Genomic DNA, 143,954 nt, shown 5'->3' with positions numbered 1-143,954 from the left:
TAACAGCCTTTACAATCTAGCTGAGAAGAGTTCAGGAAAACTACACCACACCCTTCTCACCAAAATACGTCATTGTGAATTTCACCAGGGCGGCAACTAACTGCTCTTACATTACTGATTAACCTGCCACTTACTTTGTCAATAAAATGCCAGAAAATAATGAAGCATGCCCTGTGTGATTTCTCGGAGTTCAAAGTGACTTCCTCAAACTGTGTGTTTTATCTGAACAGTCCGAAATCCAAAGCTATCCATTTATTATCCTGTATGACAAAGGACAGCGTCAAATAGATTACTCCAGGAATTAGTCCTATAAATTATTTAGCCTGTCAGCACCTCCCATGCAGTCATCTCAGTCAGTGAGTTTTTTGACTGGGTTTTTGGTTAGAAATAAGGTCTGAGGTTAATACAAGCTGAAGAGCCTTTTAATGTTTTCTACTACAACCTGAATTTTGTCAGTAAAAAAAAGACTTTCTGCCTACATTTGCTAACAAGTGGTTAAATGAGACTAAATGTCATCACACAGAGATGCACCAAACACGGCTTGACAGCTTTGTTGTGCGATCAACGATAAATTGTGCGACCGTAGTGTAGTTTATAGCCTAACATTAGCTTTTTACTTGTGGCGATTGAATTTATGCTTCAGAAAAGCTTAAGAGTGGTGTTCATTTGTGAAGATTATGCTGAACTAAGCCTATTAGTATCATAAACATTTGTTTGCCACAGAGCTTATTTTGTGCAATAATCAAAAATCCCACATTTGATGAGGGAACCAGGGCGAAGCCAACTTCAGTACTGACCCACAGAAAAACCTCATCCCTGGGGCACGCTATTATCAAATTTAAAAAATATATGCAAGGACTTGATAATTCAATGATCAGAATAGTTGCCAATCAAATATCTGTTGATTATGTTCATGTTTTCAGTAAAATGTACTCAGGATTAAGACTTGAGTGGACATAGCTATCTCAATCAAAAATATCCTGCCAGCTTTAATCAGTCCATAATAAATGTTTAGGAACAGCTGCAGAGTTGTTGCTAAATAATGACAGGGAAGCTGAAATACACTAGAAAACTCCAAACTGAGTGCTTATTTACTTTTACCACCGAATTTAAAGGAATAATTTCAGCTGTGATGCTTTTGTTTCATCCTGATCTTACAGTCTGAATAAGAAGAAAACTGCAGTGACCTGCTTCTTACGCCTCAATAATTAGCTGAACAAACTAATGAAGGTTTGAAGGACGAAAGCAACAGACTGTTTTTTGTTTTTTTAATTATGGAAATGTATCTTTTATTATATTAGAAACATGAAATGTTGAAGGTTGGTTGTTGTGCAGGAGTTGGCCTTGGGACACAACAGAGCTGGTTTTGGATTTGCAGTAAATTAGATGTGATAGATTTTTTCACAGCTTCTTTTCTCCAATATTCTTGTCAATATAAATTTGGCAGAGGTGTGTTTTTATAGCTGCTTTTATATAGATCCATGATACAGAGAGCAGATAAAAAGGAATTATGACTTTGTTTTGCTGCAGGGAAAATATATGAAAGAAGTGATTTTTAAAACACTGTATAGGCCATCAATCCCTGAAATTCATCATACATTTTTACTGCAATGTAGATCTGTAGTGTGGAGGTGTTCAGTCAAGGATTTTAAGAAATTATTCTTGGAAATTTCCATGATCTGTTGGTTTGTTTTGTTTATCAGTTTGGAACGAGTCTACCTATTTACAGACGCCTGCAGAACATTTACGAGTTGAGTTAATGGGGAGAGCCAGCCTTTGAATATGTTATATATTGCTTTATATTAAGAAATATGACTTTATTTGGCATGCATAATAAAGGGATACACTATGTGTATGTACCCATTCTGTGGATCTGATATAATGCTTTTAAACAGATTGCATCAGTGCCTTTTTCTTCCAGTAGTGCCTTATCAAATAGCCCTTTTTAAAGAACACTGTACTCTGCAAACACTGACTCAAGTGTGCATTTACTCTCATTTGTGCTGCAGCTGCTTATCTCAGTGCATTGACGTGATTTAAGGGGGAAAAAACTGGAGGTTAATTTGTATGTAAATGTATGTGTTGAATTAAGTAAATGTTAAAAGTTGAGGCTGAACTTTTAATGCGAGCGTTAAATCAAAACAGTAACTCTGCTGTAATCTTTATTATTACCTCAGCCAAGGGCGTTATGTTTTCAGTTCAGTTTGGCTGTTTGTCAGCAGGATTACGCAAAAAAATTCGAACAAATTTACTAGAAAATTCAGTGGGAGGATGTAACATTGGCCAAGGAAGAACCCATTAAATTCTGAAGTGGATCTGATAAACAGGACCAATACACAAATTATTCTGCACTTTTGTTAACTTTGCAAGTAAAAGCATTTGGCCTTGGTAGAGGTCTGTAGTCTCTGAGTGCTCCTCTATTTATTTCATATCATTGGGGATTAAAGATGTACTCACATTGGAGAAAACTGGGTAAAACCCTTATTTTTTTAACATTACTTTACATTTCAAACTGTAAATAGTTTTGGTATGTACCTGTGTTAATGACTAAATATAGTTTTTGCTGCCTCTCAGAGTAACAATACATTTAAAGACTTTATTTAAATCCCATTGTGCTCGTTTTCACACTTTGCCTCTCATTAGGACTTCACCTTGATGACAAAATTACAAAAGGACAAAAGAAACCCTGGCTCCAGATAAAAGTCAGTGCTAGTTTCAGGGTGAACGAGGATCCTTACAGGTTCAGTCATTAGTTCAGTCTTTGTCTCTGAAATCCCAAATAAAACCAACCAAGACTAAATATCATGCTGCTTAGGTTTAATGGATAGCTCAAGTCCAACTAAATTAGTCTGAGAATATGTACATATGTTCATGAATTAACACACACTGTGAATCTGAGAATCTTCCAAATAAATCAACAGAATAAAGCAAAAAAGTTGAATCTCCACTAATAAACTCTTACAAATAATCTATAAACTGTCTGTATTTGGACGATCCAAATAAACTGAATTTTTATACCTTTCCTCCTCTGCTTTCCTTTTCTCCTGGTTCATTTTAACATAATGTCATATATTTAACACGACTGGGAAATTTTAAGTTAAGCTAAGTTGAGTTACTAAAGGGAAGTTGAGTCTGGCACTTTATAAAGTTTTAGCTTTGAACAAACAGTCCAAATTGGGCTTTGTCATGTCAAGTCCAAGACCCCGATATAAAAAGCTTCACACACAGCTTTTTTTGTGATATCCTGAACTTTTTGAAGTTTTTTAACTTTTGTATAGTCAAAATATGTTGATGACAACACCTTGGTCTGGGAGATCTTGTGCTCTGATAACCTCAGTGATGGTGAGAACCGACCTAATGAAAAACCATTTTTTCTTCACTCTCGAGTTTCAAGGTGAGCAGGATTTCATGAAAATCACCACCTGCATCCCGAGGCAAAGTCAGATATGTTGTGTCTTTGCAGCTTGACTGCATATAACTGATTAACTGTTTTTAATACTACTCACTCCAGACAATTTGCTCTTGACTTTGATAACATGACTTTACTGGAACAATTGGGTAATGTAGTCTAAAACAACAGTCCAATATTCAATAAAACATTATTATTATTAGATTCTACAACTATGATTTTACTTCTACTTTGTTCTACAGAGGAGCTGCAAGAGCTTTACGCCTAAAGTGTACTTTTTATCCTGTTTTTGGTTCTTTGTCCTTGCAGCTGTACTCAGATGATAGACGACCGTCTGGCGAGAGAAAATTCAACACATTGATGAGATTCAAGGTGAATGTGGATCCTTAGATGTCGTCTGGACTCTGCTTTAGTCAATAAGCCGTCTGACTCTCTAAACTTGTGGAGGAGATAAGAGTTTAGTGATTAGAAGTTTTGGGACTGCCTTTATCACCTGCTCTTATCTTCTTCCTTTACCTTCATTCTCCTCCTCCTCATCTACAACTTTCTCTGAGGATGCTACACAGCAACAATGGTGTTATATCTTAGAGTGGACAGAAAACTTTTACCCCCCAAGCGGTATTATTGTTACATTATCGCAAAGAAAGAAGAAGAAACTACCAACAACACAAGAAACACACTGCTTTTTGTTTTCCACAGTTGTTTAGATCGTTCCACTGTCCACCACTTTCACTGCTGCGAATGTAGATGGCAAAAAAATTTGGCCTGATACTCTTTGTTAACTCAGGAGAGCTACCGAAAGCTACCAGGGAAAACAAAAGCACTGTCCTCCTTCTGTTCTGGTTGCACAATGGTTAATGCCCTTTCTTTGTGCTGTAAATCGAGCCTTCACTTTCCTGGGAGATCGTACCCGGTGGACAGAATTGCAAAGTGATAGTAAAAGCAAAACTATTTTAAAAAGTGTTTTAACAATTTTCAACCATGTGTACATAAGTGTGCGTTTCAGCATAGATTTCCCCTACAGGCCCTGACACACCACGGCGATTGTTGCCCTGGTGTTTGCAGTATTGCCTGCACTGTTGGCCATCCTTTGCCCCCATTGGCATTTTTTTTAAACCTGATTTGGCTTTTTGTTTAAGATGACGCAACATATTCAATAAGCATTTAGGACTATGGAGCCTGTTGGTGAATGAAATTGCTCTAATTGGCTGTCCAGCTCAGTGCACGAGAGGAGAAATGTAAGTAAGGTGAAGTAAGGCTGGGCAATATGACTTTAAAATAATTTCATGGTATTTTTGGGCTATACCACAATGCACGATGTATTACTCGTTATTTTTAAATCTCCTCTAAACTGTAAACTACAAAAAATAATTATAATTAAATGAATTAAGTAGGTACTGCCATAAAGTTACATAAACTACTGTTTTTTTAAGGTTCATAAATTAATAGTATTTGCAAATCATTGTGATGCTCCGTAGTCGCAAAATGCTACAGTCACCATCTGGAGCTCTGAAAAAGCTCTGCTTTGTGAGTTTCAGCAGAGAGAGAGAAAAACAAAACGCTGACGCCAGTGGCTAAAAAAACAACAAGACAATTTATACTTGATGTTCGCAAGCCACGATACATCGAGTGTATTCGATTTATCGGCCACCACAAAGGAAAGTAAGCAAAAGAGCTGAAGTCAAGAGGAAGTGAGATCAAAACAAAAGTTAGTGTCTCGTCCTTAAGTCTCTGCACTTTGCCACACAATTAAATGCTAAATAAACGAGTGTTTGGGACATTTAGCCGAAAAGTTACAATCTTAATTTAGTGTTAATGTTGTGTGTACAAAGACTGTTGATGCATTTCTAGTGGTCAACATAACAAACAAACATTTATCATGAGGAGGTACTATCGTGGTTAGATCTAAGGAACGTTTAATTAGAATAATTTGCTGAGCAGTAAAATGTATTTAAAGGGGAAAAATAAAACCGACTTATTTGCATGCTGACAGCTGGGATTAGCTCCAGCCCCCCCGCAACCCTTACAAGGACAAGTGGGTACAGAAAATGAATGAATGAACGAATGAACGAATGAATTATTTACATGCTGCATGCAGTTTAGTGTAGAGTCTCTCTGGTTTAGGTTGGTGTATTCTGCACCGTGGACCGTCACAGGCGGTGACGTTTTTTGTCCACCAGGAGGCAGCATCGACCAGGAAGCTGGGAGGGGTTTGCTGAAAGTGACTCTGTAGAAACTGAAGGAAGTGTTTATTTAAATAAATATTTCTACAATATAAGACATGTATGTCTGTGACAAATAAAAACAGAGGTTACTGTACTGACGTCCCATCTGATTTAACTTAACTGATTTAACTGATTTCTTTTTGCCTTTAAAAGCAAAGGCAAGGCCTTCCTTTTCAGCCTGGCTTTTAATTGAACTTTATTCTTTTATTTTTTTGACTATTTTTTATACATTTTAGTCTGTGATTACTATTTTCCCAGATGGTATATCATTGTAATATTTGTAGCTATTTTTAAACTTTTTGCTGTTATTGTGTCATTTACATACTATTTAGAGTATTTTATTTATTTAATTACTCATTTATTATTATTCTTTAATATTCTTATTTTTAGGTTTTAGCCTGCCTCAGGTGTTTCCTCATTTATGGCAGCGTTTCCTCAGTTCCTGGTTTTAATGAGTACTTTTATTTTAGTGATTTAATTAATAACAAAGTCTCGCGTTTTTCATCCATGTGCTTGTGTACTTGTGTGTATGTGTGAATGTGAATGTGCGTGTGCAGGGGGGACTGACTGACTGATTGATTGATTGATTGATTGATTGATTGATTGATTGATTGATTGATTGATTGATTGACTGATTGATTTGCACCTTGAAAATGAACTTTAGTTTGAATCTCTTTTCACAGTTTTTATTAATATGTACTGTACTTTAAATAAAAAATAAATAAATGGACTCACCGTGAGCAAACACTGTAATAGAGGAGTGGAGGCGACATCGGTCAGCTCTGCTTCATTACAAAGCTCAGGTCCAGTTCAGTTCCAGTCCAGGTCTTGATACTAAAACAGAGAAAATTGAGGTTTAACACAGAGATGCAGCTTCTTCTTGCAGGTTTAGAGGAGACATGTCACATGATTTGTGGTTCTCGGGATAAAATAAAGCACCCAAATAATGAAAAATACTCAAAAAAAACCAGCAGAATTTCTGGAGTCACCTCTCTGCCGCCTGTCTTCTGTATGCATGAACCTGCCAGCTTAATCAGGTAAAAAAAAGGTGGGAGAGACTGGTGAAGAGACCCAGTTGTCTGTAGAGAGGTGAGGAAAGCAGAGGTGATTACAGTCTCTTTCACGGCTTGTTGCCTCTCCCAAATTACATTTACAGGGGAATGAAACCTGTGTTGATTGGTACACGACGGAAAACTCCCCATGCACGACGAAGGCAGAACATTTACACTCTATCTCACTTTCTGTCTGCATATTTTCTATTATCGCCAAATCCCAAGATGACTTTCTTAATCGAGAATAGAGATAAGAAGTCATTTCTTTGCTCTGGAGACGATGCAGGAGTTATTCTGATATGATTTAAACGTCATCTCCACCAACTTCAACTTGACGCTTCATCATTTCTATGCAACGTTTCAACGGTCACCAAAATAACTGTCCCCCTGTCCCCTGACCTCTAGGTCAGACATTTTATGCTTTCATTTGAGACGACAGGAAATGGGGAGAAAGACAGCGAGAGATGAGGAAGGACACATCACAAAAATCCACGGCCAGCCACAAGTGCCCCAAACTGGGAGGCAGCACGAGGACCAGTTGATGTCTCCTTGCTGTATGCTCTTGTGCTCTTTTAAGTGTATTATTTATCAAGGAGATTTGTCTCGTTCTACTCCAAATCCTATTTTTCTAGGTCACTAACCTGGTTAATATGATTGAATAAGGCCATCATAAGGTCAAGTGTTACCATCAACACATTCCATTATCACTTAATGGGAGCAAGAGATGCTTCAGTGGGAGCTCAACTTCAACTTCATCAACTTCAGACTGCAGTGCAGCAGCTCGAGGCCCTCCCTGCTCATGTCTGGATTTTCATCTTGTTATTTGCGACACGGACAAAAGCTTCTTCGTCCTATAAATGCCACGACTTTACACTGCCTCCGTGTCTTTGTTTGCCCTCCCACAGAGGGAGGGGGGGCGAGGGAGGACTCGGGGAAAGAAAAGCTCATGGATAAAGCACTTGTCATCCAGAGGGATATTATTTCAAGTTGTCAAAATCCCAATGTTCTGTGAAAGGACATTTCTATATATTTCACTGAGGTTTTGACAGAGGAAGCCAACAGGCATTTTATGTTTGCTGTCAAAAACTGTTTTGTCACCACTCTCTCGCATCAGCTCCACTTTCTGTCTTTCACATATCTATTGTTTTTTTCTCAGATACAGCTGACGGATCTGAAATGTCTATATTCTCACCAAGGAATGAGTTCACAACTGTGAATAAAAATCTCATTTTTATACATATATGGTTTCCCGATACAGAAATAACGTCACTGAAAGAGTTAAATCAGAGGTGCCAAATAGCTGAAATTGTATCTTACAGGTTCTCACATAACAGCTATATGCAAATGATAGTTACTGTCTGGTTTGACCTGAAGCAGCAGATGGGTGGGTTTGGTTTCACACATCAGCATAATTCATGTGGTGTCAAACAGTGTGAGAAAAGCTGTCAGTCACAGAGGTGTGCACCAAAGCGCCTTTCATCAAACTTGCTCTAATTTTATTAATATTCTGGCAAACATTTTGTCGTCCTGACTGGGTCAAACTCCAGCTTTTATAACAGAACATGCCGATGGTTTTAGTTCGGTGTTATAAGGTTTTGTATTGTTGACTGTACTGGAACAATATAATAGATATAAAATTAAACTTTGCACAGCTCACAGTCTCAAAATATTTTCAGTGGGTCACGCTGGTGGTCTGTGTAATGTAATGTCCCAGATTAATATAGTGCTAATCTAGGGGTGGGTGATATATCAAATATACTTGATGTTTGTTCTGTGTGTGATATGTGATATATGAAATGACTGTATCATGAACATCGAGTATGAATTGTCGTGTCATTTTTAGAAGCCAAGGGCATTAAGGTTCTCGCACTCTCTCCTACAACTGTTTTTGTGTGTGTGTGTGTGTGTGTGTGTGTGTGTGTGTTTATTCATGAATATTGGGGGGTGAGAGGGGGGCAAAAAAGTACCAGTGTGACTTGCAAATATTATAGCTGTTAGTTTGTTGCCTGCTCACAGTACAGAAATCCTTGCGGTTAAAGGCCGCGGTATCTGTTCAACTGTCTGCTAACGCTAACATCCAGCTGTTGACTGGAAGCTTCAAGTCCACAGTAAAAACACTGACGCTTAGAGTCTGAGACGAGCTGGGTCCTTCAAAATAAAGCACCATGGGACCTGCTTTGATCTATTTAATTATAGCAACACTTTTTTTAAAATCCCCCCAGAACCATGTGTCTGAACTCTGCGCTCAAACAGTTTTTTACATGCTAATTGAGACAACCCATAATCCTTTCTGAACCACGGTCGCCCAACAGTTACCACAAAATTTACGTTACTGATCATCCTACATCCACACAATGGTAATTTTTCTGCCTGCTGTTGAACATCCCTCTGATCTCTACATGTTGAAACAGAACTTTCATTGTTACACTCTGCACAATATTAATTCAGAGCCATGATTGGACTCGCTAAAGTGGCCTGGAGGAGGCTGCAGGGGACACTCTGTACTGCAGCGGGCAGATGGCGTGGAGGAGGCCGAGGGCAGGGAGGCACACTGACAAACTCACACTCACACACGTGCACAAGTGACACACAGGCAGGCGCACACGCTCTTTCGCATGCATGATGACCCCTCTGAGCCCCCACGATGACACCGAGCACAGCGCTTCATCCACTGACTGAAAATTAATGGATCAGTGGATTAGCTGGGGATCACACATGCTCACGCTATCAGTCGACCACCAGAGGCTCTGACCACATATCAGCCAAAGAGTGACTGTCAGACGGGCAGGGCGAGTTGGCTCGGCTTTCTGTCGATGCCTGTGGGGCGACATTAAGGGGCCTCGACTTCATTCACTGCATAAACAAGATCAGCAGCCAGAGAACATGTTGTGTTAATTCAATAAAGTGACTCTGAGCTCCTGTAGATATGCCTGGGGATGTGACTTGTTTGATTTTACTTCAAAAAATAAAATTAAAAAAATCATACTTGACCAGAGAGTATTTGAAAGAAAAGATGACTGTCTTTATTCTCCTGTGAGTGGAGCTTAATGCTGCAGTCAGATAGATTCAAGCAGTTATGAAAGACCAAAAGTAGCATGGAAATAGTAGGAAAAGCCTGAAATTATAAGAAAATGTTTGTTAGTAAATTAATTTATTAATCAATAAACAAATAGAATATTTCCAATTAAAGCATCAAATAATTACCCACTTTGTAATTTAGTCTCTTTACTTTATATTAATATGTAAATACAATTTTTAGGGCCTATTTTTGTTATGCAATAGTTAGTAACTAATTTAATGCTTTGTGACTAATTCTGTGGTCTTCCATAATAGATTATATTGCCGTGCAAAGTTAAATTTTGTCACTTTTTGCCGTTCTCCGCCATGAAATGTAAAAACAGATATTACAGAAGTCCCTCACACATGGACAAAACAAAGGTGATCTGGACAATAACTGGACATTACTAGAATAATTTTCTACAATAATTAACACTAAATGCATTGTCTCTTATATTTTTTATTTTCTTCTTTGTAAACAGTACACCATCACCACAGCAGCAAACCTTCATGCTTTATTTTACCTTCCTGGCATTTCATGGGTCTGTCAGAAAGTTTCAGCAGTCTGCTGTCTAACATCTGCCTGATCTCATGTGAATGCAGCATTATGATTTAACACTTAGCCATGAGAGTAGCACGCCTGAGCAAGTATGAGTGAACTCTGCTGGTGCATTCCCTGCTCACGTGCGTGCTACTCGTCCATGCGTAAGACGGTTTATGCGTAAGGGTTAGAAATATTAAGGTTTCAGAGAAAATGCATGTGTTAGGGATGTTCTGCGCACACCACCTGGATAAATAAGACCTGGATTACATTGCATGAGTTGTGTGAGAGCTTGTAAACAGATGTTTCATTATAGTTTGGCTGTTGTTAAAAACAGACCCCTTTTTTTCTTTAAAAATTCGAGGTGGATCGGGGTGAATACATACTGTTCATATGTTCGTTTTGTTAATAAAGAATTCCTTTAGAAACACCAGTTACCCTCGGCACCCGGGCAATCAATTTACTGTTAACATTAATACTGTGTCTGCAACATGTTCCACCTGGGTGACTGAAATTGATGCTGTCATATTGATTTATTTCACAGGGATTAAAAGTCAACAACAACCCGTCAAAATAACCCACAAGACAACAAAAGCAAAACACTACAAACTTTATCAAAACTAGGAGGCAAAAAAGCTGGAAAGATGGTAGCTCACTGCACTGATGATTTATGAGTGTCAAAATGCTATATGCAGTCCATTTAAAACAAAACTATGCTGCAGTCAATTCATGCACTATATACTAGGGGTAAATATCAGTGGTTTCATCAAAATACGTTATCATATCAACAATTTGGACAATAATACAATATTTGTTGATATGATTTAGATTAGATTTGATTTAGGTGCCGGCAATCGATATTTGATATAATATGTTTACTTAACACATTTGCTCACAGAGGAAGCTGCCACCCCTTTTTGTTTTTTGCTTTTTGCCAAAAAGGATAAAAACAACATCGAAATAACTGTAAATCATTAAAACTGGTTTATTCTCCAAAAAAGTGCTTTCTTCAAAAAATGCTTTCATTTGAACTCAGACCATGATCTTTTTCCTAAAATTACAGGACTTGAGGCCAAACTTCTCAACAAGATATTTTACCAAAAGTATGAAACTCAGCTCAATAATATCTGTCAAGGGTCATAGACAAAACAACTGTCTTTCCCCCCATATATACATAATGCTAACATTATTAGCATAAGCCTATGGCATTTTACATTGCATAAATTAGCTCAGAAGCTTGCAGACTTTTTCTCTATTCATAACTTAACCAATTTACATGTGTTATTTATGCTTTCTCTTTCTCACCACTAGTTTTAGTCTCTGCATCTCCCGACAGAACAGCATGGATAAGTTTCAGCCTGTGTGCACGTTTTTTTCTTTATGAAACAGAGCGGCTAATGCAACGTTAACATGAAGTTAGCGAAGTGAGATGCCCAGCAGGGATGTCGTGTTTCCTGAGTGCAGCTTTTGTTTATATACGGCATGCACGCTGTCTCTTAACCCCCAGTTCCTCCAGAAAACACACTGAGAACACTATCTATTCCTGAGTAGATAGCGTTCTCCTCGTCATTTTTCTCATCTGCTCGTGATAGTGAGACAGAATTTCAAAATAAAGGCTCATCCGACAAGATGATGATATGGATTGATGTTTTCAGTTTGCATAGATGATACCTGATCCTTGCTTATTTAATCGATATATCTATGCCGATCGATGGACCTGCTTTACACTGGAAGAGAACTGCTAATAATGTCAGCGTCCGTACAGAACTATGATCATCTCATCCTCATGAGGCTCACTGACATTTACCACCGATTCCTGTTTAATGGACAAAGACTCCTCATAAATGTCCAGTCTCTCTCCTCCAATAAAAGAGGTAATGTCAAACACAGGTGTTGTCCGTCTTCCCTCTGTCCAAAATGAGTCTGTTTTTCAGTCATTGGTTCCATCTCCAAAAGAAAAAGCTTTTTAGCCTTTGTGTTTTGATGGGTCAACCTTAATGCGATTACGGATGCTAATGGAATCTGCAGCACAACATTAACTTTAATTACAGCTGCCACTTAACGTGTCTGTTTCCTTTTACTTTTATCTTTCTCTGCATTTAATTTCATAAAGAGAAGTTGTTTTTCAGTTAAACTTTCCAGCCTAAAGTCTAACTAGTCGTTTGATCGATATTTCACTGTTATTAATAGAAGTTTTGGAAGTCGCCCCTGCTGGGCTCCTGACATCCGTCTGCCTACTTTGATAGATTACGTCAACTGCTATTTCAGCGAAAATGGCAGAGTTTTTCCCCGGCTCATCTCTGACAAAAGATCTGTCTATCTGAAGCAATCTACGAGCTGTTAAGAGTAAACTGCCTCAAGAAAAGACAGAAAAGAGAGACATGGACATACGGGAAAAAAGACTTAGTCTTTCATCTGCAAAGTGGCACGAATGTTTCTTGAACATGTTCTTTCATAATTTGCCACAAGCACTTAGACTCACCAATAATAAAGCCAAAAACCCCCCGCGCTCACCTCATTAGCACTTAATGCTGACAAAATTAAAATTCAACAGCTAAAAGGTCTGCACACAACTTGCATATAAATATAATAAGCACTGGCATTTCAAGCTGGGCACTTCTTAAAGTGCTGAATGTCAAACAACAAACCACACGCAGCAATAAATTATACTTAATCAGAATTAAAACGAAGGTAGTTTGTGTAACACCACATAACCCACCATACTACATTAGTGTTAACTGTGGTAAATTGTGCTGCCACTTTGGATGGCGCTCTTGAAAAAAGATTCAGATTTCAGATTTCTGATTTAAAAAGGTCAAATAAAAAAATCGAGTTTCATTAATCCTTTAAAACTTGGGTATGTTGATTTATTTCAAAAACATGAGAAGGCAATGCACTCCACTACGTACAGTTTTCTAATTTTAAATTAGACGGACTAACAGACCAAAAAATTCACTGCCATTAAAATCACCTTATGTCTCCTGGTAATGTTAATGCTGTGCAAACAGGGCTTTACTGAAGATAAATATTTAGTGTATGTAATAATGTAAATTGCCTTCTTTGTGCACCGTTAAGTTTAATCTACTTTACCATAACAATAAATATAATAAAAATACAGCTCTTGAATAGAACCGACAGCCATTATACCTTAATGGTGCAAGGAAAAGAAAAAAAGGGAAGTTAATGAGAAAGGAGCTGTCTCATTACCTCCTCTTCACTTTCAGTGAGGACAGAAAGTGAATCCCTGCTGAAGAAACATATACATGAGTGAAGTAAAAAGTTCAAACAAGACAAGATAAAGAAGAAAAGGGTGTAAGAGCCTGAGGGGCTTGAGATCCAGGAGCGATGTCGATGACTAAAGAAGAGAGATGATGTGTTTGCCATTTAGCAAGTAGCTAACTAAGGCTGGGCGATAAAACGATGACGATATCAGTCGCGATATAACTTTTCCTCGATTGAAATATGAGATGTAGTCGACAGAATGTCGATAAAACGCATTTCAGCCGTGTTTTGACAGACAACACGAGCAGCCAATGATAATAAGAAAAGCCGTGCAGCAAACCAGATGCAGTGAACGACTCTGACTCTACAACAGCTGAGACTGACTTCTACAGACGGCTTTGTGTTAGTTTCAGCTTTAATCAGACTTTGGATGAATTATTTAGAAACACCAGGACGCATCGCTCTATGTCTCATCCAGCCGCTCGCGCTGAGCTCTCATTGTTATTTCCAGGGGCAGATGTAATGTTTTGGGGGTCTGGGGCCACAGGTACATGACCTTATTTTCACCCTTTCTCTAACTGGGAACGTTGGCAGGCTGTTGGCAGCTATAGGAGAAGTAGGCCTACTCAAAAGTTTGAAAAAAACACTAAGCCTAAACTGAAGTATTTTTCTTACTTTTCGTAATAAATTCATTTTACATCCACTGAAAAGCATTGTATTTTATGTCTCCTTTTGCTGGTAGGTCAAACATATGCAGAATATGATGTTAATTCCACGACAGAAGAGACTTGATGGTCACTAACACCAGGAAGGCAAAAATGTATATACATCAGTAGTTGATAACATTGGTTATCAGCCAAATGAATTGATTTGTATCTGGCCAAATATCTGCAAGGTATCCCTTTTATTAAACCAGCTGCAGTGAAAATTGCAGCTCCTGCAGTTTCAAAGTTGCACTCTTTAAAACTGTGGTTTGGATTTAAAATGACTGATAGCTACAGAGAGCAATGTTAGAGAAATGAGAAAACGAGAAAAGTGGTAGGAACAGACATCAAGTCCTTCCATATTTTACCAGAAGCTGAGTGAAATGACTCATATTATTCACAGTGTCTCTCCTTCTCCCTTCTTATTGGGTCTTCTGCTTTCTCAGCTCGGCAGAGAAGCACATTTACCAGACGTTCCACGTCATATCAAAAAATGAAAAATACGTTTTACAAGGTGAGCGGCATGATTCCAAACTTTTCAAGACATCGCATTTTTTTCTGGTAAAAGCTGTGAAAGCTCATCCAGTATGGCACATGTTCAGTGATGGAGAGACCTGGCGGGTGACTTAAGTGTGGTCCAATTTTTTACACTCCCCATCTGCAAACTGAATCAATGCCACATCTGACAGTAAAAGCTCTATCTTCCATCAAAAATACATTTAACTTAAAACTTAACAAGCTGAGTCTGCAAGAATGGAAAAGGGAAAACTAAGATTTGATTATGAGAGAAAGTTCCAACAGCTGCTCTCTCTTTTCTCTGTTATCACCAAAGGCATGAGATTTTATGGTGTTTTGTTCGGCCACTGTCACAAATGACTCGAACAGGTGCTGAGTTAACGCCGCCCGAGCCCGGCAGCATTACTTTCAATAAGCTCTTAAGAACAAAATTGCCTCTTTCCACTTGGGCATTAAAATAGTCATCCACCTGGTGGAAATGGAGCGTTGTTATCACAAACTTGTTGCCTGCAACACCTTAAAGAAGAATTTAAGGTGTTAAAACTAAGCTGGGAGTGGGGGGTGAGAGACACTGTGCGTCCCCGAGCTTCACCATAAGGAAAGGGAGAGTCCAGCGTCAAGTGATGGAGAGAGCCTCCGACTGCTTCACAGCAGTTGTGACACTTAATAGTTAAAAAACTTCAGTTACTCAATACAATAATCAGAGTTCTAATTTAATTAAATTTGACAGTGCGTCTGAAATTATGTGTCCTTACTATGAAAAATGTTCAAATTCACCTGCTCTGTGCTCCAGCTCCAAAATGTTGGGTTCAATGACCTTTTTATGCAAATTTTCTCAAAATTTAAATTATTGTGGATATATCATAAACCCACAAAGTCCTCATTCAAACCTGACAAAACTCTGTGAAACAGAAGCAGAGGACACTAACTCCAACAAATATAACATTTAAGAAGATGTTTTTCCCCTCACAAACAGTGAAATAACACTGTCCTCTGCAAAAAAAAAAATGTTTTAAATTTTGGTAAAAAATGTTCTAAATTTGGTATTTAGCAAATTTGCTATTTAATAAAATTGCTAAATTGAAAACCAAATACCTACCCAATTAACAAATACATGAATAGCCGAATATACGGGCCCAGCCCTAAAATGTCAATGATTAAAAAGATGATTATAGCTAGTTTTGTTGCTAAGTTTCATTAGCAATATATAAAACACTTTACAGTATAAAGTCTGTTTGTTCGGGGACCCTTTTTTTACTTTTTATATGGCTTGGTTTTCCATTGCACACACTGGAGAGGAGGGACGAGAGGTCACAACACATTCTGGTTATATATACTCCTTTAGCGTACATGTTTTTACACTTTCTCACTCAACTCATGTAGGGGCGATCTGACAGAGCACGACAGAAATTCACATGGGTTTTTAAAATATTAAAAACGGCAACAAGATCCCCTGAGGGCAAATCCAGGAGGACTAAAACCACTACTGGAACATGCTGCCAAGTTTTGAATTTGACGAGCGGTCCCAGGCAGCCTCTGGACAAAGTATAAAATGGCAGTGAAAATCCCCCGACTATCAGTGATTAATTTGTCGAAAAAATGCTGAGTGAGGAAACCAAGGCTCCAATAAATCACTACAGAGTGAAAAAGTGAGGGCACAGGCGAGTTTAGAGTTGAAAAAGAGATAGTACAAGGTTCATTTAACATAATCAATGAAATTCAGTATTCCCAGTGAACTCCTGAAACGCTGTGCTTACAAATGACATTGAAGATTGCTGTTTAATAAATGGAAAGCCTCGGTGCTTCAGAGTTCTTTGTTTGTATTTCAGGCTCAATCAGATCGCTAAAATGTGCTGCTTGCTTGTCAATAAAAGGTCAATAAAAGCCAAAGCAAATGGAGCAATAACAACTGAGCAAGCTACTCAAAAATATTTATTTCACTAAGTGCTGCTTGTTAACTCAAATGCCAAATGTACAACAAATTAATCAGATTTGTGAACTGTAGAGATGATAAGTTTTCCCAGCTTAATGAGGTGAGCTCAGGAACAATTGTGAGTAGGCCTCGGTGATATGGCTTTATAATAATATCCGATATTTTAAGGAGATATTGCCATACATGATATACTATATCTTGATATTTCTAAATGTCCTTAAAACTATTGTTAACTACTAAATTACAAAATTATTGAAAAAAGTGCAGCTACAAAAAAGTAAAATAAAGTATCTACTGTCATATAACAAAGTTGAATACACTTCTGTAATAATAACATTTAGTAAAATATGGTTATAAGGAAGTTAAATGAAGTATATTTATAGTGACATTTTAAAAAGTATTATTATAATTAAATAAATTAAAGCGGGACTTATGGGGCTTTAGTTTTAAGGATCCTGCTCCTCTCAGGCAATTGTTGGGAGACTTGAAGCTTATGGTCAACAGTTAGATGTTAGCAGACAGTTAAACAGATGCCACAGCTCCTTTAACCATGAAGACTCATTCACTGTGAGCAGGCAAACTAACAGCTCTACAGTTCATATACTACAATTATTTGCAAGTTGCACTGGTGCTCTGTGGTCACAAAATGTGACTAAATAGTCACAATTGGAGCTCTGCAAATACAAAACACATGCCTCACCTGCTCACTTTACTGCCACTGCCACTCATTAAGTTAGACTGTTATCGCAGCGCCACTAAACGTGTTGATTTATTCTCTGTAAGCTGGAAACAAATTAACAGCTCTCCAGTTCATATATATTCATAATAGGGGTCAACCGAAATTGATTTTTCAGGCCAGCTATCGATACCAATTAATAGCAGTTAATAAGACCGAAAAACCAAATATTTGGAACCAACATCCATTTACAATAAAAATGAAAATCTTTTTATCAATATTTAGAATGTGGAATATAACAAACTCCAACACAAAACTTTGTTTAAATGCCTTTAAAACTGAATCATGAATAGCAAGTTCACAGCAAGATTTTTTCAATAAAGTCAAGTGAAAATTTGAATAAAAAAATAAATAAATAAAAATAGCTCCCTGGGGTTTTAAAAAGTAAATGTTCCTCCCATGCAGACACTTTCTTTTAATTAATTCACTTTCTTTTAATTAATTTTATTGGCGATCATTAAAAGAAGATGCCAGGGGCGACCTCTAGCTCACTGGGTAGTGTGAGCCTGAGGCTTCAGCAGCAGCCCGGGTTCGAGTCCGGCCTGTGTCCTGGGCTGCGTGTCATTTCCCCTTCTCTCTCCCATCTTTCCTGTCTCTCTAACAATGTCCTATAAGTAAAGGGAAAATGCCCCAAAAATAATCTTAAAAAAATAAAAAATAAGATGACGATATAGCTAATCGGTAAAATGCCAAATATCGGCCCCCATAATTGGCCAGGCTGATCTGTCTATCCCTGATCAATAGTATTTGCAAATCACAGTAGTGCTCCATGGTCACAAAATGTGACTAAATAGACACGACCTGGAGCTCTGCCAAAGCCCTGCTCTGTGTGTGTGTCTGTGTGTGTTTGTGCGAGGCAGAGAGCTGAAGGAGTGACAGAGAGAACCAAAATGCCGGTGGCTTGTAAAAATGTCACAATTCATACTCAGTGTTTGCTATATTGTCATTTTACATATCACACAAAGAACAACCCGCAATACCTCGAGTATGTTCGATGTAACTGTGGCTAACCTTAGCTGCTATAATGAGGCACCAACAGTGAAGGCAGACACTGCCCGTGTCTGTGGCGTGCATCATGTCACGTATTCTACAAATAATAGTAATGACTTACTGTCAGTCAGTTCCTGAGCGCGTCAGCCTCTTCAAAAGATTCATCAGAGCAGCGGCAGCAGCGCTGTGTCACTCCAGGTCAAATCTTTTCATCCACGCCTCTCTGTTGTTCACCCGACACAACAATCCTGAAAAAGAATAAAGAGATGTATTGCAGCTTTCATGCAGGATCTATTAAGTACACCATGTTTGTCATATAGATGCTCATGTCTGCCACAGCTTTCTTATTTAAGCGCTGCAATAACAAATTCAACTCAAAAAGGCCACCTTATTCTACAACTCAGATTCTTCCGCTGGCTATCAAACCAAAGGATTATATTCCCAATCAGATCAAAAGGGTAAAATATAAATTTTATCTAAAAGTAAAAGACGGTTTTCACAAAACTGGGCTGTCAATGCCGTATAAATTCACAAATAAAAGTGGTGTCATATGACTAGAGAAAACAGAGAAAAAGAGCTGTGGCATTTTATTTTTTCTCAAGAAAATCTACAACCAGTTAACTCTCCCACTGGTGTGTGTCGTTACGCAAGTTGCTAATCTGAAAAACACCCACCATCTGTTCACAAATTTCCATCAAACTGTGCACTAAAATATGTTTCTGGAGACAATTTTTTTCTCTGAGTTTTCTCTGCTCAGAAAATCTGACGCATTTTCGCTTGCAAATGAGCAGGGAGATCTGGGCTCTGGTTGGATGGAGGTAAGTTTAACACAGTTCTTTTACACGTACTACTCACAGTGTTATGATGCAAAGCTGGTTAACAGGCAAAGTATCCCTATAAGTATGACTCATCAGTTGAACAAAACTATTAGTAACTGTCCTCATCCACATAAGTATACCGAGGGAGGACAGTGAATTTAATCACTGCAGTGCCACTAACATAAGTTACTGAAGTTTTACATTACGTTTTGTTCTACGTCATACCTTAATTGGTTAATCTGACAAGAAAAAACAGTAAAAACTTCCATGTATGTCAACTTGGAAAAAAAAATGAGGAATTAGACAAAAAAACCCTGGAGGATCAGGTTGCTCTAGTCTAAATAGTGACAGGAATATAATGAAAATGCATTTATGCACAAAAAATACATTCTGTAAAATGTATGAAAGTAGCCAGAAATATCCAAGAAAGAAGGCACAAATGCACATTTTAAGGTTAAAAAAAAAACTTATTTAAAATGTATTAAATCATTGAGATCTGAGCCAATTTAGCCAAGTTTTAAACAACAGTTTGAAATGAACATTATGTATTTTGATCAAATAACATGCTGTGTGTAGGAAGGGAGAGAAAGTTATTCCAAGACAAGCAATAATTATGTGGAGAAGACTAACAGTTTGTATTGAAAATAAAAAGGAAAAGTGAAGCTGTTGAAATTGGAGGAATGTCAGTAGGTGGGTTTAAATTACCTCTGATTCAGAAATCATGATAAAATGCCTTATACTGTGAGTGCTGAATTGGTCTTTCAGCACCCTTGTCTCTTCTTCAATCACGACCAAATTATTTAATTGCAGTTATTGTTATATAAATACAGGCTATGGCTTTTGTCAAGGTCGTGTCTCATCTCTGTGTGGCAGGGGAACAGAAACTTTTAATTGTTTTTATCAACAACACATAATTTCCATTTTGTGCTTACTTCAGAAGTTTGGTGAGACTGTGCTGCAGTTACACATTAACATTGCTGTTCAGGTCTGCAGCAGCATTTGGAAAAGATTAGACTATTTATCTAACGCTACTCTGCAGCACTTGAGAAAGATTAGGCAATTCATATTCAGTTCCCCTATGCAGCATCTCAGTATGTTGAGCAGGAAGCCAGTTAAAAGATGATATATGAAGGCAATATTCTGAGTGTACATGATGCAGTGGTGGTGGTGAATAAATCATGCAAAAAATATATCATCATTACATATTCTGCACTCGAGATGAAGCCAGAATGGCTAGAGTCTTATTTTATTTCTTAAATTATGCATTTTCATAAGATAACCACTCTGCACACGTACACGCACACAAGTTGCTTAAAAAGTCACACTAAGTATAAAGCCAAACAACCTTTTTTTGCACAACTCGGTGCTATCCGAATTTCCTCACAAGCACAGACGCGCACACACTTTTGCACAAAAACACTAACCATCAGGCACATACACACAAAGTCAAGTACATTTCTCAGCACCGAGGGAGGCAGCAATGGTTTCTCTTGTCAACAGGAATGACAACGCAGCCGACTGTCAGGATGAAAACAATGACAGCTGCACTCCGCAATTACCTGGAACATCAACACGAAGCCATTTACCAAGACATCCCGCTGGGACGTCCCATTATTCCTCCTGTCAAGACATGTGCCACCGGGACTCCCCATTATTCCCTCTGCCATCAGGGGAAGCCACACACACCGCGGTCCGAGATGAAAGCAGTAGATTACATACACCCTGTCATCAGACCACATGTGATTTTTATCTCTCACTCACACACACACACACACAGACACACACACAGACAGACAGACAGACAGAGATGCTGTGAAGTGGCTGCAGATGACCACATCTGTACACTGAGGCAAGAGACAAACTTTCACTTTCCTGGAAGAAACATGTTGAGAAGACCAACAAAAAGTATATTAAGTGTTAAAGGAGGGGCGTTTAAAAAAAAGGTGTGTCATGGCGCTATCCGATTTCATTTGAAAAGTCAGAATAATCTAATATCAAGTCTTAGAAGTGTTTTCATTCAATTTAAAAACTGAAGAAACAAAGTATTTTTACAGCTACTGTTTTTGTCGACTACCTTACAGCTCTCATGTAAATGAAACCTTAAGGGTCTTAATAGCCTTCAAGTCTATTTTCTTCCAAGTTAAGCACACAAGTACATGATTTAATTACACGTTAAAGCTACGTCAAAACTCCTCAAGTGCTCAGGAGTATCAAGGCTGCCGGATCCAGACGAGACACTGAAGAGTAAAGTGATTGCGAATTTGACCAACAAAAAACCTGGTCTAAAGTTAAAATGGTGCAGTATTTAAAGGGTGTATTATTGTGTATTAAATATCAAACATTCTTGGGGGTTTCAGTGGTGCATTTTTTGCATTTAACAGTATGAAACAGTATTTTGTCTTAATTTGCATGCAGATTATGCGCCATTTCATTTACAAAAGCGGAGCGGGCCTCACCATGCTGTAAATGCACTGGCACTATGCGCTTTCGATCACGCCCCATAAATAGGGTCCTTCAACTGAAATATGCATTTTTCAACAGGATCTGGCTGTTTGGGTCACAACTGTTTACACAGTCAGGGGCCGATGAATAAAAATGCTGAGGTATCACAATGGATCGCAGCCTGACATTTAGAGTGTATCAGGATGACAGTTACAGATGGAGTTTTCTATGCTCGCAGTTTTGAGTTTTTCTTCAAGGAATATAATCTGCCAAAGCTGTGAGCAGACAACGTGGATGCCAGCGAGCAGAGGAAGCCCTACTGCTCCCTCAGTGGAGACACACTTCATCTTTCAAGCTCGAAACAGTGATTACATACTTCTCTGGCTGTGCTTACTCTCAGCGTGTTCTGTGCTTCGAAACCTAGCAGATTGCTACCGCTCAAATTTGACTTTCTACTCACCCAGCATTTTTGTTTTTATTCGATCTCAATTACAAAAACATCCAAAAATATAGTCTATCAAGTCTAAAGAGCAATGCAGAAAACACTGCTAACATCAGATCGATAGGTAGACAGACAGACAGACAGACAGACAGACAGACAGACAGACAGATATCTGATGGGCATTCCCATGCTAATGATTTTTTAACGTGTCAACTCATATGAACACCACAGAAAAAGTCTAATATGCTCAGCTGAAGACACAGAGGCAGAAATGACACTGTGTTTAGACTTCCCATCATTGCCAAAACCTCTAACCTGGCAAAATGTCAGGTAACCAAAACTCCACACAATAAACAAGTCACTTAAAGAGTCCATGTTAATTGTGTTTACAAGCCCCGGGTTGTTTGTAATTAACTAAACTGAACCCTAACAAACCAAAAACATGCAGCAAAATAAACTTTTCCACTGTGGTTTAGGAATGACTGCATGCAGAGTCGATGAGAACAGTTAAATGCTTCATGTGGAGTGTAAAACGATTCCCTTCGTTGTCGTCAGATTTCATTTAGCAGAGATTGGCTGCTATCTCAGTGTGACATCCAGCCATCACTCCTTTACGCTTTACATTCACACTCCCTCTTTCTTCTCCTCTTTGCTGCTTTCTGTTTCTGGCCTTTAACATCGTTATATCGTTCTCCCCTCTGTCATCCCTCTCCTCACGTCTCTCAGACTATTTCTGTCTTCAGAAAATTATAAAGCTGAGGAGGCTTCATGTATACACGGCACACCATGCCCACACTAACAGCTTCCTTCAAATGCATTACCACAGTAATATTCATCAGATACTAAAGCTGTGTTTGGTAACTTTGTCATATTTTCTCAAACTGTCTCTATATCCACACAATAATACATGAAAGAGATAATAAGAAAAATAGATGTAAAAAATACAATCATGCTCCTCTGCCTCCTCGTTTTGCTTCTAATGGCGCGAACACACATGAATAAAAACAACCTATCAGAAACGAGGAGTCTCTAACGCAGCTGTCAGTCATGTTAATCACTGCCTGTGAACTGTGGTCAAACTGTAAAACTAGGCAGTGCTGATCAAACATGGATCAATGAACATATTTTAGTGTATTTTTGCAAAATGAGAAAATATATGATCTCACCATGAAAACAGCTGAGCTGAAACAAAGTATCGCCCACTGGCCAGTGGGGCGATGCTCAGGCCCGAATACTAATAACAATAGTATTAATTATAGTCATGATCGTAATATTAAGACTCAGAATTGATGGTGCACTTTTAAAGATGCACATTACAAAGATTACTTTTCAACCAGAAAATCTCAGCTGAGCTAAACTACCTGACATTTTGTTTCAATAACCTCTTTTCTTTGTTCTGCTTCTACTCAAGGCCAAACTGTCACTTAGCTCTCGACTCTACAATATTGTGGTGATGATGCTGGAAGTTAGCCTTATTCTTGTGATGTGCCTATCTTCAGTCATTTTAGATCAGTTCCTAAAATATGAATATTGATGGTTCAAATGAAATAGAGGGACGTCAAATAGACCTGTGGACGTAAATCCATGCAGAGGTAAAGTCAGGGGAACGCGCCTGATGATGATAGTTGTAATAAATCACTGAAAAGACATCATGGTGATTTATTACACTGCTAACGCTGTGTTTGGCACCATGCTGTGGGTGGAGTTTTTCAACATAAAACTCACACACAAATTCAAGCACACAAGCAAGACACACAGAGAAAAGACACACAACTCAAACTTTGCTTGCTCAAACTTTGCCCCCACACTCCGCCAACACTCATTTGAAAACCAACTCCAACAATCATCATTTTGGATAATTACTGGATCTCAAACAACACGTCGAAAAGAAATCACCTTCTTTTGGTTAGAGCAGCAGAAAATTCAGCTTCTGTTGAGACTGAAATGTCTGGAAAATAATTTCTGTCCTCAAACTAAAAAATTAAGTCAACAACACACATCTAACCCGATTTATAATTAGGTGCACTCTCCACACAGAGTCTCTCAAGCAGCTGATTTAACAGTGAAAATAAAAACACTTTATAAATCACATTCAATTTTATCAGTCCACCGTGAATGAGTGCAGGTGGGTGAGTCAGACAGTCACTGCAGTAGTTCGTGATATGACTCACTCTACAGCATTAGTAAATCTATTTTAAGCTATAAAATGTTACGATTATGAAACCACGTAATCGTAAATAACTACAGAGATAAAAAAAATGCGTTCTTGGAAAGTTTCTTGTTTCTAACTAAAGGCAGAAATTTGACTTCTTTTCCTTTCCTTAAAAACATAAAAAGATACGGCTGAATTCCCAAATATCAGCACAGAGTTTCTGTCATTATCTCTGACAAGCATCAACTCTGCTGCTCAGCTTTTACTTTTTCACAACTTACAATATACATTATTTTATTTTTCCTCTGACTGTCAACTAAAAAAATGTGGTGCCTCTTAAAGTGAAAGTGAAGGGGGGTGGATGATTTAGAGAGTTCATGTATTTTCTCATCATACGCCCCTCTGTCACAACAGCTGGCTGCACCCAGTGAGTATTGATCCCTGAAGACGCTCACCTGACTCTGATGATTAACTGTCAACTTCAAGTTCCACTTTATGCTTTTATTGATTGTATAAGTGCTTCTGGTGCTTACGTTGCTATTTAGAGCTGCAGTGGTTTCAGTTTTGTTTCATTTCAAATAAAAAAAAAGCCCTTTTCCCCTAATTTAGCAAGTTGCTGTGTTTTCTGCTCAGTAATTACAAAATAAAACAATGAAAACACACCAGAAATCTCTGAAAGGCAGGTCGTGGCTTAAACCTCGTGGACCATTCTTGTTGCATTTCTGCAACAGCATTTCTGTGGATTTTCAGTCACCAAAGAGAACCCATTTATTTTCATCAACTCCTTTGGGGAGAAATATCATCTTTTGAGCCACATGGGACACGTACTATCACTAAAATATACATGTGTTGTTAGATTTTAATTATTCAACCTAGCCTTACATTGTTTAAATGTGCTCATAGATGTAAATGCACCCCTTGCATCATACCGCTCGCCTTACTGAGTGCGTTTACTCGGACATAAATAACTCAATTATAATCCTGTTTATGTGTTTGAGCATGTAAACACCATAATCTGTTTATGAGAAACCTGAATTTGCTAACTGGAGTACACTGAAAGCAACTAAGATGTGTATGTCTATAAATGACCTGACTTCTGTGCTCATGTAAACACCGTATCCCAAATATGATCAGAATCAGGAAAAGCTTCATTAACAGGTTATTCATGGCTATGTAATCACGCTCAGCGGGAGGTATGGACTACATGACTTGGAGTTGAGACAGATTTGAAGGATTTGACAAAAATTTAAAAGAGTAGCAATTTCACTTTAATTCTGACATCACTTGGATTTCAGTGATCAATGATTTAATCCTTTGAAACCTGGATCAACATCAGTTTTCCTTGTGCTTTAAGACCCCTCTCACAAGCATTTAAACCTTAGATATGTCAGCAAATGTATTAGTTTGATTTCTTCTTTTTTTTTTTTTTTTTTTTACATGGGAAAAGAGGCAATCGGCAGCTTGGCATGACCCGTTACAAAAAATAGTAAAAGGTGATAAGCTTAAAAATTAATAATCATAAAATAATTTAAAAGGAGAGAATAATTACAAAACTAACAAATAACTAAGGTAAAATATCTTAAAAACATATATTTCAAATAAATAAATGTAAATTTAAAGTAATATTCAAAATTACTATGATTATTATTCATGTTTACTATTTTACCTTTCCTTTTGGTCGTATAAGGTATTTTGCTTTTAGATTTAGATTTTAAATCTAAAAAATGTGAGATTTAGATTTTAGGTTTAGATTTAACATTTAGATATAAAATAAACATTTACACTTAGATTTAACATTTAGATATAAAATAAACATTTACACTTAGATTTAACATTTAGATATAAACTAAATATTTTGGTTTAAATTTAATATTTAGATATAAATTAAATATTCAGGTTTGGATTTAATATTCACATATAAATTAAAACATATAGATTTAGATTTAACATTTATATATAAATTAAATATTTAGGTTTAGATTTAACATTTCGATGTAACATGTAACATTTACATTTAGATATAGCTTAACATTTGATATTTAGATTTAGATTTAACATTAAGATACAACAGTTAACATTTAGATATAGATATAATCTTTAGATAAATATTTAACATTTATATTTAGATATAATATTAAGATAAATACTTACCATTTAGATATAATATTTAGATGCAATATAAAACATTTAGATTTAGATATAATATTTAGATATATCATTTAATGTCCATGTTTTAAAACCAAAATTTCTTTCACACATGACCATATTTTAAATCAAACATGTTTCTTTTGTGTGAAAAACCTGCTAAATGTAAATAAAATGAACTAAATATTGAAAATATATCAGTTAAAAAACGTCCATCTCATACAGGTAGACAACAAGTTCATTTCCAACAATGCTGTAAATTTTGATTTACAACACCAGTTTCCTTATTTAATCCAGTAAGGTTAGCTGAACACCACAAACACCACTCCAATCTCAGAATATTCAGATTATCTGTAAACTTTACTTTTTAACATCGTTTTCGACGACATGTCAACAAACTTTTCTACAATCGTTACCGTTTAGTTAAGCTAACTGTTAGCTCGCAACAGCCGTTGACGTTTGTTGTGCTAACTAGCATTTAGCAACGTATTTAAACTGACGTTAGCTTCACCGACAACGGTCGCTCTGTATTTTGGTGAATTAATTAATTAGGAGGTAAAACACAACAAAATATATACTGACCAAATATATATACAGTACATACAAACATGTATACATGCATACCAACACAGCCCCTTCAACTCAAAACTTTCAGACAAAACAATACACAACACACACACTAATCTTAACGCATCGCTTACAAATAGTGTGTGTAAATCCAGTTCATAACTTTCATGATGAACAGACTGATAAATTCAGTTATACGTGACTTTTCTCCTCCTTTCCCAAGCTTTCAAAAGACAGTCAGAAAAAGCAAAAACATGATCAAAGAGAGCTTCATTAAGGGGCCATCTTCCGGATTAAATCAGGGTCATGGTCGGTACTTCTGTTAAACAATATTTCCCGTCAGTCATGATACGCAGGACAGTTTAAAAATAAAAAGAGTTTCATTTTCCACCTCGTTTACCTCGCAGTATACACCTGTATTTCCCTGTTTCAGGGCGCAGTGCTGGTTTTCCTCATCTTAGCTGTGCAAACAGTGATCTGCGACTTTGGGCCAATTGCACTCAACACATTGCTCACATTCAGAGTCATTTTTGAATAAACGTGCTAACGTTGGTTGCGTTAGTTAACTTAACTTTTTATAACTTCCAGCAAGAGCTGCTGTCTGTTGGTGTCAGCTGCCAAACTTACCGGAGGATCCTCCGCGCTGCGGCAAACCGGAAAAATGGTAACGGACTGCTGCTTTGTGTTTGGCCATTTGGCCGGTTTGAACTGATTGGTTACCCGGACCGCAGCTGGCGTTCTGGGCCAGCTCATTGGTCAGAGCTCGTCCAATCAGGTTCTTTGTAGGCGGGACGTTTGTCTCCATTTACACCTGTGTGTTTGCTTTAGGGTCAAAACAAACAAACAACAGGGAATGATAACATCATATTATGGTCCTGAAAAACAAACAAATAAACAAAATAACGACCTGGAGTACCCGAGGGATCAGTAGATAAAGTGGGTGGTCCATGTATGGAGACTGTGGCCTCGCCGCAGCGACCGCGGGTTCGATTCCGGCCTCGGTTCTTTGCTGCATATCTCTTCTTTCACGCTGAACCTGTCCTGTGGGATAAAGGCATAAAAGAGGCAAACAATAATGATATAAACTTTTAATAATAATTTAATAATAAGAAATAAGAAACGTTTATTTCTATAGCACTTCTGAAAACAGTTGTGTACAAAGTGCTTTGACAGACAAAGCAAAGGCAGGAACTCAGTGAATAATAATAATATAAGAAGACAACATCAGTGGGGATAAAAACAAAGATATGAAGATAAAAATGATTAAAGAGTGTTAGGTGAACGAGTGAATAAATTAAAAAATCAAATCAAAAGATGGTGTGTAGCATGTTCCATACAAAGACTGCAAGCCCAAGGTGGGATATATATATATATATATATATATATATATATATATATATATATATATTATACTATATATATACAACCACTATGTTTTATAATAGCATAGTGACAAAACCTTGCATTTAAAGGGTTAAAACTCTTGAAATTAATGAATATTTGATATTTATGGTTAACTGATGTTGGTTAAAAAAAACTTACCTCAGTGAAAGTAGATAATAAAATTAATATATGATACTTTTTAAAGCTTGATTTTGAGAAGTGAGTTTTGTGTGCAGAGCAGTATTAGTGTGTGTAATATTAAAGCGGGCTCTAAGGACTCGAGCCCACACTGGGCAAAGGGCGAGTACACTTAGAAAACATAAGGATATGTAGGAGGGAGACAGCACCAGGGAACCAAATTCGGAGCGAGTGGGCTGTGAAAAAAGAAATGTTAGAAATAACACAGGATAAAGTGCTATTTTTGAAAAAACTCTATTACAAGAACATGCAGAAAAGTCTCTTAAATCAAAACATCACCACACTGTCTCTCAAGTCATTTTGTGTCCTGTGTCTCATTTCTGGCCGTGAATCAGGAGGCGTAAAGTGCAGGCATCAGCTGGCTCCCACAAACACAAGAGTATCTGATACAAGATGATTTGTTGTCGGCGAGGAGGAGCGCGTGCAAACATCTGACATGCTTCAGAAAAGAGCCACGGCCTGATTCAAACAGGCCCAGTGTGGAGAAAATGAAAAATGACGGGGACAGACATGAATCTGTCCCCATGTGGGAAATGAGAGGTGAAGATGGAGTGGAGCTGGAGAGGAAACTGAGAGTCAGAATAAATTTGATTATTTTTTCATTTTATTTTTAGGGAAATATGGAAGAAAATAAACTCACTTCATGTTTTCCAAGAATGAGAGGAAACAGACAGAATGAAGAGGGAAATTATTTCATTTAAATAAATAGGCCATATTTAAATTTTGATTCTAAGAGTAATTCAAATTCCATGTAGCTTATGATATTTTGGACGCCATATTATTTGGACTTTTCTATGATAATTTGGAAGACACACCATGCTATGACTTTTTTTCCTTTTTTTAAATAATATTTTGGACAACATAGTATAGTATGACTTTTTTTAAATGATATTTTAAACAACATACTATAACTTTTTTTCCACGATATTTTGAAAAACAAAGTATACTTTGACTTTTTATGATATTTTGGACCACATACCATACTATGACTTTTTTAATGTATTTTGGATGAAATAGTATACTATAGCTATTTTGGATAAAATACTATAATATATTTGGAGGGCAAGGTGAGGAGGTAGCAATAGCAAAAGTGATATTTGGTCGAGTGTGATTGAGCAAGATTTATCAGTCATGGCCGTGTTATGAGTCAGTGAGCAAAGACAGACTTTATAGCTATTTACCCTCTTTTTGCTGTTGTTTTGTGTCTCTTTGTAGATGATTTCTGACTCTTAGTTGTCAATTTGAGTCTCTTTTGTAGTCTTTGTGAGTCCCTGTGTCTCTGTGCAGCTGTTTTGCATCTCACATGGCCTTTAGTAATAATTTTCAGTTGTTTTGCACTTGCTTTTTGTCTTTTTGCTGTCAATCTGTGTCCTCGTGTGGTCGTTTTGCTCCTTTTTGTAGTCTTTGTGAGCCTCTATGTGTATTTGCAGCTGTTTTGTATGTCTTTGTAGTTATTTTTCGACAATGTTTGGTCACATTGAGTCTCTTCCACATCAGTATGTGTCACTTTGAATTAAATTTTCAGCTGAAGGCATTTCAGGTGAACCCCTGACACTTTGGGGCCTTTGGCCTTTTCCCACTGGATCTGTTCTGAAATCTATCCATGAGATCTGTGGCTTGTTTTCCCAAAGATATGGTCTTTAAACTTGTCATGAAGCTTTGCAGAGACCTCCAGTCACCCCAAACTGTTCTTCTGACTTGTGAGGACACAGAGAGTGCACAACTTTATTCACACTCCAAGGTGCTTTGTGTCATTGTTTTTCCTCATCTTTCAATCACAGCCTCCGGACCTTAAATCTCAGACATGCAGGCCCACTAAAAATGGTGCACTTGTCTTTTGTCCTCCTTAATATCTCATATCAATTTTAACCCACCCCCTCAACCCAGAACAATGACGGAGAGCGCTGCAAATGGACATTGTGAGTGAAAATCCATTTAAGATGTTGCACTAGAAATGAAAAGACGTCATGTGTATGAAGGAATAATGGCCCTCTGTCAGTCTGCCTGATGGATTAGCAGAAAACGCGCAGAAAAGACTGAGGACTGCCTCTAGTTTCAGCTCACATGAGAAGCTGTGGGGGCCGTCTCCATGAGATGTTTAAGAGGGAAAATAATGTCACAAAAGGGCTCTCTGAAAAGCGTTTATATTTTGTCGTTAAGTTTCCGGTTGGCTCATTGGTCACAAGAGGAGCTTATTGGAGGTTCCAAGTCACATATGAAGGAGCGATGGTCTCTGCAAGTGTATCGTACTTAGAAAAGAATATTCAGTGTGTCACAATAAACAGCACACGGACAATTGATTCAGACAGGTCTAATGTTGTACTGAGAACAGAATCTGAACTCAAATAGCAGATAGATGTGGAGGATAAAGCAGCCTTTTTTTAGTTTAGAGGAAAGCAAATGTGATTCTGCGGGAGGAGATAAGTCCAAACGAGCAAAAGTTCAAAGCGATTGGAGGCAGACGAGAGATAAAACATTCAGGCAGAATAGACAGAAACACATCTGGAACGCAACCAGACAAACTGGAAAAAGGAAAAGTACAACCTGAGGAGGTAACGGGAAACTGTGACGAGCTGAAAGGATCAGGTGGAGTTTCAGGTGGAAGCTCTCTAGTGACGGCTGCTGGACAGGTGAGGAATGACAGGGTCTGAAAGGACAGGACACAAAGCAACAGTTATCACTGGTATGATGGAGTTTTGGGGCCACATTGAGGCAAGTTTTTTTGGGGGGGGAGTTCAGCAATAAAGTCGTAATATTATTAGAATAAAGTTGTGCTTTTACGAGAAAAAAAGTAATTTTGTGAATAAATTTAATTGGAAAACGGAAAAAAAAGATTTTTTCCCAATTTTTATTATCAATACAAAAAAAGGAAAGTTTTCATGCAGTGTGCATGGAATAAAATAAAATAAAATAGATGGGGAGATAAAAAGATCTCATTTGGGAGGATGCAATATTCCGAAAGTTTAGCAAAGATGAACAATGTCAAATCAGCCCTGAAAAGTTGGACACTTTGCTACTTTTTCATCATCAACAAACAATGACAGTCTCATTCAAGACCTGTCACCCAGGTTCATCCAGTGAAAGCAGTTCTAAATTTGGCTCGATTTTTGTTTGCAGAAAGGCACCCAGACAGTGAGTTCAACTGGAAAATGTCCCATCGCCACCCACTACCACCCAGCTGAAAAGGAAGTCAGGGATCGATACTGATCTCTGACTGCACCACTCAACCTAACATGCACCCCTCGTCCATCTCAGCAAACATAATTCAACATTATGAATTAACTTTTTTTCATTTCTCAGCCCCTGCAGCCGCCATCTAATCAGACACATCTCCTGCAGTTTAATGAATCCCCGCAGGTTTGACTCCTGCTCCGTTATTTCTCTGCCGGCGCATGATTCCAGTACAATAGATTGGCAATCACATAGCAGGTCTTCACATGTGTAATTGATTTCAGCGTCTACAAACTTGTTGTAAATCAGCCCCGACAGAAATGATAATCGTTTCCAAAACGAATTTGCTCCAGTTTACACTGGTGGACTAATCTGTCTCTGTTTGTGTCTGCTCCAATCTGTGTCTCATTGTGTGTGCTGTCTCGCTGTCTCTGCCCGAGGCGGCAGACGCTCCACCTCACAATCTTCGCTCAAACTTTACCAACATGGACATTAGGAGGCTGAATCACTTCATTACAGCTTTCTTTCTCTCTGTCTTTGTTTTTTCTTCATTCATTCTTTCTTTGTTTCTTTCGAGACATCAGCACTTGAAATTTTACCCTCTGAAATCTGAGCAAATTGGCTTAATTTCTTTCAGAAACATGGGGAAAAGGCAATGAGCTGGGAAAGAAAAAGAAAGAAAGAGAAGGAAGAAAAGAAAAAATAAAGACTTGGAGGAGGTGCTTAAAAATATAATACTTCTGTGACATAATTTTCGGGAAGGTAAGTCATTCTTATTTGTATAGCACACTTCATACCAACAGAGCAATAGAGAATAAAAAAAAGAAAAAAGATACAGATTTACGATAAAAGAGTAAAAAGATGAGATATAAAATGAAATCACTAAATGATTGAACAATTTTAAAAAATATAATCACCATTAAAAATAGCAAAAGCGCAAGCAAGAGGTGCAAAGATAAAAAGATTACTTAAAATGATAAAAAAAAAACAAGTTTAAAAATAATTTTACAGTTAGTAGTGGCTGGAGTAGACATTTTAAAAAATAAATGTTTTTATTTTAAAGATGCTATTATGTTATTATATTTTTTTTCTTGACAATTTTTCCCTTGCTTTTTAAAAGTAACGGACCGAACAGCGATATTTGACGAATTGGGATGTGAATACGTTGGTTTTTTTTTTCAAAATTATTTCCTCTTTTAATTTTTGCCTTTTCCAGATTTCTGCCAAAGGATTTTTTAAAAAACAACTACGACAAAATTGCTGCTGCATTTGCGATCAGGTCGGATTCGGAGGGAAATGGTTTGTGGCACAAATATGAAAAAGGGCAAACAGAGGTCAAGCTGTTAGACAATCTGACGTCGGCTGATCATTTTGTACAAAAGCGACAAATATAACAAACGACGATGACAGTTTAAGCGGTAAAATCCCTCACACGGGATTCAATCAGTGTAAAAGGAACGTGCTGCGGTTCAACATCCAGCTGGACTGTTGAAACATGATTTATGAGCCGGGTTTCTGTTCTCTTGACAGTTTGTCGCTGCCACAGACGAGGAACAGTCAGAGCGCCGTCCTCCATCTGTAACCACATTAAACCCTCGTCAGGAAGGATTTTCTCCTCCTAATTGAATCGACTCGACGTGTGGGCTGGCTGCTCCGCTTGCTTCACTCTCTCTGTCTGCTCGTCAATTTCTTCTCTGTTTGTCTTTTGCTGATTTTGTCACTGTCTGTCCCCTTTTTAATTTGGAGGCGATTTCTGCTGTAAAAAAACAGACATACATCCAGCCAAAAGATTCTGTGAGCAAACACAATGTATTAATTGATCAAACTAATTAATTTGACACCGCTGCTTTGTTTCTTAACTGAGTGCTGAGAGTGCTCTAATTCACCATGTTAACCCTTTAACACCTGGATCGTCATTGGTTTTCTTGTGCTGCATTCAGCTGCCTTTTAATAGCATTTATAGCTGTGAAACCTGAGAAAAAAAAGAGTTAATAATAAAAATGTGAAAAAAAAGTTTTAAAAGGAAATGATATGAAAATTAGTTGGGGTAGATTATTAGATACTGACAAAAGAAAACAAACAAAAAAACAAGAATAAAATGTTGAGAAAGCTCTATTTATATTTATCTTATTTATATATACTTAAAATTATGTTACAAAAAAAGGAAAAAAATGCTACATTTTTTAACACTTTCTTGAGGTCATTTTCCATGTTTTTTTCCCTATATTCCACTAATGTTCTGTTCTAACTTTTCAACTAATTTCTTGCTAATTTTGGGCCATTACGTGTCAAGTTGGTTGTCACCTTCTTCACAAGTTTTTCAAAGAAATCAAGCAAATCTCAGGTTTTAAAGGGTTATTCTTTTATGTATGCTGAGGATTTCAAGTCTTAACAAAACGTTTAAAGAAAAAAATCGTTTTATTAAAACATGCTTTAATTATATGCTTTCATGCAGCTCATGCAGGCAAAAAGTCATTTGTCACTCACCTGAAAGCTGGCCCACCAAAAACCTTCAAATGTCACGGATATTAGTCATGTCGAAACATCACACAGACAGTGTCATTGTTCAGGTTTCTAGGGACGACAGCTACGAGCAGCGCTGTGAAATTAATGTGTTTTTCTGTCTTTTATTGACGGTCGATGTGAAGCTGTAAACTGCAGGTCAGCAGGGACGCTGCAGCCAGAAACAAAATGAAAAGAAATTGGTTTCTGTGTTCATAATGAGTCACAAACAAGTCGGAGAGAGGACAGGACGCAACGCTGAGACCAACACAAACACACGGAGCGGCATATGTTCACACATACACTGATAAACACATGCACACACACACGTAGACTCTAAGCATGAATGAATACACACAAACAGCGTCGTTACCATGTGACTAGTGGTGAACTTTTGTTCTAAAGACTGAACTTCAGTTTTCGTTTCATGGCTCGGCGTTCAGTTTGCTTTGGCAGCACGTTTTGGATTCACTTCAGTCGGACTGTATTCGTCCCCACAGAGCGTAATTTCTGCCGAGCGTCGATAGAGACGGTCAAAACTGCAGGATAAATATCCCTCAGAGAAACACAAATCGTCTAGAAGCACAAAGTGGAAACTGTGCTGTGGTGTGTGAAGTTTGACTTATTGCTATACACACACATTTGAAGATTTTTAACCCTTAAGAGATTATGATCATTAAGGACTTACAGCTGAAACTGACCTATTTTTTTAAGTGCACAACTCAGCTGCTGTTTGACCGTTTACACAGCAACGGTTCTTGCATGAAACTTGTTGGGGTTTGAGCTTTTGTTCACACGACAACGGTGTTTTAGGGGCCTGAAACTTTTGATTATTAGTCATTTTTTGTCCAGTGTCCGATCCAGTGGCGTATCATGTGGACACGAGGACATGGGCTGCCTGGGCCGATTAAAAAGTGATCAGTGTAATCCAATAATATATTTTCATCTGAAATTGCCAGTTTGTGTAAAAAATATTTTTTATTTTTGATACTTTAAGAAGAATTTGGAATGCAGGACTTTACTTGAAAAAGAGTTTGTCTTTACTGTGATACTGATACTTTTACGTTATCAAAATATCTGAGTACTTCTTCCACCACTGTACTATACATCAGATATACTCAACATGAGTGCTGTGTGCTATTACGTAACCCGTCAGGTCTCAGAGAGGTCTCGGCTCGTCATGTCATCAACTCTTGGTGAAGTTTTTTTGCCCCCTGAAAACCTGCAAATCTCATCAGGGTGTTCTTTAAGATTAATGGCCACTCATTGAAAGATGACAGTTGAGGCGTAGTGATGAATATCGGAGCTATGCTGAAAAAAAGTTATTTTATTTTCTTCACCTTGAAGGCCCTTATTAATTTTATTCACATCAACACACTGTCTGGGACTTTTCTTGGTCAGCTATTTATCAGTGCAAGCCTCTTGACACAGTGAAGGATTACACAACTATCATTTATGACTTTACACAAATATTTATGACTGCTGAAAAGCCAAGAAAAGACCCGTTTATTTATTTTCCTCAAAGCAATTCTGCATCTTCTGAGTCTCCTATATGCTAACTCTCCAGCTGAAGGGGAAACAGATTTACTCGTGCGGTGTTCACAGTGTCTAACGTTTCTCAGTGAGAGTCAGGGAGGATATGTGTGAATGCAAATGAAGCCTTTAGTATATAAAGCTAATTCACACAGGATGGTCCTCTCCAGCCGCTCTCATTCCAAACTCATCAAATATGTGAAAATCAATAAAAAGTTCCTTGAAAAAGAACCGGTCGTGGTGTCGGTTGTTGTGATAAGGAGCATGGAGGTCCCTATAGGGTGGGTGGGAGGGGCGGTGGATGGATTCAACAAAGAACGGACTTTCACCCAGTAGGTCAGGGTTCACTTCCCATCCGATTTCTTTTCTACACCTTACTATGAGCCTGTTTTGCCTAATCCTAATCTTCCATGCCAGCATGTGCTTATGTTGACGCCCCGACATTAGTGCTTTTGTTGCCTAAACATAAAAATGTGCAACATAATCCCTCCATGTGCTTGTGTTGACATCACAGTAGCGGCATCCTGGAACGTCAAGCAGACGCAAAACGCAAAGTGGCAATACGTAATGACTTGGGATGAGAGTTGTACTAATGGACGTAGTCACCGTGACGTCACACGTTGGCTGCGGCATCCAGAACGTCGACAGCAGATGCAGAAGAGCGTAATATGCAGATGTGGAAGTCCACTGTGGCAGTATGGCACTTGACTTGACGCTTTAGCCAGCGAGGAGGCATAAAAATATTAGTTGTAGTTCCTAAAATGAGATAAACAAGTTTCTTATCATTAGGCTCCACAGACAGCAGTTTTAGAAATGATAAGTGATGAAAATATAATTTGATATGTTAGTGATAAACACAGAGAGCGGATCTTTTTTAACCTGACAAAGCTGAGCTGTGAGTAATGCTCCCTCCATTCATCTCCACAGAGTATCTCTGCTAAGAGGAAGCACTTTTTGTGCTTTATCTTTAAGGTTTTTTTTCTTCCTGAACTACCGACTTAATCTTCCTGAGTGCCTCCGAGTCATCAATGTTTCACTTACAAAAGAGGAAACGAAGAGAAAGAGAGAGCGTGGATTAGCTCGGCGAGGAAACAGGGATCCTTTGAGTGAAGCGAGCGCCTTAATGACACTTTAATCAGCAGAATAACTGACGGCTCGCTGTTATCGAAGTCACAAAGAAAGGCAACACCGGGATTATCAACATCTCTTTAATCTTTAATTAGCCTTTATCAGAACTGTCACATAGCAACAGAAAAAAGTCATACACATTTCAGCTCCCTGAAAGAGAAGCCTTTTATGTTCTTTTAATACATGAAAATACCCATTTTGTTCTGTCAAAATAAATACTGAAGAGTTTTATAAAAGTTGTTTTTTTTGTCTCCTTTGGACAGTTTGTGGGAGTTTTTATCTTTATATACACATTCATGCTGTAAGCTGCAAACATAAATGAATAAATTAAAGACGAGATGGAAGAATATGGAGCAGGAATGACACAGGAGTACGGCTCGGGGAGTTGCACAAATAGCAGCCATTGTGGAAATCCTGCTTTGTGCAACACATTTATATCGTTATTATTCTTCTTTAATAATGAGGGTCCAAACTAGACTATTTCTTGAAATGTGTTACAAAGTGAGACTTAGACAGTGGCTGCATCTGAGAAGTTCTGCAACTGACATTTAAGAAGGCAGGTAAGATTTTGAAAAGATTTTCATTTTTGCAAATAAAAAAAGGCAGAGAGGCTGTGCTGAGAACTTCAGTACCAAATATTACCTGTGCGGTTACGTGAAGTTTATGATCCAGCATTTTAAAAAAAGTCGTACCGATGTGCAAAAATGAAAGAAACCAGACAGACCGATCACCAGCAGCAAATTTTGGTATTGAATGTTTTTGCAAACCACGAATACATTGCATTTGGATTTTTAAAAGTATCATATCAAGGTTTCTAGAGTGACGTAGTATATGAGCTGACTTTGTCATCGGGCGGTCACGGGACGGTGAATGGCGAGATATTAAAACGCGACGCCCACCACTACTGTTTGAGATCTGCAAACAGCAAAACCAGGTCTTCATCAGGGACCTTTCATTGTTTTTCCAATCGCTTTTTGGGTGTTTTTTTAGGGACCAATCTCTGTTTCATTTTTCTTTCTGGCCCTTAAATGTGGGTGTTTTTTAGTGATGGGTGGCTGTTTATCCACTGGCATTTCAGACCAAAAACGTGGGTGTTTGCTAAGGATCAGTGGTTGTTTTTACTGTAAGATTTTAGAGTGAAAAGATGGGTGTTTGTTAGAAACCGGTCCCTGATTTTCCAGCAGCTTTTTAGTTCCCAAACGTGTGTTTTTTTCACTGACTGTTGACTGTTTTTCCAGCGACTTTTTTGTGAGGTGTTCGCTGTTCAGGCGGATTTCTCACTCAAAATGCGGTTGTTTGTTCAGGATGCATTGCTGTTTTTTAAGCAGCTTCTTCTGACCAAAAATGTGGGTGTTTTTTATGGACCTGACGCTGTTTCTCCAGTGGCTTTTAGCTTCCAAATGTTAATGTTTTTAAGTGACTGTTGACTGCTTTTTTGCCCAAAATGTTTTTGCCTAAACCCAACCATATCTTATCCACTGCATTGTCGAAACATAAAGTTTCAACAACTCTGTGACATAATTAAGAACAAACGTAACATATCTGTGGTTTGCAGAAACGTAAAATGTCAAAATTTATCTGCCGACTGTGTTCAACCAGAAATTTTATGTTTTTTCTGGACTTTTTCTGAAGAAATATTGAACCACCATCTCTAATATTTCTTTACCTAAAAACGAAACAAAGAAAAATTATTTCGGAAATCAATTGGACACACACAATGAATCATGGGATATTTAGGAGGCAAAAGGCTTTTAAAGGCTACAGATTTTGCTTAAGGTAAAGAGGAAAAGAACAGATTCTTAATGGAATTGATCACCTTAATTATCGTCCATCCTGATTTCTCTGAAAATTCAACCCTCACAGCTCATGGAGGGTTATATGAAGTTTGTAGAGGACTTACATATTGCAGTTTAGTTGGTCTGTGTTAGTGGCAGTGCTGCTTTTTCGGCTCTGAACGATTCCACTACTTTGTTTAAAGAAAGAGAACTCAACAAACTCTTTGAGCTGACCAGCACTCTGCGCTCACGCTGCCTGAGTTTTTCAACTTTTCACCCATCTGATGATCATCAAAAACCACTAACGAACCGAGGAGTTTGAAGACTTCACAAAAGTTGAATCCAAATTCCTTCACAGGTGGACCGACGCTCAAACAGTTTTCTTTGAAGTAGTGAAGAGAAAAATATAGATTTCAACCTTGAAAGTATTTCCACTTGAGGCGGCGGGGTTTTTCTTCTCGCCTCTCCCCGCGCTCGCTCTGCCTGAAATAGCTGCATGACCCTTTGAATCTCTCAGATGGTTCCTAACTCGCTCAGATTCATTTTCTTTGTATCTCGTGATGTGTTTGGTACATCTTCAAAAATGGCCTTCATTACACTTTTTGGCTCATTAAATTTCATGCAGGTAGGCGAGCTTGACTTTCCTAATTTTAGGAGCTTCCCACACACACACTGACAAACATCTCCACAAAAGACAGACACACACACACACACACACATACACACACTCACTGCCTGACATTTAGCTTACACAGATGTCATGGAAACCGCAGCTGTGGGAGTGGGCGGCTATTGAATGGCAAAATAAAGAAAAGGAAACAGAAAAACAAAAAAGCAAAACACTCAAGCCACAAAGTTTGTCCCCTTTCATACTCGTGGAAAAACAACAGATGTTTGTTTGAAAAGCAATTTATGGGCTCGAAGATACTGAAAACATTTATATGATTGCTTATTTAAAAAAGGCTGAATTTGCAGCCTCGTGGGACTGAAAAGGTCTCTGCAAAACTGTTTTATTTAGTTTATACTTGCAGTTGTTGTTTACGGCCGTTTGTGGCGTCACTCTGCAGGAAGAGGTCATGTCAGTGAAGGACGGAGTGAGGATGCGAGGAAGCTAAAATTATTGTGTGTCGTTATGAGATGACAGTCTGAACTTTTCTAATTTGTCTAATTTATAAAGTAAAAACGTCCCTGTGGTGCTGTTATAAGATATGAATCATTTGTTGAGGCAGAAAAATAAAACGTTTTCAATCATAAAAGAAATTTATGATTTTCTGTCAAACCAATTTCAATCTGCATTTACGCAATGATGGAAACCCAAAATCATCACAGTCAGGGCCACTTTCTTCTGAGAGCAAAAACTGTTATATTTCAGGACAATTTTGGTGAAACAAATTGATCGGGCAAATTAACCTATGTCAAAAAGTTGATTTCTTTTATAATGTCACAATCTTAACGTTTCACAGTTCACTAATAAAAATAAAAAGTGCCATTATAGATTTTCGTTTACAGTCTCCACTCTTTTTTAATCATCACATACTTTTAAATAATTTTTCATCGTATCGTATCGTATCGTATCGTATCGTACCGTATTGTATCATGTCATGTACTGTAAAATGTTCTTTCTGCAACGGAAAAAGCTCAAAAAGAAACACTGAAGCTTGGATTGGCTACAGGGGAACAAATCAGAAATTAGACAAACTGGTTCTAATGCATAATTTGCACAATCTGAGTTTAATATTAAAATAGATCATCTAGTTTTAAATTGTCGTGAGAATACGACATATATTGAAAAATAAATAATATTAAAATTCACTTAAAAAACATTCACAGGTTGTTTTTGGGAGGGATTATAAATTTCAGGAATAACTCTATTTGCCCTAATAACTTCATAAAATATATTCCAGTCTTAACTGAGCAAAACTGATCTTTTCCTCCATCACAAATACGGGTTGTTCTTTAATTATGGAAGAGGTCACAGTTTGTTTTGGAAAACTGTATAAAGAAATGTATATACTTGTTCTTCAGTAAATAGGAAAAACATTTCCTGATGTCTGTCTATTGTTTGATGCTGAAAAGTTTACATGTACTGCAAAAGAAATTCAACAATACTGAAGCAGTTCAGCAGATCGTCGCTCACGGGTCAAGCCGTGACCGAACCGAGTCAACAACAGAATAAAAAAGCTTTTCCAGCAACGCCAGAGGGACGAAGCATGTTGAATTTACACTTCAAACGATGAACTTTATATAAGAACTTTGTAGCTTTCATGAATTCGTTTTTCTTCGCTGTGTATGGAGACACAGACTGTCGTGGTCGTCTTTGCTGATGTCTGCATGACCTTTTACTGCTTCGTCTAAGCGTTCAGAAACAAGCTGTTACACCGAAACTGCCAAAAAGCTTTGGTCCCTCCCCAGAAGCACTGAGGTGAAAAACATTATCTGAACTGACTACAGGAAATTACTTGAAATTGCAAGGGATTATGGGTAGAGGGGAGAAGATTTTGACATCTAATAGTGAAGCGTTTTTTTCATGTAACAACGTGAACTGAGGACAAACTGTCGGGGATCATGAGAAGCTTTTTCCTTGTGTGTTTTTACTGTGTAAAAACCAAATGAACAGCAGTTTATTTGGATACGTTTTCGAGTCCCTTCGTTCTGATGTAGAAACCTTAAATGTGATGTGATTTTGGGCTACGAGAACCTGAAGTGTCCTTGACTGAAACACTAAATCCTCATGAGATCTGAAGTGATTTTCCATCCTAAATAGTTATCTGGAGTATCAAACTACTGGTATGCGGGGAAATGTATCAGCTGAAACTTTTCAAACCGCTTCAGCATCATATTCCACCTTTCTGGGATTGACCCATAACTCAACACCACAGCAGACCCTGTGAGAAACGACACATTTTAGGAAAAGAAAGACTTTTTGGAACACGTTGAACGCACAGAGATCGGGATTATGTGGCAGGAATCGTTTGGGACATTTCTGGGGACATTTTGATACTTTGACTTTGCTGTGAATCACCATTTGAATCCAAAGTGTCTCTCAGAAACTCATGGATATTCATGTGTTGCTCAAGGACACTTCAGCATGATTAAAAGCTGCTGCAGATGAAAACGATCTCTACATTAACGTTGGTAAAATACGACTAGTACTTTTATATTGAATATTATACACGGACACTTAAAATTAAGATTTCTAAATGTATTAAGAAAATAGAGTTTGGATCAGTTGATTTAACCATTTGAAACCTGGAGCAACATCACTTTTCTTGTGCAGCTTCAAGCTGCCTTTCACAAATATTTAAGCCTTTGAACGCTGAGCAACTTGGTGCAATTTCTTCCAAAAACATGGACAATCAATAGATATATTTCTCTCAAATTTTGGTTGCAAATTCCAGGCATCTAAAATTTTGGCATTTTATTGTGACTATCCCACAACACACTTGTGTAATAACGATGCTGTTTAATCAGCCACTTGATCTGCCACACCTGCCAGGTGGATGGATTATGTTGAAAAAGTGCTCATTAACACAGATTTTAACAAATTTTGGATCCAATTTTAAGAGAAAAAAACCATTAAATACATAAAAAGTCTAAGATCTTTAACTTCAACCTGTGAAAAATGGGCACAAAAATAAAAGTGTTACATTTTTGTTCAGTGTATCTGTATTAAAATATCAACTTTTTATAGACCAAAGAATTTTTTTTAAAGAAGGATAATAATACATTGCATTGCATTTCACACATTGCAAAGTTAGAAATTCAGAAAATTGTTTCAAAAACATAATTGTTATATTTCTAAGCACTTTTCCAAGTTTTTCCATCTGTGTTTTTTTCCTTTCATTTTTTTTGTCTGTTACAAATTTCTTGCAATTTTTTGGATAATTTCTGCCTTCTTTCCATGATTTTGAAAGAAATAAGCCAGTTTGCACAGATTTCAAAGGTTTGGGGGATCTGTCATGTTGCACTGAAATGTTTTTAGTCGCATAAAAATGTGAAAATTTCACCATCTGTAGTATTAAATTTTTGCAAAGACCTGATGTGAAGTGTCGATCACGTCTGAAGCGGCTGGCCGTCCTCTCGCGCTCTCGCGGCCGCTCTGATGTGTGAGGCTCATATTTATGTATCTGGAGTAACATGAGAGCTGGTGTCATTTGTGAAATTTCGGCTTGGATGTTTCCTCTGAGCTGTGACTTGCTAAACTGGGTCAATGAGCTCGTCTCTGAGCAGATTTGTAATCACGTCGCTCGCTCAAGTGTTTCCAGTCAGGAGCTTTTTGGCTTTTCTGTGTGTCACTGAATCAGCGCTCAGCACTGTTTTCATCTGATTAACTCATTGGAGAGGGTTCTGTTTGTTCCTATGAAACTCTTTTTTTCGGAGGTTCGCTCCCGTCTCTGTGGCTGGTTTGGACTCTGGAAGACACCACGTTCACCGTTTGTGTCTATATTCCTCAGCTCAGTACTATGAACTAAAATTTAAGTGCAGCTTTTTTGTTTTTGCCCCCATTTTTCACAGGTTTAAGATAAAGATCTATGATAGAGACCTCTCTCTAAAATTGTGGTCACAAATTTGTTAAAATCTGTTTTCTCCTTTACTAAGATGATCCATCGAAGTCACATCTAAGGACTGGCCTTTTACTGCGACTGTCCCGAGGCACACCTGTGTAATACTGATGCTGTTTAATCAGCATCTTGATCCGCCACGCCTGTCAGGTGGACGCCTGTAGTGCTCACTAACGTGGATTTTTTTTCATATTTAGGATTAAAATTTCACAGAAATAAATCTACTGAGTGCATGAAAAAGTTGCAGATCTTCAACCTCATTTTGTTCAGTGTGGATGTGTCTAAAGTATCAACTTCTCATTAACTTAATAAAAACAACCTTACTTTTAAAAAAACTACATAACTGCGTGATGAAAGTGTTTGATCCTCACAAAACTGGGTAGAAGCTCTTTGTTGGGTATCAGTGGAAAATGTTAATCTGGGTTCATCTCACGTCTGGAAACTGACAACCACATAAATTCTGCTACAAAATCATTAATTTTTAAAGGACTTTTCCCAGGTAATTTCTGTTTATCATTTAAAAACGTATTTTCAGGTTATTTTCATGTACTTTTTACTAATTTCTTGCTAATTTTTGGGTCATTTCTTCTTCTGTGGCTCCTTGTCTTCGTCCCATGTTTTTGAAAGAAATCAAACCAAATTTTTCGAGGGGTTAATTATTGTGTGGAGTTACTGGTGAGATTCAGCCTTCTGAAGCATCAGTAAGTGAACTTCTGAAGAATTTTCTATACTGCAAGAGAGAGGACGGTTTATGGGTGAACGAAAGGAAATTAACTATTACTGAGATTGTTATTAAAAAAAATGCCATGTTGCATTGTGGGTACAGGTAAAAGGTTGGTTTTCGTGTTCGCCGTTGCCATGAATAAATCTGGTGCATTCTTGAACGAGCAGAGGCGGAGGGAATAAATGGCGTGGTTTCATACATACCAACATCACACATGAGGATGAACACGTGCATCACCACGGAAACACAAACAAGACTGCAAAAACCTGCAAATTCAGTCACGCACACCATCATAATCATACAGCTCCAACGCTCCACCTGCTGAATCATTCAAGAGCAGCTCTTATGTTAAAGTTTGTGATCATCAAACTTTTTACTGCAAGAAAACGGAGCCTCGTGGGGCGATGAGTGTGAGCTAGCAGCCTCGATTATAATAAATAATAATAATAAATGATAATAATAATAATGCACTTTGACAGTTTGGGTCAGGATTTAACACAACCACATTTTCCTTTCAGCTTAGTGAGGATTTAGCAGAATGCAAAGCTTCGGCCTCGGAGACGCACCGGTTCTTCAGCTTTGGCTGATCTTCAACGTGATGTTTAACAAAGGAAATAAACTGCCTCTTTTCCTTAATAATAACTTATTATTCATTTTACAGGGAACAACTTTCTAAAATCTATCGTCAATCTGTCTGATTTTGTTCTGGGAAACAACAGGGAGCATCTTATAATAATCACAAACAGGTCCTCTGTGTGTTATGAAATAGCTTTGGCAACATGATTCACTTCCAAGACTCACAGTCGTTAATGTCGCGCTGTGAAATTCTCCTACACATTCCACCGAAGCTGCCGGTTCTCCACCAGACGTCTCAGAAAGCTACCAGCGGGCCTGCAGACGGGATCACAGCCGCATTCTGGCTCCGATTCAGTCAAACCGGGACAGCTCAGTCTCTGCGGGCCCTGCAGACGGGGGGAGGGAGAACCAGCATGACAGAAATCAGAAAGACAGAGAACTGGTTTTGTTCCAGTCCACAAGGTTCCCGCCACCTTTTAAACACCATAAGGTGAGTTTCAGATGAACTTTGCAAAGTCTCGTTCCTCGCCTGGATCCCTTAAAGTCCCGTCTCTGTTTGTTTTTTTCTGCTGGATTTGTAGCATCTGCGTTTGGATTTCAGCTCCGGATCTGTGAAGGCTGCGGTGTGTTTCCATCGTCTCCGTGGCGACGATGTGAGAGCCGAGGTCATTGGAGATGTGACTGAGGAGTCGTCGTTGGTCACAAGCAGGACTCGTGGGACTCTGTGACGGTGTGCAGAGACTTCTTCTGCTCCGTGTGGTTCCCGTTTTGAAGGACAGAATATCTGAAGGAAACGGAAGACAAAAGTTATATAATAATTATTAGCTGCAGCCCTGAGGACATATTTAACCGTTAGGGACTGGCACATTTTACGCACTTTTCTTTTCTTAGTTTTTGATAATTCGGGCTGTGTTCATGCATATGGCAGAAAGTTTGGCAAGATTGTGTATTTTTACATTGTGTAACTCTTGAAATGCCAGGTTACTGCCATGATGTTTTTAAATAAAAAAAAACAAAACAAAAAACAACAAAAAAAACAAAAAATTTCTTATTTTCATTATACTACATGCTAATTAGATTTTGTGATTATCACAGCCTGAGATTTTTCAATGATTAGCTGCAACACCCATTTTTATACATTATTATTTTATGTGCAGCGTCGATGACTCACATTCATACCGCTCTGCACAGAAAATGTGCTGTGAAAATCAAGACAGTCAAGCTATGAAAAATATTTATATCATTACGAAATGTTAATATTATTTGCTACTTTCAATGACTTTATTTTTTAACATTGGTACTAATCATAAATATTAAATATTCAGTAATTTTCAGAATACTAACAATAAGACATGACCCAAAAATTAACAAAAAAAAATGGTTTAAAATAAATTAACAACAAATTTACCTGAAAATAAAAAGTACAAAACAAACAGGAAAATGACCTTAAAAAGTGCTGAAAATGAAAAACAGTATTTATTGAATATATTTCACTTTTCTTTAACATCTTCATGAATATAAAATTATTATAAATTTAATTACAAGTTACAGGACTTTTTTTTTCTTCCTATTTTTGGATAATTTTCTAATGATCCTCCCTTTCCTCTTTAAATTAAGTTTTAATGTAATTTTCTTTACTAATTTCTTGCAGTTTTTTGGGACATTTCTTGCCAAGTCGGCCACTGACTTTCCCTCCATATTTCAGAAAGAAATCAAACCAGTTTTCTAAGGTTTCAAAGAGTGAATTAGCTTGTGAAAGGCGCTTAAATGCAGCAGCTGATGTCGATCCAGGATTCAAAGGGGTTAAAAAAGAAAAAATGCTGACAAAAGTTTGAAAATTCTCATCTTTGTTGCCCTGTCCTCGCAGCGAAGTCGCACTTGTCCGACAGCTGCATCATAAAAAAGCCAAACCACACGAGCTGCAGCAGAAATTTACCAGCTGCAGATTCATTTTCCAACATCAGTATCAGACCTGCTCAGTCTGGTCGCTGCCAAACAGCTCGGCTCGATCGTAACTGCACAATACGCCGAGTTTAAAGCCTCATAACAGCCTCCTGATGGAAAGTGAGTCATTTATCAACAGAGCCAGATCCCTGCTTACTGGAAAAGTGATCAGGCAGTCTGGGTTACAGGAGGGCGATCGGGAGAAGCCGTCTTTGCCGACTTTGTTACGAGACGTTAGTGGTTCAGGACGGAGAAAACAGCTGACAAAGCCGGCAGAGACGCTAACATGCTGCTAAAGCCGTCCACTTTAAACTGGATCCATTTTACTTTAAATGCTGAAAATCTGAACTCAAGCTGAGCAGAAACACACGTTCTCCGAAGTGATCCCGTCTCGATTTGTAATCCAGTTGACACTTTTCTTTTCACGGAGGAGTGTGTGTCAAATTAATATTTTCACTTTATGGTTGTTGAATGGTTTAGTCATTAAGCTGAAAAAGCAGAGTGGCGTTTTTTTGAGCAGAATAAAATCAGAGATAACTAAAAATGATGTTTTTCTGCAAAAGAAAAATCCCAGAAAATCCCCAAATCCAGGAGTGCAAAGACTCCAGGCTGTTATCGCTTCCAAAGGTGATTGGACTAAGCGCTCAGTTAAAGGTTTAAATATTTCAATATTCAGCCCAGTCGACAGAATCAAATGTCAGTTTTGGTATTTCTGTAAACCACAGATAAGCTTGGAAAATTGAAAAAATACGGAGCACAGTTCAATCTAAGCTGTGATAGCTGGAGAGATGTCAATTCATAAAGGTAATTTATGAAATAAGCCATTCCAAATATACAGCAGAGCATAAGGGCCATACTGAGATTTAAAAGAAATAAATCAATCTGAGATTTTGAGAGTAAAGTCGTAATAAAAAATACACTCATAATTTAATAAGAAAAAAATCATACTATTTCAAGAAATAGAAGTTATTTTACCCAAACAAATTCTTAATTTTACAAGAAAAATTGTGTTATTACATGCATAAATATTAAATTATACGAGTTTATTGACTTTTTTTCTTGTAATATCATCTTTTTTTTAATCACAATTAGACCTTTTTTCTTATAAAATGATGTCGTGGTTGGTGAGAGGGTGATGACAAAAGCAGGCTACTATGAGGATCAGCCAATGGCAAAATTCAATTGTAATATCCAGGTTTTAACCTTTAAAGGGCAATGACTGCACATATTTATACACAATAAGTATAATTTTAATACTCTGCACGCAAATGTAAAGAGTTGGACCTGAATTAATCAACAAATACCTGTATAAATATTGCTTTTCGACTGCGAAAAAGTGATTTGGGTGTTTAGTTACTCTTTTAAGTTATTTTTTTTAAGGGTTGACACAGAAATCCTTCTTCCTCTGACAAATGAACCATTTAAAAACCTGCTGGATTATCTGAAAAATTAAACGTCACAAAGTTGAAAACACAGTTAGATGTTGACCTGCTGGAGATACATGGTTCCCGCAGTGAAAATGTTCATTTAAATAAAAGAGTAAAGGTTAACATGAAGGAAAAACACAATCGACTGAAACAACAAACTCATCCAGTGTCATTTTCTCTGCTGTGAATTAAACCAGAGTCGCATGAAGCGAAACACAACGATAATGAGCTCATTTTTATGCTTTACGTCACGCTAATCTGTTCAAGCGAGCAGCTCTAATCAGACAAAAAGAGGCATTTAGGAGGAAGTACAAAGCATGATCACGACACAGGCAGTAACGCCATATACACGGCATGTAATTGTTTCTTGCACAAACAAATTGAAATGTGAAATTAGAGCAACAACAACAGCAAACAGCTCTTTTCAAAGGCAAGACGCACATTTGTTAAAGTCAACACAAACTCATTTGGGTCCCATTTACAGTCTGCAGGCTTCACTGCATCCGAACGGGAAGCGAGTATTCACATGTGTGCACGGGGATACGTGCAGTGACTGATTATATACATTTAGTGCAGACAGATCAGTGTATATGTACGAATGTATATATATGTGTGTGTGTGTGTGTGTGTGTGTGTGTGCAGCAGAGGCCTCACCGCGAGCTAAAACCATTACGAGCTGTTTACACAAACACCCGACCAAAGACGCTTCCTGCTGCCAAACTGGCCGTGAAATTTACCTTCCAGAAAGCCTCCAACATTTAGGGCTTTTCAAAAGGAAACGGGCTGCAGATCCTCGCCGGAGCGGAACCCAAAATTGCTGCCACATTGAGCTCAGCTGGTCTCGCCGTGGTTGTGTCAGTGAGGCGAGATCTGCGGACGCTCTTTGGTGGAAACAGAGCTGTTGGGGAGTCGTGTTTGTCAGGAAGGAGAGCTGGGGGAAGTTACTGATGATTTTTTTGTCATCTTTTATTTTTGAGTACGAGTTCGAGCTGATGAAACAGGCTCAGGTGAAGTGAATCACGCTCTGTCAGCAAAAATTTAAAAAAATTTAAAGTGAATCTTGTAATTCTAACATTAGGCTACTGATTTTTGTTTCTCAGTCAATTTTCTTGTATAAAAACAAAAGAAGACTTTAGAAACGATCATTGGTTTCGGAGGATATGTGCTGCATCAAAAATTCCTGCTAAGAGCGCTGAAGTGCTTCATGCTTCTCGACGCTGAGGTCGCTGTGAAGCTGCGAACGATGCTGCCGTCTGTGACGAGCTGTGACAGCTCACCAAATGGTGTTTTCAGCACAGGGGTGTGGCACTTTAACCCTTTAAAACCTGAGCGAATTGGTTTGATTTCTTTTAAAAACATGGGGGACATGCAACTTGGCAAGACATTGCCCAAAAAGTAACAAAAAAAGTTAAAAAGTTATAAAAGAATTACCTGAACATAAACACACAAAAACGTCCAAAACTAACAAGTACCTAAAAAAGTGTCGATAGTGAACAAAAAAAAAAAAAAAAATTCTATATATTTCATTAGATTTTTGTGACATCATTTTTTAACATAAAATTATTTTATTTAAAAACATAATTTTCTTGAACATTTTTTCCCCTATTTTTGGGGATAATTGTCTATTAATCCCGCGCTCTTTTTCAAATTCCATTTTTAGGTAATTCACTAATTTTTGCAATTTGTGGGACATTTCTTGCTGTTTTCTTTGTTTCCAGGGAAGGTGGAGTATTTACAGAAGGTAACAATGCAAATGTTCCCATGGTGGAAATAATAAAAGATTATCTTTTCTTTAAGCCAAAATTTAGGACAGACGACATGGTTTTCAAAACGTGCATTAGCTTAAATTGCAGGATTAATGGTCTTCTATTATACAATTGTAGCACTTTTTTTTAATAAGATGGCTGTTTTTTTTTTATCTTTTTATGCTACTTTTTACATATATAATGTGATATGTTTATCAACAGCTACCGCAGAGATGGATGTCGTGTTAGAAACAATAAATTATACATTTCCCTCCTTATCTCTGTCATTAGATTGCTATTAAGAACCTGGTTTTGCAATGAATTAGTTAGATGAAGTAGTTAGTAAATTCATAAAAAGAAGCTGTATCCAGGGTGCATCTTTAAATATACAATTGATATCAATTCTCTGTGATGTAAAAGGTTAAAGCTGTAATTTTCATCCATATTAATTCATAAATAAAAGGAGAATGGATGAAAGTCGAACATGCATCAGAAAACTTCTCGTCTACAGTCTCATTAAAAATCAAACTCTTTACATGAAAGTAAGTAAAAAAAAGGAGTGAACGCTGGTACAACTACTGATGTAATATAAAAAAAAACATATAAAAAACTTTAGACTGTTAATGTTTGCTCATTCGGAATATCTGGGATATCTGGATCAAATAAAAATTTGGAGCGGGACATCCTTTCTGTGTTTATTTGTGGTTTTGTTTGTACACAGCCGAGCCAACAGGCCAACTGGCAGAGCAGGAGACAGGATGGAGATTTGTTTAATGAGGCCAGAGGAGAGCGAGAGACAGAAGGCCCCGATTACAGGCAGACTAAACATCTCCACATATTTTGGGCAGCAATGTGGCAAACATTCGTCCTGTTAAAGTGCCCTTTAGCAGGATTCTGGATGTGCTATGTGGCAGAGCCGGATGTACAAAAGACAAAAGACAAAGATTTCTAAATGAAGATCATTACAGTTTAAGGTCTACAAGTAACATTAAAATATGGATTTCAAAACCTGGGATCTAGTCAGCAGAGAGCTATATCACACTAACAGCTGACATCGATCATTTTTGCTTTTTTGTTCGCTATGTAGGTTTGATTTCACAAGAAACTGAACGCAGCGTAGTTTGAAATGTTGGACTTTCCCACCACGACATGAATACAATCCAATATTTAAGGATTAAATTAATATTCTTGAAGTTTTGAATATGCTGGGTCTGAAATTTCTTGCTGAAAATAAACACACAGTGGAGCTAAGGCCACGTTTAGCTGAGAACAGCATTACTAAAAATGGAAAAGTCTATTGTTTCAGTTTTTTTTTTTTTTGCGTTCATATGAAAACATTATTAGAACGATCCTCGTGAACGCGTATGTGCAGAAATAACTGAAAATGTTGCATGATGCATGCCAGGCCAGTAGTTGGCAGTGTAACTTAATGACACACCACAGAAAAAAACCACATGCCATAAAGGCGTTCTCCTGCAGAGCGGTGAGTGTAAACAAACAAGAAGACGATGGCGAACGCACGCACGAGAGCCGACAGCGTTAATAAACTCAGTAGAGTCAGCAGCACAAACACAGCTCGTCTGTCCGCCACTGTTGTTATTGTTGTCCCCGCACATGACTGCAACAGAAGTTTAACATGTCATGCAAAAACTGTTAAAACGGCCCCTAAAATAAACCAAACCAAACCAAACTACACTAAACTAAACTAAACTAAACTAGACTAAACTAAACCAAACCAAACTAAACTAAACTAAATTAAACCAAACCGAACCAAACCGAACTCCAGCTGAGGATATTCAGTACGCTCTCACTCCACTGAGAATTCACCTCTGCAGATTACTCTAAAGAGCTCGTCCTTGCTGTGTTCGGTGAGTGTGTGATGGAGATTTTCATCACATAAAAACCAAACAACACAGCGTCCTCCGGTGTGTCTAGATATGCACAGCGCAAAGAAAGTCAGCTCTTCAAACTGTGAATAAAATAAAAAAATAAAATAGATTTTATTTCAAAGAGTGTGAGAGAAGACAACCTTCACACATTTTCAAGTATTTTTTACTCACACCATGATATATATGTATATATATATATATATATCTATATATATATATTTTTTTTACTTCATCCAAAAGACTTTGAAAAAGTTTCGCCTAACAGCCAGTTTTCTAAATCCAAAGAGGAATGAGTCATTTCTTAAGCTGAAAAGATGACAATTACTATTTTTTGGTAATGAGTAAAAACCATTTATGTTCTTGTTAAACATTTCCTTTTGGCTCTCAGTATTTTTCTTAATTTCTTAACCTACTAAAACAACTCGTTGACGAGCATGTTTGATTAAAAATGCTGCAAAAGGTTCTTCCTTTTCTCCCACACATACCGCATTCAGGGAGAATATTAAAGTCATAAATATCCACCTGGCTGCCTTTATTTTCTACAACTTTTTTTTTTTTTTTTTAACATAGAGACATAAACAAAATATACAGCTCATTAATATTTTGGCAGTTTTTGTTTATGGCTACATATTCCCTGCCCAAAGCATGAATGGCTTTTACAGTCCTGTCATAAATTAAACAAATTCCTTTCACATTCAGTTCACCACAGCAGCAGCAGCTTGTTTACTGACTCACTGGAGAAAACCTACAGTAAACAGTCATTATTAGACTGCAGGCGGATAATGAGACAGTCGGCCCCAGGGCCCAGAAATGCAGCAGGGGCCACCACCTCTCCCACAGAGGAGCAAGACACAAACGTTGTGGTTGTTCGTTGCAACCTGTTCTCATTCTGAACTAATCAAATACGTCCACTGTCGGTGCTTTTGGCCAAAAGCCGTCTTCTACGTTCAACTGGATGGCATCAGATGAGAACGTGCCCGGACAGAACCGATGGTGTTGTTATTGTACGATTGCGGACATCCGGACGGGACCAGGTGCGTCCACATGCAACGTGCACGGGTGATGTCACTTGAGAACACGGCTGGACGAAACTGCTCGTGTGCGCATGCAACGCTGCAGGACGGTGTCAGGTAATAACGCTGCGGTAATGACGTAACATTAGGAGTGCGAGGGTTGTTTTGCCTGTTTTCATAGTTGTGGTCAACGCAGTCTCACCGCGGAGTCACATGGTGACAGCCGGGAAGTGACCGTCCATGTCAACCTATGACGGTTTAGGTATCCGTGCCACATCAAGATTTGACGTTCCGAGATCGGAGTGAGAACGGATAACAGGGTGATATTAAGGAGCGACAACCAACTTGAGTATGGGAGTTTGGAGTTTGGGTTCTGTATGTGTGTTTGTTTCTGTTTTCTACACCTTCCCATGTGCCTTTTTTGCCTAAACCTAACCATCGTAACACTCTGCGTTGCTGTGTGAACACAGGCACCCTGCTGCGTCATCCCACGTGCATTTGGTGACATCACGGTAGCAGCATCCCAGCACGTCATAACTTGACGTGGCAAGGATACTTAAAACATCATAACCCATTCATGCTCTGGGTTATCCAACCTGTTCTCACTCCAAATTCAGAATGTCATCAACTGCTACAGCAAGGATACCTAAAACGTCACTGGTTGACTTGAAGGGTCACTAACTGACAGTCACCATGTGACGAGGAGTGAAACTGTGTTGGCAGCAAAGTTTAAAATGACTGCTGTTCATGAAGTTTGACAGAAGCAAAGAGCTGTCTCTATTCCTTGTTGCAGAGGAAAAAAGTCTGTCAAATATCCCCAAAAGAAGAAGAGATAAGAAAACCCATCGAACACCCCTCGTATTTGCATCACTGACAGGAGAAATGTGTATTTGCAGCTTTTGGTGAAAATGTGTCTGCATCTTTTTCCCACCGAATTTTTCACAAGAGATCAAATCTTCCACTTCTACAGTCCTCAGCCTGCCAACATCCCCCCACTCACTCTCTCTGATGACCACTGTAGCTCTCTCACCCTCTCTCGCCTCCCTCTAATCACATACCGCGACCTCGCTCTCCACTTCTTCTGATGATCCCACTCACACTCTTTCTCTCTGAAGTGCAATAATTGATCATCACAATCAGGAAGCCTTTTTCCCTCTTCTTTCATTCGTTCTGTGTCAGGACTCTGTTTCTGTCCAGGTCACCACCTGCCAAGACGACAAGTGGCTCGTTTCAGCCACCGAAGACAAAATACCCCAAAATGAGAGCTGCAACCTACTGTGATGCTGATGAAAGGACGCGGGAGGCGGAGGATAGAAGAGGTCAGGACAGGAGGCGAGGAAGGATGATAAATATGAGATGAACACAATAGAGCGGAATTTGAATAGAAAAGAGATTACACAGCATCGAGCTAACTAGACTGAAAGGAAGAAGACAATTTCATGCAGAAATTATTCAAAGTTTACACCCACGAGGGAAGTTTGCTTGTAGCTCAGCAACAAAAAAGGGAAAATATGCGTGTTGGCAGGAGCAGCATGACTTTCTAAGACTCCAAAATAAAAAAAAAAAATGTTTGCACTCCACTTCTATGATCTTGAAGGAAGGTTTGTTTGCAGATCCAAAAATGTGCACAGGTAAGCAAAGGCGTAAGACGAATTACAGCAGGTGAGTGTCGTCACCTCAATTACAGACGGAGTAAAGTTTTCTCACAGGGAGAGGGAAGGAGAGAGCGCAAAGAGAGGAGAAGCAGAAATAATTTAATACAACAGCAGTTCCAGGAGATTTAATGCTGCAATCTTCTGACCTGTGAAAAACGGTCAAAGTCACGATGCTGTTCGCCAGCGTCCTCTCCAGAATGAAATAAAGTCGTAAAAATAAAACTAAAAAGGCAGAAGATCCAAAAATAAATGACAAATGTTGACTGAGTCCAAACACTCAGAACTTTAGAGCCGGTCAGCGCTGAAGCACCACTGCTGACACCAGGTCGACTGAAGGAATCACAAAGTTGGCCTTTCATGGGATTAAACTCGCCCGCTACTTTTCCTCCTCTCCCGCTCGACGAGGCTGCTCTGAAGACGCGTCAGAAAGCATTAGGGAGAGCTGGGAGATTTTTAGCCGGAGCCAAAGAAACCCAATCTGCAGCGGGCAAACAGAAGGAGAGAATCTGAGGTGAAGCGCTGAGGGAATGCGGCCGCACGGATCGTGTTGTTTCCACAGTGATGGAGCACCATGAACATTTCATATATGGTCAAAGGAGTGGAGGCGGGAGGTTAATGAGAAACCGTGAAGTGTGAAGAAGACAATGACAAGTTTTCAAACTTTTCTTGAAACTTTGCACAGAATTTACCGAAGCAGGTTTGTGACTGAAAGTTGGTGGGCTGAAATCCTGAAGGCAATAGAAAATACTGGGTAAAAATGCAGAATCAAAAACTTTTTCCAGGTCATTTAAAGCTGAAATATATGACAAACGTTAATCCTTGCCACCATCCGCAATTTCCCTCCAGGGATCAATAAAGTATTTCTGATTCTGATGATTACAACATGAAATTGAGCACAGTTCAATCTCAGGTTTCCACACAGTTAAATATTATTATCATTATATTATTAAAATAAACTGTCTTTACTGTATAAACCTCTAGCTCAGCTTTATATTTCCGTCTGCAAAACTTGGAAAATGTCCAGAGTAGAAATATGTGGTCTCAACTTTACAGAAAGGTCTGAACATTCTCTTGTTAAAACTGAAGATTTGGTGCACAAGCTGCTGCGGCGCCGCCTCCTGCTGCAGTGCAACAAACTGAGACCAAAAAGTGTCACAAAGATAAAAAGAGGGAAGATTAAAAAGAGAAGTTCGTGAGTTTGGTCAACCCTCTCTGGATTTGTACTTTTAAAAATAGCTCATTAACAAACTGAATGTGACTGTTTCGCCTCGCAGAGAACTAAAAACATGAAACAAACCCAGGTGAGTATTTGGAGCAGATCAGAGTCTGAGATGCTGCTGAGAGGACAACTCCTGAGCCCGACTACCGAGCACGCCACTACTTCAGCTGATCTGCTAACCAGCATATAAAACGCCACAGTCTTCCCCGCCGACTTCCCTCGTTATGATCTATCAACAGGCAGCTCCCCTGCTGAGCTGCGTGGGATTAGATGGCAGAGCCGAGCTCGCTGTGCAAAGCGCCTCTTGCTGCAAACAAAAACTTCCTTCCCCTTCCCGTCACAGCGATACCATCTGCAATTTCAGGCTTAGTTTCAGAGAGAGGGACGAGGGAGGGAGGGTGTCCGTCATAACCCCGGCGAGGTCTCTCTGGGTTCATACCAGGGCACCGAGCAGAGCAGAGGTATTGAGATGGACACTTTGATTTGGCCTGTTATCGTGAGTATTTTCCTTCCTTTTCTTCCTCCGTGATAAGAGGTCTTGAGGCCGTTGGCCCGCAGGGCTTAATCAGACTCCAGTCCTCCACTGAGCAATTCTGAGTGCGGCTAAGGGTGATGGACCTGCGCTATCTCGGTGAGAAAACAGCTAAATTGGAAATGGACCTTTTACTGATAACAGGGACGCTGCTCAGTCAACATGATTGGCACAGAGAAAATACATGTTTTTATATATGAGGACTGCTGGCACTCTGTTCTGCTCTCACACATTGAAATGTTCTTTCTTTTTAAGTGACTTTTCTTCTTTTCAGTTTTACACTTTTTATTCACGCTGCACCAGCAGTGAACAAACACAGAAAATCCTTATTTTAGTATTAAAATATTTCCTTTTACAATTTTCATATCAAGGCTGCAGGATGGGATTTTACCAATCTGGAGACCTCCTTTTTTTTACCCGAGGTATAAATCACAAGTTTCTTACTGATACAATATTATATCGATTGGACATCAACGCCATGTTTGTTGATATCACAAAATCTACACAACACGTTCTCATCCCAACTCATCACACGGTGCCGCTCTGGCAGTGACCTTCAGCGTCTTCTTATGATGATTAGGTTTCCTTCTGCGTCAGCTGCTTACACTCCGGGATGTCAACAAATCCACATGATGGGATGAAGCAGCACGACCTTCTGTTTACACAACAGCACACAGCAACCAATGCCAACTGTCACTTTGGTCCGGATTCGGCGACAAAGTCATGGACGGTTAAGTTTAAGCAAAAGAGGAACATGGTAATGTGTAGAAAAATACAAGAAAACACACACAAATGCAGGAAGTGAACTCTGGACTTCTGCACTAAAATCAGTTGTTTGTGGGACCCATCCACCTCCTCACCCGCCCGCTTGCTCTATGAGGGCACTCCTTATTATCAGCGTTATTATCGGACACTGTCCTTCAGCGTTTTATGTGCAGGCGACTGATTCTGTCCGGCCACGTTCTCAAGTGACGCCACCTGTGTGCGTTGCATGGACATGCCTGTTGCCGTCCAGCTGTTCACTGGGATTCAATAACAACGCCACTGGTTCATTCTGAGTGTGTTCTCCTTTGATGCCGTCCTGCCGCGTTCTTCTTGGACGTGAAAAGTGGCTTTAGGCGTCACACTCATTCGCCGAAAGCGCTGACAGAGTGTTGCTATTTGACGAAATTGGAGTAAGAACGGACTTGCCTTACCAAATAGGAATTTCTTAATTGCGCCCTTTTCTCTTTGCAGTGGATCAGGTAACAGCCAAAAAGCCCGTTCAGACACAACAGCGCCACTATACCCTGATTTCTGATGGCTTGTGCTGCACCACAGCGGCTTTTCATCGGTTGAGCAAAGCCTGTGCCCAGCGTGCTGCTCGGTAAGCAGCGTGCTGTGACGAATATCCTGCCTGGCCAATAGAAACAAGGCAGCCATCCAGGTATGGAAGGAAAAACTAATATTGTGTGAGTCTGAATTCCCTGAATTACACAACCCAAGTCTGTACTTGTGAGGAGACCTCAGGAGGAAAGCTCATTCTTGGAAACACATTTCTAACCAAGAAGGCATATCAGGTGTGTTTTACCAGGCGGTTTATAGGCAATATATGTAGTCTAGAAGATAAATATGATTTTAACAAAATGACAAAGTCCCTGTGGAAGATTTAAAGACTCCAACACAACACTTCCCTGAACACCTGGTCAGGAGTGAGCTGAACCCAGCAGCGACTCAAATCACACTGTGTTGGAAAGGACCTTAAAGAACCTTTTCCTGGAAGCTATAGTGACCATGTTTTGTTGAGAGTGTCCTCTCAGATGGCTCAGGGAGGACTGAGCTGACCTGCAGCGCCGCGCTGAGCAGCGCTGAGGCTGAAAACACCGAACCTCCTGCTCTGTTTGTCTCAGAACATTAAAAGAGGCTTTAGCCTGGACACAAGCACTGAGGCATGAGGGTGAAGTACGCAGGGAGGCGGGCCTGTGGGGTCAACAGAACACACACACATGCACGTGTGTGTCCCCAGTACGACAGTGTGCGTGTGTGTGTGTGTGTGTGTGCTTACTATACTGCTTGTGGGCACATGAGTATCAAAGCTGAATCCTTAAACAAACTGGAGACTTCCTCCAGAAGATGCTGCACCAAAAATACACGTGGAGTAGCCGAGGCTTTAAGGTAAGAAGGGCCAAGGTTTGTGTGTGTGTGTGTGCGTGTGTGTGCACGTGTGTGTGTGTGTTTGTGTGCTGAGAATGAGATCAGTGTGCCGCTGGCTCTCAGCGGATCAGAGGTTTGATTATTTCCGGTTGACTGACGCCTGCAACGTACCATTCCTCAACTAATTGCTTACATGACTGGAATGAGGAGATATCACTACTCTGTGTGTGTGTGTGTGTGTGTGTGTGTGTGTGTGTGTGTGACTGAAAGTGCACAATGTTTTTGTCATACCTGCGTGGCAGTTGTGTATATTTTGAGAACTAAGCTGTGTTTCTGTGCTGTTAAGTTGCGTTACTTTTGTGAAGGGATGGAGTCTATTATTCTTCTCAGGAAAAAAACGACAGAATTTCAGCAGGTGATACTGATTTTTCAGAAACTAGAGCCCCGTCAACACGTTCTCACGCTCATCTTTTCAAAAACATCAGCCTGGTCAGTGGCCCCTCAGCTCAAACTATAGTGCTGTAGGTACCCCTCCAGCGTACATTTTGGATTCTTGGGAAGGGTGTGTCTTTTTAACATTAACTTCCGTGTTTGCAGGAAATGAAGGTTTTGTCACCAAAAACTTAGGTTTTAGGGTTGTTGGCGTTAATGTGTTAATCATGACGTGATTAATGTCTGTAAATAACTCTTTATCATAGTAAGTCGCATAAATTGCGGCTTGACATTCTTATCTTTAAGAGGCTGTACATTTGGTGAAAAATGAACAGGCGATTTGTGATGATCGTGTGTTCAACGAAGAGCAAAATATCTGCATCTTGTCATTGTGCTTATTTATGGCATCCAATATTATAATACATATATATATTTTTTCCCTAAATTGGATGAAATTAATACAAGTTGAACTGAAACAGCATTAATAACAATTTCAAATGTTAAAACTCAATAGAAATAAACAAAAACTGAACCAAAATCTACATAAAAATAAAAGATGATAAAAACTGACAGCTATATTAACTGTGACTCTTGTATTTATGTTACGTAATGAATTAGCTTAATGTGGTTCCAGATCATATTAAGGTCGGAGTTAATGACTGAATATTATTAGCAAAATACCAAAACGTATGACTTGGAGGACATTGTGTCCAAAACACTCCCACGGTTCGGTGTGTTCTCCAAACACAACGCTGCACACGGACACTTGATAACATGCTTTTCCCTGAAATGGAAATTTGCGTTTTTGGAATGAAACTGTTTTTTTATTTTCACATCGCAGCTTTTGATATTCATTACTTCCTGCTGGCTAACCAGTCGGTTTGGTTGTCTGGGCGAATGAGATCCTTCCACACTGACAAAAGAGAGTTTTCTGTCTTTTTCTGGTGGGAAAAACATAGACATCGACTCTAATAGCTGCACCGCCCACGAGAAGATTGCACAGAAGACTGCACAGAAGACTGCGCGCATCAGGCTGGAAGCGTCAGCACGACTCCAGCTAGCAGGAAGAGCTAAAAGGTTAGAGTTCACACAGGGCCCGGAGCTGCTCTGTGAACTGCTGCAGTCACTTTTCTGATGCATTTATTGTTAATTTGCAGCTTGTTTGCAGCGGTGAAAAGTAAGAGATAATATATATCAGTCTCATGCAAATATATACTACCACCATATCTGTTATTCTTTTATATTTCACAGGAACATATAATTTTTACTCCACTGCATGTGTAGTTGCTTGTTAATTTGCTGATAACTCTTTTCTTTTTAGTGTTTATCTAACTGCAATCTTAAATTTTACTGGTGGTGAAGTATAAAAGTAGTATAAAACAAAGTTTTCCTCACAAATTTAATGCAACTCAGGGTAAGTAATTTATATACAAATGGTCATTTGGCAGGTGAAGTGTTTTTTTTTTTTAAGTGATTATATGAACAAATTCAGCCATGCATTTTTTTTAATCAAAACCTAAAAGTGTGCCATGAGTTAATTTGAGTGAATCTTCACTGAACAGACTGTGGCAAGGCTAGGATTGCCATATTCATTGTCATTTTAGCATTTCTCATTTTGCTAAAACATAAAAAAATGTGTGTTTCATTTGTCCAAATTTTTAGCACACTGCATCAAACCCTGAGAAAAGAAGCCAGTGGCACTACAACTCATCCATATTCATACAGAAGAGCCACAACAAATATTGTTTTTGGCTTTGAAAGACACAAGTGAATTTAAAAAAAAGTTGATGTTGCAATAATTGCTTCCTGAAAATGTCCTGCGTATTTATATGAAAGAGCTTGTCAATTTTTCAGTGTAAACACTTGTTTGGAAAAGCGCCTGTAATGGTTTCACGACTTTAAAACGAATGTTTGTCTGTTTTCATCTTGTGCGTCTGGGGACAAACTGAACCATCGAGTTATCAGCAAAATCTTACAACCAGCTATTTTATGAAAGAGCCTGTTGGCGTCAGGAGGAAGCAGCTCCGTAATTTGACTGTAAACACTTGTTTTGATGTGTTATTGTAAATATCTCATGTTTGTGGAGGTCCTCTGGGTTTTCAAACCGATGTTTGCTGTTTTTTCTGTGTGACTGGGGACAAAAATCAGCCATCAGTTCCTCTGTCAAACTTCAGGACAGACACACGAAGAGGCGGTTTAAATAATGAACGATGCCCGTTGGCTGCGCTGTCCTCTGATGACACGCTTTGCCAGGAGAGGAGCCCTAATGAGTGGACATGCACACAAAGAAACGCACATTTATACCCTGTTCCACATGTCAGACACACACACACACACACACGCACACACACACACACACACACACACACACACACACACACACACAGGCAGCTGGTGTTTACCTCCCCACCTCGCCAGCAGAAGACTCATCGAACATTAATGTCTCGTCAGAGTTTGGTTAAAATTGTGGCCTCACATTCATCAACCCTCCACTCAGGCTCACCGACAAAACTTCATCATTTATGAAGGAAAAATTCAAATTGAGAGCAATTTAAAGCAGTCAAAAAATGAAATAAAATTGGCCACTTACACATCTAACACATTATTTCTCGCTGTCTAGTGAACATTTAGTGTAAACCATTTCTTAAGGACTGTCAATAGAAATTGGAGTCAAATAAAAGGTTTTAACATGTTACCTGACCACTGCCCCTCCATATGTAGAAGCAGCTTTATGTCATAGAATATCCCAACAATGAGTCCTAAAATCCAGAAATTAGAGCTTTAAACACTCCTGCTTCCCTCACCTTGAGGTCAACAGGTTTTCTAAATCGGTTTTTGGTTAGAAGCATGAAATAGGTCTGTATTTAAAACAGGCTAAAAAGACTTAGACGATTAGTTCTACAACATAAAATACATTATTAAATACCTAATCTGTCCTCACTCTGAATTCGTCAAATATGTTCGCTCTGTCAGTGTTTTTGTGCCAAAAGCCACCTCCCGCGTCCAATTGGAACTTGGCTGGATGGTGCAGATGAGAACATATTTGGGGGCGTTGTTATTAACGCCGGCGGACGGCTGGATGGCACTGAGTGCGTCCACATGCAACGCACAAAGGCGGCATGACTTGCAAATTCGGCCGGACTGATCCAGTTGTTTACGCATGAAACGCTGAAGGACAGCGTCAGGTAATAACGCTGCCGGTAACACTGTAATATAAGCAGCACGAGTGCGCTTATAGGGCGGGCAGGAGGGGAGGTGGACGGGTCCACAAACACCTGACTTCCCTGTGGGGGAAAATAGGAGCTGAAACGATTTCATCATTTGTGAACCAAACCACAGTTATTGCAGCTCATGTACTTTATGAAACAAAGAGAATCCTCTGACCCAGATGGACATGTGCTGTCAGTCTGAATCCGTCTGTTTGAATGAAAACAGCAGCCTACCGGGAGAGTTTAATCTGATCACTGACATGCTGACCTGTTTACGGCCAGGCCTGAGGACAGTGAGGTCACTCAGTCAGTCACTCTGTTGGTTAGTTAGTCCATCTGTTTCCAACTGTGCAGCAACACATGCACACAGCTAATAATCACACTGACATCAGTACATTTGTCTTTTCCAAAGGGGTCGGGTTAGGGCTGGAAACCTCCTCACTGAGAGATGAGGTCGCGGTGGATAGTTTGTACTCTCGGTTATTTAAGAAGGCACGGAGCTATTTTGTCATGTGGACACGAGCACATGCTGAACCATTAACTTCACTGTTAGATTCCAGAAAAATACCTTCACAATCCACATCTCTCTTTCTCTCTGCAGCTCTCTGCGTGAGATGCAGTGGCAGCGAAGGAGCGAGGGAGGGAGAATGGAAAATTTCCTGCCAAGCTTTCTACCTGGAGGGAAGGGAAATCTAAACTTCTGCAGCCCCGTGAGACGAGGGGAAATATGTTCATATTTATATGATGCTCAGACAGAAGAAAATAAACAGACCTCCATCAACAGACGAGCGGTAATCATGAATGAAACCTCAGAGAGGCAGAGTGTGTGTGTGTGTGTGTGCTGGGTTTCTGTGTCAGTTTGTGAAAGAATGTGTGTGTGATTGAGAGTGAAAAAAGGGAAAAAAGGGATACAGCAGATTCTCTTTTTCCATCTCACATCGTGCAGCCCAGAAGCATTCATGAGGGACACTTCATATATATATCAGTCCCTGCTGCTTTACATGCAATCAGAGAAGGAAGCTACCCAGAAACGCCATAGCGTTACCCGTAGCAACGCTCAACTCTGCCATCAAGACACCTTTACGAAAAGTTCAAATCATTTCTATCTTTAAACACGTTACATTTGACCTTTCAAAGCACTAACGCTGTTGCTGTGGTTAATGTCGACAGATGTCATCAGGAGAAAATCCTCTGCGTGTTTCTAAAAATAATATCTCAATAATGTAAGAAATCAAGCTGACAATTATTGATTGATAAGAAAATACAAACCCTGATCACACGCACATGAGTGGCTTAACTTAACAGACAACTGGATGTCAAACACCATTCAAGAATAAGCTTTCAAAAGTTTGGCAAACGCAGACCAGAGAGAAATCCACGATTTCACACTGGAATCATGGCTGCACGTCCACAGATCACATCATTGACAAATACGCAGCAACTGCATGATGTTATCATGGTATCTGATCTGGTGCATCTCTGGAGTTGAAGGATGAGTTGATTAAAATCAGGAGCTACTATGAAAATTCCCTCATGTTGTTGCTGGTGGCATCATTCAATCCCTGCAGTGAGTAGGGCTGAGCGATAAAACGATAACGATATCAATCACAAAATAATTATTACCAGGGGCAGATGTAATGTTTTGGGGGCCTGGGGCCACAAGCACATGACCTCATTTTCACCCTTTCTTTAACTGTGAATGTTGGCAGGCTGTTGGCAGCTATAGGAGAAGTAGGCCGACTCAAAAGTTTTAAATTCCCGAGTAAAATCATTAAAATTACAGAAGTTGAAGTCAGAGTCCTGCAGTCAGGAGAGGTTGGCCTATTATCAGCACAATGTGCTTAAATTTATCTGAAGTTTGTTTGAGATGGAGCTTTTCATTTTTATATAATTCTAGAAAGTTTAATAAATAATAATAAATCATGTTTATTACACTCCAACACACCATGGTCACATGAAACTGTCAGTGAACTATGAGGACAAAAAACAAACCACACAAAAAAGCAAAAAGCAAAATAATCATTCATTAATCATAATCAGAGTAAAATGTTCAATTAATTTTGATGTTGATTTTAGTCATGAGGTTCAGACCTTTGCTGGGAGGAAATTTCAGTAACTGGACCTCTTTGAATTTAGTAGAATAGGGCCTCCTGTTGGTGCTGCCTGTTCTACAGTATTTTTGTCATGTTCAGTGTCTGACAGAAGCCCAACATCTACATTGGATATTATTGTTTTGGAAAAACTGATGAACGTTTGGACTCAGGTGATTGGCATTTAGTTAACTAATAGGCCTTTACAGACACATGTAGCAGCTGTGAACCACATATAGATTGTTTATGCTGAATGTTATTTTGTGTGTGTGTGTGTGTGTGTGTGTGTGTGTGTGCAGATGTGAGCCAGATGCATGTACACTGTTTGTTGTAATTGCCATCTTTCATCTTGACAGATTTGTGTGAGGAGAGAGATGGAGTCAGATGGAGGAACAAACAGAAAAGACAGACGGAGACGGTGAAGTTAGCGAGGCAGCAACCCACACCAATTCAATTAGGAAGTGAAAATCCTTCCTGACCAGTTTAATGTGGTTAGTGATTCAGGACAGCTCTCGAGCTGCTCACTTCACGTTTGTTCCTTGTGTATTCCTGACAGCAGTTCCCCTGAAGAGGCGTGGCTTGGTACCTTGAATTTGTGACAAAATGTTTTTCCTCAAATAACTAAGCTGAAAAGAGGGAACATGCTGATTTACTGATGATTGGGAACCTTTAACAACAGCAAAACTATAATTTTTGCTAAAACCTTATGACTTAACTACTTAGTACCACAGACTGTATATAAAGATGGATGATGCACCCCCACTTACCCCTGCCATGCTTAAGTGAAGTAAAAATATCCCAGATACGGCTGCTGCCATCTCGCGCTGTGACGTTATTCAGAGCCGTTGTCTGTGCAGTAGCGATATCCCTGGCGGAGGCGCTTCTGCCAAATCATCAGTCCGACCAATCGAAAGCAGCTCAACTGAATGCGTGCACATGGATTGGCTGTCACAGCTGTCAATCATGGCAGGAAATCCCCTTATTGTAGAATTGAAAAACTCTTTAAAACAGAACTTACCGTAAAAACAGTCACGTGAACAAACATGAGGGTGATGAACTACCTTCAGTGACAGAAACTATCTTTGGGAAAAATTTATTTGACATATACTTTGACTTTTTAGATTTGCTTATGTCCCATTCACTAACATGGAGGGGCGGGTTTTATGACCTGCAGACAGACAGCAGGGGGTGATCCAGATTGAAAGCCAAACTTTGGGGGAGCTGTCATGTTGTCCATCTTTATACACAGTCTTAGTCTATACAGGATTCGATATGGAAGAGGAGCTATAAGGCATTTAAAGACACCTGTGATGCATATCGTTTGATTCCAGGTGAAGTCGACAAGCTATCTGGCTTAACCATTTCCACCTAAACCCGACAGTGTCCAATTCCAAATCTGGTAAAAAATTTACAACTTTCGAACACTCTTTTAACAGATAAATAAACACAGACTCAACAAAAAACAAACTCCCAGTCCTACATTTACAAAAACATTATCGTGTCTTACCTGTTCTGTTTTTTTGGCCGAACATATGTTGGGTCACATAAAACTGCTTGAAATGAGTAATCCACACTTCTCTGCCTTTTATCAGTTCATGCCGATCAGAAAATATGTCGTCTACTGGGTTAAATGGCTTTAAATCAGTCAATTACGAGTTAAAATTGAACTGGTGGTAAAATTATTATGCTCTTCTCAAAGCCATATTCCAATACTGAGGGTTTTAGAGAAAATGGAAGTACTGGGCATATTACAGAACACATAAGACTTGGATTTTACTGCACGATTATATAGTTTAGTTTATAAGTATAGTTTATAATATAGTTTTGCTGTTGTTAAATGTGGTCCCCAGTCATTCAGTAATTCAAATATGTTCCCCATTTTCTGTGGAGGCATGCAAGAAAAACATCAAAAAAGCTTCTTTTACTAATTCAAGGTAACACTGAATGACTAACTGATTTACAAAAGGTAATTTTGTTTTGTTGGTAAGACATCTTGACCCTGTGTAACCTTCACCTGAACTAAAGTCGAGTATGTTGATTCTCTCAGTACGTCATTAAATAAACTGAGTCCTTCAGTTCTCTTTTTGTACTGTTATTTCCATGTAAAACGGCTACAATAATGTATTCTCTTTACAGATCTTTTAACAAAGCCATCAACACACATTTAAGTCACAATAAGCAATAAAACCAGCATGCGTGGCCTGTGAAAATGAAAAACGCACCACAATAATGTTGTTTAGCTGTAAGAAAGCCTATTCAGAACAAGTCTTCCAGGGTTCGCTGCTCGCCAAACAGCAGCCCAACGCACAAGTACTGCTGGAGACACAGTGAGTAAACACAATTGTACTTTCAATACAAGTTTTCCCAAAAAAATGTAGCAAAAACCGCACATTCAAACATGCACACACAACAAACACACTGGAAATCCATCAAGCAAATTTAAATACAAACTATCCTAAAAACATGCATACAATAATGCCAATGTTTACTCGCAAACATAACTTCAGCTCCAGCTCTGTCATATGAGATAATTACTGTTATTTAACTAGAAAACAGCCAGTAACTTCTAACAGTCTTTTTGTTACATCGTCAATTTTTTAAATAAAAGATTAAAGAGGGATTTATTTCTAAAAATATAAAAATACATCTTGCAAAGATAAAGATTACATTTTTGTAAGAAAAGATTTGATGTTTGTTTTAATCTTTCACTAAAACTTTGGAGCCTTTCAGCTTTTAAGCTTACATAAGATCATCTAAATGGAGTTTTGCTTTTTGATACTTTCGTGATGAAATCTCATTGACTAAACTTGGTTTTTCATCGTCAAACTGCAGCTCATGAACTCGTCATGTTTCCAGCCTCATCATTGAACTCTGCAGAGAAACCTAACTAAATTATGTTTGACCTCAGCCCTGACAGCTCCTGTGACAGTGTCACTGACGGCCCTGGTCATCCCGCTGGGTTACTTTGCTTTTTGGATTGTGAATATTTCAGATTTTTGGCACAAAGATATTTAAAGCGCTCAGAACTTTTCTATTAACATAAAAAGAAGAGAAGCTCCTGACTGACACATGACCTTCTGTCTGACTGTGTGAGGGGACCGAAGCTGAAAAATATCACACAATCACACACACACACACACACACACACACGCACACACACACACACACACACACACACACACTCATACATAAACTGCCAGCACATAGAATCTCTACAGTACTGAACTGCCATTCGGGCAAGTGATGATTTTCCTTTAAAAACATTTCATGCTGATTTTTTTCCTGTCTTTTCTGCTACTCTCCCTGCCATAGACTTTCCACGTACACCAATGAAAGGGCAGGCGGGTGTGCTCTCCTTCTCTTAGGCTTCTTACAAATGCACTTGGAACAGCAGAGAGGTCCCTGTATGGAGCCATGTCGCCAAATATACTGCAAACAGGAATACGCCTTTCTTTAAAAAAGCTTTCCACATATGCACTTGGAAGGGTAGAGAATTGTGATCTTTCTGCCTCAGGCTTTTCATAAAGGTGCAAGTCCATATCACCAAAACCATAACTACAATAAGCTTTTCTTTAAAAAAGCTTTCCACGTATGCACATAGAAGGGCAGAAAGGTGAACTAAGTCATACCAGCTAATATCATACAGCAAATGTAATACAAATAGGTTTTCTTTGAATAAAGTTGTCCTGACTGAACTTTCATTCATAACTGCCAATGCAACATCCAAAATATTCAGCTGAAAAAATGGCACAGAGAAAACAAAAACAACCTAACAAAACAAACAAACAAATAAACAAGCAAACAAAACCTCCAAATCACCAAGAAGCTGATTACCAAGGGACTTATATTACGTGAGATGAGCAGAATCCTTCATGAAGACTTCCTCCGCAGATGGCTGGTTAGTTGAGTGCATACAGCAGTACCATTTAAAGAGCTATGACAACTTTCACACTTATAGCTCTGAAAATGGCGCTGCCGTCTGCAACAAACACAGAAGATCACATCTTTAAGCTGGCCATTTGTCAAGAGTTTCATCACACAGTATGTAGTTCTCTGTTGCTGTATATACTGTGTATATACTGTGTAAATAAATACCAACATTTGCTTATTACTTATGATCTCTGGCACACACGTCTGTAAGAAACACACATTTACAACCGGAGACCACAGTTCAGTATGGGTCAGATGGTACTGTGAGGTTACTCTGCTCTGTCCAGAAGTCTGGAATCCATGTCGGGACGAAATGAAAATCACAATGGAAAGAAAAACAATGGCGGAGCAGCGGAAAGTCAGCGACAGGTTTGCAAACATTTAGACATGTTCTGAATGTCAACAGAAAGCTCTGTTTGTGAAAATTTAACTGAAAAAAATTGTGCTTTTAATTCACACACATGCACGCACACACACACACACGCACACACACACACACACACACACACACACACACACGACAATCCAATCCAAATATCCACCATCCTTTTCTCAACTCACTGCGAGCAACCCACGAGGAATCACATTTCAAGTCTTTCATAATCAAGCAAGTATATGTGTGTGTGTGTGTGTGTGTGTGTGTGTGTGTGTGTGTGTGTGTGTGTGTGCACCCAGGGATCTGGCAGTCTAATAACTCCTCGGGGAGAGAAACAGTGTTGTGAAGTGTTGTAATTAGACCTGAGCAGCCTGCCAGCAACAACAAGAGAGGAGCTAAGACACTCAAGTGGACGACAGAAGGAAAATAAAAAGGTCCCATTTCAGCTCTTTTCTCCAAAACTAAACAAGAAACAGTTATTGCCTTCATAAATCAGTGTTTTCTGTTTTTCTACATCTGTGGTTAAGGTTTCATTGGTTGAATCAAACCGGTGTTGACTGTTATTTTGCCTGAAGTCCTTTGTGAGTGTTGTCCTGCACTCCGCTCTGTTAGCTCTCTCCTCCACTTTGTTTGTATGTAATATGAAATAAAGCCATTTTATAGAATCTAACAGCAAACACATCTACATTTTATGGCGAGGACGACAGCTTTATTGGTTGATAGTGTGTGTTATAATACATCTGTCTTTGTATGTTATTGTTTAGATCTCCAGTGCAAACTGTGATGCAATATGGCACACTTCCTTTGGATCAAAATGTCAATCAAATCATGTGAACCTTTGAAAACGTTTTTTTTTCTGACTTTTTTAAAAATTTATCTGTTGTTTTTCTTTCATGTTTTTTTAAATTATCACTTTATTTTATTTTTCTTTAATTATTCTCACTATGGGGTAGAGGGTGGTTGTGGAGGGTAGGCTTGAGTGGGTAGAGGCAAGTGGGAATAACTGTATAATGAACTGTCTATTTCTGTAAAATCAAATAACACACACACACACACACACACACACACACACACACACACACACACACACACACACACAAAAAAATAATCTAACAGCAGCACATTGGAGTCAATGATTAGTCTACTTCTTGCTTGCTATTTGTAGGAACAGCGAATCTCTCGTTAATGATCCTCATTGTACTTTGCTGATGTGAGCACACACTCAATGTAAATGTAATAACATGTAAATGACATATAGATCCTTAAAGTCATTACACCAAATGGTATACACACCACAAACTCTAACAAAAATCAGATCAATTTAAACCGACTCTGTGTTTCATGCTCCATTAATTCACGTGCATTGTATTTAAACTAAAAAAGAAAAATGTTCGTTCTGCTGTTTACTGACGAAGATTAGAAAAGTGTGAACTCAGAATTGCATTCAGCTCTGCAGCCTTTCCTCTGAGGCAATACATGGAGGTGCCTGTACTCTTTTTGTACTGGCACCTGTAAACAGAACTGGACCCCGTTCATTCCTCCGAAAACCACTCAGCGGCACATGAAACCAAAAGAGTTTCATCTCCATGTATGAAATTAATAAGACTACCTGCGCTGTGGGGCCCATAAAGAAACCTCGCCTGTGAACCGCTCAGCCTCCGGGTCATTCAGATGAATTTAAGCTGGAAAGTAACTCTGGATTTGGCTATTTTACAACTTTTAGGGCATAAATATTTAAATAAGAGCTATTAATGGTTCATATTGGGAAGCTGATGTACCCTAAAAAAATGATTTGCTGATTTACAGATGTCTCTGTCATAATGTAAGTGCACTGTACACAGTAAGACCTGTAATTATAATAACATGGTTTGGCCACTGTGTCATATTGGCTTCCGTGAATCTTGGTTTAGGAAACATTTCAGGTCATGTGATAGGCCACAGGCCATTTACTTGGTTTGAGCCAAGTAAATGGCTCAAACCATTTTTAGTGTTATAAATAATAACATAAAATGTCATAGTATAGTATGTTGCTCAAAAATTCACAAAAATGTGTGAATGCTGGGTTAAATTTGGGGGAAATTGGTGATGAAAAATACACACTGCCCATAAGAGATGCTGCCTTAGTAGCAAGTTTGCTTTTGCAGTGTGTCACGACCAACACTGCCCACATTATCTCCTCGACCTGTGATCGTCACTCGTCTGCATTCTCTCATGCGTGACCGAACCCTGATGGTGTAGTGAGACCAATATTGGAAAAGCAGATGCACGTGTCCTTGTGGTTGCCACTGTTTTTAACGTTGTGGACAAATCTACATTTAGCATGTCAGAAAGTCACCTGAGATGTGGGCGAAACCCGGAAAAACTGAGCCCTTTTCTCTCTTTACTTCCAACAAAATCATTTCTAAAGTTACACCATGTCTTTTCTTCTTTAACATGCTTTTTCTTCCTTCATTTCTCTACAATACTTTTCTTGTTGCCAGCGTGTTTTCGAAGGAGGGAGAAGTAATTCTGAGCTCAGTGGTAGCAAACCACGGCTTTTACGATTTCAAAGGTACGAAATCATTTTCACATGCAAGAGGTTTGCAATTGCAGCGGCAAAAGAAAGTGCTGAATACATAGAAAGAGGCCAATATGTCTTTTCAGTTTAATGTTGTGCATCGTTGCACAGAAGAAGCAGTGCACATGAAGAATATTGCACATTCAAACTTTCAATTTAAATGCGACTGATGGGAGTTTCAGCGTGTTTACTGTCAGTCACTCAATGCACAGTAAAGAAAAGAAGAGATTCTTTTACAGCTACTGAATATCTATTGTCAGAGTTGTGTGGTGGAAAAAGCCTCATCACTGTCTGCATCTCTTCGTCCGTCTCACGGCTTTAAGTGACGGTTGAGAGAGTTCATTCATTTTAGGAGAAAATGGTATTCATTTCGACAGCATTCAGCGGCAGTTATGAAAGGAGACAGCCTTTGAAAGAGACTCACATTTAGAGTCGAAGTTATTGAAAAGCTTATATTGTTAAGATAAATCTATTAATATAAGTGTTTGATTTTCAAGTAAACAAACACGACGCTTCATTATGTTTTTCTTTCACATGTTAACAGTCGGCTCTGAGCGGAAACCAAATCATCAGCCGGACCAGATTAGCAGTCAGGGCGCACACACACACACACACACACAAACACAAAAGCACACAAACAAAAATGATAAAACGAGCAAAGAGAAAAAAGAGAGGGAGACAGAGAAAGGGGAAAGGAATGAGAGAGGCAAAAAGGCAGCAGGAATAAGTGAAATGGAAGAAGAAAAACAGAGGATGGAAATGCTGAAATAACACACACACACACGCAGACAGAGAACTGATTGGTACGTGTCACTGTGCTTACTTGTTTTAAATGTGTTAATTAATTTCTACGTGTGTGCTGCGGCTGTGGCTCAGAGGTAGAGCGGGTCGTCCTCTAATCTGAGGGTCAGTGGTTCGAGCACAGGCTCCTCCAGTCAACATGTCAAAGTCTCGTTGGGCAAGTTACTTAACCCCAAATTTCTCCCGATGCTGCGTCTTCACAGTGTGAGTGTGTGTGAATGATTGCTGAGTAGCAGGTGGAACTGTAACGGCAGCCTCGACCGCCAGTGCGTGAATGTGTGTGTGAATGTGTGCGTGAATGTGTGTGTGTGAATGTGTGTGTGAATGTGTCATGCAGTGTGAAAGCGCTTTGAGCGGTCAAAAGACTTGTGCTATACAATTACAGTCCATTTTCCATGACATGTTGCTTTATATCTTTTCTGTTTTGGTCGTGCTGTTTTTGTTTATAACTTATGCTGCTGACGTCGCCAGATCTCCCTCGAAAAAGAGATCATCGATCTCAAGGGGACTCTCCTGGTTAAATAAATAAAATAAAAACCTTTGGCACCCCCCCAGTGGTAGTATCAAAAAGTCATTCTGGCACATTATCGTAGACACCGCACCAATTTTCACTGGAATTTTCTTTGGTTTTCACAAACAAAACTCGTGCCAACAGGACAATCTGAAAGATCATAGAAAGCTCCTGCACAGGGGAAGCCAAACTTTACAAAAAGTTTGTCCTCAAATGCCTTCTTTTGCAAGAGCAACAAGATATGGATGTGAAAAATCAGGATTTTGTTGGTTAAAAAAATGAATTGCAGCTGGGATCTGAAAAAGAGTTCGTTTGACTCTGCGTTGTTATCATCAAGGCGTTTGTGTTGGCTGTTACAGCAGGAAGTTGTGGAGGCGGCATTTTTCCATATTTATGCAGATTAAACATTTCTTCATGTGGACCTCTGAAATATCTGACCTCAGTGGGTGTGTGTGTGTGTGTGTGTGTGTGTGTGTGTGTGTGTACGTGTGTGTGTGTGTGTGTGTGTGTGTGTGTGAGCATGTGTGTGTGAGGCTGCAGACTCACTTGATAGAGCCTTGAGACGCCCTACACATACAGCAGCTAGACAGGCACTGGTCTGGTGTTGCAGAACCAGAGCAGCAGCTTGGAGGCAGAGGAGCAGCCGCTGGAGAGACAGGAGGAGGAGGAGGAGGAGGAGAAATGAAAGGGTGGAGGAAGGAAGAATGAAAGAAGCAGCAGTGAAAGAATATCCAGATTAAATAATGGATAGAAACAAAACAGAGGAAATGAGGCAAACAATACGCATGATGGCGATGGGAAGGAGGGAAAAGATTTAAGGAAAATAGAGGAACAAAGGGAGAAGAGAAAGGAGGGATGAAATGTGGCGAGCATAACCAGTGAGGGAGAAAAAAAGAATGATAAAGGTAGAGGAAAGGAAAAAGGATGAGGGAGAAAAATAAAGTATAAAGTAACGAGAGTAAGAATAAAAGGAAAAGAACAAAAGACACAAAGGAGAGACAAAGTGGAGAGATAAAAATAATGTGAAGATCAAGGAGGAGGATTGGATAAAATAAGGAATGCAGTAAAATAAAAGGAGAAGAGGATATTCAAGACAGTAAATGAGGAAATGAAGGGAAGAAGGAGAAAGAAGAGAAGGGCCAAAATGAGAAAAGGTAGAGGAACAGAAATGAAACAAGAAATAAAAAGAAAGAATACCAATGGACCAATGCAGAAAGGAAAAAATACAATAAAAGGAGGAAGGAGGAAAGAAAGAAAGAAAGAAAAGTCAAGTGGAGAAAATGGCAAGAAGCAGGCATTCAAGTTAAGAATGAAAGGTAAGAAATGATGAAAAGATGACAAAAAGGAGAGACAATGAGGTAAAGAAGAAGGGAAAGACAGGGAGGGAGAGAGAAAGGGAAAAACAAGGTTAGTTTACACCCAGACGACCCATCAGACAGCAGGCAGGAACAGGCGTGTGTGTGTGTGTGTGTGTGTGTGTGAACATGAGTCGATCCGTAATTTCGTGTCTGTCATATAAAACAATGTAGCACACAAACAGCGAGCTTCTCTTTGACCCTCTGGACTTTTCAAAATATTACACATTAATATCATTTTCTACTTTCACTGAGTTAATCATCAGTCCTAAATATTTATTCATTTTCATCATCTGAATCCTTTAAATACCACTCATGATGCCACTTTGTTTTTAGATAAAAAAAAAAAAAAACTACACACAAAAAAAGAATTATTTTCAATATAATAGATGCTAAGTAGACTTGTTTTATTATTATCACAGCCTCGGATATGTCAATGATTTGCAGCAACACAGCAACTGTTTTATGCAACATTATTTTTTGTGCACTCACAAAAAGCACTTTTCAAGTTCAAGCTTTCAAAAATAATAATACCATAATAATACGACACATGTTTTTCTGCTTTGATGGCTGTGGGATCAAAAGTTATAGTTTGAATGGGTTTCAATGGAGCATTTTTTTTTTTTGCCATAATAGTATGAACGTAATGTTTGGATCAAAACGTTACAAATCATCCTCTGAGGAATTTGAAATTTCATCACAATCATATCAAGAAATCATGAGCTCGACCAGAGTTTTGGACGAACTGACGCATTCAGCAAAACAAGTGGCAGACCGCACAAACACACACACACACACACACACACACACACACACACACACACACACGGTTTAAATCATATCCATGACAAATGACTCAGCCAGTAGCTCGGTGCTAACTGTGACATTTTGGACAAATGTGACATCTAATGAGCTCTGTCCCAATCTGTCTGCTTTTGACGGGGGACGTGAGGCAGTCATGTGGACATAACGAGCCCGGAGACGCTGAAGAAACCCCCCCGGACGATAGCAAGAACCAAGAAACTGAACAGCTCGTTAGTGGACAGAGAGAGAGAGGCTGACAAATTAATGACGGAGTGACCGTGAGCTGAGAGAAGCTGTCACACGGGCAGGAAACACGCTGCGATATCTGACGCTAAAAATAACAACTACAGGCCAAACACGCCTACGGAGAGCCCAGATTCCTCTCTGAGGGGATTCTCATCCAACAGGCTGGTAGTTTGTCTAACGACTGCTGACTAAAGTACAGAAGAGGATTAGGGCCAACTGGAGAAATACTTTTGTCATTATGCACTTTGAGAAAAAAGTCGAACTGTCGAGATTAAAGTCAAAATGTTGAGAATGATGTTGAAATAATATTTTGAGAAACAAGTTGAAATAATATTTTGAGAATTAAGTCAACCTTTCAAGACATACAAACAGTGCGTGTTATTACAACTTTATTCTCGAAATTTTTCCACAACACTGTCTTTTTTCTCGTCAGTATATTTCAACTTTATTCTCGAAATTTCGACTTCTTTCTCAACATTGTGACTTTTTTTTCTCAACACTGTTTTTCAACAAAGTTCTCAACATTTCCACTTTTTACTCGACATTGTATTTTTCTAAAATTATTCTTGGCATTTCGACTTTAATCTCAACATTTCGACTTTTTTTCTCTTTTTTCCTCTCAAAATCATTTCTCCTGTCTGGCCCTGATCCTCCTCCACACTAAAGCCTCCTGCAGACTGTGAGATTTTTTGCAGTCTTATAGTTTAGTGCAACATGGATCTTTATAATCCTGGGTATGACATCAAGTTTGACGTATGCTCGCTGTACGATGACATCACCTACTGAATCACAGTCTGTGACCTATATTCATCAGCGTCAACACACAAGAACAAAACGCTGTCGGTCTGCAGCGTCCATCTATGCGGCTGTAGCGGTGAGAGCAAAAAGTAAACAAAGACGTTGCGCCCTCGCTTTAGCTTGTTTGCAGTCACTTGATCCTGATGACGTGCAAAAATCCGATGGGGGGGCAGGAAGTGAAGAACACCGGTTGGGAATGGAGGAAAGAGAAAACACCAAAGCCTCAGATGTACCTGCACGCAGCAGGTGCCATGAGAACATTTCTAGACACATTGGATATGATCCCTTCACTTTACGGAAAAGTGATTTTTGGTTTCGCCCTCATTCGTTCGACACATTTGCAGGATCTGATATTATAGTTAAACTGTGAGCTACAACATGTTTCTCAAAACGTCTGAGGCAAAATATATTTGATCAGGGCTGCTGTTTTTCTGTTTTACTGCGCAGGAATCAGTGAGGTACCAACTCCCTGTTCACAGACTCTGACCGCTACAGCCAAACAGGGAGTTAAAATGTGTTTCCGAAATATTTTAGGCAGAAAATAAGCAGTGGAGTAAAATACTCTTCATTTATAGTTGATTAGCGCTACCTAGTTTTACCGTTTGATTGGATTTCAGTCTGAATTTGACTGACAGAAAGACGGGCGGGTGTGTCTCTTGATCAGCTGTTGTGTCTGCGGTGGCGGCAGCACGGGTGGCGGGAAATATGAAAATGTGTAAGTGCAGTCTGTAGTTTGAGTAAAAGCCCCGAGAGCCAGCGATAATGCTGTCAGACATTTATGACAACAATCTGAGCCTGTCAGTGCCAAAACGAGCACTTTTAGTGGACGTAAACGGATGATTGAACTGAATTGATTCAGAGGTCTCGCTCAGTACGGGACCAATTTAAAAAAATGTCCCTACAATGAGTTACTGAGACACAAGAGCGTGGGAAAAAGTAGAGGTCGATAAATACAGTTTCCTTCACATTTCGCTGGATCCTTTGGTTCTGTATGAGTCTATTACCTGAGACTGACATCTGAGCACTAAAAAATGTTTGTTTTTTTTCTGTCTTTTCCCTCAGCTCAGTTTATCATAATCTGCTATAACATTTTTGGAAGCAGAGCCGGATAGCGAGCATGTGTGGAGAGTTAGCTGCAGTTGTTTGTTGTGAGCTTGTGGTTGAACGCAGCTGACAGCATCAGTGCAGCGTTTAACCCGGCAGCCTGAGAGCGCTGCTTCCTGTTAGGATTTTCTCTGTTTGACTTTGTTTATATCCACAAGACAATGCAGTCCAGACACACACACACACACACGCACGCACGCACACACACACACACACACACACGGATGCAGAAATTTAGATGCCGTGGAATGAAAATGCAAATAAATATGCACAGTCCATCTTTCTCTCAGACAAACACACACCTGTTTTCACCCCTTTTATCATTTGCATATGAATACACACATGCACGCATACACAAGCTGGCAAACACACACACAAACACACACACTAACAAGTGGGCCGGTGTGTGTGGTATTGCTTCAGGTCAACGGGGAGATGCCACACACACTGGACACTGGAGGACACGTGATGCAGAGATGAGGACGGAGGACATTTAAGAGTGTGGGAAAGAGAAAGAAAACAGGAGACGATTCTGGAGACAGAAATATTGCGAGAGAGGAAAAAGGACAAGAAGGAAACAGAGAGAGACAAGAAGAGATAAAGGGAAAGCTGCAAAAATAAGACATGACAGGCAACATAAGGACAGAAAAGAACAACGGAAAAAGAATAATGTCAAACTGATGAAAAAATGAGTGTCTTAAGAAGTAGTTTTTAAAACTGGTGGCCTGTAAGCAATATTTTAGGAGACTTTATTATGACTTAAAGTAAATTTCAGACTTCCTCCAGATGACTCGATCCAAAATTAGAACTATCATCTGTTATTTTTCATCTGAAATCGACAATTTAGGTTTTAAAAGTTTGTCCATCCTCTTATCTGATCTCATAATCCCCTCACATCTATTCTCAGAACTTTTTTTTGTTTGTCCAACATCCATCAGTTGGGAAACTCACACAGGTGACAGAAAAGAGACACAAAGAGCGCCGAATTGTGTGGTACGCTCCCCTGCCACACCTGAATGTCAGGTTTTTAAAATATTCTGTAAAGCCAGTTCACGGTGTTTAATGTGTAATGTACCTCGTGGAAAGCTGCCCAAAGTCACCAAATCCGACTAAAACAGGTAAACTGTAAATGATAAAATAAAATCAGAGACTGACACCACTGTGAGATCAGTTATTCTACATGATGAGAATACTATACCACTTCCTCCACAACACGAATTACACGATTATTGTAGCAATAATCTATTTGAAGACTTTTATTGTAAAGCTGTAACAAGACATTATAACTTTAAAAGTTAAATATGCAGGAGTTTCCTAAAAAGAAAAAAGAAAAAAGAGAAGAATGAGAATGAGAGCGGAGCGGAAACCGGCGGAGACACGGAGAATGAGGGCGGAGCGGACAACGGTGGAGACACCGGTGGAGAATGAGGATGGAGCGGACATATGGAGACACCAGAGAATGAGAGTTGAGGGGACACCAGTGGAGACACTGGTGGAGAATGAGAGTGGAGTGGACATTAGGAGACACCAGCAGACAATGAGAGCAGAGCGGACACCGCCTGTGAATTTTTTTTTTGCAGAGACATTGCTCCCTGTCCTTATTTGCAAGAAATTTGCAAACAAAAAAAGAAAAAGAAAAAAAGAAGTATAATTACCAAAATAAATTAACAAATAAGTAAAATAAAAATGTAAAAACAAAAACAAACAGAGAAATTGTCCTGGACATCTTTCTCTCGCTTCTTTTAAAAATAATCCTCTAAATCTACTAATTTCTTGCCATTTGTGGGACGTTTCAGGGCAAGTTGCTCATTGCATTTTTTCCACCGTTTTCTAAAACATTTAAACTTATCTTAAATTGTCCATGGGGTTGCGAAATGCTTCAGAACAGCACAGGAAAAGTATTGTTGATCTCAGTTTCAATGGGTTAATTGGCCCCTGTATTTCTCTTATTAGCCTTTAATGAAGCTGTGTGAGACTGTGTGTGTGAAAACAATGCAGCAGCTCTAATATTTGTCCGTCTGTGTGTCTGTCTGTGGTTTTTAAAGCGTCTGACCCTTCGTTTGGACCCTCAGCCTCCTGCCTGCAGAGCAAACAGAGCAGCAGGAGGCCGAGCAGCAGCTGTATATTTTCAGCCGGCGGTAATATTCACAGCTGAACTTGGTGAATAATGGAGAGAAGCTGCTGTTTGTCTCGCCAGTAAAAACGCGTCCCGCTGAGTGTGATAACATTTTTTACATCACTAAAACACCTCAGACCGTCTGAGGGCTTCAGGTTTCAGGAGATCACGAGCTGCTGATGTTCAACACACTCCCCGAGGTTATCTTTTCATTTCAGGCGGAGCGTTAAATGTATTTTTTACTCTTTACTTTCCAATCAGCCTGCCTCATCTACTGCATCCTGTGATTTCCCAGCATGTGAACAACATAACTCAAAACTCAGAGTCCCGCGCTGCATTGCATTCTGGTTGATTTTCTGCTCCTGTGGGTGGTGCAAATTAGTCTTTTTGCCTCCTCGATGATGGATTCCTCCCTGTATAATTGCTGCTAGACTGAAACAGGAAAATCCATATAAAAAATAGTGTAAAGTTTAACTGGTGACACCAGAGTTGGCGAGTTGTGATGTTTATGTGAGAAATGGCAGAAAGCATGGGAGCAGGGTCAAAAACTGACAGTAAAAAGTATTTATTTCATTGATTTGTTCCCAGCAGCTATTATTTACTTTGAAATAGTTGCACATTTTAGTAAATGCATCCATTAGCTTGACGTCATAAATGGACAAATGTGACGAGCAAAAGTCAATGTTTGCTCCATGGTGAGAAACTTTCTTCACAGAAAAGATAAAGATTAATGATTAATGATTAATCGTGTTGTGTGGTCGCAGAATCCCATCAGTTGCTGACACAAAGCATTTTATTATGAAATATTTGCAGGACTGTGTCGTTGATAATGCAGGAGATTGTGTGACTTCATAGGTGAATCAAATTTGTGCTTATAAATATCAGCTAAATTTTTTAAAAATACTTTCATATCAAAAATCGATGTATATGATTAATTTAGTTATTAATCACAGCGCATGTAATTTATTCAATTATGTTTTTAATTGCTTGACAGCCCTAATAAAAATACAATATAACATATATAAAACATAATAAAATAAAATAATATACAAATAAACTGGAAACAGTTATCAACCTCATATTCAAACGCTCCGCGTTAAAATGTAACCCATCTTCTTTGTAGTTTCCACGTTGTTCCCACTTTACGACCTCAAAGCACGTGAACGCAAAAAAGTCGGAAGAACGTCTTCCCAACTTTGAAACTACGACCTTTCGATGTCGCATTAACGCACAATAGCCCAAATTAACAAAAGCCACCTACAATCCTTTTCAGTGGCCCAGTCAAACAAAAGCCCAAATAACTGCAGAACTTTCCCAGCTGTCAACACTCGACAGTCGGCATCCGTCTCAGACCTCTGAGCCGCGATACAGCACCACGGTCACACACGAAACCCACGCTGAGACACCAGACAGCGTCAACAGGCTTCACCGTGTTCGACCGCGGATGTTAATTTGTAGAAAATTAGAACAAAAATCTACATATATATCCATAAATATGATACTGATATTGTTAAGTGCCCTTCAGCTCGTCTCTTTTAATCCTCCACGTACGTCTCTGCTGCCGTAGTAACACACTTTCACACTTTCTCGTCAGTGATGAATAAACCTCATCATATCCTCGTTTAGGAAACTTTGACACTTTGACTGAAGACGCTCCGACATGGAAACACTGTGACACAGCTGCACCTTTCAAAGCTGTTTGTCACAGGAAAATCCTAATGAGATGAAAAGAGATCATTAAATGAGCTAACTTTCGATCCAATGCAAGACGCCGAAGTGCTAAATTGATTCCATCTGAAAAGACAATAGACTTTTAATTGTACAGAGCGTTTCAGACGGCTGTGTTCTGCAGTGAATCTGTGTTTTTATTAAGCGAACCGCAGATACAAAAAGACAAAGATGTCCAAAAAATGTTTCCATGACTTTAAGGCAAACTTTAAATGACCATCAATACTCCTGATTGGTTCTTTATAATTATTATTATTATTATGGCTTAGGGAAGGAGCATGCAACTTTAAATGGCTGTGTTTTGGGTTTATTTTAACATGCCTTCAGATTGCATGTTTTTCTATTTGCCATGTTTTTCTTTGAAACATTCTGGTTATTTTTTAAAGAGAATATTTTCTCAATTTTTAAAAAAAAGTTTTTGGGATTACTGAAGAAAATATTTTTTTTTTTTTCCTTTTAAACTTTTTTTGTGAGATTTTCAAAGAAAATGTTTTGGAGATTTTTTTTTTTTTAAAAAAGTGCTATTTGAAGAAAACATTTTGGCTTTTTTTTTAAATTAAAAAATATATATTTCTAAAGAAAACATTTTGCAATTATTTGAAGAAACTATTTTTTCATCTTTTTTCTTTTTCTTTAAAACTTTTTGACGATTTTAAGAAAAACATTCTGGTCATATATTTATTTTTTGTGAATTTTAAAGAAAGCATTTTGTTAATTTTTTTTTTCAAAAAGTTTTGTGATTTTTGATTAAAAAAAACCTGCCTGCAGGTTTGAAAGGCATATTTTCTTCAAAAATCACCAAAATTATACCATTTATTAAAGCCAGAATCTTCCATGACTTTTCCAAAACTTTCTGGGTATATTTAGTTTTTCCAACCCTTTCTGGGCCTGGAAATTGCTTTTTGCATATTCCAGCGCTCTTCCAGGTTTTTCACGACCGTATGAACCTGGTGTATTTCCCTACACAGAGAATTTAGGTCCTCTTAAACACCATTTTAAAGGTGATTATTTTTCTCAGCACAGCTGAAATCACTGTCCCGCTGTGTGTGTTTAACCACCTCTGTGTTTTATTGCAGATCGGCTGAAACAAAAACTTTGAGTGCATACCATCCTCTGCGCTCGGTGTTTTCTCTGCTCTCTGCAGAGGTCGGGCCTTATGTGGCACAGCGGCGTGTCACAGATGATGGAAGTGGCCTATTAAGTCGAGGCTTTAAAGCACTCAGACATAAATCAAGCTGACTGTCAGAGAGACGGATCCAGTGTAAATATAAAGTCTCTGAGCAACACTTTCTCCTCTCCATCTCATTTCCTTCTCCCTGTTTTTATTTGCTCCTAATTCTCAAATTTCTCTCCTTTTTCTTCTTTCCTCACCTCTCCTGTTTTCTCTCTCCCTTTTCTTTCCCCTTCTTCTTATCTAACCTCGTCTCTCCTCGCCTCTGTTTCTCCTCCCCACCTCCATTTTTTAAAAACTTTTTTGCTTTTTTTTTTTTACCACTTATTTCTTCCTCTCGTTTCCTCTTGTTTCTTCTGTGCTTTTGTCATTAGAGTTTTGTCTTTTCTCTGATCCTCCTTTTCAGATTCTTATTCCACTCCTCTCCTCTCTTTAACCCTTTAACGCTTGGATCGAAAAAAGTTTTTTAGTGTCACATCTCAACGCCTTTCACTAGCATTTTAAATTTCTGAAACATGAGGAATAAAAATATGGGAAAAACCTGAGGAACACAACATGGCAAGAAATGTCTTTCAAATTGCAAAAAAAACAGTAAATAAAAGGTGACAAGGAAATTATCTAAAATTTATCGTTGGGGGTTATTACATATAATTTAAAAAATGAGGGAAATATTTTTATGATTCTCTTAATTATATATTTAAAATATGTTACGTAAAAAAGAAAAAAATATCACTTGAAGTCATTTTCTTTCTTCTTTGTTTTTTACTTTATTTATTTATATATTTTATTTTTTATTTCTGTTTTTCTTTTTGCTTGTTTTCAGGTAATTTTCTTGACATTTTTAACTAATTGTGGTACATTTTTTGCCAATTTCTTGTTAAGTTGCTTGCTGCTGCCTTCCTAAAGATATGAAGCCAATCTGATCAGGTTTCAAAGGGTTAATCTTTTACTTTTCCAGTCATGTTGTTACTTTCCTCCTCCCCTTCTCTCTTTCTTCTATTCTCATTCTTTCTCTTGTCTTTTACTCTTTTCTTTCTCTGTTGCCTGTCTTCTTCTCTGTGTCATTTTCTTCCCTTTTTCTTTTTCCCTCTCTTCCTCTCCTCCTCCTCTCCTCTCCTCTCCTCTCCTCTCCTCTCTCTCCTCTCTCCTCCTCCTCCCCTCCCCTCCCCTCCCCCCCTCCCCTCCTCTCTCTCTCCTCTCCTCTCCTCCTCTCAGTGAGGAATCACCTCTTGAACACGTTTGCTCTCTCTGCACCTTCAGGCTTCAGATGTATGACTCCAGTGAGACTATAAACACTGAGCAGAGGTGTGTGTGTGTGTGTGTGTGTGTGTGTGTGTCTATACTGGAGTGTGTTAATATGCCTTGGAGGATAAAAGTATGATGTGTCACGCTTTTCTGCCGCTGTTAACCAGCTGATACATCACATTCAACCTGTATATTAACCAAACAGCTGCTCTTCACGCTTTACATCTTCTTTCAGAAAACAGCCTGATTTACAGCAGCTCTTCCTGTTTCACTGCCGCCAGAGAGAAATATGCACATCAGTGCCTCGGTTTTATTGTCTGCATTCTCTTTTTTCACTCCACCACAAACCCCCCTGTCAATCGCTATGGTGCAGATGGGATTTTTGTTGTTGTTGTATTTTATTGTCTTGTATTTTTACAGTGTTCAAGTGTCACAACAGACTATGTTTTATTGTGAAAAGGTCTCGAGGAAGTGACTGAGGCTGGGATAATAAAATACAAGTGTTATATAATGTTGATGTGATGCCACAACAGCAGTCTAAAATATGTGGTGACATATTTCCAACTCACCTTAACCCTTTTAAACCTGAGCAAATTGTTTTGGCTTCTTTGAAAAACAGAGTGAGAAGTCAATGAGCAACGCAAGTTGTAAAAAAACAACAGCAACAATGGGCCTCATCACCATTTGTGCGAAAAAGCACAAACGACCCGAGTGAGTCACGGCCGATGATTAGCTCAGAGACAGAGGCCGGCGAGGGTCAGACAGAAACAAACGCCAATCTGTGTAAACTGAGCGAGCAGCGAGGATGTTCTATAACTGGACCGTTTTCCTAGAATGCAGCAGGCGAATGAGCCGTGGCGCTGTATTTCCACGTACAGCCATTGTGTTAGTTAAACTGAGTGACGTAGTCTTTTTGTAATTTTTGTGCCCACACAGAGACGCATCGCTCTCCAGATGACCCGCGCAGTGAGAGGTCGTAGCTGTGAGAGCGTCTGTTTGAAGAGGGATGAGGAGAAATATCCGCCATCGCTTCCCTCAGATAATGACCTGAAGTCTACACAGTGTGACTCTGCATTATGTGACACGCATTAATCCCACCTTGGCTCTCACTCCAGAGCTTCTCCTCTACTGTACCAGTCAAAGAAGCGGTCTCAGGCGGAGCCGACACACTCCTGGCATTTTAAAAAGCCATCACCCGAGCCCCTCCGCTGCCTCAGTCGGGCTGAATGGCCTCGCTGTAATGGACCGTGGAATAAAGGTTATATAAAACAGGGTCGTGGCCATAAAATTCCCCAGTGGGATGCAGGGCTGCCTGTTAAAAAATGAACAGCTGGGTGAAACTGATATGCTCTTTTCTGCCTCCACGGCCGCCCCTGAGCGAAATACCTTCACCTCTGTTGCTCTGTTTAGAGACGTCATCACTTCCTACTTTGATATATTTCCTTTTTGAATACTGATGTTTGTGGAAGACATCAGTGACAGATTACTATAAAAGAAGAGGTTCACAATTTTTCAAGTTGGCCTTAACCTCTTAAAACTTGAAATTGGCTTGATTTCTTTGAAAAACATGGAAAGTAGGTAATGAAAATAAAAAGTAAAAGAAACAAAACATGAAATGACCTAAAAAGTGCTTAAATTAAAAAGATACATAAAATTTCTGCTAATTGTAATAATTATAAATGTATTTTTTTTGTGTTTATTCCTTAGTTACTCAAAAAAATTCTCATGATTCTCTCTCTCTTAAAGTTTTCTTGTCACCCTTTACAATGTTTTTTTTGCAATTTGAGACATTTCATGCAAAGTTGCCTATTACCTTTTTTTCCATTATTTTTGAAAGAAATCACACAGATTTGCTCTATTTTTGAAGGTTTAAATGTTTGGGAAAAGCACAGGAAAACTGATGACGATCCAGGTTTCGAAGGGTTAAAGCCCCATCCAATCAAAATCAGGATTTCATCTTTGTCAGGGTTAGTGTTCTTATATGCTTCAAGACAAATCATGAGCGAAACAAGCGATCAGCGCCTTAGCTGAGCATTTCTGCCTCGCAGCTGCCAACCTGATGTAAGTTGCAGCATCCTGGAAGGTCAACAGGAAATGCAGGAGGACACCTGAAGCGTAACATGTAAACACCGAAGTTACAAAGTGGAAATATGTGACATCTTGGGATGAGAACGTGCCGGAACTGCAGTGAACCAATGAAAGTCTCGAGAACGCAGATTTAGACTTCCGGTGTTTGTTACATCACGAATCTATGGAAACAATCCTGTAAACTTGTGTGATGATGCTCTCTATTTCATTAGCAAATTGCTCAGACTGAATAGGGGTCATCAGAGGATCAGAGGAAAGAAAATTTCCTTTAACCACACTTGAGTAGCCATACACAAATAAAGACTAACAGTATGTAACTGTAGATCTCCCTGTATGGTGGAGCGGCAGCTCCTGGATAAATAAAGGTCAGACGGGTTAAAGACTGATGATGACCTCCGAGGGGAAATGCCCGTTTCTGTGAGTGCCGAGGATCAATTCGGTCATCTTTAGTGTCGGGATCGATGCGCCCGTCACACAGAGATACATTAATCCTGCTGGTCTGTGCGTCCACATCGACTGCTTCAGTTTCTTCACGTTTCTGAGACGTGTTAATCTCAGACTGAAGCTGTTTGTCTGATCTAAAAATAGAGTTGATGGTGTTCAGTCAGAGATTAAGAAACAGGAAAACAGGTTTTTTGATTCCAAAATTTCAAGGTTAAAGGTAAATATGCAAAAACAGTGCAGACTCAAAAAGTACAAAAAGTAACCCCTCTCCAATAGAAATGTGTGTGGCTGTGTGTTTATCTGCAGAAACTCTGTTTGGATTTTCTCATCTTCTGTCTTATCTTGTGTCCAAGACGGTACTGGAGAAGACACACGGGTGAGGTCAGAACTTTATTAAAAGGTAGCAACCTGGTGTAAGCAGAATGCATCAAAGGATGCTACGGAAATTGCAGACACAACAGTGAAAAAATTGAAATATAGCAAGTCGAAACACCAAAAGGACAAAGCTGGAGCTGTGACTTTCACTATCGCTGGCACATTGTTTACAAACCGTAGCTGACAGCTCCAGAGGGGTATTCCATCAAGCTGGATAAAGGAAAAGCCAGGCTTATTTTGTAAAGGCTCACTAGTTTAAAATCTCTTTCGCACTGCATACAAAACCTGCAAACACCCACTTACATCTGGCTTTTTAATGCAATCAGAATGCACACGATTGGCATTCACTCCTGGGCCAACACGGCAACACTAATTACAGTCCATCTCCCCCTGAGCAGCGTAAAATATTATATATACTAATTAATATAAGTTAGTCTGCAAAAGTTTGAAAGAGAGACTGAATAAATAAGAGATACAGAAGGAGAAGAAACTACTGAAGAGTATTCAAAGACCTCTGCTCCTGCTGCTGTTTACTTCTGTCTGTTTGTGACATCACACAGACACACCAACAAAATAACTCCCCCCCCACAGAAGAACCCGGCAGACAGCAGGGTCTGTGGATAGATTCATTTCCACACAAACTAAACTGTCTTCAGGTCCTCTGCTTTAACAAGTTGGTGTTTATCAATATTTGGATGATGTAAAACTATTTCTCATTTGTGTATTTATGTGTAAGCCATTTCCTGTCGTTCCAGAAACAGATAAATGAACAGATAAATGAAGACACATGCAACACTCCTAGTGATAAAAAATGGGCTTATTTATTTATTTTTGGAGTATTTTCAAGTAATTTTCTTGTAACTTTTTTTTTTTTAAACTAATTTCTTGCTATAACTTGGGCCATATTCTGTTAAGATGCTTGTTGCCTTCTCCCCATGTTTTTAAAAGAAATCAGACTAATTTGCTTAGGTTTTTAAGGGTTAACCATTGACAAGTCCACTAAAAATATATATTTTTTTGAAGCCTATTTTATAACATTGTTTTGTATTTTTGTATGTTACATTTAATACTCCAAAGTCACATTACTCATTAGGTGTGTTTCCTTCCACCTGTTTTTATGCACATTTGCAATATACACATGAAAATAACCAGATTGTAACCTCCAAAAATGTGAAAAAAGCTTAAAAAACTAAAAAAAAAAAGAAAAAGGTTTTACACTTGTGGCTGGTTGAAAAATTGGTGTATCAGTAACAGAAACTAGACTAAGTGCAATGGAAACCGGTTCAGAGACTATGTTGATGTACCGTCAATGCAAAGGCCGCTGCGACCTCTCTCCATCATCTGTGGATTGATTTTAATACGCTTATCAGTCGTTCATAACTCTTAATTTCTATCTTAACTTACTAACTTAACTATGTTATCTATCACCTCTATCAGTCTCAGTCTGCAATCAATAGGAACAGCAACAACGGAAACAAAGCAAGTTACTTGTATCTTCACACACCACTGATTATAAATTACAACCTGTCCAGGTGATCATGAGACTATTGGTTTTGATAAACAGTCCTATCAGCCTCCCAATTATTTTGATCCAGCACACACTGGAAATCTCTCTTTGAAGCAAAAGATGCTTCCACCATCGCTGGAGGCAGAGAAGAGTCATAAATCATAGATCACGTGCAGACAGAGTCATACATCACTTTAATTGTCACTTGCAGCTGGTTGCCGCTACGTGCTCGTGCTGCTGAATCGTCTTTGCTTTTGTGAATACGTTTGTGTGTGTTAGCATGATCTCCAGCTGTCAGAAAAACCTTGAATGTTGATATTTCTAGTCTGGAACGCAGCAGACCTTTAACCTGCTACCCCTGCGGCGTAACCAGGAGTGTGTGTCATGACATGTTATCAAAGTGGACAAGCTGACGGATGTGGCGATGTGAACAGCATTCTGTTGAGTTTTTTAAAAACCCACGTTTACTTTTCTTGGAAGACCAAAGTAGACTAATGGCAGCGTAAAGCCACAGACCTCTGATGTCCAAAGGTGTCCGCTCCCTGTGGAGTTTCTATCAATAGCACACCGGGAGATATATAACGAACGAGTGTGCAGGAATATATGTAGTGTAGTTATATAAAGCACAACATTAGAGTCAAATGTTACCAGAAGATATTATATTGCACAAGTAATAATATCCAGAAATGTCACCAGGTAGGACACCCAACATCTAATGACTTTTATTATGTAAAGTGTGTTATTATATCTGCTGAGAACTCATAACACTGCAGCTAATGATGGCAGTCAGTGGGGATATTCAACGTCATAAGTATCTCACAGAGTTTCCTGCAAAGAGCTTCATTGCCACTGCTGCAGTTTAAATTCTGAATCACTACACATATTTTTATTTAGCTTAAAATGATTCGAAATCTAAACCATTTGTACATTAAGATTTACACTGAAAGAGATAAAATAATGAACAACAATTTTGTTTTTGCTCCCATAATTTATGACTTGTAAGAAAAGATCTAAGACTTTTTCTACGCACACATAACGCTTAACCCTCTCAAATTCTCTCTTCACAAATGTCCTTAAATCTGTGTGAGCACTTCTAATTTAAAAAGATACTCCAGCCGCCTGACAGGTGTGGCAAATCAAAATGGTGATTAAACAGCATTATTACTATACAGATGTGCCTTGGGATGTTCACAATAAAAGGCACAATGCCACATGTTTTGAGGGAGTGCGCCACTGCAGGAATGTCCAAAAGAGACGTGGCCTGTGACCTGAATCTTCATTTTACTACCTTAAGCCATCTTCAATGAAATTTCTGAGAATTTGGCAGTACATCCAACCAGCATTACGACCGCAAACCACACGAAACCACATCAGCTCAGGAGCTCCGCATCCAGCATCTTTAACTGCAACATCATCTGAGACCAGCCTCCCAAAAACATGATGCACAGTTGGTTTACAACCAAAGAATTTCTGCACAAACTGTCAAAAACCATCTCAGGAGTGCTCAACGACACGCTTGTTGTCCTCAACAAAATGTCCTGTTTAACCGACAACACAATGCCACAGATGTTGCATGTTTTGAGGGACTGTGACCACTGGCATGCTGACTGCAGGAATATCCCACAGAGCCGTTGACCCATGCGCTGAATGTTTATTTCATTGCCATAAGGTTTGAACAACTGAAGGATTTCTACACAAAACTGTCAGAAAACATCTAAGAGAAGATCAGTGTCCCCGTAGTCCTCACCAAAATGTCCTGTTTAATTTCAGAACAAGATGCCACAAATTTGGGAAGCCAACTGCTGGTCTGGCATGCATACTGCAGCGTTTTTGGCTGTTTTTGCAGATTTGTGTACACGTGGATCGTTCTCACAATGTTATCATGTGAACACAGACTTTAAAAAAAAAGCAAAATAAAGACTTTCATTCGTTCTCATCTAAATGTGTCCTGTTCATGTCTCTACTACATAAGTTGTCTCCAATGTAATTTCCAATAACTTGGCAGTACATCCAACCAGCCTCACCACATGTATCCTCACCAGCTCAGGACCTCCATATTCGGCTTCTTTACTTGTAAGATTGTCTGAGACCACCGAACCGAACAGCTGATGCAACAATTGGTTTGCAAAACCAAACAATTTCTGCACAACAGTCAGAAAACTCCTTAAGGGGGCTCATCATCCTCACCAGGATTTTAACCTGACTGCAGTCTGACATTATGAGTGGGCGACTGCTCACCGTTGATGGTGGCACATTGAGGAAGTGTTCTTTTTACAGTTTTACAGCAGATGGCATATATGGCGTCAAGTGGTTTGCTAATGCCAGTGTTGGGAACGATGTGCCCAATTGTGACGATAGGATTATGGTATGGGCTGGCATAGACAAGACATTGAACACAGGAGTATTTTATTGATAGCAAAGAGATACTGTGAGATTTCCATTGTTTGCCCACTGCTATGACCTCATGCTGCAGCATTATAATGTACAACCACATGTACGGATCTGCACAGTATTCCCAGAAGCTGAAAAGATCCAAGTTCTTGCATGACCTGCATACTCAACAGATGTGTCAAGCAATAAGAACACCTGATCTATCCAACGTCCGGTCTGTTTTTGGTTAAAATGCTGGCAATATGCAGAAAAAATGCAGGGGAATTAGAATTAAGAGCACAAAAACCTTTGAATGTAACACATATTACTGGTTGTCTCATGGTATTACCAGACCAGTGTGAATAATTGTAATTTTATTTGAGCAGTGCTCACTTCAGAGTAAAATAACAAGCGCACAGATGACTTCCATATGGACAAGCTCACATTAATAGCTTGCTTTAAACCTTGGTAACAACTCTCTGGAGGTTTTCCAGAAATGTCAGCGAGGGAATGAAAATGTTGTGCGTACTGTCGGCAGAGCAGACTAATTGGTTGGGGCTTCTGTGTTGGTATAAACACACCCATTGATTTCTTACAATGAGCTCCAGCTCCATAACGTTTCAGGATGTCAACACCATTTTGAAGGAAAATGGTACATTTGCTGCCTCGATATTACAAAAACGAACTGACATTGCCCCGTATGGTTTTCCACACGGAGTCAAATCACTCAAACTAATTGTTTTTATAACCATACACGAGTCTCAAAGGATCTGCAGCCTCAGTTTGCAAAAAGACGAGGTTCATGTACTACATACTCGATGAAGTCTCACTTTCAAGCATTTTATATACACTTATGTTATACTGAGCATCATTTCTGTCAGATCATTTTCCCTCCTCTGCTCAGACGCAGAAACACAGATATTCCTCTCGGAACAAAATAATCTAACTTGTGGTAGAACTGCGACTTTTACAATGTCTTCATCTGCAATCTCTGGCCTGCAGAGGCTGTTATATAAGGAAGAGGGATTTACAAATTATTATTAACTAAATTCATAACACCTTGTTCTGTGATGCCTCTCGTGAGGAGAAAATGTCATTTGCAGGTGTGTGAATTCTCATTGTCTATGTCTTAAGTCTCGAAGGCACTGTTCCTTCTTTGGAGGACTCGTTGCAAACTGAAGTGAAGGTAAGTTAAGTAATCTCTGACCTTTATATTGAGTGGACTAGATGAGAAAGTAAGAAAAAGACCTTTGCAGAAAAGTGCTACTGCAGCGTGATAAGGTTACTCTGATAAGGACTGATTCACAGTGAAAAAGCTGCCGGCCTTAATTAATGTGTGGACGCTTTGTAAAATTTTGAACTTTGTAGAAAACCTTTTGTTACACTGCAGTTATGATAAAAAGTCTTACAATGTCATCAACATAAAGCCTTGAGGTCAGAGAGGTACAATACCTCAAATAAGACTGAACATTTTCTCTTAATCAAAGCTGTCTTAGAATGGTTTCACTTTTAAAATAAATCAGCAAATAATCACTCCATGTTTAAGTCTTTAACTATGATGAAACTATTGTCCTTAACACTGAGACAGACGTCCAAACACTTCAACAGTCTCCAGCAGCAGAAAGCCATCTCCGGTCTGTATTTACATAAATGACATAATTGTTGTAGATTATCATACTCAGCAGATCTCACCACCAGCAGAAATGCTGGAAATGATATAACAATGGCCACACCAGACATACAAATTCAGCACAATAGGGGGAGGACTCTGAATTAAACTGCCAAAGAGATACAGTACAGTCCAAGAAATCTTAATATCAAAAATCTATCTATGAAATGTGGAGTTATTTTAACAGAGCAGCGTGCTACTAGAGACAGTATTTGTACAAAAACTGTTCTTCGCTGGCTGTACCACTTTATTCTGCCATTTTTAGCCAAAGTGACAGTTGTCCACAGTTACTACTCTATGAATGTTAATATGTGCTAAATAAATCAAATCAAATCAAGAATAGAAACTCACCTTCTGGTTGCAGTTTCAACAACTCAGGTATGGAGGACATTCATGTGACTGACATCAAGGGGCATGGTACTAAAGCACAATTTATCATTTAGTATTTAATAGAGTATCTGTAATAAAGTAATTCGTACACCTAGTGTCTGTTCATTATCCATTAAGATTCCTACAAAAAGTTTAAGGAGAGAGAAATGGAGGCCTGTGGAAGAGAATATTCCCTACTGGAATTCCCTCTAGGGTCACGAGATGTAAAATCCCTAGAATACCTGTCCTCTATTTATTTTTTATCACCTGATATATTATTCATACATGCCACATACATATGTAGTCAGATACAACTACATACCACATTATACTAGATATAATGTAACATAATACAGGCATGATTGTTTAACCTTCCAGCAATCACAAGGATACTATGAAAAACAAGCTGCTGTGCTCCATTCATCATTATTGAATACCGATAAGACGCAGGGACAGAGGATAGGAAAAAATGAAGATTAAGTATGGAATAGGTCACTTCGAAGCACACGTAAAACGTCAGACTCTTATCTCGGTGAAACATGTGTTCTATGTTTAGAAACAGTAATAGGTCGAGAGAGGAATGAGTCACGACCGTGTGTTCGAAAGTGAAGGGACAGGAGGGTATTACAGAGATAAAAAGTCGTCTCTAACATGTCTGAAAACAAATCATTTTATCATAATGGGCTGTCGCTACTTGACATTTGACCCAGCTGAAAATTATTCGCTAAATGTCTGCAGTAATTATTGTACGCAGGGCAGGTGAAGGCTGAAGGGCTCCCTCTGTATAATGTGAGATTACCACTCCAATGTCTGTATACAGAAAATATGAGGACTCAAGGGCAAGTTGTGGTTCAAGTACACAAAAACAACAACTGCAAGTGTGAAGAGTTTTTTGCTGAAATGTGTTCTTCACTAAGAGGTTTAAAACACTGTTGAGCTTAAAGAAAAGCTATGATTTCAAGAATAAAGTGGTACTATTTTGAGAAAAACGAGAACTACTGCCTTACAGTAATTTGGTGCATTTTTGAGATATCTCAAGGACATGTAATGGCTCTGATCACAGCTATTGCTGGGGGACCAAAAAAGCTATATTATCATAAGAAATTTACAGTAAAAATTGCACCATGATACCACATTACACAACTTTCTGTCATAAGATATGTCATATCAGAAGTTATACTCTACTTTTCATAGAATTTTGACAATATTACAAGAATATTTTAAAAGGACCATATATGATCATTTTGACACAAAAATTGCCACAAAAAACAACCCAAAAAAACAACAACACAAAACATGTTTTCACTACATAAATTACTTTAAATTAATTTAAATTTATTAAATTTAAACCTTAAGGTTTAAACCAAAATAACCCAGTGCTGAGCAGCACTGAAACGTCTGACAGGATCAGTAAAATTTCCTGTTACCGTCGTTTCTGGAGGGCCGTCCTCCAGGCAAACGGTCAGTTCAACCTAAACCCAACATCTGCCCGGTCAGCACGAGCAAACACAGCAGCAGCAGCTAACGTCCAACAACATGCCGTTAAACGGTCCAGACAAACCCAATATGACACTGAAATGACTCCACTCTGTCGTTTATCTTGTTGAAAACTACTAGGTAACGTTAGCCATGTGATGCTTACAGTTAGCCCTGTCACTGTGTTCATGCATATAAACTCTCACCAACGATCCACGGTGTTGAGCTCACACTCCTGCAGCACAAGCTACACCCCAAACAGCGTGTTGTGTGGAGAAATAGACCTCGATGCATTGGCGGCGTTGGTCGTTCAGCATGCTGAGATGCCAACAAAACATTCTGAAGTATTGCCATACTACACACAACTGCATTGACAATATGAGTACATAAAAAAGTACTTATTGGTATCATTTTAAAGGTACTGGTATGTCTACAGGTATCGTGAATTTCTGAATGACATCCAGCCCTAATCATCCTGAAACATCTTCTTGAGTTATATGGATACCTTCGCTTTCTTTATGATAGTTTCGGAGCACAGTTTAAAGCCTGATAAACACTGGACCAGACCCAAACACAGAAAGATTTTGAGGACTTACTTGAGTACATGTGTGGAGCCGTTGATCTGCGTGGCTGTGCAGGGAGCGCCGGAGCCCAGGATGGATGGCCTGCGGTACCTCTTCCTCCCACAGCACAGGATGATGAGGAAGGCACGGCGGAAGGACTTGTTGAGGAAGGCGTAGAGGATGGGGTTCAGCATGGAGTTGATGTAGCCCAGCCACAGGCAAGCCGCCCACAGCTGGTCCGGCACCGTGTAGTCTATAAACGGGTCTACCACGTTGGTGACGAAGAACGGCGCCCAGCAGAGGCAGAAACATCCCATAATGATGCACAGAGTCTTTGCCGCTTTAGTCTCTGTTCGCATACGGTGGTTGCGTTGATGGTCAGCAGAGTCCACACCGGCGCCTGAAGTACCGGGTGCGCTGGCTCCGGCTCCTCCCGCCCGCTGCAGCATGCTGATCTGCAGGGCGTGTGCTCGGGCCGTGACGTAGATCCTCTGGTAGGCCAGCACCATGAGGACCAGCGGGATGTAGAAGGCCACCACGGAGCAGGTGAGCGCGTATGGCTTGTTGACCATGAAGACACAGGATGTGGAGTTGCTGCCCTCGCTGTGACGCCGCTGCTCGATCTGGTAAAAGAAGTCACATCAGAGCGGACAGTTAGACAAGCACCTTGAGGCAAGATTCAGAGACATGTTATTCCTGCTGTGTGACAGAAACACTAAAAACAATATGCTGCTTCACTGTTTTAAGACTAAAAGTCCATAACAATAAACTGGCCCTGTAAGGCTGTGGCAAATCAGAAAATACAACCGTTGAATGGATGGATATAGAATTTGCTGTGGTACTGCGTTAAATATCTGAGACTGTGATGTTAGTGAGAAGTACATCATTCTTTTAATGCAGTAAAAAGGAAGGTTATGTAAGTCAGGCGGGCCCATAACCTTCGAAAGCAGAAGCAAGGAAAGGATTAACATCCTTCTTCAACCAGCAGTCAATGTGGATTTCTTGTTACCATAGACACAATTTTTACCCGATTTAACCAAATATACTAGTTTTAATTTCCTGAAGCAGTTTTGTAATGGCCATATCAGCTTCAGGCTGAATACATGACCTGCTTTTGTTTGACAGGTTAGCAAGGGAGGAAAATCTACTTTCAATCAGATCAGAAGTTGCTGCAAAAGGCAAAATACACTGGATTCATGTTAGCAGGCTGGTTTCCATAAACCCTCAAATTGCGCAAATTGAAATTTGAATAAAAAATACGCCTAATGGACAAATGTCAACTTTGAAAAAACTCCCATTTCTCACAAAAAAAAGCATGATGACTTTTTCGCTTTTATAGGTCACACGATGAAGGAACTGACATGAATGCTTTCGATCCTGTTGAAGATGAAGTGGTGGTGCGCGTCTGCCTTTTGTGGCTGAAGTGGGCATAATGACAACAAACATTGCCCCTACCTTCCAAAAAAATCACGTCCAAAAACTGTTTTCACAGATGACAGAAATGTAAAAATTATTCAGGCAAATTGTTTTTTTTTTTTTCATCATGCGGCCTAACTTGTTTTCTCCAGCTGTTTCAAAAATAAGCAATCGACTTTCAGGGCGTCCAACAGCACATTGAAGTATCAGCTGCCAACAGAAGCAATATGGGAAATATTTTGCATTCAGAAACGGCTTTCTACAGCATCACTATTTTGTTTTCAGCTGGCAAAAATACTGATGAATAAAATTTGTGATTTTATGCTTTCATAAAAACAACAAAAAAGCACAAATGACTCATTCACGCACACATAATTAACTAAAAGCTAGAATTTAAGAATACACAGTTTGTTGAAAATAGTCCTGCAGAAACCACATTCACTGAGCTGCTGCACAGCTCTGCTCTGAAACGCCTCCAGACTTCACAACAACCCACTCAAAATCCAACGCTCTCCGTGGAAAACGGGGAGCGCGGGTCCTGAGGGAGAGGGAGGCGCTGCACGCCACCATTAATCACAGTGAAGTCCCATCCCGGCGTTTCCTCCGCTATCATCTGTGAGGGAAACTACGGCTCAGGGCTACCAGATGAATAATACAGAGATCAATCCACACCGCTGCATGAAGGACCCGCTCCTCACTGTGTAAACTGAAGCTGTTTTTATGAATGGACTCACAACTTTAAGTGTTTTTATATCCGACTGTTAACTTTACCTGTCTGCTGTGAACACGATATCAATGAAGTAAAAATAGATTTATTTTTTAAAATCTGTGCGTCATGCTTGTACAGCTCTTTTTCATTGATCACATTTCCTTTAATTTTTTTGCAAATTATGGGTTTTAGTCTTTCCAAAAGCCAAATTGAAGTTTTGTCATTAATTCTCCCTTAAATTATTTGAGCCGTTGAACATAATTGGCTTCATTAAAGACATGATTATAGTTTATTTGGGAGTCGTCTCTGAAAAATGATGTTGTTCAAAACCTCTTTGAAGCTCCATAGTCTATAAACGTGGTGATTTCCACCATCTTTACAGCTTATTAAAATCACCTGATGGCCAATTAACGGAGCAAAACACATCAAAACTGTAATAAGGAATAAGGCTTTTTCTTCAGAGTGCTGATGGCTGAAGATGTTATCTTATCATTTAAAAGACCCGTCTATGATCGCCTCATTCTCATCCATTTTTTTAAATAAATGTTTCCTTTAGTATATTATGAAGAATATTTTAAGCTTTTACATGAGAATTCTGCATAACAACAGGCTGTAAACATGAATGTGTTTACTTGGTCCTTTTGGTTTATCTGCAAGAAATAATAAATTGTATGGCAAAGAAGGCAGAGGTCACTTCATTAATCTGCTGAATAAAAAGAAACGCATCAATGGGGTTTTACCTGAAAAGACTGAGATAGCATTAAAAGTATTTTATATATTTTATTACAAGCTGAATAAAAAGCTTCTGCCAAATAAATAAATAAATAAATAGCTTCTCAAACTTGTAGGTGTGAAAATGTTTTCAGCAAACACCAATGGCTGAATAATATCACAACTGTTACTATAGCTACAACACAAGTAGGAGTTAGTGATAATCTGATGATAAGATCTTTGAACATTGTGAAATTTTATGTTGGGAATTTTAAATCCTATTAAGACACAGTTAGCAGATAAAATGGCTATGAGTGGGTAAAATGTCTGCTTTTGACTGATCAAGGTGATAAAATACCAGACAAATCAAAGGTCTTCATCGCACTGATTCAAATGAAAAAAAAAAGTAATGTAAAATAATAAAGAAAAAAATAAATGACTTGAAAAAGTGCCAAAGATTAAAAAGAGAAATATCTGTAACATCATTTTACATATAAAGTTATGATAATTATTAATATCGTTTTCTGGATTTCTGTCCCCCCTTTTCTCTCTCTTCCTTTTATTATTTTTCTTATTTTTTTAAAACAAATTATCAGGTAATTTTCTTGCCAAGCTAACTTTATTTCCATGTTTTTTAAAAAGATTTTAATGCTTGCAAAAGGCATCTGATGGCATCTCCCAGCGATACAAAATTAAATAAATACTGAACACCAACAGAAGTCTTGACTTGTATGATTTTTGTGTGAAACCACAGACTGCGCTGCCCGACCAGTCAGAGCCGTGTTTTTCCACAAAGCATTAAAAACAGCAGGAACCAGTGAAAGCAGACGGAGACATGTCCGCGTGTCTCTGGTGGCTCTGCAGGTCTGGTTGTTTTGTTCAGTTTTTGAGCTGCAGTTTGTGCCAAAACTGACGGGCTGCTCAGAATATTCAACAGCTCTAATTAGACCCAAAGAGAGACGCTGCCGCCGCCGCCGCCGCCGCTGCACAGAGCGAACGTCACACTGCTGCTGTGCTGTAAACCTCTGCGTGTGTGTGTGTGTGTGAGTCACTGCCAGTGCTGCCAAAGATGAGCAGGCCGGTCCTCCTGTGGACAGTCAGGCAGACCGGGGCGAGCAAGGTTAATAGTGGCTGGGGACTCTCTCTCTCTCTCTCCTCACACGCTCTTGTTGTCTTTGTCTGCACACATTTTTGTCTCTGTCCTCCTCTTCCTGCTCTATTTTTATTCAAATCAGCCATCTTGTCTTTAGTGGCTGATTTCCTCAAACTTTTCATTCACAAATTTGCACAAAAATGTCAAATTCAAACTTCGACGTGATCCGTTATTTAATGTTCAACACACACAAATAACACTAAAGGTCACCTAAAAAGATTTATACTCTGTGAATATTGCACTTTTCAAAACAAAAGTGGTAAACTGCTTCAAAATTAACCCTGTGAAAACCGTCTCGACATCACTTTTCTTGTGCAAAAATAAGTATACTTAGAAAATTAAAGAAAGAGATAAAGAAAATGTCCAGATTATTATTATGACATAATTATATATCACATGTTATTATATACATAAAGATTATGTTACTGTTACAAAATGATTTTTTGGTACTTTTTCCCTAAATTTTTTCCTAGTTGTTTTTTTTTAACTTTGCTTTTAATTTTGTTTTCCTTTTTTTGGCTTTAATTTTCCAGTTTTATTATTATTATTTTTTAAACCTAATTTCGTGCCAGTTGTTGGGTCATTTCTTCCCAAGTTAGTTTTTGGTTGTTTTTTGTTTGAAAATAGAATTATTGGAAAAAATGTGTACATATTTATATATAATTTAGTCTCGAGACCCTTTTCTTCAGAAACAGAAAACAGTTAACTACATTGGATAGTCCAATAAAGAGAGTTAAAGTATTGAAAACTTGGAGGCAGGCATGGCAAATGATCCATCTCCCTTAACTTTGGATTTTTGAAGACCCACAGCGGTTGATATGAAAACGTGTTGTGTTGTGTCTGTGTTGGTCTGAAACGAGCAATGACAGTTGCTCTGTGCTGTGTGTTAAATAGGGCCCTTAAAGTTGCAATATGGGCACAACAATCCAGAAATGTACTATTTTACTTGTGCCATGTGTGACGAGAATTGCAGCGTTTTATTCTATTCTCAGCCGGTGGAGAGAGGCCAAAACTGTGTAATGTGTCCCTGTACTTCATCTCGTTATACGACGGGCTGCAGCGTTTTAAACCGTCTGCGACAGCTCCTTGGCCGAGGCAACATTATAATGAATTATAATAATGAAGAAAAAAAAGCCAGCAAGGAATCCCATTCAGTTTGGAGTATACGGTTTGATGTCAGAGGTGAAAGGTCGCAGAGATCGCTGCTGATGCTCTCAGGTCCGAATAATAAAGACCTCTGGACCTATTTCTTTCTGCTTTTCTGTAAGATCTAATATGAGCTTTATGTTTTCAACATTATCTGGAGGATTAAGGAAAGCTGCTTGTATTATTACTCAGTTGTTCTTAACTTTTATGGCTTGTGACCTCAGAAACAAATCAATATCTGAAGACTTTGCCACAAGTTATGGCTTCACTGCCGAGATATCAAGTTATGCAGACAGAGTTACGGTTTATCAGCTACTGCAAAAATGGATTTTTCTACTTGGGTTGTATCAGTTGAAGGGTTTTCAAAGGCCTGAGGGGAATAAAGTATCCAATATTAAACAAGAAAAAAGATACATTTAGAGAAAAGTCTGAAGAAAAATTCAGTGCAACACAATGTTTTGTTTATCTTTATATCTTTGTTGCTGGCTTGAGAAACAACGAAGCAACTTGTATCTGCTGAGGAAGACCGCACTGCTGGAGAAGAGCCTTCTAATCTACATCTACTCATCTCTCTGAAGCTGCAAATTTAGACAATTATTTGTAGTCTCTGAGTAAAGTAAGTTGCAGACATCTTCCCAGAGACATGGTTAACCCCTTACATCCTGGATCAAGCTGTTGCACTGGATGTGCGGACCTTGTTCAGAGCCAAAAGGACACAAGACTGCAAATTCAAAAAAATGTGCTGCATGAATTATATGATGCCATCAGCAGCAACATGCCTAAGAAATCAGATGAAATTTTTCAGAGTAGCTGATGATTTTAATCAACTCATCCTTCAACTCCAAAGATGTAGCAGAATAAAGGACAAATGTAATTTTGTTCTTTAAAGTTTGTTTAAAAAGATTACCAATAAATCTTCCCTCTTCTACATGCATGTGCTCATGACAATGGAACATCAAAGACCAAAGGTTGGAAATTAAGGGCTTGTATCCAGATAGGTTTTTTTTGCCTCAGCACAAGCATCTTTTTTTCGGTTGTTCCCTATGAGGTGTGAGCAGATGCAGCTGCAAGCAGCCACTTGAGAAAAAGAGCTGCTCCTGTACGTCCTTTTCAGAGCACTCTGCCTTTTTTTGAGCACTTCGAAAAGATCGCACCACATGCAGCATGTCATTCAAAAAAGTGCTGGGAAAGAAATCTTGAAAATGAAAACATAGTTCCTTTGTTATCGATATTTTGGTATCAGTCTGCTCACCCCTATCTGATACCTCCACACTGTTTGCGTTTACGTTTTGAACCAGAATATTTCTTCTCATCCTTTTCTGTGTTCTATCTTGCATCGTGTTTAACATTAAACAAACCTCACTGCACAAACAGGACACTCGACACTGACTCATGGTTAAATACTTTACATTTTGAAATAAAGAAACAGCTTGAGTCCATGTCTGTGGTGTCAGTGTCCTTCTGTCTCTGACATGTTGATGTTGTTTCCATAGAAACACATGAAACATTTCCTCTGTCTTGTAAACAATACGAACTCCACAGGACAATAATTTGTTTCTCAGCTCATGCAGACACTAATTGTTTTTTTTCTGTTTATGTGAAACATGTTTTGCTCTTCCTCTTTTGACTGTTTTTCTTTTTTTTCTATTTCTTTTTCTCCCCTCCAGGCGACTCCAGTTTCACTTAACAGCAGTGTACTGCCATCACAAACTTTCATTTCCTGTTGAGATGTGAAATATTTTTGGCTTCGCCTTCATATAGAACCAACACAGGCAGCTCTGTGAATCATTCCCCCCCACACACGCACACACACACACACACACACACAGGACTCACCAGGTGGTCGATGCCGATGCTGTTCCAGCCCTGCATGATGGGCAGGAAAGAGATGAAGGTGGGAATGACCCAGCAGCCGCCGATCATCAGAGCCACTCGCATGGGCGTCATCTTATTCCGGTAGACCAGAGGCTGGCAGCAGATAGCGTAGTACCTGCAGAGCAATGACAGAAAAATAATAACCAATCAGCTCATCAATACACCAAGAAAACATGATATATGTGCACAGAAGAAATGTGTCATAACTTTAAGTAGACCCTATAGACTGTCAAATAAAAATGACTGAAAAAATGTGGATGAGTGACAAGATAAATTAGCATTTTCATAACAGCAAATGGATATCAAAGCAAGGTATGTACAAGATAAATAAAGCAAAAATTAAGTAAATAAATGAAAACAAACAGCATAAATAAGATGCAAAGCTCAACGGTGATAAATTGCATGTTATGAAGATAAAATTGCACGTTGAATGAAATTGATACTGAAATTGCAAAAAGTCCATTTTTGGTGTATGGTCTGTGCAGTTTGACATAAAAGTTTGACATAAAAGAAAAGTTATAGGAAAAGAAAAACTTGAAAATACAATGAATTTGCAGATAAAGCCTTCTGCAGAACTTTCCAAGAGTTAAAGCTGATTTATGTTGTTTGTTGGCTCATGTGGCCTCAGCTGCTGTGAGTGTGTAGAACTGTGCTGTAATGTGTAAATTACTCCGAAACACTGTCGATGGGGTTTCTGTGGCCCTGTGTTGAGTTTCTGCTAAGTGCATTAAAATTGATTCAACTAACACACATAAAACACATGTGAAACCAGGCTTAACCCTTTAAAACCTGAGCAACACGTGGCCAACCAAATTAGCAAAAAAAATTATTTGAAAAAAATTAAGAAAATTACCTAAAAATTAAAAAAAAAATCAAGAAAATGACCCAGAAAAAGTACTGAAAATAATAAAAGTATTTATCTATTTATTTATTATTATTATCAGCATTTATTTAGTTTTCTGTAAAATAAATTTTAAATATAAAATTATTACAACTATAAATTGATTTTTTGACTGTTCAATATTTTTTTTGTTTGTTTTCTAATAATCCTCCCTTCAAATTTTTAGGTACCTCTCTTGGCATTTCTTGGCAAGTTGGTAATTGCTGATTTTAAGTATGTTTTCAGTGAAAAATGGGGCCAAACAGGGACGTCTGAGGGGCGAGCAAGAGGTTCCTACATCACTAAAATCTGTCATCAGCCAAAAATAAATGGTCACAAATGACTGGACAAAAGCACACAGCTGAAATACCTGTTTATTTCTGGTGTTTTCTGCCGTCACTCTGTCCCTCTGTTTCTGTCCCTCGTTTCCTTTTTAATGAGCTCTTTTGGCAGGACAAGAGGCTCTCTGCTGCCAATGGATTTGCAAAAATATGCTAACCACCAATAATTAAGCACTAGAACATTTTTAAAAATCAAGCTTCTCCCTCAATATCTCGTCGTCTTTCTCTCTCATCATCCCAGTCTGCCTCTTTTTGTACTTTTCATTCATTTATCTTCGTATCCCCTCTATTATGTGTCATCATTGTAATTATCTTAATTCCTTTCCTTTTTGTTTTCTTCTTCATCCTCTTTCCTTTAACCTCCAACTTTCACTTCAGCTACCTTTTACACTTTTTTAATCAGCGGTTCTTCCCCATGTCCCACCTTTGAAAGCTTTCCTGGAATCTGACATAAGTCTTTTAAAACCTGTTTCGAACCCAAGAAAAGTGGTTTGACTTGGAGAAAAAGGCAATGACCAGCTTGGCAGGTAAAGTCCAACAAACTGTAAGAAATGAGTAAAAAAATAACTAAGAAAAATTCCTGAAAATTAGTTTAAAATGTTTTATTTTAAGCACTATTTTGGTCTATTTTGTAGTTCTGGTTCTCCTAACTTTTTACTAATTTCTTGCATTTTTTTTGGCCATATGTTGTTAAGTTGCTAATTGCCGCATGGTTTTGAGAGCGATTAACAGGTTAAAGGATGCCAAGAGGTCACTTACTGTGCCGACATTATCACAGTGCATCTGAGGCAACAGAATATTTCCCCCTCTTACAACTACGACTGAGTAAATTGTCAGCTGGCCTTGGCTGCTGGAGACGGGACGTTCAGTTTGTCAGCGGCAGCAGCCCATCACTTGTTCTTGGTGACGGTTATAAAAGAGACTGATGGAGACGCTGGATTCAGACTCTGGTGGGAACACTTCACCGTATATTTCCCCCTCACTCTGACCCAGATCTGTCTCTGTTGTCCACATCCTTCCCTTTTTGTACACTCTTTGTTTTCTAGCTTTGCTTTCTGTAGTTCTCTCTTTATTGCAAAGAAGCATCACAGACTTTAACCCTTTGAAACTTAAGCACACTGGCGAGATTTTTTTTCAAAAACATGGGAGGAAGGCAATGAGCACAGCCCCAAAATAAGCAATAATAAGCAAGAAATTCGAAAAAGGATACAAAACATTACCTGAAAATAAGCAGATAAAGAAATGTAAAAAACAAAGGAGAAACAAATGAATGACCTTAAAAAAAGAAAAAAGGAAAATATATAAAATGTAATATAATAAATAAAATAAAATAAAATAAAATACAAATAATTTCAATTTTAAATATAAAATTATAAGAAATATAAATATTGTTTTCTGGTCTTGTTTTAAACTTGTCTCTGGATAATTTTCAAGTCATTTTCTTGTCACCTTTTGCTTTTCTTTTATTTTGGTGGCCTGCTAATTGCATTTTTTTTCCCAAATGTGTTCAAAACAAATCAAACCATTGATCCAGATTCTAAAGGGTTAACAAATAAGTAAAACAAATTGGATTCTGCTTGTTTCCAGTGATCTTAACGAAACACTTCTGAACGAGCACTTATTTTTTCAGACTTTTTTTTGTGTATCTACATTTGTGCCACTTAATTTGTAACCAACTCACTACCTAACAAGCACGTTTGCTCTGACTCTGGCTGTGTCATTAGCAAGTGCTCGTACGTGTGTGCGTGCATGATATCAGACGCCGCAGCGGGAAACAACATGCTGACAAGCAGCGATATCGCTGAAACAACGCTGGCTCTTAACTGCATGAATGGAATGGCAGGGATGACAGAGAAATACCATGAATGAGGGCGAGGAGAGGGAGAGGGACTGAGAGAGAAGAGATAGGCAAGAAGACGACGAGAGGAAACAAAAAGAAGGAATGAAAAAGACAAGAGGAAAAAGGAGCAAGAAGACAAGAGAAAAACGAAGAAAGAAGAGACGGAAATAGAGGAAAAATCTCTTTTAAAAGCTCAAATAACAGATGCGGCATTGCTTACTGTGATAAAACCCTCTCCCTCTAAACAATTTTAGCTGCCCTGGTCAATGACTCTGTGTGTGTGTGTGTGTGTGTGTGTGTGTGTGTGTGTGTGTGTGTGTGTGTGTGTGTGTGTGTGTGTGTGTTGTGTTGTGTTGTGTGCTGTTTGTCATGTGGACGCAGAGCTGCAACAAGCTTGACTGGATATGTGTGAGTGGACTGTAAACGATTCTTTAACTATTTTGAAACTTTTTATAATACTTTAATGCATTTAAATGAACACATCTTAAATTGCCTTTGTGAGTGAAATGTGCAATAAAAACAAACTTGCCTTTCTTTGTTTATCAAACCATAACATATTGCTTTTTTCAACAACAGAGCCAGAACATGTTCATTATATGCCTATTTCACACTCTATGACTCTATGATTTTCTGTTCGGCAACGATACTTAGACAAAAGCCTCCCGTCAGAGGCATGCTGGCGTTAGCTCGGCACTGACAAAGCAGCACTCGAGTGCTGTGTGAATGTTCAGAGAGGAGACAAGAGGCTTGCAGATGCATCACAGATGCTCCCCAGATATCTAGCAGGCTAAATATCTGGACCTGACGGTCAGTGAGCTACAGCCAATAAGAGCGCAAGACAAGGGTTGAAGAGAGAGAGTGGTGTGTTGTTTTTCAAGGTGTTTGTATGTGTGTGTGTGTGTGTGTTGAGAGGGAGAGAAAGAAAGATACCAAGAAAGGTGCAGAAGAGTTAGAAGGTGGACTATTGTACGCAATGTTTCTTAAAGTTAATAGCCTAATAATTAACTCTGAATTCTGTTTTATGACGTACAATTTTGCGAAATTTTTCTTGCCATCACCTGCTTGACCCCGTGCTTTTCGGTCAACACGTGCATCAGAGTATAATACATTCATCGAGGCCGAGGTTTCCTCCAGCTGAAAGATCATGTAGCGTGTGACCCCCTGTTACTTTTCTCACCCTGAACTCGTCAAATATCCGCTCTGTCAGTGTTTTTGGCGTACGAGCATGACTCCAAGGCCATCTTCTGCGTCCAATCAGAATGCGGCTCGACAGCGTCAGATGAGAATGTGCCAAACAGAACCAGTGGCGTTGCCTCTTTTACCTCACAGCTTTTAAAGACATTTTTATTAAACGTGCTCTCATCGCCCCTATTTACAGCAGGCGCAGCAGGTAGATAATTTCAGCTTACTGTTATGCTACCTGCCCAGAGCCAAAACTGGGGACAGATGAAGTTAGAGACTGCATAACGAAGAAAGTATAAGAGCTGTTGGAGACCAAAATAGAGCTAAAAGGAGATCAGAGAGTGTTAACAACATTTTCTGCTGGATTTGTCAGCTGTTTGCAAACAATGATGTCGGAGCTTTTTGTCTTGTTGCTTGCTTTTTGGGGTTTTCCATGTGCTAAAGTGCTGTAAAGATCATTGCTGCAGCTTTAATACTCTGATCCAAATACTTGATTTATCATAAGGATGATAATTATATAATTTAATTGCATAACAATCGGTACTGTAGCTGCAGCTTCATGTCTAACTCCCAGACTCATGCAGCTGAATTTACACATTTGTATAACCTTTGCTGATCCTCAGAAGGTTGACTGAACAGTGTGCTCTGCAGCAGCAGCATTAAAGCTAATCCAGTTTATCCCCGTCGTCTGTCACTGTTGGTATTTTGCTGCGTCCCCTGCTACAGTCCTACCTCATTACCTACTCTCGGTGCGTGGCATTTCACAGCCATCAGTAATTTGGACAGGCTGTGTATACTGTGTGTGGTCTGCATGTGCTGTGACATTAAAAAAAAGGTCAAGAGACTCTTTCTATTTGAATTGCCAAAAAAGATGTTTAAAAGGTTGCAAATGGATTCTTTAAGTGTGGATGTGGCGGCCTGAATGACATAAATGTCTGAATACAAACAGCCACACAGGCACAAAAGAACAGTATGTGTGCACCTAAACACATACAAAGAAGCTACAGTATGCACACACACACATGCGCACACACACACGCGCACACACACACACACACAAACCTGGGGAAGATTAGAAGCAGACGCAGCACGGTTGGATGGTGGTGTGTCCTGACTGTGAGCACTTTAATGGTCCCAGTTTCCTTTTGATCCACTAAACATTTCTCTCTGCTTATTTCTGACATTTTGATTCAGACATTATTTGTATGGCTGCAGGTTTCTGAGAGCAAACCCGAAGAATGTCGTCGCATTCGACATTCACACGCTGCTGCAGGACATTTGATTTTGTCGTCCCCTAAAATACGAGAGAAGGTTCAAATCTGCAGAGCACATTTAAGTTTAGACACCCATAATTAAAATATAGAAGACAAGAAAGCAGCTTTGTACATATGGCATACCAGCATCACATAAAAAAGTTATATAAGTAAATACCACTGAAAGGCTGTTTGTCCAATGTATAAATATCTGTTTTAGAGAAAGCACTACATAACTGATTTACTTGCACCGTGTGAATTTTTGCATTAATCATTTGCAAATTCAGTTACTGCTAACTTTACAAAATATTTAATATTTCATTGTTTTCAGATTTTCCTTAACTGTATATAACCAAAGTACACTATTAAAGTAAAAACCCTGGAACTGCTTGTACTATCACTTTTTACATGGCCGTCCACTCACTGAACTTTGTGAGAATCTTTTTTTTTTTCTTTTTTTTTTTTAAGGTGAGAGACTGCTTGGACTGTTAACCCTTTAACACCTGGATCGACATCATGTGTTGCATTCAGGCGCCTTTCACAAGCATTTCGACCTCCGAAACCAAAGAAGAAATGGTTTGATTTCTTTCAAAAACGTGGGGAGAAAACATAACTTAGTAGTAACTGTCCCACAAATACATTTCATTTTTTTGCACTTTCTTGGGGTCTGTCTTTTCCCTATTTTTGCTTTACTTATTTTCAGGTAATTTTCTTGTGACATTTTACTAATTTCTTGCTAAATTTTGGGCCATTTCATGTTTAGTCGCTCTTCGCCCCTTTTCAGTGTTTAAAGAAAGAAATGAAGCCAATTTGCACAGGTTTAAAGGGTTAATTAACCCAGTTGCCATTTAGATCCCCCAAAACATCACAGTTTTAATGATTTTTTTTCTGTTTTTTTTTTTCTCGACCTAGCCAGGTGATGAGATCGGGGTGTCAGGTAGCAGGTGGATGCAATTAAATACAATTAACTGCATGTTAGGAGAGAAACGACTCGAGTGTCAGTGTGAAGAACGATGAACCGCAGCCCCGGGCTCAACAAACTGGGTCAAAGTGTGATCTTTAGTGACACGTGTCAAACACTTAATTACACTGACTAAACAGCGCTGCCCGATGCTGTCAATCATCAGCAGCTGCTCCCTTTCTCACAAGAGTCTAATCAGAGCTGGCAGGCTGGGACATTTTTTGTGACAGGTGACACGAGAGGTGACTCATTCTCATGCACAAAAGTATAATGAAGGAGACATCTCTGAAATGCAGGCACACTATTAACCCTTTAAACCTGAGAAAAGTGGTCTTTCAAAAATGTGGGAGGAAGGATTTGAACAACTTACCAAGAAATGGCTCAAAAATAAGCAAGAATTTAGAAAAAGGAATAACAAAAAATACCTGAAAATAAGCAAAAAAAAAAGGGAAAAAAGAGAGATAGAGAAGAAAATGACCTAAAGAAAGTGAGAAAATGAAATATTTTTTCTTGTATCATATTTATGTATTTATGTTATTAAATATATATTTATTTCTGAATGCAGCGCAACAAAACTGATGTCGATACAGGTGCTGAAGGGTTAAAGCAAGAGGTCAAATCGTCTTTAGTCCGCCCTTACTGTTTGTTTTATTGTTGCATTTCATTTGAAGACATACTTTGAAAAAGAGTCGTTATTGAAGAAAAGTGTATATTTTGCATTTATATAAATATAATAAATAATATAATACATTATTATAATCTAACTACCATCCATCCTGCAAACACAGAATTTAGTCGAAAAAATATTTGGTTTGATATCATTCACTATATTAACATCAATATCTGTAATCAAGTTATAGAGTAACTGCAAATATGAGACTACACACTCTTTGTAAATGTATTTCTTTATTTCTCTTTCTACCTTTTTCCTCCTCTCCCCTAAAGTCTCTTCAGCTCTCAGTTTTCCGGTGTTGTCTTTCTTGTCTAAATGTCTCGTCTGTGTTAGCCTCCTGACTGAATGCCTTTGTGTAGGAGCATCCTCCTCGTGGCGCTGCTGGTATTTTTAGTTTTAATTCACTTCCATTCAGCCCTTTTCAGCGTCTTCAGCTGACAGAGGGCGAATGAGATGCTTTATCCTGCAGCTGTTCACTTTATTTTCTATGTTCTCTCACTTTCTCTCTGTTTTCTTCTTCATTTCCCCTCCTTTTCTCTCGGCACGTCTCTCTTTTCTTTCTCTTTCTCCGTCCCGTACACAAGCTCGCATTGTCTGTCAGCCAAGCTGAAATACACTGGAGGCAAAAAATGCCTCTTTTCCATTCACTGCGAGCGTCAAGTGACGTTACAAACGGCCTCCTTCCCTCCGCTCTCAGCTTTTTTTCAATGTTTCTTTGTTTTGTTTGTGTTGGCAGCAACACTGACCTCTGACCTTGAGGCAGGTCAAAGGGAGAGCCAAGGTCAAGTAAAAAAAAAAAAAAACTTTTGTCATAAAACGTAAAGTACAGGTGGAAATAATAAAATGAGTGATGGCTGAATTCCATTTAGCTGCTTTGATTTTGTGCATACTAATTCACTGTTACAGTCATTATTCACTGGGACACTTAAATGGAACAAAGCCATCTCTGTTGTTATTGGTCACACCTGTGCTTTTAGGAAAAGTTAAAGGCCTTTTGGAGAGATTCAAACAAAAAGGTATCAGGCAAGTCTGAAATTACAGTCATCTGTCTCACAGCTATTTTAATCAATACGGCTGTCTGTAACAGGGCTGAAATTAAAGAGTTTTTTCATTGCCGATTATTCTGTCCATTACTTACAGTTAGATTATCAATTAATCAGTTGTTTAGTCTATAAAATGTGGGAAAAAAATGTCCATCGTTTCCTAAATGCCCAAGACATCGTCCTCAAGGCTTTTGGCTTTTTTTTCTTTAAGAAATGACTTAAATTGATTGATCAGTTATCAGATTAGTTGCTAATTGATTTAATACTTGACACCCTTTAAATTATTCATTGCAGTTGTATTCTTCAAAGGTCATGTAATTGTTGATTTTTTTTCTCTTTAACCATCTTAACTACAGTGATTGTCTGAGGATCTGAGATGCAGGTGGCCTGAAAGTCTGGTAAAATTAATGCAATGTAAATAATTTTTGGATTATACTGCCAAGAAGCTGCTGAGAAGATATGGTACTGATAAGGAAAAAACTAGTAAATTAAATCCAAAAATAAATAAAAAAAATCCAAGTGTGCAAGCAAGTTTTTGGCATTCATGAGATAAGATCTCTGGCTGAATGTCTTCCACAACGAACCGAGTCCAGATAATTAAAATAAGATGGCAGCCACCACCACAAGCATGAAACCGTGTGTCCTGATACACGCTGGCAGACGTTTTTTCCTCCATTGATGTTTACGCCACGTTGTGTTTCTGTAACGCTCCGTCAGCAGCCCGACAGAGCATTCGCTTTTTGGGTCAGGAAATATTCTCTCCATATTGAATGCAGTGACAGTATTTGACAGCGGTAGAAAATAAATAAAATGTCAGTGGAAATGTGCTAGAAATGTTTGTCATTTTTGTTTTTGTGTTTGTTTTTTCCTCTAAAGTCCTTTGTATTCAAAGGTTTCTCATCATTTCCCTCTGTGTTTATGTTCTCTCTCTTCCAGTGAAGCAGTCAACAGATGCTTCCACTCACAGATTCATAATAATAATCTACCAGAGAAATCTGTTGTTCTCTTCCTGGTCGATTATTTTTTGTTTTGCTCATTGTTTTTATGATGCTGGAAGCTATAAATGACATCAGCAGTCTTCCTTACCTCCCCAACCTTCTCTGCTTTGAAAACCATTAACATTTTTTCCATCATTTTAACTCACTTGTCATAAAAATCTCTGAAACCTTCTGCTGTGTTTGTGCTGAAAGAGAAGCACCTGCATTTAATGTCGTGCCATAAATCATGCCAGCACATTCCCCGCCAAATCTGATTATCGTCTCAGTGGTGGTATTGTAAAAAAAACCCCAACTTAATCAGTCATAATGAACAACATATTGATTTGCAGGTAAAAAGAAAAAGTTCCATCACAATATTTACTTTTGTTCGAAGGTATATTGTCCCGGAAAAAATTGTAACAAATGGTATTATTTTCATTTTGGGACCATATCATAAAAATAATGCTTATTTATTAAGATGATCTAAGAGCAATGAGCTGTTAATTTTTAAGATTTTTTTAGACCTTGGAATTAAAAAAAGTAAAAAACTTTTTTGCTTTGCTCGAAGGACGGGGTGAAAAACTGACCATCAGAGAGACGTTTGTGATGCAATGAATCATACAAATGTGGAAAAACAGTCCACGCAGTTTGACTGTCTCTCCTACAAAGGGTCAAACACATGCCGCGTCTTCCACCGCCTAGAAAAGGAGAGGTCAGGCGCTGGATGCTGTCCGCTTAATGCCAACTTTCACAAGGTTGTGTCTGAAGTTGCTAAGCAACCATAACCAGCACCGTATCATAGCCCTCTTTCCAGTAATCCTGAGTTCAGAGCTGATCTTGGATGGATGCATGCACATGGAACTCTAAAGGACAGCGTCAGGTAAAAGCCACATAATAAAAAGAACGCAAGTGCACTTATAGGGCGGGCGGATGGGGAAGTGGATGGGTCCAACTGTCCATGTTTTTGTTGCCTAATCCCCACCATCGAGACGGTGGGGATTAGGAACGCTATTGTGTAAGCAAAAGGACCGTGCTGCTTCATCCTACCATGTGCATTTGTTGGCATCATCATAACAGCATCCAGGAGTGTTAACAGCTGACGCAGAAGGATACCTAAAAGGTCAAAAGTAGACGCAGAAGGTCACTGACAGAGCGGCACCATGTGGCGAGTTGGGATAAGAACGTGTGGAGTATTCAGACTCTGTTCAACAAACCCACATGCACTCTGTTTAAGGCATAACGCCTTAACCCCTGATAAATAACACATCCAGAGACCATCAAATAGATCTAACCCGGCTGTATAAATTCAGCCAGGGTAACACGATTCAGACAATACATTTCAAAAAGTTGTTTACTGACCATCAGCAGTTTTCCTGGTTATGATTTCACAGCTTTTTCCCCCAGAGGAGTAGATACTAATCTTAAGCTCGATCACGATGTCAAAAAGTTGTTGAAGCAGTCAGGAGAGCAGCTTCATGCCTCCACAACACTTAAATAACTTCCATGACTAAAAATCCACCCTGATCTGAAATCCCGTCTTTAAAGACAGTCAGAGACACAAAAAGCCATACTGAAACAGAAAGGGAAGCAGCCGTCTTCAGATCCATGACATTGAGTGTTTGTTCTAGCAAATATTCAGAAGCATGCTTTGTCTGTCTCTCTGCATGGGCTGCTTGCAGTTTGTATTCATGTTGTAGTTTCTCTTCAGAGCACAAAGCATAAAATACTAAAAGCTTTCTGAGGCTTTGAAATACATTTCTACCTGTACTACATGACCGTGGGGTTTTCATCGTACCTTAATTTTTCATTCTACTACTATTTAATCTGACTTTGGCCAAGAAAGGTCGACTGGACTCAGCTGATTTAAGCCTCTGCTGCTTAAGATCAAAACATTTTTCAACATCCCCTCAGGAACCCGATCAGGACAATGAAACTTTTTTACTGAGCCATGATTCTTTGCCTTGCTCGTGGGCATCTTGAAGGTTAAAGGAAAGAGAGAGTTTTTTTTCTCTCGCTTTTTTGTCAAACTTTTTTTGGTATCTATAAAGGCTCTCCAACCTCAAAGCTGCCAGTAACCACAGACACACTGCTGACACAAAAAGTGAAAACACTTTGAGGAGCCATAATATTCCCAAACATAGTGCCTGAAATAGTTTGTTTTATGTTGGTGGTTCAGGAGAAATGCATTTTCAGATTTTAACAAAAGAGGGGCCCAGGAAGGATCCTTGAGTAACACCTTCACCTTCATCTTCCTATAGTTGAAGAAATGGTAAACAACAACAGTATTGTGGGAATCCTAGAAACTTCCTAAAATCCTGGGAACATGTATGGAGCAGCTTTGACTGGCCCCTGGCCTCCTGTCATTTTGCAAAAGTGGCCCCCACGCAAAGCATTTTAAGTACCCCAGCCCTCTACTTTCTGATGGCAAAGTAAGCACTTCTTCACATTAGAGACGTTGATATGATTTGCATGAAATGTACAAATGTAACGTGGTTGTATTTGTGGTTTGCAGAAAAAAAACCAATGCAAAGACAGCAGGTTTGAGTGTAACTCTTCTGCTGACCTCTGCAGGCTCTTTTGCAAATATTCTGCTGCTGAAGACTTTCGCAGCTGCTTGTTTAGTGAATGGGAGTCTAACTCTAGTGTTGTTTTGCATGAACTGCCAATGCAGAATAATCTTGTCTTCATTAAAATAAACAAAGTACTATTTCAAAAGCCTGTATTCTTTTAAGAATTGTTCAAAGAGCTAAAATACAGCCTGTGACATAAAAATACTTGACCCTTCAGATGGATGTCAGTGGCTCTAAATCTCCAATAGTCTGGGGAAATAAAAGCCCACCCCCTCCCTGCATGGTCAAGGTGTCCTCACCCGAGGCGCTTAACCCCTGTTGGTCCATGGAGCAACTCAGTAGCTCTAATTAGCATGTTGTGCCCTGACTTGGGCCTCTGGGGCAGAACGGCCTCTTTCATTAGGATTGGCAGGCTTAACAGTCCATGGTCTAAACATGAGCCATAAACAGATTAACAGCCTGGGAGGCTCTGCCTTGACAGGCTCAGTTAAGGGACCAGGTTTAAGCCCCTTCACCGATAAATCAAGTACAATTTTGCTGACCATTTAAAATGCATGCTACACAGTCTCTAGATTTTTGGATGGATTCTTTCTGCAGGCAGCCGTAGGTTCATTTCCATTCCATTAATTTTGGTGCAGCATGAGGATCAATTAGCAGTCACTTGGAACTTGCTAGAGCTGTATAAATCATGTGAGGGCATAATTCCCCATCGGTGCCGGATGTCACTTTCACTTTTTTTTTTACAGTGTTCTCATGTCCCGTTACAGTATTCCAGATCAGAGAAGCTTAGAGTTGACAGAAGTGATAATGCGTTCATCTCGGTCACATTTAATTGCTACCCTGGGCTTACAGCAGCAAACTGTGCGGGCAGGAGCCGGGGTTGGGTGCTAAGGTGACACAGAGGTTGGCCTTCCCCTCTGGTTGGTGAAACTTGTTGGAAAAAGAGAAAGATATGCGAACTTCTACTCATGGTTGAAAAAAGTATTTCACTGGTTTAGTTGTTTAAGGGCAGGAGGGTCTTAGTAAGCACAATGGCGAACAATGTTTGGCTGCACAGAGTTCTGAGCTTTGTAACGGCCCTCAGGGTGAAACACAGATGCCGAAGGCAACCTTTGGGGTGAGATACACCAGGCCTTCAACTAACCTCAATGTGAACCCATTCGAGGCAATTTTTGATGCCCAGAGCAACTGATGTTACATAGAGAGCAAAAAGGCCCACATAGGACTATTGGGAGGGGAGGTGATGGGTCAGCATGTTCTCATTCTGAACTGGTCAAATACTGCCACTTGGTCGGGGATTTCAGCATCAGACAGCCACCTTTTGCAGAGTTATAACATGCCGGCTGACAGCATGAGTTTATTAAGCAGCTGGTCGAAACCTTTTCTGGTCATATATAACGCTTCTGACAGCAACAAGGTCTTTAAGGACTTTAACCTAGGAGCCTGTTGTTTGCTTCCCACATGAATATTAAGCCAAATCATTCTGTTTTTTTCCCTAACCTAACATTGAGCTGCACAAGGTAAAAAACGTGAATATAAGTTGTTTTACTAATGTTGTAAGTTTATTTTGAAAAGACTGTATGCATCTAGCAAGCAAAAAACTGTACATTTTCAAGTGTATTTCAAAAAGGTGCAATGCATTTAACAGGTGTGAATTGATACGCCGTCCTGGAACATCGATAACAAATGCAGGACAACACCCATCGTATCCTATGTAGCTGTGAAAAGCACTGATCAAGCAGCGATATTTGACAAGTTGGGATGAGAATGTGTTGGAAAGGTCAAACAAGCACAGACTTTCACCCAGGAGACCGCTGTTCATGTCCTGCATGAAACCAAAAGTCAAAGTCAAACTTTAACATGGTGTTTAACCATGTTTGTGCATCACATGCAGACACTAAAGAGTACATCTATAGTACAGATAGGTCCTTTTTAAAAGTAATATATTTCAGGCCTAAAATAATAACTTCTGGTTAGGGCACACTCACTTCTGTTTTAAGCCCTCGTTTCAAGTTTAAACACTCAATTCTGAGTGCAGATACAGATAATTCAGTCGACTGAAGAGATGCAGATACAGATCATCGTGTGTTCACTCATCCCTAATCTGTATCACACACCGATGGGCATGAGAGAGCATTAGTATTTGACGACCTGAGATGACAACATGTTGAAATGCTCTGGTTAAATAAGGTTGAAAATGTATTTTGCATGAAAACATCTCTTTCTTTCTCTGCACTCTAAATCCATAATTCTTTGTTTGTGTGTCAAAGTGAAAGCTTTTATCTCGTCCTGGCAGATGAGCGTCTAAATAGAGGAGAAGTTATAGTTTCAAGTTATGGTAATGAAAAAAGGGATTACCAACAAATCCGGCGTTAAATCTGCCAAGACTTGTTTTAATCTTTCGTGCCTTTGTTTCTGTTGTTCTGCACTATGTGGGTGTTTGTATGTTTGTTGGATATTTAAAATATCCAGTCGAACACACTCACATGTGCACAGTCTAAGAGAAGCAGTTAATCTGGGCTTTTCTTTCACACGGGACTCCAGACTCTCTCTTGCATTTTGCTGCATCTGACTGAGTGACAGTTTCATTAATTCTTGGTCTCATCCTGCAGTTTTACACGAGGACAGACGTTTATGCCCTCTGTCTCTGTCAGTCTGTCTGTTGCTTTAAAAACAACCACAAACACGATGAGATTCTCAAATGGCTTCAGCCGCTGTAATTACAGCACAGCGTTTTTACAAGCTCCTCACTGAGGCTATTACACAGATGCTGCTGGTGCACTTCACTACACCTGTTCTTACAATAATTATAATTTCATCATAGCTTAAGAGCACTTTGCATTATTTATCACATTACAGCCGTCTATGGAAAAGCTGCGGTTTAACACTATTATTTTAATTTTCACTGAATCTCTCTTACATTAAAGCAAATAATTATTCGTAAGGACCAGAAAAGTGTCTAATAAAGAATACTTCAAGTGAATGGAATATGTATATTGTTAGTGCATCATTTAGGTGTAGTTTTTTTAAAAAGAAAATCTATTTCAATTTTAGTGGTACAGTATTCAAAGTGAGGAACATCTACTTTAAATATGAAATGTAAAATTACCCAATCCAGAAACAAATCTTTAAAAAACCACCCCAAAACTTTTTTTTTAAAAATTAGAAAACAACTTAAATGTTTATCAGAAATAGTTGCCAATTAACTGTCTGTCATAAGGCTAACTGATCAATTGACAATTTTTTTCTGTATTTGTATCAGCTGTTGGGTAGTATAATTTATAACAAAGCATCGCATTTTATAAACTTTTCTTATGCTTTCTGTTTGCAAAAAGTATTAATTTCTAATTTTGCTAGTTACTAAAGCCTTACGATAAATGTAGTAAATTAAAAAGTACAATATTTCTGTCTGTAATGTACTGAATTCTGAATTGATTGAGATAGTTTTGACGTAGCAACAGCGGCTTTTTCACAGAATATGAACAAATAAGAAACAAAAGCAAATACACAACCTTCACTTCCTTTGCCCGCACCATTACAAGCCACAAGAAAAGTTATTTGGCATTTGTGGTATTATTCTTGAGAGAAAAATCCACATCGGGACAAGCAGGCAATTAAAGTAAGTGGAGGAGGAAAACGCAGCGTACAGGAGATGTGATCTCATTCACCGGGGACACGGGGAACTTGGGGGTAATGAAGGGTGATTGCCTCACTCTGAATTGGTAATGGAAGTTGTGCCGCTCCAGGATGCGGAGGCAGCTGGATGTATAGAAGAGCACAAGCCTCCTCCGGCCAGATAATTGAATAAAGAAACCATTTCCTCCTTTGCTGTTGCTGAGCTATGCATCTTTGGTTTGGGTAATTTGGAAAATTCTCTCGTGTTTGTGTGAGTATGAAGACACATGTAAATACATGTGAGATGGAGCAGAATAATGGGCAGAGCCATTAGATACCTACGCTGCATCCAACCTGCATCATTACAACAGTATAGATAACATGCTTGAGAGGTCAGAGGTCATCCATACATTCCTAAAGTTTGTTCTTTGTGTTATTGTTGGTGAAACATCATTTTTTAATGATAAACAGCAAGAATCGAAGGGTCACAGCACAATAATACTGCAACAACCAACTCAGTGGGTGTCAACGTCCCTCAGTATTACACAATACTTGTTTTATCTTGAAGGGATAGTTCACCCAAAAATGAAAATTCAGTCATTATCTGCTCACCCTCATGCTGATGGAAGGTGAAGAACATAATGAAACCACAAAATACCTCCATATTGCTCAACCGAAGTAGTCCATGTGTGCTGACGCCCCAACCCCGAAGCTGTCTGATAAAACATCAATGACACCATGTTTTTAGCCAGAAGGAGGTGTTGCACAGTATACAGGGGCATGCATTTCAACCCCAGTCAGCAAACTGTTGGTTAGTTGGTTAGTGTACAACACACAGAGCTGACTGTAAACGGGTAAGAGGCTGTGTGCAGCAAACAGTAAACACCCCAAATGAGATGCCTATTGTGAATGCACTGCACACATAATATTATCATATAGTTCAAAGTTCAAAATCTGGAATATTCAAACAGATTATACTGTCTGCATGACCTGAATCAAATTTAGAATATTGTCATTTTTGTAATAATAGTGAAATATACGTGTGTATGTAAACAAAGTCAGTGATACTTCAGGGGGCGTAATGGATTACTTTCATAGTGCTCTCTTGCAGTTTGAATTGTTTGTTGTGTTTATGCTCGCTGCTGTGCTGAAATTTATCAGGGGCTATAAATGCTGTAAGGTATTTTTTTCTCTCCTCTGTTTTGGAATAAGTTCCATTCGTCCGCCTGCAGAGGCGATAAAAGGAATGTATGTCATCTACATGGACACAGTCCCTGCTATCGTCCTCTCTGAGTTAATATCACAGCTGTCACAGTGAAAGGCATCGCTTGAATCAGATAACATCTCTGCTCATACTCAAACTCCTTCTTATAAGAGACTCAGAGGCTAATGTTGCAGTGCTGGAACGACTTTATGTGAAAGATAAGGTTGCTATTTTGTACAATAAGTGTCTTACTAATATATTTTTCAGGGTTTGCTTACAAAAACGATGGTTTGAGGGGACAAATGTTAGTTTTAAAAGGTTTTATTTAGTTTGTGGGCACTTTCCTGAAATCCTCTCAAAATGAACCCTTTGAAACCTGAAGCCGCGTCACTTTTCTTGTGCGGCTTTCAGATGCCTTTCACAAGTGTTCAAACCTTTGACCCCTGAGCAACGATGTCTCTCAAAATCAGAGAAAAGGCAATGAGCAACTTCGTAATTAATGTTTCACAAATTGCGAGAAAATTAGTAGATTTTGAATTTTATTTTTAAAAGCTAGGGAAAAATGTTGGAAAAAAACTGTATTTCCCATAATCATAATTGTATATTTCTAATTATGTCACTAAATAAATATAGTTTTTTAAGCATTTTGTACCAGGTCACGTTTTTTTTAATAACTTTTTAAAATTATCATAATTATTATTATTATTTTACAAATTTCAAGGAACTGTGCCCCCAGAACTGTGTATTTTAAGCAATTACATGATCTTTACCTAACAATAATCCAGTGTTGTTTGTGCCTAAATATAACCACGCTTTACCCACGGTGTTGTTCACATGAAGTTTCAACATATCCAATAGATAATAACATATAAATGTAACGTATGCGTGGTTTGCAGAAAAGTACAATACAAGTTTTTATGATAACTGGGTTGGAAATCCACAGTGAAAATAATACAGATTTACATTTGTATAACTTTCTACAAAAAAGGGTCAACGTAAGGAGTAATGTGTTCATTTGTGGTGTTTGAAGAGGAAGAACAGACTTTCTTTCTTTTACAGAATGTAAAGCTCCTCCACTTGCTTAACATTTTTCTTTTGTCTGTGTCTAAAACGTCAGGCCAGTGTTTGAAGATGTACACTCTCTGGAGGCTGATTTGGAAAAGATCCGTTTTGGGGGGAAACGCTGTAAGTACTGACATGCAAATATAAATCTGTGCAGGTTTAGTGTGTTATTTCAGGCGAACTCAAACCCACACAAACATCACCACAGCAGAAAGACTCACCGGTCCAGGGCGATGCAGCACAGGTGCAGGATGGACGCGGTGGTCAGCAGGACGTCCAGAGACGTCCGGACCAAGCAGAAGGTCTCGCCGTAGATCCAGTGCTGGTGGACCAGCTCGATGGCACCGAACGGCATCACCAGCACCGACACCAGCAGATCGGCAAACGCCAGAGACACGATGAAGTAGTTGGTCTTGATTTTCCTGATGGAGGAAAAAGATTTAATAATTTCAGAGTGACAAAAAAATCTGGACTTTACATAAACAAGAATCGTAATAATCAGAGAATGATTAATAAATGATCATTATTAAAGATGTATATAAAGATCAGTAAACGGAAAGCAGGTGGAGCAGGTGCAGTATGCAACGCTGCTTTTGGGAAAGTTTTATTCCAAACAAGACTTCAACACAGAAAAATATGATTTGAAAATAAAAAGGTTCAAAATTTCTACTTCAAATGATTTTGGCATTGCTGTTTCTCAGTGATGCTGAGTCACAAACAGAGACGCAGTGAGAGATTGGCAGTTGCACAAAAAAAAGAAAAAGAAAAAAAAACAATTAAAGCAGCAACAACCAATAATAGCTGTACTGTTTTTGTAAAAACAAAAACCACACATTCTTTGTGAGGCTGATGGTGATCGATAGACTTTTGACAAGCAATTACAGAAAAACAGCAGAGCAGCTCCTGAGAGGTCCTCTCTGTAATCACGGAAACAAAACAATACGAGCAGCAGGTTTTTGTTTTTTCAAAATAAATGATGATCCAAATGGAAATGTTTCATTTAAAACTTTCTACATGAAAATAAACAGAGCTTTATAATTTATGAAATGATTTGTTTTTCATTTGGGGAATTTGAGTAATACATAATAACTAAATCATATCTGTAAAATAAATAACGGGAATAGACTGTTTTTGTGAGCATATTTAACAAATCATATTTGCATTTTGCCAACTGTATTTTTTTTTTAATGATGATGAACTCAGCTAACAAAAGCTCACACCAAAAACTCAGTCAAACATGGTTGAGAAGCTCTTGAAACTTAGAAAAACATAAATATCTTTATCTACAGTACTTTTCTTTTAATGCAACTGAAAGGTTCGCCACTGTATTACCAAAAAAAAAAATCCTCGTTCATTCCAAAAATTCTCATGACTGAAATTCCACCTCTAATACACCAAAGTCAACTTTGTTTGCGCAAATTTAAGTTAATGTAAGATATGCCTGACTGAAACCCGTCATTCCTGCTCGCATGAGGTGGTATTTCAGGTGATTCGAAAAAGCCACATTTTGCAAAACTGTGATGGAAACACTTTTTTGGCTTTTATAGCTCACATGATGCTATGGCCATGTGCTTGTCAGGAACTGGCTCCCTCATGATGCAGCAGGAGCTATAGGAGCTGTTACTGCATCTCATAACTCCTCAGAAGTTTTGAAGTTTTGAAGTTTTGCAGCCGCTCACACGTATAAGGGGTGTGCCTTCTGCAGTCAGGCAGGAAAATCTGAAATTTCTTAGTGAACATTTTATCAATCAGAGGCAAACAGGAAAAACTTCTACATTTTCTCCCAATACAGAGGGAAAAAAGAGAAAATCAAATATTGTTCCCATTACTCACAAAACAATAGATTCCTGGAGAAGAGCACAACAACAGACTACAGGGAGAGAAAAGGGAAGATAAATCTTCTGCTCCCTGGAGTGGAAGGAGGACGACAGGGAGAGACGCAGAGTTGTGAAAGTGAAAAAGTTGAGAAAAGTCATCAACCATTGCTCATCTCTCCCCAAACACACACAAACTCGAAATGAGGGAAAACCACACAGAGACAGAAAGAGATTAAGGTAGATTCATCCTGCAAATAACTTGAACATAAGGATATAAAAGAGCCTGGAGGACTGAGCCCGGCTTGATTGCTGTAACTAACAGCCTGCAGAGTTTTTATCACTTTCTCTGCGATAAAAGGTGCTTTTCTTTATCTGAGTAGTACAGCGATCGCAGGAGAGAGCCGTGCTGTTACTGCAGAGTGTTATTAAGATGAAAACATTACAATAAAATCGACCCCAAGACATATTTTGCTTTAATCTAGTACACTGTTCTTTAAGACAGGACTCCAGTTAATAGGCAATTCAGGGTGAAACTGTGTGTAACTATTAACTTAAATGTATAGCAAATGTTTCAGGTAACTGCATATTTGTTTTTGTTTTTAACTTTTTTTTTGCTTATTTTCAGGTAATTTTTTTGTAATTGTTTTTGAGCTAATTTCTTGTCGATTTTCGGGGTTTGTCTTGTTAAGTTACTCATTGCCTTCTCACCATATTTTTGCAAGAAATCAAGCCCATTCATTAATGTTTCAAAGGGTTACCCTCGGGATTATCATCTGTTAGTATTATAATCCAGACAATGGTGCTCTTCAATATTTAATGAGTTTTGTTATTTTAAATGATTTATACTCCAACTGCAGGTAAATGATTGGTACTCGGTGTGTGTGAGCAGAAACAGCAGAGTAAATTAGTCCGCAGAGATAGAGTCGCAGCTGCTGTGTGAATGAGTATTATGTGTCACCGCTGCAGCAGCACAATGAAGGCAGTGAGTGAGACCTGGAAAAGGCTGTTAAGACTCATCTTCAAGACACAAACATTCACTTCTTCCCACAGCTGTGCTTTCTGTTACAAACGCACACACACTCATTCACAGTCTGAGCCAATCTCATACTTTGTTTTAATGCTGTAACTACAGCAAGCGACCAGGTCCACACCAAGTTCAATATTTGGGGCTTTTGTTGTTTTTGGATTATTGTTTTTTGCAGAAACATATAATGCCAACATTTTTTCCCTAGCTATAAGGTTATAATAAAATAACAATTCAGTGTGATTATCATCTTAACTTTGGAAATCTACCTTTTTGGATGTGAATTAATTTTCTGTGGTGTTTCTGTAATGCATTTCCTCATTAAAAGGAATATCAGCAAAACAAGGGCAACCAGCAGCTGAAAAAGACGAGATGTGACGTCTTTCAAACAAAAATGAATAAATCAATGGAAAAGGATTTGGGCATTTTCAACACGGAGGCGTTTTCACATTTGAAAGGGGAATAATACTTTTCTCTAAGCTTGAAATATCAACCTGCATAATAACATTTCTAGATTAATTTTTCATTTAATTGCAAAATAAAATAAAATAAAATAAATAACATCATCTTTAATGTCCTCAGTTGATCCCTTATTTTGGTATGCATTGAAGAAAACTTGTTATGCATTCAGGAAAATAATGTAAGTAAAAAAACAAACTTAGCAATGGCTGACATTTCAAGCATGTTGTTTCTCCAGCGTGAGTTTACTAACAACTCAAACCAGGGTTACGTCTGATATATGTGCATTATGCAGCTGGAATACACCGACTCTGTCACCCACACACATGCATAAACACTCTCACTGTCTCTCTCTCTCACACGCAAACACGCACGCACACACGCACGCACGCACACACACACACACACACACACACACACACACCCACACAGGTGTCCCCTTTGCAGTTTTTTGTTTGACGAAGAGCAGAGCTGCAGACTCGAGGTGACAAGACAAAACTCTGTCAGCCAGCTGTTAACTTAGAGGCTAAACGAGGCGGCTGTGTTTGTTACCTCGACGATAAATCAGTCAGATTAATAAATGATTGTGATATTAATTGATACAGTTGTTCGTTTCCGCTATGGCTGCAGATAACAGTTATTACCACAGTCGATTAATGTTGCGTTTTCTTAATTAATCAATTCATTTGGTCAATAGTGTCAGGTGGTGAAAGATGTCAGAGTTTCTCGAAGCCTAAGATGACATCTTGTTTTGTCCACAACCAAATAATATTCAGTTTATTAGGGGAAAACATAAATAACAAAAACAAGTTATTGTTATTTATTAAACAAATAAATAAATAAGCAAATAAATAAAGAAGTCTTTAACAAGTGCTGATCAAATTTATATTTATTTTTCTTTTTCCTGAAACTTAATTTTATCAATATATAAAGAAGAGGTTTATGAAAACAGCTTTCTGGACATTTTTCTCCCCATTTTTAGATATCAGTATCTAATAATCCAGATCATTTTCAGATCATTTCCTTGTCACCTTTTACTATGTTTTTTTGCAGTTTGCGATACATTTCTTGCTAAGTTGCTCATTATGCATTTTCTCGTGTTTTCTCCGGCCTCTAAATGCAGCACAAGAAAACTGATGTTGATTCAGGTGTTAAGCCTCCTGCAGACTGTGAGTTTAGTGCAATTTTATAAGTTTAGTGCAGCTACACTCTGCAACACGGATGTGAATAAACTTGAGCACGACATCAAGTTTGATGTGTGCAGACTGCGATGACATCACCTACTGAATCGCAGGCTACATCCGACGTCCATTGACGTCGAGGCGCATGAACAGAGGGTCGTCAATTTATCAACGCCGCTGTAGTGGTAGAGAAAAATGTAAACAAACAAATCGAGCCTTTGCTGTAGCGGCATTTATGTGTCGGGGAAAATCAAGAGAAGAGGAGAAGAATATGGCGAGAAAAAAAGACTAACTTGGCACGCCAGTTTTGCAACAAGAGCTCAAAGTACGTATTAGCATCTATTAGCATTTAGCACTGTTGCACTGGTCATCGCATCATTTCATGCTGCATTTCTATTGGCTGGTTAGTGGAGGTAGGTCGTAACAGCTGTCACATTGTGAGATTCTCATCCCAAATTTCTGACAGTCAGATATTTTTCCCAGGCTGTCTTTGATCGCACGACCGTAACAACAGCCGTCCTCGCACCTCTCTCACTGTGAGATCTTTCGTCTGAGACAGCCCCAAATTGCACGGTGTATACGAGGCTTTAAAGGGTTGGTGACCAGCAGCTCGGTATTAAGGTAAAATTGCGGTTGGGTTTTGTAACCTCTCAGCTTGATGGACAGCTCTGTCAGCTGACGAGTTGACTCATCAGAAAAAAAGGTCCTGACAGGTTTGTATCAGATGCAGAACGATGAGAGAGCTGTTTTTCCTGCTTTATAAACCTTTGCACTCAGACCAACCACACCAGTCGACCAATGAGAGCCGGTCACTCAGCCGGCCTGTTCTCCACGCTCTCTGCAGCGTGGATGGTCCGCATGTCTATAAATAGCTTCACTAAGAGCGTTTTTTGTGAGGGTTTTCCATCCTCCTGTCGCTAACCCAAACAGCCCCTTAAAAACAGGCTGTTAGTGCTGCAGCCAACCAGCTGCCTGCTCCGCCCGCCGCATGTGGGGCACACGTAAATCATGTTGGACATGCACACACACACACACACACACACACACACACACACACACGTTCACATACTGTACATGCATCAGAAACACACAACATAAGAATAGATGTATAAAAGCAAACAGAAATGACCATTAATACAGTATACACACGTACTGTAGATTATGAGGGATATCTCTCTCTCTCACACACACACACACACACACACACACACACACACACACACACACTGACAGCAGTGTTGGCTGTGATTCAGAACAGTTTAGGAGCCATTACCGTGCCCAGAGCAGAGGCGTCATGTTTAGTTAGGATGACACATCGTGTTTAGCTTAAAGTGGTGAGAATAAATAAACTTTATTTAAAAGGATCGTGTTACCGGGAGGCTGGTGTAATTTACAGACGCACACGGTGTCTACTGGATAATATGGGAAGCAGAGGAGGAGAAATTAGGGCATTTAACAAAAGGCAAAGAAGAGAAAAGGGACGAAGACACCAGCAGGAAAGTTCTTTTTTTTTTAAAAAATCTAGCATTACAAATCGTATAAGTAGCATGGAAAACTTTCTGAAGTTAATTACTGTGATTATTTCTGACACAATGATGCATTATGTTGACCCTGATTTGTTGTCATGTACCTGAAGTGTTCAGGAATTTTTCATTTAAAACTACAATAACTGGACACAGCCTTGTGAATTCGGGCTGTGTCCTCTTTTCTCGATTGCTTCGGTTGGTTGTTTTTTCTCCAGTGAAATTTCAAAACTAAAAACATGTAAATCAAATGAGGCAGAGGACGTAACAGCAAATCAGCTCCACTGCCAATTAAAGACAGTAGTGATTTTGTTTTTGGAAATTATTGCCTGAGGTGGTTACAGCCTCTTAAACAACATGAGATAGTCAGATTACAAAAGATTAACCCTTTGAAACCTGCAGTGACATTTGTGTTTTTTTTGAACCATGAGTAAATTGATGCGATTTCTTTCAAAAACACGGAAAAAAAGACAATGAGCACTTTGAAAAAACATGAATCATAAATTGTAAGAAATGAATAGATTTAAAAGAAAACAATTTTAAAAAGATAGGGGAAAATGCCCAGGGGAAAAAAAGAACCTGGGAAAAAAATATATTCATAATTATTTTAATAATTTTGTAGAAAAGGATAATCCAGCCCATCTCAACGTCACATACAGCTACTTTCACAGTGCTTTTGGCTCAAGATCCCAACGCTCAAAGCCACTTTTCATGTCTACAGGAAAAGCAGCTGGACGACGTCAGTTGAGAACGTTGAGACGCGTGCGGTTTTATTCGACGCTGCAGGACAACGTGATGACATCTGCCACATTAGCACGAAACGGTTGGTGTCAAAAAAAAAAAAAAAAAAGCCACAGACTGTTTTGCTGTAGTTTGCTGTGAGCTGTAACTTCAAAGCTGCAGGTAAAAGAGCTCAAATGACTCCAAATTTACCACTATGGTTGCTTAGAGAATTGCCCAATTTCCAGTGTAAACAGCACTCAGACTGTGTGACAACATGTGATGTGCGTGTTCACACACACACACACACACACACACGACATGACACACTGAGAGAAACAAGAGGGGGTTGGTGAGAGTGGTTGTGTTTGTGTGTTGGTTATTGATGAGCAGTTTAGCACCCTCTGAATCACCCTGTGCTGGTGTCAACTCCCCGCGGAGACTGTGTGTGTGTGTGTGTGTGTGTGTGTGTGTGTGTGTGTTTGTGTGTGTGTGTGTATGTGCAAAATGCCTCTGAATGTGTCTGGCAGCTCCTCTCCTGCAGGCTGCACAGACTTTTCCTGCAGTCCTGTCTTTATAATTCTGCTTTTGGTAAAACATCAGCCACAAAAAACAGCCTGTTTATTTCCAGCGTCCATGGTTGTTGGTTTTATGTCATATTTACAACTGCACAACTGGTATTTCTGAGGAACACGTGAAGGAATTGTAAAAGTTGTTGCTCCATCATTATATTCTACCTTTCCTTTCTAACCCCGTCATTAACATATATCCTGTTGTTGCTACGTCACTAATGTGTAGGTATAATTACATCGCTGACATCTGTTCGGCCCCGTGTGTTCACATTGAAAGTGAAGAAAACTTGGCCTCATGTTGTCACGTCTTTGACTGCTAGACTGTCTGTGTCCGTTCTCCCGGCTGAACAGATGTTATCTGTAGCTGAGGGAGCTCAGACTGTGTTTGATTGACAGCTCAGACTCACATCTCCTCTCCGTTGTTTCCCCTCAGAGTTTGCGGCATTGATTTTGATTTTTTTTCCTAAACTGTCCATTGTGAGTCTGACAGTGTTTTAGGAGTGCAGTGCAGAATTGGTGGAGTGGTATTTTAAAGAAGGAAAAGACTGAAACACTGATAAACACTACTGTGTTGTTCTGTTTAAAGTCCTCCTCCATTAAAAAATGTGTTTTTCTTCTGTTCATGCCCACTAAAATGTTTGACCTTGACTACACCGACTTGTGTTACGAGGGAGCTGCTTTCACATTCCTCTACTGCAGGAAGCAATGTCTGCACGCTTTAGTAACGTCACACTTAGAGCGCCCCAGGGATGACGTTTTTCTGTCAACTGATGCGGTAGCTGATGTCGCCCTGGTTTCCTCCTTAAAAAGCCTATGGGATTTTTCCATTGGATTTTGGATTTTTGTAGAAAATAAGTTTGTGGCAAACAAACATTTCTGATACTTGCAAGTGTTGTTCAGGATAAGATAATCTTTTTAACCGGAACCGGTCTTGTGTCCATGAGGGACGGCATCAGGTAATAACGCTGTTGGTAAAAAGGTAATATAAGATGCATAAGTGCGTTTCCAGGCTGGGAGGGGAGGTGGACGGTCCCACAAACAACTGACTTATGTGTCGGGGTCTGATTTTTATCCCCACAACTTACCATGTGCCTCTTTTGCATAAACCCAACCATCTGTGGCTTTGATGCCTAATCGTAACCATCGTGACAGTTGTGTTGGTTGCCATGTGCTGTTTTGTAAACATAAGGACCGTGCAGCATCATCTCACCATGTGCATTTGTTGACATCACCGTAGCAGTATCTCGGAGCGTAAACAGCTGACACTCAGTCACTGACAGAGCGGTGCCATGTGACAAGTTGGGATGAGAACATGTTGGAATTTCTCAATAGGGAAGAAAAATCTGCTTCTGGCTCCTTTTTCCAATTCTAACAAATCTGCTCAACGTTTCAAAGGTTTAATGCTTGGGAAAGGTACAGCACAAGAAAACATATGTTGATCCAAGTTTCAAAGGGTTAGCTGTTATTTGGCAAAACTATATTTAACAAAATGCAAGAATTAGTATATAAACTTTTAAATGTGTCTTGATGGGGACTAGTAAGATAAGATAAATAAGGTAAATTAAAAATATTGAATGGTTTTTTTAAATGTCTGCTTGACTTTAAAGTTGACTGACACTTTGAAACACTGAACTTTTTTTTTTTAATAATGTGTCCAGACGTATGTTTTATGTTTTATCACCATCAGTCCCCCATGGGACATTCCCACTGAGCAGGAGTGTCTGTATGTGGGTTTTTTTTGTGTGTGTGCTTGTGCTTGTGTGTGTATCTTTTTTTTAAATTTGCATCTGAGTTAATGTGTACCAGGAAAAAAAGACAGTAGCTGTCTGTGTGTGTGTATTTCCCAGTGGACAGAAAGACATCGAGGCAGGAAGAGACAAAGATGGTGTGTCATCATTCTGTCCTCGGGGAGGTAAGACATCACAGCGGTGACTTTGTCACTCATCTGTCTTCTTAAATACAAACTCACAGCAGAGACGCACGCTGCAAGTACACATTTATACACAGAAATAAAACCTCACTTTAGTTACTTTCATTCCTACATGCACACACTCTTACCTGACACACACCTTTTTTTTGGTGTGCACTCATCATCCACCACACACACACGTCAACATCCGGGGGACAAAGGTCACCCTGAGCTCTCAGGTGTCACGAGATGGAAAGAGACAAAGAGAGAGAGTCCGGCGATCAGAGAGACAGTAAGCGATGGAGAAAGAAAAGGTAGAGAGGACAGGAGGAGAGGAGGAGGAGAAGAATGAATCATCGCGGTGACAGCAGCTCCCACATGACCAGCCGTCCTCAGGATGACCTGCCAGCTCTGCCCGTGTCGCAGGCATTGTTGCCCGTTTCTCATCGCGCTTCACAGCGCACAAAAAAAATCACCCTCTCTCTGAACAATGTATTTATGTGTTCAAAGATATATATTCTTTCAATCACCGTTGCAGTATTTTTTGGTGTGTGCTGTGCTGGTTTCTGTGGGAATCTACTTTCTAAAAGCCAGTTTTAAGGAGCAGTTTACCCTTTAAAACCAGAGCAGATTGGCTTGATTTCTTAAAAAAATAAAAAATGGAAAGAGGGCGATGAGCCACTTAAGAAATGATGTGTAATTATTAAAAAGAGAGAAAGAAAAAAAACCCATATATATATATATATATATATATATATATATATATAAACATTAAAATATGATCAAATTATTAAAAATGATTCTTTTTTTCTCATGTAACACAATTTTGGTTATATAATTGAATAATTATGAAAATAGTTTTTATTTTTACATTAATTTTCCAGTGACTCTTTTTTCCCTCTCTCTCTCTGTCTCTCTGTGTCTCAGCTGTTTTTCCGGTCATTTTCTTGTCACCTTTTACGAATACTTGCTAAGTTGCTTATTGCCTTTATTTGCATGGTTTTGAAAGAAATCAAACAAAACTGGCAGTATGTTTTGCTGGTTTGGTGTTTGGGAAATCCACTTCCTAAAAATACAGCTTAAGGAACAGTTAATACATTACTATAGTTCCCTTGCCCTGCCTTTTTGAAAGTCTTGCTTTCTTGCAAACATCTGTTCTATTTTTGTCTCACTTAACACACACACACACACACACACACACACACACACAACACACACACACACACACACACACACACACACACACACACACACACACAGAGTTCTGTCTCACCTGAGTTGTCGGTCCTTGCAGACGGCCACCATGACCAGCAGGTTTCCCAGGATGCTCATCAGCATGACCAGAGAAAGGAAGCAGATCAGAGCCATCCGCTTTGGCATGCTGTCGCTATGGCAACACCAAAAAGACAAGACAACAACACATTACTTCAGGTCTGCAGAGTGAAACCACAGTCTGTATCTTTCACAGATAAGAGCACCGAAGAGAAGAAAAGTTTGGCTGCACAGAGACGGAGATTTTTATGTGAAAAATCAATCTTTCTTTTATCAGCCTATAACGAAGCTGAGCTGCATCAGCGAAAAGTAACCCAGTCCTGCTAATTGCTTGACTCGACTTTTCCAAATTAAGTTCAGGTATTGGTTCAGTCATTGGCAGGATAAAACAACTTTTAATGAGACTGAGCGTTTCATCACAGGAAAGCTGGATTAACATGGAATAAAATTTCCGCTGCTCATCAGTTCAGAAATCTGATGTAAAATTACATTATTAACCCATAATGATGAAACACTGACGGGGTAGAAAGTAATTTATTTGATATTGAATCCATATCAACAGTGAAATGACAAAAAGAAGCTCAGAAGTTTAATATCTCCTGAACCTCCAATGTAGCATGCCTGATCAGATCAACCAGCCAAGCAGCCAAACTCTTAAAATCAGCCACACAGATATCAAAGTTTCTGCTCCTACTGATCGCTTTAAAAGGTCACGATTCCAACTACATAACAAGTGCTTAAAAAGTTTAACATCATCAACATACCACAGGAGAAAATACAGCTCACATTTGTTTGCCATGGTTACTGGTTTGTTATCATCAGAGGAAAACTCGTATAACACGACCTTGCAATTGTGTTTCATCGATCGCTTAAGTTTAGCGCAAATCTATTATGAAAACCTACTGATCAATATCAACTTAAGAGTTGTTATTTTTGTAACTAAAATAATGCCAACGGCATGCTTTAGTGATCGGGCTTTCAACAAACTCTGAAGTAAACCTATCTGCGTCTTTATAAGACTGTGGGAGCAACGGACAGAGTATAAAATGAAATACAGTCCACTTTGGATGGGCAGGTAGGCTGCAAACAGCAGCATCCACCTGCAGACCGTGACTCTACGTCACTGCCTGCTGTGCTGAGCTCAGAGTTTCCACGTGGTGATGTCGGAGCCTAAAAGCTTGATATCGAAACTGTTTGTACTTTACATGAACTGACTGACATATCACATCTCCAAATAGCCCAGAATTAAGCCCATAAACTAAATTTTGATGCCTTCTGAACTGCAAGGTTTTTAAATTGAGTCATTCCATTTCTGTTGAGGTGCTGAATGGCATAAAACTGAACATCTTTGACACTGAACATTCAATTTAACGGACGTCTTCGGCATTTCATCCAATGATTTACAATGAGCTGATCGTTTCTCAAGGACTCTTTGACAGGACAGCTCTTAGTCCTGTGAGACGGAAAAAAGTTAAGAAGGCCAGATGTAGGGTAGATTTGCTTTGCACTGGAGGGAACCTTGATATATTTTACGGCATAAAACTGCAGACGCTGCATTTTCACTCCTATATAACTGTAACCTTGGCATGAATTCAACAAAACGTCTAAAGGTGCAGCAAAGTAGCTGCATGAGTTATGAATCAAAGACCTCAGGGTGAGTCGTGTGGTTGAAGAGCCCTCTGAAAATGACTTGTTTAATCTCAGACATGTTTGACATTGGTAATGCATTACAGTAATCCTCACAAGGTTTGTGGTCTCTCGTACTTGAAGGCTTGAAAGTGATGAGGGGAGGAGGGAGTCGCGGTGCAGACACACACCGTCACCGCTGACACAGAAGAAGTGAGAACAACTCCATTACATGAGCACGATTTCAATTTTCTTTTCCACTGTCTTTGTCCTGCAAGTCTCCGGCAAATCACAAGTTTGGGTGCAATTTATTTGTGTCTTTTATGTTCTGTCCACGTTATCTGTGACAAACCTCTGCTGGAGTCTGCAGCTGCACGCCGCCCCTATCTGCCAAATTATTTTACTCTCACCATCCGAGGTTCAAAGGCGAAAGTGATAGTGTGCAAATGAGGCTTGTTCTTTGATCAGTGGTGCCAACACGCTAATCAGATCAAATGAAACACTGACAGCTTCTCAAAGGAAGCATCATTATCAAAAAGGCCTCTGTAGCAACACGCTAATCTTCTTTCATCTCAAATTTGTCGGCTACACAGGCTGACCTCTCCCCCCAAATCAGACATTGATATGCACGTTACTGTAGTAGCAACCACCTTTTAACACAGCTTGTGGATGTGACACACGGCATACAAATTTCCTCTTTCAAGCCAAAGCCTCGGCTCATTTTGGATTTGACAAAGCGTGCAGGAGCAAGAGCAGCACTTTCACTCCGAGCCTACAGAAAGCACACTTACTGATCATTAGCCGCCTGTCAACTTCAGACTCTAAAGCCGCCGGCATCTGCTGCTTAGTGCTTAAGGAACAATTAAGCTCAGCACGCAGCTGTCCAGTGTGAAAGTTTTTTTTTTTTTGGTTTTTTTTTAAGATTTATTACACTCCAAGCTCTTATTCAGCAACACATTTTAACTTGGCAGCTGCACAGTTAAGCCAAAGTCCTGAGCTGTGATGCTCAGTTTTTCTCTTTGAGACAGTATCAAAGGTGAAAAAGGTTTCTTTTACACTAATTACCATCACTTGTACAATTATAACTAGAAAAAGAGCCGCGGGGTTTTTTGCCTCCGCAGTGTTTTTGCAAAACTTTATGATGTCACTGTTAAGTTGACGATAAAAAAAGGGGGTTAAAATCATTATTATATATCTTATGAGACATTTGTGTGAAATTTTAACATAATTAGCAGATGAATTCTTGGCCAAAAATGACTTTTGTGAGGTCAGAGTGACCTTTGACACCAAATTCGAATCAGTTCATTTTTGAGTGGATGTTTGTCCTGAAAATTCCTGTCTATCAAATAATGCATTACATTAGTCAGTGCAGGCTGCAGAATATTTAATGTGAGCTCAGACGGGAACAGACAGTGGTGTGTTCTGACTGTGGAAAAACATTCACAGGTGAGCTGTTAGGAATTTGTTTCAACTGGTGTGCTCTCTAAATCTCTTCGTTTTGCACCACACCATGTGTTGTGAATTGATTTTCCAGACGCACGAAGCACGTCTTTTCTCTTAAATCCTGTGTTATATATGTGAGACTGTGGGCAACAGAGAGCGAACGACTGCAGAAAGGCAGAGCCAGAGGTACAAGGAAAGGGCTGAGCCAAACTTGCAACTATGTTGACATCCGATACACGTAAACTTTGACCTGCAGCTAAGCTAAACTTCTGGTGGGCAATCAGCGAGCAACAGCCTCAATTAGGGACAGATGAGGGGTGACTGAGGAAATACCTCCTCCAGACAAGACGCTTTAAAGCTCCAATCCGTCACTGCTCAGCTGGTTTGCTGCCCGCTGAAGACAGAATGTACATACACACTTTTTTGGCTACATTTTTCAAGAGTCTGGGTGATTCTGATGCCTCTAAATGTTGGCACACACTTTTAAAAAATGAATGTTTTGAGCAAAAAATAAGATCCCCTACACTGCATCAGAATATCCTCTGCATTACTGCTTTTGCTGCGATTCTGGAGCGTAACTTTATCCGTCAGAGTGGCTCCGTATCAGGTGGCTGCACTGAACGAGCGACTGAAGTGCGGCTGATTGGATCTAAAGAGGCGTTTTTTTTTCCAGCTTGATGACTGGCAGTCAGAAACCTCGGTGGTCCACGCAGACGGCCTGAAGAGTCGTTGCTGTAGGCAGAGAGCTCGTTGAGTGTGAGAAATCACGTCTGACTGCACACTCGAGTGATTCTGCATGAACCATTGCATCAGCTGAGGTGAGCTGATTGCACACAAGTTGTCATCATCAGGGACTGCCACAAACCTACAGCGAACATGGTGAAAGTGTCTGCAATTGCATCAAAATTTAAAGCTAAAAAATGCAACTTTTGCCCTCAAGTCGGATCAAAAGTGGGTTTTTAGTTCCACCTTTTCCCAGTTGTTTCCCACCTCACACTCGACTGTCGGTGATGTAATGAGAAACTGAAAAAAAAGACGCCTCAAGCTTCAGTGAACGCAGCTAGTCAGGAGTATAAAAAAGAATAATGCTCACTTTTTATGTTTAGTTTTAATACTATCATTTTTCTTATTTATTCTGCTTTTTATATTTTGTTTTCTTTCCATCTGCTGCGCATTTACTAATGTAATTATTGTACTTTATGCCTTCCTTTTAAATATCACAAGTGAAAAATTGCTGTGGCAGAGCTCCATTTAGTCAGACAATAAAGGGCTAAAAGCAATAATAAAAGAGCACATTAAAGCAATATTACAGACAGATACATAAAGGTGAAGACAGATGAATAAACAATGCCAAAGGGGAGGGTGGGGCTGCTAAATCATGCACAGCAGAGTGCACAGAGGACTGTGACGCTGCATGTAGTGCTGATACATGATTTAAGCGCTCCTTCTCCGACAGTCCTAGAAAGTTCTCGTTCATTCGAGGACACAGCAGCATCAGAAACGAGATCTGCAGGAGTCAGCAGGGAGAGATTGGTTAGCTAGAATCATCTGAGGATTTCCAGGAATGAACCAAAATGGTGATCACTGCTGTTCATCTCAGACGCTATGGAACGATGAAAAGACTCAGCAGAAACGCTGCGTTAAAGTGAATAATTGCTTCACAATAATTTAAAAAAAAAAATAAAAAATTCTAGTTTTAATTTTAATTTTATTTTAAAAGAAATATGTTCCACTTATTATACAAATATACAAATAAAAAGTACAAATTTATGTTCCAGTGTCCAAGAATGTGAGTGCATCTGTGTATGCAAAGAACAGATTAGGTGGAAAATAGTAAAAATTACAAACTCCAAGGCAAAAGCCCTGAATGACATCCATAAATATTGCAATGCATGTTTTTATGCTTTGATGGCGGTGGGTTAAAAAATCGCAGTTTGAATGGGTTTCAATGATGCATTTTCTTTTGCAATGAACAGTATAAATGTACACAATGTATTTTAGACTTAATGTTGGAGGTGAGCTAGAATTAGCAAGATTAAACAAAAAAAATGCAATCTTGCCAAAATGTATGCCATATGCATGAACACAGCCAAAGTTATGAAAAAATGAAGAATGAAAAGTGCAAAAAATGTGCCAGAGTCCCAAAGAGTTTAAATAACTTAAAAATAATTAAATAACAGCGTCATAGATATCACTGAACTGAACACTGTCTAGCCTCAAATCACCTGATCTCACCCCTCATCCCATCCTGTCCGTTCTCCGTCATCCCCTCTGTTCCTGCTCACCCAAACATGTCGACATCACATTCGTCCATCAGACCCGCATGTGGGTAAACATTTTATCAACAGGGAACGCCTCCAACTTTCTTTACATTGTCTCTTATCAAAAAAACACAGTTTGGCTGGAGCTGAAGGCCTCAGTGGGAATCCCTAATTGCAAACAATAACCGTCTGGACTCTGGCGTTCCCTCTCAGCAGACAAAGACAAGCCCGCTATTATGCAGACTGGCACCAGAGGCCATGGGCGCCGTCCAAACTGGTATCAAACGCTGCTTCCCCGCGTCATAAACAGGGGAAAATGTGTCGAAATGGATGTCTGGGTCATGGCAGATTCTTGTGATTCAAATGAGAGCGAGAGCGGAGGCTGAAAAAAGAGAATAATTACGCTTGAAAGCTCGGGAGTAAAACTGAACTGGTACAGCAGGTGGTTCGCTCAGCTGGAAAATTCGGACAAAGGACAATAAATCGATGCATCAGAGTTAGCGGCCGTGTGATGACACTTTTTATTAAATGGGAACGAGCAGAAATGAGCATTTTTCGACTTGCATGCAGAAAATGGAGAGATAATATTTCTTTTTTCCTTTAAAACTCTTTCTAACTTCTAATTAACAGCTCAGTGGTTTATGGTTTTGTATCAGAAGAGATGGTCAAACAAACCTCCAGATTTTAGAGACAATAGCCCTCATTTATCAAACCAACATACAAACCAATGCAGATCTGAGTGCACAATAGAGTTTGTGTGTGATTCATAAAAAGTTTTTATCTTGCTGATCACAATGAAATGATCAGGCGTTGATAAATTAGGCAGCTGAAATAAAATCGTCATTTACATATCCCGCCCGAGTATATTCTGGATTTAGAGGGTGCGTCCCGAGACTTTACAACAAGGTTGCATACTGTGGCCAACAGGTAAAACTTCTTTTGGGTCGAAATGGAAACACTGATATTGAAGGTCCAATTTAGCCAGCTGGGTCTATTTGGCAGCTTGAGCAGTCGGAAAAACGCAGTTTGGAAAGAAAACGCTGCTGCAGTCCATCTGGAGTTCAATCTGTAATATTTAATTCATAAAATAATATTATGTAGCAACCTATAGTATTCATATATCAATTGTAAAAAAACAAATGAATAAAATTGATTTTGTAATATTTCATACCTTTCTGAAATTTCACCCTGCCCCCCAGATGGTGAGTGCGTTGCTTACTTTCAGCTTTTTACACCAATAAATACACAATAAAAATCCACATAAAGTGAAGAAAAATAATATTTAAACACCCTTTTTCCTCATTATACAGAGAAATACAACTGTCAAAGACAAAGACTGACAAGGCTTAACTGTCTTATTAACTCATCATAAAATACACTTCATTCAAACTCATCAGAAACAAAGTAAAACTCACCCAAACCGTCTTGGTTACTGTTGTTAGCAATCTGTTGTTAGTAAGTCCACTCTTCTAACAGTCATTAGCTCAATTTAGGTTAAAATAAACTGTCATTTCACCAAATTAGATGTAAAAAACATGTTGTTATTCCCCATAGTCTTGCTCTCTACTGGCCACTGGCTGTTTACAGTCCTGTAACTTCACCTTCCATCACCAGATTAAGCTCTGGTGATGGTGGGAGGGTTAGTGCCTGCTGTGCACTAAATGCAATGAGTTTAACAGAAAAAGGAGCGCCTGTTTATGATGATATTGAAAAACAAACCCTCAGGATCTCTAAATACCGTGGTTATACCATAATACCGTGATACCGGCCAAGCCTAATATTGCTATTCATATAAAAGCCTAAAATTAAGGAGTGTGTGGCCGTGCGTATTGGTTCTGCTTCCATTTTGGGCATAACAGACATAAACGCACCACCTGTATCAGAGCCGGACACCAGTAAAACATTTAGAACCCAATTATTAAAATATTATTTATTTTTTTCTTTTAGATTGTTATAATGATATTTAATCCAAACACGCTGGTTTATTGGTGCGAAGAAAACAAACAGAAAAGTTTTAGATAAATTAGGGCTGAAGAGGTGTTCAGCCTTCGGTGATAGAGAGTGCACATATAGGTGGCGGCGATATATTTTTAAGTGATTAATATGTGGCTGCAATTACTTCGATGCCAGTCAAAATATGGCCAAAATAACTTTGCTTCCACGCTGATTCGATTCAAGCTGAGACCTGATGTGAGATTTGTTCGTAGCCTCTGCTCACGCTCATATTAATAAATGCCGAGCATTGTATAGAAATGACTGTACACCCAGTTTTTCTCCTGCACGTTCTTTTCATAAATGAGGGCCGTTAAGTCCTAAACTTCAGTTTTTGTCACATCTGTATCCATCTAAAGCCTCAAATTCTTGGAAATGTGCTTCTTAATAAAAATAAACAGTCACCAGCATGGATCAACTTAACACCTGTGTGAAGTCTATTCAAATAAACGTCAAACTAAAAACTCCCCCCAGCTCCAGGATCAATAAATGAAACATCATTTATAACCTTTTCGTCTCAAATCTGGAATTACACACCTTTGTAGATGTATAAAATTGCCAATCAAGTTTTGACGTGGTGTTTTAGTCACAGTGAAGGTGCCCACCTCTAAACTGTCCCACAAGATTATTTTCTTTGCCGTGACGAGGGCTCTTTCAGCAGCTGAAGCAGCCGCTGAGGTTTACCCCTGAACGTCAGGTTTCCGTTTCTGCACCGAGTCAAAGGGTCAAACTGGAGTTTTGTTCCAATTAGCCTGTGTTATCTTTACCTCACCTCAGAGAGAGAGCTTTTACAGCATGAAACGAGCGCAAGAAAGAAGCAGCAACACGGTATGAAACACAATCTGGTTTAAAAGAGCTGGCAGTCAAGGAGCTCCAGAGAGCATTAAAGTGTTTGTGACGGTTTCAACGAACGCAACTCAAACCTGGACGCCGCTTTCAGAGCTCGCAGTGTGATGAACATTATGAGCGACAGTTAGTCTGGTGTGAAAAAAAAGTTGGCTTCATTACTTTTTAATTTGCCCGATGGTGAGCGGCTACAGAGCGCTAATGAGGGGAATTCTGGTTTCATTCTGATTATTATGTCCATAGTTTTGGCCATCGTTTCTATTTTTAATAAGAGCGCTGTATTCAACAAGTAAAATGTTGAACCTGGGGAAAAGTAACGTTAAAGTGAGGAAACAGACAGATAACGAGTTGTAAACAAACCTGCAGTTTAGACAAACATATTGGGACGAGAAAACAAAATATTAAATTATTTCTGAAACTCTCTGTTGTAAACTGCTGTTTAACTTTGACCTGATGTACTTGCCGTAGTAGTGTGCACATAGTTTTTCTGTATAATGCGGGAGTATAACAGCACAGTACAACTGTGTGAATGCTGAATCATTCACGCAGTTGGTATCCAAATTTTAAACTTCCTATTCTTATTTCATCGATTTCTTCCATAAAGTTTTACTTCTGTAAACTTTTAGCTACAAAAAATGTTCAACTCTTTAAGAACCTGCTTAGATTTAAGTTTTTTCTTGATTTCTACTACCATTTTTGTAATGGGAGTGAATGGACAGAATGTCAAAACTCATTTTTCACTTTTAACTTCAGCGTCTTCCGCATACTTTCAGCTACAGACTTTTAAAACTTTAAACTAGTGACAAAACTTTGAGCTATTAAACTTGCATAGCTTACATTTAGCTTTCTGATACCTTTAACAGATTTCGTTTTAACTTACAGGGAGACGATAACACAAAGCTTTCTGAAGATGTGATTAATTGTAAAATAAATCTTCTCCATCAGGGAATTCTACAACTCTCTTGATACTTTTACAGGCTTCAGATTTTAGTTTCAAAAGGTCACAAAATAATTATAGTTTTCCAAACACTTTTAATAAACAACCACATACCAGCCACAGAAATGATTCAAATGTCAAGTATTTTGCCCTTCAAAGACATTATGACTTGTATTTGACTTTTTTCTACTCAATTTGCTTTTTAAAAAGTAAGAAGCATTTCTTCTTTTGGTTAATTGCTTTGAACTTCCTTAACTTCCCTTTTCAAGAAATGCATTTAAGCTCTTAGCCTCTTTAGATGACGTAGTTTTACTTTCAATTCTGCCATTTTACATTTTAGCTTCAAGGTTTTTAAGCAGTGAAGTGCATTTGAACTTTGACAATTTTTGGGCAACTTTTTTCATTTTCTGCATGCTTTCAACAATGCATTGTGATTCATTCAAGTTATAATCTGCTCCTCGTGATTTATGTCCAGTCCCGATGTTCAGTGCTGATGCACCACTACAGTACGGTGGAAAGTAAGAACATGGGAGTTTAGTGCATGTGGAGTTCATAACCTGTCAAAGACCTGCAGCGTCAGACAAATGTTTTCATTGAAAGTGTCCTGATGCTTTAAATTTTCCATTCTTGTGCATTAACTTTCTGTTTGACTTCAAAATAAAAAGGTTTAAATTGTGATAGGCTGATCCAATGTTTGATTGTCTGACTGCTCATATTTCTTACTCTTAAGGACTTCTATGTCAGCAGCACTTTGGCCAAGTTTTTTTGTTCTGCCTTTCATCACAAACACGTTTAAAAAGGCCTCCACTTTTACAGATCTGACTAATCAATAATCAGACACAAAGCAGAAGAGCGCAACACAAGCAAAGCAAAGGTGACGATCTGACTTGACCTGACATTTACCGGGACACATTAACAGGGTATTTTGGTTATGATGACGGTTTTCACAAGTGAAGCGTTCATCCGATTGTTTTCACAGCTAATTGAAGCTCGCTCTGTGCACCTGCCATTATGATTGTAAATGTCACACTTGCATAACTCCCTCAATTTCCCTTCAGCTCCTGACTTTACTGAGCTCGTCGTCTAAAACTCAATAGGTCCCCCCAGTTTTCTCAGAGCTTTTAACCTCCAGCAGCGTTAAAAACTGAATTAGCCTGGAGCACAGCATGGCTCTTTAGGCGCCTCACATTGGCTGCAGACATCGATTTCTGACAACATCCCAAAAACCAGTGCATCATTTCCACCCCCCAAAACAGGGTTGAGACAGGGTTTGTCCAGAAATAAGGCTATAATTGGCCAAAATACCGCAGTGAGGGATCGATGGTCAAACAAAGTAGAGATGAAAGACACACAGATGGAAAATAGACTAAATTTGGGAGAAATCACTGAAAAAAAACAACACCTGCACTAGATGAACTGCAAGAATACACAAGAGAAGCAATCATTATCATCAGCGCACAATTGCAATCATTAAGTCACGCAAAGTTTCACATAATCTGTTCCTCAAACTCACACAAACATGAACACACACAAGTTCATTTGTGTATCAATCAAAAGCTATTCACTTTATCTATTTCGGCTTTCTTCTTTGTAGCATCACCCCTTCCTCAATCACACTCTCTTTCACACAAAAACATCAACTATATCCCAAATCTTTTCTTAATGATTCAACTTCTGTAACTAAAACACATGCACACTGATGTGCCCATCAGCATTGTAATAACACCTCATTTTACAGATTACATAAAAGAAAACGCCTTTTTGTTTTCAATCACAAACTCCGGCTGCAACGGAGAAAAGCATCAAAGTAAGATGCAGAAGAATCATCCTGTTCATTTATTTAAATTCTGATGTGGTGTAAAGCCAATTTTCTTTTCACAGATATCAGAAATTAAAATTCTGCCGTGACATATCGATGTGTTCTCATCCCTTGTCAACTTGTCAAATTTGGGGCTTTGTCAGTGGACCTACGTGTCAAAATATGACGCTCTAAGTATCCTCCTGTGTGTGCTTTGAATGTTCAAGGACGGAGTGTCATTTTACTCTTGTTTCATGCATGGTCTCTTTTCCAAATACTTTTTTGTTTTCACAGAAAATGTTCAGTTTCTGCCTGTTAGATGCAAACAGTCCTTTTCAAATAAACTTCCAAGGTACCTAAAACACTTTGTTTTTAGAAAAACACATGAAAGTTCAGACTTTCCTGCTTTTTATCTTGCAGTAGTAGCCGGCAGACAGCGCTTTTCATACCAACGTGAATGGTTCCTTTGTGCATCCGTGTCTGATGCTGACATCCACTAATAAAGTGGCAATATTTGACGACTTGGGTTATTGCACGCTGCCTCTAAAACCAATACGCCTGGTGCCTATCATACTGCAGTGAAAAGTGCCTCTGTGGATCTGTATCTTGCACCAACAGAACAAAACAGCAGGATTTCACAAATTGGGAGTAAGAACGGGCTGTCTAATTGAAAAGTATTTGAGTGATATGCGGAAGATTTATCCTGTTTATAAATTTAAATTCCAAAGTTGTGTAAAACCACTTTTTTCTCACAGGAAGTGGCAAACAACAACAACAACAACAACAACAACAACAACAACAACAACAACAACAGATAAAGTTGATTATGTGTCCCTGATGTGTTCAAGAGCAGCCACAAACTTGCAGTTATGTGTATTTTTTTAGACTTTTGGGTATCATCCTTGAATTTTCAATAAGCTGTTGTTGACCATACAAATTTTACATTTTGTTCTGAGGATATGCAGGAAGAATTCCCTGAGTCCGGGCGCTGTCAGTTTTAACTTTAAACCCGCTGACAGATGACTGACAAGAGCTCTCCTTTGCTGCAACATCAACATCGACTCCTCCCTGTATCTCATGTGAATGTGCTACTTGGTAAGCTGTCCTTGAGTTTTGACTTGTGTTTTGAAACCCGAGAGACATAAAAGCTGTTCGGAAAGACTGAAATCAGTTTGTGAATCAGTATAAAGTGCTGAATCATGCTCGGCTTCAGTTATTGTTCATAAAGTTTAGAATTATGACATGACAAGCTGTTAAAGTACAGAACGACACAGACTGGTCTGACTCAGCTGCTTGCAATAGATGTTTTCCTGCTACCATGGAAATGCATTTTAATTGGGCAGCTGTGTCTTTTAAAGAGATAGTTTGGATGTACTTCAGCAACAAAATCAATAAAATCAAGATGATCCCTTTATAACTGCTTAAAAAAAGTTGCTTTTGCTGCCATTTAAGCCACCAAAGCTTTAAAACCACCAAAATACAAAAGTGACAGACAAAAGAGACCTTTTTTGTAAAAAAAATTTCAGGTACAGTCTTATTTTTTTCAGTGTGCTAACAAAAATGAGGACTTCCTGTTTCTGACAGTATAATGTGCTGATAGACCAGGAATAGCTGAGCTCATTTCAGGCCAGCGAAACTCATCTGCACTGAAAAGATGGTCGCCTGAATGTTATGTGACGACCCTTTCTTCCTGAATGGGACGGTTAATGATGTGTGACCAACGGTGTCGGCAGGGAAGGACAATAAGTGTCCACTAACCTTTGAGACACTAAATACACCAGAGAGGGTTCAGAATAGAAAAATACCTCGCAGTCATGTGTGTTTCAGAGTGAAATCCGACATGTGGTGAAAGTCACTACAGTCTAGGACGTCCAGCTGGTGTGGGTAAGGAAGAGTGAAGTAACGTTAACCATTTTCTTTTTCACTGAAACATTTAAACTTTGCTGCATTTTTTGTTTTTGGTGCATTTAACTTAATTTGGCCCAGATTCAAATGAAATGTGAAGAAAAGTCAAACAGAGTCATTAGTCTCTTTACTCCGTCTCTCTCTTCTCTGATCTTCATAATACATGTTGAACTTGTTCAGACTGTGAAGTATCCTTGTTTGACTGTTCTACATCAGGATAATGTTTATGTTAAAACCACAACAGTAAACATAAAATTTCAGCAGGCTGTTGTACCAGCTGTATGTATGTAACTTTTCTCTAGTTAGGGTGCAAAGTCCACCGAATGATATGTTTAATGTACTTAGTTTGATAAGGTTTTTCTACAAATTCACTTACCTGTGGCACTCTGCCACAATATCCGCATTTGCCGCTGTTAAATCATAAACTAAAAGACTCTTATTGTCATTTTCATTATTTTGTTGTATTTAGAATGATGTTATTTAAGAGACAAGCGGCGAGCAGATTAATAGGTTAATAGGTGTAGTAACTCAGGTTCCCAGCGGTGCAGGTAGAGAGAGACGCTGCATCGCTCCGGTGTAATCAATATCAGCTGTGCATGTGGGCTTTCTTTGCAAAGAGAAACAAGTCGGAGAAAAAGTTTGCATCAGTGCACAACCGTAGACACGCTTTGGGTAAGTATGTGATCATATTTAGTTTACTGTTAAGCAAACATATAATGTCTGGCAACAACTTAATCATTCATTTAGTGCACGAGCAGTGTTGTTACGCAAGCATATGCAATGATACATTCATTTACTTATTCATTCACTACTGGATTTTTTTGGAGCTGCATCTCTCTCACAGGGAGCAGAGTATACTCTGGACACAGATGGAGCAGCAGAGCGCCAAGCTTAGTGAAAGTGAATCTTAATCTTTTGTTTATGCATATATAATTTTAGCGTCATTTTTCCAAACTACTTAAGAAAAAACTAGCTCAGTTCCAATGGAAACCGAGCACCCCGCGATCCAGTGCTCGGTCCATCAGTCTGATCTGATCATCTCTGATTGATCCGACTACAAACTGATCGAGGCAGGTCTTGAATCTAAAGAACAGAACGTTTCTTCCCAAATTATCCATCTTGCGACTCAAATTTAACTACCTGTCACAGAGGAAAAAGCAGAAGAACTCTGCATTGCATACAGGGAACCGCAAAAAACTTCAATTTCACAGAGGGGGCACAGAATCATTGCAAAGGGACACACACATTCTGAGTACATTTACCCAAAGTGTACTCGCACACAACATACAAATAAAGATAAACTGACAGTAAAAATACCAACACAGTAGCTATCACACTGCTCAGCCCACAGCCAATGTTATGAAAGATTTCAGCTTCAAAAAGTCTCTGTTTGAAGCAGGAAAAGCCAATAACAAAGCACTGTTCCAACATCTAACATGGCGATGTATGAAATCCTTATTATGCACTGCAGCTGGATGTCATCATATGTAATTAATTGATCTCTAATTAACCTGCGTACTTCACTCAGCTGTTAAAATCTGCTATACAATTACCTGTAATTGACACTCTGTGTTGGCTGTACGACAAACATGCTGTGGCTTCTATAAATATCGCTGGCTCAAAGAGGTCAGTAAAGGTCACAATACGCTTAAATACGGAGGAAATAACGAGGCTCAGGCTCTTTCCTCTCCACCTCACATCGAACCTCTACCTCACCAAACAAATATGTGTGTGTAATGTGAGTGAGTCACAGTCATGAATTCAGCAAAAGAATAAGACAACAAATTTCTTCTGCTCCCTGAGCCAGTGGATAATTTCATGTGTGTGTCAAACTCAAATTAGTGAGGCATTAGACGACCGTCAGTGTTAATGTGGGATAAGAAGCGCTGCTATCATATGAGGCTTATTGTCTTCATACCTTTTTCCCCGAAGGTGCAAAGCTTGATTCTGGCAGCTTCTCACACAAACACAAACACATCCTGAGGTAGAAGAACTCGATACGAGTTCAGCTTCATCCAATTACTTAACATGAGTTTCTCTAAAACATCCATCTCCCCTTCAATTATCAATCGTTTATTGGCCTCATTGTGACGCCGGCTTTGCCCGTAATGCAACAGGGGAAATCTGAAAATGGGCTGCACCTGTGGCCAGTCGGACTGAGTTTGGTACTAAGACATGTCAATACATATGACCCACCAAAACTACACATCTCCACCTCCACCCACAGCTCCGTCAGACAAAGACGTGCTTCAGAGGTGAGGCTGAATTGCTAAACGGTTCAGACAGAAATGATAGACATCTCTTTAAATGGAAATTATTCATCATTTTAAAGTCTGAAGTTGTGTCTTTTTAATGCAGAGAACGTCACTGTGCTGCTCAATCTCCAAGCAACTGGCGGTACATTATGAGTCAGAACTGTCAGCTTTCAGTGTGAACTCTCCATCCGTGCTCACCATTCACACTTTTTCAGAAGTAAAGGAGAAGAAATGCTTTCACTGCAAGAATTTTTATGAGTTATATCCATGAAACTCTAACTTTCAGGGGCAGTTACAGCAAATTCAAGTCTACAGGCATGCTACAGCTCTGTGCGACTCTACAAAGGCTTTGTTCAGACTGCCGCCCCAAATCCAATTTTTATCATTGATTTTATGAAATCTGAACAGC

At 39.0% G+C, this 143,954-nt stretch overlaps 1 protein-coding gene across 1 annotated transcript; it reads right to left on the bottom strand.

The window, feature by feature from the left end:
• Positions 1-45,128: 45,128 nt before the first annotated feature.
• htr4 (5-hydroxytryptamine receptor 4) lies at positions 45,129-128,590 on the bottom strand. The gene is made up of 5 exons (XM_042493792.1): positions 128,484-128,590; positions 118,227-118,427; positions 100,366-100,519; positions 93,428-94,017; positions 45,129-45,287 (listed from the first exon to the last, which is right to left on the bottom strand). The coding sequence occupies exons 1-5, from the start codon at positions 128,588-128,590 to the stop codon at positions 45,203-45,205; spliced, it is 1,137 nt and encodes a 378-aa protein (XP_042349726.1). The 3' UTR covers positions 45,129-45,202.
• Between the last annotated feature and the right edge of the window lie 15,364 nt (positions 128,591-143,954).

The sequence above is a fragment of the Plectropomus leopardus genome, chromosome 9 (genome assembly GCF_008729295.1).
Source record: "Plectropomus leopardus isolate mb chromosome 9, YSFRI_Pleo_2.0, whole genome shotgun sequence".
Taxonomy (NCBI): domain Eukaryota; kingdom Metazoa; phylum Chordata; class Actinopteri; order Perciformes; family Serranidae; genus Plectropomus; species Plectropomus leopardus.
This window is presented reverse-complemented; position numbering and strand designations above follow the sequence as displayed.

Excerpts from the sequence above, each read along its gene's own strand:
- htr4 (XM_042493792.1), bottom strand. The coding sequence starts at position 128,590 with ATGCCAAAGCGGATGGCTCTGATCTGCTTCCTTTCTCTGGTCATGCTG. Across the intron at positions 118,428-128,483 it reads TGCAAGGACCGACAACTCAG|GAAAATCAAGACCAACTACT; the intron begins GTGAGACAGAAC and ends TTCCTCCATCAG. Across the intron at positions 100,520-118,226 it reads TGCTGCATCGCCCTGGACCG|GTACTACGCTATCTGCTGCC; the intron begins GTGAGTCTTTCT and ends ATTGCTCTGCAG.